The sequence below is a fragment of the Ochotona curzoniae genome, unplaced genomic scaffold (genome assembly GCF_017591425.1).
Source record: "Ochotona curzoniae isolate NIBS_2020 unplaced genomic scaffold, NIBS_Ocur_1.0 contig_883, whole genome shotgun sequence".
In the NCBI taxonomy this organism is placed as follows: Eukaryota; Metazoa; Chordata; class Mammalia; order Lagomorpha; family Ochotonidae; genus Ochotona; species Ochotona curzoniae.
The window spans coordinates 50130947-50242761 of NW_024466599.1; the positions used below are offsets into that span (position 1 = coordinate 50130947).

General features: G+C 52.0%; 4 protein-coding genes and 1 long non-coding RNA gene across 5 annotated transcripts in view; 4 read left to right on the forward strand and 1 right to left on the reverse strand.

The window, feature by feature from the left end:
• Window positions 1-5431, forward strand: part of TMEM127 (transmembrane protein 127) — a 14993-nt gene extending 9562 nt beyond the window's left edge. Inside the window, exons 3-4 of the mRNA XM_040993507.1 lie at window positions 2162-2326; window positions 2967-5431. Coding sequence (XP_040849441.1) covers window positions 2162-2326; window positions 2967-3274 — 473 coding nt within the window. The 3' untranslated portion in view covers window positions 3275-5431. The remainder of the gene's footprint in view (window positions 1-2161; window positions 2327-2966) is intronic.
• Window positions 5432-22284: 16853 nt separating this feature from the next.
• On the forward strand, window positions 22285-45917 carry STARD7 (StAR related lipid transfer domain containing 7). The gene is made up of 8 exons (XM_040993508.1): window positions 22285-23187; window positions 34452-34660; window positions 35007-35056; window positions 36495-36605; window positions 36686-36768; window positions 37207-37306; window positions 41933-42017; window positions 44044-45917. Exons 1-8 carry the CDS (start codon window positions 22889-22891, stop codon window positions 44226-44228), a joined length of 1122 nt encoding a protein of 373 aa, XP_040849442.1. The 5' UTR covers window positions 22285-22888; the 3' UTR covers window positions 44229-45917.
• LOC121165060 lies at window positions 45662-67418 on the reverse strand. Its single transcript, XR_005885192.1, has 3 exons — window positions 67385-67418; window positions 59276-59285; window positions 45662-45724 (listed from the first exon to the last, which is right to left on the reverse strand). It is a non-coding gene; the product is annotated as an uncharacterized LOC121165060 (long non-coding RNA).
• A 1623-nt stretch (window positions 67419-69041) lies between these two features.
• On the forward strand, window positions 69042-71061 carry DUSP2 (dual specificity phosphatase 2). The gene is made up of 4 exons (XM_040994061.1): window positions 69042-69526; window positions 69645-69766; window positions 69952-70171; window positions 70275-71061. The coding sequence occupies exons 1-4, from the start codon at window positions 69139-69141 to the stop codon at window positions 70487-70489; spliced, it is 945 nt and encodes a 314-aa protein (XP_040849995.1). The 5' UTR covers window positions 69042-69138; the 3' UTR covers window positions 70490-71061.
• A 16495-nt stretch (window positions 71062-87556) lies between these two features.
• Window positions 87557-88924, forward strand: ADRA2B (adrenoceptor alpha 2B). Its single transcript, XM_040994062.1, has one exon. The coding sequence runs from the start codon at window positions 87557-87559 to the stop codon at window positions 88922-88924; it is 1368 nt and encodes a 455-aa protein (XP_040849996.1).
• Window positions 88925-111815: the final 22891 nt, after the last annotated feature.

Below are 111815 nucleotides of genomic sequence, written 5' to 3' on the forward strand. Positions count from 1 at the left end.
TGGATTCCTGGGCCCTGCTCTACACCTATGATCAGACTGTCTGGGGCTGGGGAACATTTTCAACAGCTGCCCCAGGATTCAGATGTGCACCAAAGATTCCTGATTGCCACCCCACAGACTCTGCACGAGGTCAGGATTGGGGAATGCAACCTGTAGCCTGAGTCTTGCTAGTCCTCTAAACCACTTAGGGCCCCAAGGCCTGAATGAGAGAAAAGCTTGCTCATGCCTGCAAAACAAGAGGGAAGGAAGTGAAGGTCCTTCCTGCTTTGTGAAGGTTTAGATTTTATCCTGGCCTGGTTTCTTCTTGGATCAGCCTTTAGTGTGTGCTTCCGGGAGCTGTGGCAGTTTGCATAACCATCAAAGGAGAAGTGCAATGTTGTCTTGTCGGAATTAAAACAACAAAAACCAGGATGCCGGTGAAGACCTGGCAGGACATGGAAGTTGGCCTGTGTGGGTGGTGTGGGGTTGCCGTCCTGGGGAATCTCCCCTCTCCGTGCCGCAGTGTGTATCTTCTGCTTTTTAGTGTCTGCTCTCTCCTGGTTTACTTCCTTACTTTGGCGCTGTCAGGGCCTGAGCCTTTTGGAGTTCTGTGGTGCAATTGCAGCTGCTGCCCCTGGGTCCCCTGCTGGCGTGTGGGTCACCCACATCAGTCCTGAGGCAGTTCTCCCCAGGTCTCAGAATTTTGTTTTCCATTTCTCTTTTCCTTTGTGTGGGTTTATGCTGTTTAAAAATATTTCTTTCTGTGGCCAGTGTTGTGGCACACTGGATCCCCACTCTGACCCTGTCACTCTGCCTATCAAATAAATAAATCTTTAAGGAAATCATTTTAGGGGCTAGTTCCATGGTATAGCAGGCAAGACCTCTGCTTGCATTGCCGGCTTCCTATATGGGCGCCGATTCATATCCCTGCTTGTGGCCTGGGAAAGCAGTTGAGAATGGCCCAAAGCCTTGAGCCCTTGCACCCATGTGGGAGACCTAGAGGAGGCTCCTGGCTCAGACTGACCCAGCTCTGATTGTTGCAACCATTTGGGGGAGTGAATCAGTAAATGGAAGATCTCTCTCTCTGTAACTCTGTCTTTGAAATAAGAATTAGGCACCAGCATGGCGGTATAATAGGCTAATCCTGCACCTGTGGTGCTGTAGCCCATAAGGGTGCCAGTTTGTGTCCCAGCTGCTCTCCCTGCCTGTGGCCTGAGAGAGCAGTGGAGATGGCCCAAGTCCTTGGGACCCTAACTGGTGTGGGAGATCTGCAGAGAAGCTCCAGGCTCCTGGCGTTGGATCTGCTCTGCCCTGGCCATTGCAGCTTCTTGGGGAGTGAGCCAATGGATGGAAGATATTTCTTTGTTTCTCAATCTGCCTTTGAAATAAAAATAAAGATTTATTCATTTTAAAGATTTATTTAAAAATGCATGTTTTGGTAGCGCTGAAGGACAGAGTAAAGAGAAATGTGATGGTTCAGTTTACCATCTTTCCTAACAGATTTCTGTGAACTTGAAGCACTTTTTTTTCCCTTTTTTACTGTGATATAAAATATATACAGAAGTTACCATTTTAGCCATCTGCAAGTGTCCAGGTTAGTGACATTAAGTATGTCCATGTTGTGCCACCATGCATTTCCACACATTTTTCTGCAGCCCAAACTGAGTGAAGCTCTCTATTCCTTAAACGATTCCTCCCCAGCCTCTACCAACCAGTGTTCTGTCTTCTCTATGAGTCTGTTCTACGTCATGTGATGGACTCACACAATAGTGTTCCTTCTATTTGCCTTATTTCACTTAACGTTGGGTCTAGTTCCACTTTCCTTTTGGAGCAAAAAGGGAGTGAATGAATAAAGGATCAACATGATTTGATTTTTGGTTTGGAAGGCAGTGGACTTTTACTGCCAGCCCGAGGCATCCTGTAGCAGATTGGGTGAACCTGCCTGGTTCATTGTCGGTCAGAGCATGGCAAACATAGACAGGAGTCTCGGGTTCAGAGAAGGCCTGGGGTTCCTGCCTGCTGCTGTGCAAAAGTGTAGCCCTCAGGGCTGGGAACAGGTGCCAGGAGAGCATAGCCCATTCCCCAGGACTATGATGGGGGGCACCGAGCTCCTGCCCAGGTGGAGGTTTCCCTGGACCAGGCTGCTATTTGGGGCCCTCAAGGTTGGCTTCTCCCCCAACAGATTTCTGCATGAACCCTCAGACAGTGCTCCTGCTGCGGGTCATCGCTGCCTTCTGTTTCCTGGGCATCCTGTGTAGTCTCTCCGCATTCCTTCTGGATGTCTTCGGGCCCAAGCATCCAGCCTTGAAGATTACCCGTCGCTATGCCTTCGCCCACATCCTCACCGGTAAGTGGAGGGCCTGCCCGGGGAGGGGCCGGGTTGTTGGGAGCAGCAGTGGAGTCTGCAGGAGCAGAAGGTGGCTGACAGCAGGGGGTTGTTGGCAGGCTGCTTCAGTCATTTGCATGTACACTTGCCAGGATCACAAACGTCCTCAGTGCAGCTGTAGCAGGGCCCGATGTCAGAATTCCACAGGGAATCTCCCAGCGCTCCAAATCTGTTGTTTACAACTTAATTGAGTCCAGGGCCTGGAATGGAGGAGGAGCTAGGTTGTCTCCCCTAGAATATGGAGTTGGGAGGCTGGTTCTCTGGAAAGCAGCCATCTCTGCCAGGCGAGGCTACACTGCTTTCTCCCTCATGACCGGGCTAGCATGTCCATCGGACTTTGGGTGCTGCTCAGTCCAGCATCCTCCAAAGACCTGATCAGACCTGGCAGCCTTTGTATCCCAGCTACAAGTTCTCTCCAGGAGAATCAGTGAGTCCTGGCAGAGAGTTGGCACCTGTCCCCAGTGCCAGGTCAAGGATCCCATGGCTTCCGTACAGGATGAACCAGACAGGTTCTCTGTGAACAGGGTTTAGGTAGAGAGGCTGAAAACAAGTGCCCTGGTTAAAAGCAAACCCCCTCTTTGCTGTTACTCCATCCTCATAGTCCTGCAGTGTGCCACTGTCATCGGCTTTTCTTACTGGGCTTCCGAACTCATCCTGGCCCAACAGCAGCAACATAAGAAGTACCATGGCTCCCAGGTCTACGTCACCTTCGCCGTCAGCTTCTACCTGGTGGCGGGAGCTGGTGGTGCCTCAATCCTGGCCACGGCAGCCAACCTCCTGCGCCACTACCCTACAGAGGAAGAGGAGCAGGCGTTGGAGCTGCTCTCTGAGATGGAGGAGAATGAGCCGTACCCCGCAGAGTACGAGGTCATCAATCAGTTCCAGCCGCCCCCAGCCTACACTCCGTAATGCCAAGCGGAGGTGTTCTTCTAGGGCCATTCCCCTTCCCCTCTGCGGCTCCTCCTGTCCCCCCAGGGAGCTCCTGTCCCCAGCCGGCCTCACTGGTAGGATCCTGACCATTGCTGCACCTTCCCCACGAGAGACTTTGCCTTTAGGGCTGTCCATCTGTCCCTGCTCTCAGAACCTGGGACTCACGATTTTCTAGAATGCAACTGTTTCCCCTCCTGCCACCCTCTGCTCCCTTCCTGCTCACTAGTTATTACAAACTGGGGATGGTCAGACAAGTTTCCTCCCCTCGTGGGCCACATCTTCGGGGCTGAGACTTTCCTTGGGGAGCTGCTGATAGTGGCCTTCCCCAGAGAAGTGTCATTGGGGCCCAGGGGAGAGGGGACGGTGCCCTGCAGGCCTCCTTCACAGGCCCAGTGTTGGTTCCACAGCTGGAGCTCTGGCTGGCCCTGCTCTGTCCCCTGCCCTGCTCTTCCCCATCCCTTCTCCAGTGGCCCAGTGCCAGGCTGCCTGTTCTGTGGAATTCTCTGCACTTTAGCCTTTGGCCTTCTCCTCACAGGTGTTCTGCTTCTCCGGGGGGAAGGATTGGCCACTAGGAAGCGGGGCAGTTGCTTGCCCTGCCCTTGGCCTTCTGCCCTTGGCTTTGTGTGGCTGGAGCCAGGCAGGAAACCTGGCAGGAGACCAAGGCCTCCTGGTGCCTACACACGATCAGAGTGAAGGGGACGATCTCCCCAGCCCCTTCACCTTTTAAAATGTGAGCGGTTTTACAAGGAAACAACCAAGCTACAGCGACAACACTCTTTTTAAAAAATAGGGACAAGGCTGTCGCTGTTTTCCACAAATGTGTTCCCTTCCTTCTGGCTCGGCAGTATTTTGGGCCACAGCTCCTTCCCAGCTTGTAGTATCTCCTTAGTCTCCCTAAGCAATGTGCAGTCTCTTCCTGCCTCCCCACCACCCCAATCCTCTGTGACTGTGGCTCCCTGGGGTCTTGATATGGAGCCCAGAGCTGCGTGGCCCCCGAGGGGCTGAGAACTGTGGCCTGGCTGGCTGGCCAGCGTGGTGCTCCTCAGAACTGCGGCACTGAGATGTAACCTGGCCTTGGTTCAGGAACAGGGGCCACGGCGGGGCAGGAACCCACCATTCCCCACATGAGAACCCAACCAGCGGGCCCCAGTGGGTGAGTGTCAGAACCACCCTGTCAGACCAGCAGGCCTGGTTGGAGCCTCGAGTCTCTCTCATCTGTCTCCCATTTGGAGACTAGGGGCTCCAGCTTGCTGCATGCCCCTCTCCCCTTCTCGAGTGTACTGTGGTCTACAAGTGTGCTATTGGATCTGTTTTGGACAGCCTTCACTCTGGCTGCCCCATAGGCGCTAGGCCTGGCAGAAGTTTCTGCCCCAACATTGGGACCTATAGTGGGCAAAGCTTGACAGACTTTCAGTGTGGATCCTGATGGCCAAGCTGTCCTCGTTCATTATTGGTTTCTTTGGGATCAGTGACCCTTGCCGAGCTGAAAAGGAGACAGCTTCCAGGCTCCTCCAACCCTTGTAAGGCAATAGACAATTGGAGCAAAACTGGGAAATGGACATCACTGTTGCTGTGGCTGAAAAGGGACTGCCCTGTCCCTGTCTTTGGCCACACTGACAAGCAGTGTCTAGACAGGTGCCCACATGGGTGATGAAGACCACATGTACACACAACGTGAGCGGCTGCCCGAAGTTCACTGCTGAGATTCCAAAGTGTGTCCCAAGGTGACCCTCCCGCTCACCCAGACTCTTCTTGGGCCAGGAATGCTGCCTTGTGATAGCTGAGCACAAAACCACAGGGCTGAGTGAGTCTTCTCTGAATCCCCGAGTTTGTCACTGGCAGACTCCCGAGATGTGGCCAGCTCTCTCTGACTACATAGTCTGAGTGGGCAGGCCAGAAGACCAGGCACCAAACTCGCATGCCAAAGTGACCCAGTCATCTCACGAGGACCTGGACATGACCTGACCTGATGGACTGTTCCATGAGATTCAGCACCCAGTTTTTACTAGCCTCCCACATCTCTGGCCTTTCTCTCTTCCCCAGCCCTTTCTATCCTGACACTGATAGTCTGTCGGATAAATTCCCTTGGTTGTGTTTTTTTTTTTTCTAGGAAAAAAATTAAAAAGCAAAACAAAACAAAAACAGCAGAAACCACAAGTGAGAATGTAAACACCAATGGCTGGCTGTCATTTTTCTGTCGCACTTTTCCTGATTTGCTTTGTTCTTCAACTCTGAGATAAGCAGGAGGCACAGAAGAAGCTTATAGTTTAAGACATGATTACAGGGGGGCTCAGCACGTCCATGTGCCTTCTCCGTACATGGCACTTACATGTTTTTAAGAATTGAGAAACAGAGAACTCCATCTACTGGCTCACTTCCTGAATACTTTCTTTTGTAAGGATTTTTTTTTTCTTTGAAAGGCAGATTTTATAGAGAAGGAAGGGCAAATATCTTCCATCCACTGATTCACTCCCCAAGTGGTTGCAACAGCCAGATCTGAGCTGATTCAAAACTAGGAGCCAGGAGCTGCTTCTGGGTCTCCCATGTGGGTATAGGGTGCTAAGGTTTTGGGCTGTCCTTGACTACTTTCCCAGGCTACAAGCAGGGAGCTGGTTGGGAAGTGGAGCAGCCAGGACATGAGCCTTATGGGATCCTGGCATGTGCAAGGCGAGGATTTAGTCACTGGGCCATCATGCCTGACCCTACTTCCTAAATACTTTCAAGTGACTGGCAGGCTGAAGCTGAATTTTTTTTTTTTTCCTTTTTTGATAATGATTACATGGTTGACCAGGCGGGAAGGATTGAGGGTAAGGGAAGAGTGGGTGAAATCATTGTTTCCAAATTTTTTATTTCTTGTCTCTGGGGGAAGGGGAGAGATAAAGGAGGAAGCCACACCCAGCCTCCCAAAGGTCCCAGTACCTGCCACCCAATATCAACCCAGGGTTCTGCTGTTGTGCTTGTTCTGAGGGTTCTGACCAAGTGGTTTGGATAGTTCTGAAATGCTGTCAGTTTTGCAGATCCAAGGGTGAGGCAGTCCTCCCAATGCCCATTGGCTGACATAGTTGAGCTCAAGTCTCCACCCAGATTTTTACTCTCATCGTTTGCTGGGGTAGTTGTCCACTTTGCTGTGCTCTATTTCCTCTGCGGTGGCACCAAATGGGCTGCCTTGTTCTCCATGTGCATCAGAGTCTGTGTCCACTGCTCCACCTTTTTCACTCGTGGGGTGGACAGGTTGAAGGACCAGGTCAGGTGATCTGAGCCCCACTGGATCCCCTCCCCGACCACTGGGGCTCATGAACCCGGCACCCACCATGCATGTGGGCCTTAGGACCCTGGGCCATGCAACCCAAGCCCCGCCAGATCCCCCACTCCTGGGGCTCATGAACCTGGCACCCACCACTCAGGTGGCCAAGAGATCAGGGTCAAGTGACTTGAGCCTCGTAGGCAGGACCCAGGAAAGGTGACCGCAGTCCCGCCAGATCCGCTATCCCCAGGGTTCACAAACCCAGCACCCACTGCTCAGGTGACCAAGAGACCACGGCCAGGTGCCCCAAGCCCTCCTGGATTCTCCACCCCTGGGGCTCACGAACCTGAAGCTGGAATTTCAATCCAGGTCTCCCCGATGGATGGCAGCAAGCTGACTGAGCCGTCAGTGTTACTTCTGCATTAGCAGGATGTAGGGTCTGCATCAGCAGGAATCTGGGTCAGCAGCTGCAGCTGGGGGCTGAACCCAGCTGTTGGAGCTCCATGTAGAGCATGCATCCTAAACCATCTTTAACCACTAACCAAGCAATCACCCCCTCCATGCGTGCCACGGATCACCTCCAGGAAATTTTTAGCACCCAGAGAGTTTAGACACCATAGACTGCCCAATCTTGATGTGAAATTGTGAGCTCTTCTCTGTGTTCCCTAGTTAGCTATAGGAGACAGCTGCCCTCAAACTCGTCTCAAATTGTGTGGGAGACAGCAAATTTCTCCAGGGTATGCCCGGCAGTCTGCCCTTTCTTTGAAGCATTCAGAGGCTTGGGAGTAAAAGTCTGGGACTGTGACCTATAGGAAAGCTCTTCCTAGGCACTGCCTGGCCTCAGTTGTTGCCCACATTCTCCCCACTCATTCCCTCAGCCCACACCCCAGGGTCTTGGTAAAAGGGCTTAGGGCTCCCTTTAGGGCTCCCTTTTGGGAGTGGCCCACTTGGGGCTGTTTTTGTCATTCCTGGGAGAGTACACCTTCTTTCTGGGGAGCTGGGAATGTGCTTGCTCTTACTGCAGGGGCATTCAGACATTTGAGAAGGGACCCTTGGGTGGTGCACCAGACAGACATGGTTGAGGGGTGCCCTGTCTGTGAGAAATTTCTGAATGGGAAGTGGAGTAGCCAGGACTCTAGCTGGTGCTGTGAGCAGTGGCTTAACCTGATGAACCACAACACTTGCTCAGCTTTGTTCAAACATTGACTGGTGACAATGTGGAGTGGAGGGCCTGCCTGATGAAAGCAAGGATGTGAGAATTGAGGGATGGGGGGACATGGTAGAACGGGAAGAAGGCAGTCACTTTTAGCCCCTAAAGACCCAGTGTGCCTGCTGGGAGCTGGCATAGGGACCCATCATACAACAGGTGTGAGGTACAGTTAGCTGTGCAGGCCCAGAGTGGCTGACACCTGAAGCTGCAGGATATGCGGGGCAGCAACAGAAGGCCCCCGGGAACAAGAGCATCATTTATGGGAGGACAGTTTCCACTGGATAATGAGAAGTCTTTGCTGGCCTCTCACAGCTGCTACATTTGTAGGACACAAGGTTCTGTGTGGAGACACGAAGGACATGGGATGCTTATGGCGCTTGTTTGCAAAGACCTTATAATCTTGCACATTGTTTTCTAGGAATAGCCTTGTGATTGGGGTGGGATGTGTACAAACAAGCAAAAAGTGCTGCCTTTATTCACCCCAAGTGAAGGCACTCTGTTAGGGACGCTGGCTTGAGAATTAAGGCACAAGTGTTTTCCTGGAAGCTCTGGGGGAAATGCCGGGCTGTGTTGCTGCTAGAGGGAAGTTTCCTTGGGAATACTGCTACCAGACTCGAGTTGTAGGATGTGATAGACTGGCCTGCCTGTTGGGACTGGGTGGGAGGACACAGTGGGTAGTGTGGGGTGACATTCAAGGAGAGAGAAGCTCTTCAGCCCAACCATGTATCCAAGGAGTTAAGCAATAGGAGAATTTCCAAGAGCTGGCATGATGGCACAGTGGTTAAGCTGCCACCTGGAACACTGGCATCCCAAGGCACCAGAAGATGGCGCAAGTGCTTGGGTCCCCACCTGCTACATAGGAGACAGATGAAATTCTAGGCTCCTAGCTTCTGCTTGAGTCATTCCAGCCATGTGGAGAGTGAACCAGTGAACTAAAAATCCCTGTCTCTGCATTGCAAATAAAAATAGGTCTTTTCTTCCACATCTCCCATGTGGGTGCAGGGGCCCAAGGACTTGCACCATCCTCTGCTGCTTTCCTAGGCCATAAACAGAGTTGGATAGGAAGTGGAGCAGCAGGGATACAAACATTTCATATGAGATGCCAGAACCATAGGGCAGAGCCCCTATGCCAGCCCCAAATAGATTTTTAAAAAAGAACTTTCAGAGACAACTGTGGATCCACCTTGTTTAAGGGGCTGACTGCATCTCAGGATGGAGCACACAGGCAGCCCTGTTCTGTAGTTCCCGTCCTTCTTGCCTCTGTAAAAACTGGTAGCAGCTGGCCACATAAAGGACTTTCTCTTCCTGTGAGGTGGTCCACGTAGCCAGGTGGTTTCCTTGGTTTCATCTCTTTGTTGGGGTTGTAGATGCTGGCACAACACATCTCCCAGGAACAAAGAGGTTGGGTAACATGGGGTGACGCATGTCTCAAGTGCTCCCTCCTTCATGAGTTGAGCTGCTGTCATTGGCACAGTCATATGGCATCTCCCGTTTCCTCCAAGGTCTTGGGCTACCAAGGGAGCCGGTAAGGTAGTTACCCAAACAGTAGAAGATCATTCTAGAGATTCACCATGAAATGCAACAGGATTTAAATGACAAGACTGAAGGGGTCAGGAGAACCCTTCTGGGGTCTTTTTGGAGACCCTGAGAAGTTAGGAGTGGCAGACAGGGACTGGGTTGGAGGACATATCTAGGTCTGTTAGCTTGGGGAATTGCTCATATAAATGTTATAGTAAAGCAAACTAACTCACCTCCCTTCCCAAGTGTTACAGCACTAGACCAGAGAACCTTTTGCAGGAGTAAACCATTCCCACCTCACAGCCAGACAGTGGGATTCTGTTCCCTGCAGGTGGCCCACTCCCATGGGAAGGCCTGGAGCTGCCCCCAATGACTTGTTTCCCGGGTTCCTATTCCCCCACCTGCCTATCAGAGTAGCCATCTCTCCCTTTTCCTGGGCCAGAGTCAATAAAGGAATGGAGAGAGGACAAATGCATCCCTCCTACTTTAGCTCCCCGGACATGGAGGAAGCCAGAACTATTCCCAAGAGTTAATGCTGTGGAGGACCTGGGATGTGGTTGGAGCAGGGACCTGTCACACAACGGCTGGTCACTAAATATTCTGGCCTGGTTCCAACAGGAGTTGACCTGAGGTGTCTGACTTTGCAGTTCCATATTCAGCCTCATTCTTGATGACAAAGCCAGATGCTCTCAGACAGTTTTAGATTATGAATTAGGAGGAAGTTGCCTACTATGAAGAGATTTCACATACTAAGGACTAAGTGGATGAATATTGTAAACACTTCCAATTTGAGTAATAGGTAATGCATGTTTTGAAGGAAAGAAAAGGCACTTTTTCAAGCCAGGTAGTGTTAAGCCTCCACTTTTGGTGCCAGCAACACATACGGGTCAAGATCCTGAACACTCCACTTCCATTCCAACTCCCTGATAATGGTCAGGAAAAACAGTGGAAGATGGCCCTAAGTTCTGTGTCCCTGCACCCACGTGGGAGATGTGGAAGAAGTCCCCAGCTCCTGACTTCAGACTAGTCCAGCTTTGGCTGTTGTGGTCATTTGGGAAGTGAACCAGTGGAAGATTTAACTATGCCTTTCACATAAAAATAAATCTTAAAAAAAGAAGAGAAGGCACTTAACACTGCCTTTTGGGCTGACAGTTGGGAACCAGGGGTTGCATCAGACTCAGATGACTTAGTCTCCAACTACTTCTTGGAAAGAGACCAAGGAATAGACATCAAAGCTAACAACTAACTGAGAATTCATTTTAGCCTTTGGTGGAATGCCCACCCTTGGGGGTAATGCCTGGGAAATGATTTCTACGCATGTTGCTACAAAGACAACAAATGGGTGTTCACAAACTCTGCCTGAGGCTCCCTGGCAGATATACTCTAGTCTGGGACCTGCAGGCCTTGAGCAAGGGCAGGACAGAGGCCAGAAGTATGTGTTAGGGGCCAGCAGATGCTGGGGAGGGTGTGGGCAGAGCCCAGGCACCGTCCAGGCTGAGAGTGCCCAGGATCCAAGGATCACAACAGTCGTTGGGTAGAGCATGCAGGAATGCCGAGACAGGGTCTGTTTCAGGCTGGGTTGCCTGGAAATAGCCTTGAGGAAGACATCAGCACAAAGACATGCTATCAGGTTCAACATCTATGGGGAAAGGCAGGAGGCAGCCTGGGTCTGAAGTCATTCCAACAGCCACCTCAGCTCCCTATACAGAACTCTGAGGCTGGGATGGATCTGGAGCTGTCCTCAGTGCCAATGAGGAGCCAGGCTGTTCTAGGCAACCCTGACCAGTCAGTAGGTAGTGCTGTCCCGTGGCGGGAGGGGGACTGTAACCTTAGCCCAAGAAGCATTCTTCACTTGGATGTAATTCCCAACGAGGGCTGACAGGCAGCAAAGGGCAGCAACCGTGCCAGGAGGGGTTCTTGGTGGTCCCCACCCCTGTACCACACAGGATCAACAGGGCTATGTTAACTCTCAAAGTTGGTCTAAAAAGATGAGGTTGTCTGGATATTTTTTAGAATTTCATATTAGATCCTATATTAATGATACCTTATGTGCCAAACTAATTGGGCCAGATGAATAAAAAGTGGCAGGTATTTGGGGAGAGACCTGAGTATTCCATGGAAAGATAAGCCTTATCAATATGCAGGAACTTGCCTCTTTTCAGTCTAGTGGTCTAGGAATTCTGAGACATCCTCTCTAAACTAGGGAACACATCATAACACATCCTGCCTCCCACAAACAAGGGAGGGGGCACACCTTTCAGTAGGAAGCTCTGGAGCCACACCTGAGAACACTGCTATAGCCTGGATACCAGGCAGCTCAGAAGGCTGCAGCATCAACTGGGCTCTGCAGCAGCTCCAGGTGGTACCAGAAGTGCCAGAAGCCCGGTCTTGTTGCTGACGTGGTTAAAGCATCCTTCTCCTCTACTGTCCATTACAGACTCCTCCCGGACTCAGCCAGCACCTCTGCTGAGCCTCTGGTGACCCCCACAACATTACAGGTATCCAAGGGGGAGTTCATGGCAAGCCTTGCTGGTATGGTCACAATGTAGGTCCTCAGGATCCTGGAACGAAATCATGCCACCTGCAACAGAGACATACTCCGCCTGGGACTTAGCTGCAGGAGCAGAGAAGGAACACTTGGTCAAGTGTCTACACCTGTTACCATAGCTCCTACCCCACAGGCCACAGAGCCAGTGTTAGTGCTGTGCCAACATCACAAGTGTGTTCGCTCAGTCATACCTTTGGGGATCAAGAAATAATGGATCTGTGGGGTCTGGGACCCACTCCAAGCAGGACCCAGACGAGGACTCTGTTTCTCCAGGTGGAGGCGGGGAGCACAGGCAGGCCAGTGCTTACCCCATGGTATCTGTACAGCAGGCCTAAGTGTTTGACAGCTGAATCTCCCATATTTAGCTAAGTAAATGGCCATAGGTCCCTTGGGAAAAACTAGGGGGACTGAGCCTGGTGCGGTAGCCTAGCGGCTAAAGTCTTCGCCTTGCACATGCGAAATCCCATTTGGATGCCAGTTCTAATCCCAGCAGCTCCGTTTCTCATCCAGCTCCCTGCTTGTGGCCTGGGAGAGCAGTAGAGAACGGCCTAAAGTCTTGGGACCCAGTACCCACATGGGAGACTCAGAGAGGCTCCTGGCTTCTGATCAGCTCAGCTTAGGTAGTAGCGACCACTTGGAGAGTAAATCAACGGATGAAAGATCTCTGTCTTTCCTCCTCTGTGTATATCTGAATTTCCAATGAAAATAAACCTAAAATCTTAAAAAAAAAAAAAAAAAAAAGACAGTCTGGGAAAACAGAAGGGAAGAGAGCTTGGGAGAGCTGCAGTACAGTCTAATCCCATGGAGGAGAGGGGAAAGAGGGAAAGTGGGACTGCCGACGCCTTAGATGGTGGGGTAGTTCCAACAAGGTTTGGGCAGAGCAGGGTGAGTGCCTGAGCCACATTCGGGAGTCCCTGCCCTCCTGGGAGCAGGCAGCCTTGGTGTCCCTGCCACATCAGTCACTGGGTGGCAGCTGCAGCCACAGATCTGAGAAGTGCAGTTTCAAGATCGTTGCCGTCGGAGTGCTGCTCTGGGTCTTTCTCCCAGTACTGCACGAAGTTCTAGTTTGATTTCAGCTCACAAATCACATGTTTCCGAAGATAGTTTTTGTATGTTTCAAATTCTGTTCTCTATTTATGCTTATGCTTCAACTATTTTTTTTTTTTTTAAAGATTTATTTTTATTATTTTTTTCATTGGAAAGGCGCATATACAGAGAGGAGAGACAGAGAGGAAGGTCTTCCGTCCGATGATTCACTCCCCAAGTGAGCGCAACGGGCCGACACCATGCCGATCCGAAGCCAGGAGCCTCCTCCGGGTCTCCCACGCGGGTGCAGGTTCCCAAAGCTTTGGGCCGTCCTCGACTGCTTTCCCAGGCCACAGGCAGGGAGCTGGAAGGGAAGCTGGGCTGCCGGGATTAGAACCGGCGCCCACATGGGATCCCGGGCGTGCAAGGCGAGGACTCAACCACTTGCGCCACCGCGCCGGGCCCATGCTTCAACTATTTTGAGTGGATTCCAAGTACTTGGAACAACAGAAGCAATAAAAAGAACCTGACTGAAATAGTAAGCTGGGGATTATGAGCTCAAGCTTACTACACGCCTGGGAGGGGAGGAGGCAATAAGCACAGCGCTTATTCCTTATACCTCCAAGAGGGTCCTACTGTCTACAACGTGTTTATTTTTTTGATTTATTTTATTTTTATTGCAAAGTAGTAGATATACAGAGACGAGGAGAGACAGAGAGGAAGATCTTCCATTCGATGGTTCACTCCCCAAAAGTGACCACAATGGCTGGTGCTGTGCCAATCTGAAGCCAGGAGCCCAGAGCCTCTTCTGGGTCTCCCATGTGGGTACAGGGTCCCAAGGCTTTGGACTGTCCTGGGCTGCTTTCCCAGGCCACAAGCAGGGAGCTGGATGGGAAGTGGAGCTGCCAGGATTAGAAATGGTGCCCATATGGGATCCCGGCACGTTCAAGGCAAGGACTTTAGCCACTAGGCTACCACGCTGGGCCCTATAACATGTTTTAACTTGTAATCTCATGCAGGGCTGGATTAACTACCTGCTTCATAGATGAGGAAACTCAGGTTTCAGAGACAATATAAATTGCACTCAACTGGAAGTGAAAATAGAAAATAAAAGTATGGAAGAAGAGAAATCATTCAAATAGCAATCTCTAACTACTAAAACAGTAAGCCCCAAAACCAAAATTTGTATTCCCAATAGTCACTGATAAGAAGCATGCAGGGCTGTGGATTCCACCACATTCCCATCCAGCTTAGCTTTCGGCTCTGTGCAGACCCAAGGAGGACCTTGGGGACCGCACTGGGTTATTACACACTGAATCTGAGTGCATGATTCTTAGTAAAGACCATGACAAGTGGTTTGCCTTGAGTTAGCAGGGCTACCAACACAGACTTCTCATCCAAATTTAGGACTATATTCACTCCCTGACCAGTGTCATCAGCTAGACTGTAGGACCTGCTTCTCTTCTCCACTGCACAGGACAGAGCTCATACTGGTCTAATACACCAATGACATCATGCTAGCTGGAAGTAATGACTATGCTAGCCACCTTGAGAAGGCAAATGCATGCCAAAATAGGCATTAAATCACACACACACACACACACACGGGGTCTCACAGTCTGGGGCATGTTAGGCTGTCCTTTTTAAGGTGAAGGGTAGGGCCTGGTGCAATAACATAGTGGTTAAAGTCCTCACCTTGCACATGCTGGGATCCCATATGGCTGCCTGTTCTAATCCCAGCAGCCCCGTTTCCCATCCAGCTCCCTGCCTGTGGCCTGGGAAAGCAGTTGAGGATGGCCCAAAGCCTTGGGACCCTGCACCCACATGGGAGACCCAGAAGAGGTCCTGGCTCCTGGTTTTGGATTGGCTCAGTTCCAGCCGTAGCGGCTGCTTGGGGAGTGAACCATTGGACAGAAAAATCTTCTTTTCTGTCTCTCCTCCTCTCTGTACATCCACCTTTCCAATAAAATAAGTAAATCTTAAAAAAAAAAAAAAAAAAGGTGAAGGGTAAATGCATCTGGTCCCTCCTGGCACTTGGAGAAAGACACAATAACCTTTGGATTGACAGTACAGGAGAAATGGATGTTCTCTGAATAAACCAAAAGGCTTTCAGTTCTGAGTCAGAGGCCAGAACAAAACAAGGCACTGCCAGTAGCTGGGCTGGCTCAGCAAGCGATTCTGCTGCATATTCTGCTTGTTCTGCGACCCAGCAGCAGGGATGATGCCTCGAGTGGCAGTGGTGGGGAGGAAACTGTGTCACAAGACAGGCTGTTAGGGCTCTGCGCCCCGCTGTGCCATCCATCTCTAGTGACGACCTGGCTTCTGGGGTTGCCTCAACGTCTATTCTTAATACAAGTCAGTTCTCTCCCAGACCAGAAGCAGGGCTTGGTCACTCTTGACACACTTCCAGTTTCCCATGTCTGGGACTGATCTCAGGAGCTGCCTTATACTGCCATCTGCTGGTGACTATCTCTACGGAGCACCTGGGTATAAGCTACTTGACTCACAGGAAGACTGTCTCACCCTGCAGATTATGTAGAGCAAACAGCAGTCACCTCCCCTGGAGCCCTGTCAGGGCACAGCTATAATTTACAGCCATGCTCCAAAGAGAGACCTCAAGATGAAATTAGGCGAGTTGTGGTGCAGGGAACTAAGCTGTCCCGGCAATACCAGCATCCCTTATCGGAGCACCAGGTCTAGTCCTGTTCACGTCCAATCCAGCTCCCTGGGAACTCAGTGGACACTGGCTTCATCCTGGACCAGCTTTGTTCATTGTGGCTATCTGGGAAGCAAACTAGCAGATTGAAGATTTTTATTATTCTGGTTTTCAAATAAGTAAATACCTTTTAAGAAAGGGTCTTAATTAGCTCACAGTTTTGCAGGCTGAAGGTTCAAGACTGGGCTCCCTTGGCTGTAACCCAAAAGTGAATGGAGGCACACGCTAGAGGCTGAGACCACGTGGTCAGACAAGAAGCCACAGTGATGCAGCAGCCAGGTCTGCTCTTTTTATAGTAACCCTTTCCCCAGAGATCTCAGGGTCCGTTTCCAAGGGCAGCATCTCCACTGCTCCAGCCACCTTCTAGTAGGCTTCACCTCTTAAGGGTTCCACCAACACTGCCACATCAGAGACACTTCCAGCACATGAACCTCCATCCAAATCCAAACCATCACAGCATGAGCAAAGGGTGTCCTCCCAGGGGACAGAACTCTAAATAGAGAACTGGTTATTAATTTTGCTCAGAAGGATAGCCAGAGTGGCAGACCTACATTATAGGAATATAATTGGAAAAGGGTAAGATTGAATGCCTATCTACTGCTTACCCACTGAAGCTGGGAGCCAGGAACTCCTTCCATTTTCCACCTGGGTGGCAGGAATCCAACTGCTTGAATCAGCACTTGCTGCCTTCCAGGGCTTGCACTCAAGCTAGACTCAAGAGCCAGAGCTGAGAACTGAACCTACACACCTCAATACAGGCTACGGATGTCTTAGCTGCTCCGCCCCTTCCTACCCTCCTTCTCTGCCTTAAACACTGGTAACTAGGTTAGAGTTTCTGCTCACATTTCTTCTAAATATAACATTGTGCTGGAGGTTTTTTTTTCTTTCTTTCTTTTTAATCAGTGAAGTGAGGCAAGAAAAGGAAACAGATACAGATGGGAAAGGAAGAAGTAAAACTATTTGCATAAAATGTGACATTATATGTAAACAAGAAATCTATAAGAGAGCTAATAAGTAAGTTTGGCAATTGTAGGATACAGTCTATATAAAAACAAATGTGTTTCTATACACTAGCAATGAAGAGTCAAATTTGAAATTTAAAAATGCATTTTCAATAGTAGTAAAAATTGGAATACTTAGGGATAATTGTCCAAAATGTTTACAAGTCCTATACTTCAGAAGCTGAAAAACAGTGCTAAGAGAAATGAAACGGAGGTTTAAGTAGCCGAATAGAGAAATATACCACGTTCATGGGTTGTGAAGATTCCATATTGTTAAGATACAATTCTCTCCACCTGGAAAGTCAGAGCAGCTCAATCAAAATCTCATTAGGCCTTTCTGAAGAAGCTGACAAAGTGACTGTAAAATATATACGGGAAAGCAGAGGATGCAGAATAACGAAAACAATTTTGCAAAATAGCAACCAAGTTGGAGGATCTGCACTGAGTGATTTCAATCACTTAGAGCCACCTTAAGTAAGACTGTGCTACCAGCCTAAGAATAGGCATACACATCACTGACACAGACCAGAGGCAGAACACAGGCCTTCACGTGGACGGGCAACTGAATTTAACAATGATGTCAAGTTATTTAATGGGATGAAAGGATCATTTTTCAACAAATGGTGCTGGGACTCCTTGATAGCTCCAAGAGTTGAGGGGAATCCCAACTGTCACCTAACACCACACACAAAAATTAACTCAAAATGTGCTTCTGACATGAAGTATGCAGGTGAAAACTGCAGGATTTCTCCAGAAAATCTTGGTGACATTTGGCTAAGATTCCTAAGGACACAAACCGTTAATAATTTGATACACTGAACTTTATCAAAATGAAATGTATAATATTATATATTTTATAATTAAACACTATATATTTTAAAATGAGGAGAATAAGTAAGCAAGCCTAGAATTGGAAAAGTACAAATTAGAACCACAGAATGGCATGCCAAGTACAGGCAAACCTCTTCTGAGATGGTGTGGGTTAGGCTCTGGATTGTGGCAATAAAGTAAATATGGCGGGCCTGGCGTGATAGCGTAGCGGTTAAAATCCTCACTGTTCCAGGATCCCATATGGGTGCTTGTTCTAATCCCAGAGGCCCCACTTCCTATCCAGCTCCCTGCTTGTGGCCTGGGAAAGCAGTCGAGGACGGCCCAAAGCCTTGGGACCCTGCACCCGTGTGGGAGACCCAGAAGCTCCTGGCTCTGGACAGGCTCAGCTCTAGCCATAGCGACTGCTTGGGGAGTGAACCATTGGATGGAAGATATTTCTCTCTGTCTCTCCTCCTCTCTGTATAGCCGCTTTTCCAATAAAAATAAATAAATCATAGGAAAAAAAAGTAAATATGGCAAAAATGCAAGCTTCCCAGTGTGTAGAAACACTGTTTATAACATGATTGAGTATACAACAGCATTATGTTCAAGAGACAATGTCTATCCTTTTTTTTTAAAGATTTATTTATTTTTATTTTTTATTACAAAGTCACATATACAGAGAGGAGAAGAGACAGAGAGAAAGATCTTCTGTCCGATGATTCACTCCCCAAGTGAGCGCAACGGCTGGTGCTGTGCCGATCTGAAGCCAGGATCCAGGAACCTCTGCCAGGTCTCCCACATGGGTGCAGGGTCCCAAAGCTTTGGGCCGTCCTCGACTGCTTTCCCAGGCCACAGGCAGGGAGCTGGATGGGAAGCGGGGCTGCTGGGATTAGAACTGGCACCCAAATGGGATCCTGGAGTGTTAAGGCAAGGACTTTAGCTGCTAGGCTACGGTGCTGGGCCCAACAATGTCTATCCTTAAGCGAAAAATACTTAATTGCTAAAAAAGAAAAAAATCACTAAAGATCTTGTTGAGAGGAAAATGGGGCCTCTAGGCTTGCTTGAGGCAAAGTTGTCCCAAGGCCTTCCATGAGTGGTATCTGCCTAGCAGGGTAAAATGAAGTGTGTCTGTACAGGCAAGGATCTGGATTCAGCCAGTTCTTGTACTCTGCTGCTGGGAATACAAAATGGTACAACTACCTGGGAAAACAGTGATATCTCTGAAGGTTCTACCAACATTCACTGTACAGTCTAGCACTTCCTCTTCTGGTGTTTACTCCAGAGACTCCCATGCAAATATTCAGAGCAGTCTGAACTGGAAACAATCCGACTGTGCCTGCAAGGGAAACACACCTCTCAGTGATCCCTGCAGCAGAATACTGTGCAGTAAAAATGAACACACTTCTCAGACACCCAACAACAGGGATGAACCTCAGAAGTATTATTTTATGAGACAGAAGCCAAATACAAAATACATCCATTCATGGTGTTAGGAAGAGGGAGTGGCTGGAAAGAGGCATGGGAACCTGTTTGGAGTGATGGTAAGAAAATGCTTTATCGCATGACTGGCACTGAAGCTCAGACCCAGCCTACTACCTGGAAAAATACTCCATTCTGCAGCCCAGGTGAGTGGCAGGAGCAAGGTGAGCCCAGCTGACTCCAGCTGAGGACACAGTGCTCTGAGAAGCCCTGGGGTCTGCAGCCTGGGACCCTTGTTGGTCATTGTGGCCACAGACAAGAAGTCCTGGAAGCAGAGCAAAGGAGAGTGGAAATAGGCAGGAACTGGCCTGCTGCTTCTGGGCTTGCTTATCCCAAATCTTGGGAGAAATGCTTCCCCAGTGCCTGCCTCCCAATGCTCAGGCAAGCTTCTTTCAGGCCAATTGTAACCAGGTTGAAACTATACAGCAGGGAATTCTGGCTACCCACCCAGCTTGATTCAGTGGACAGAAGAACCAACCTCCCACCCCCCCCACACACACACAAAGAGAAAATTTAAAACTGGGTCTGGCACTGTGTCCTAGCAGCTAAAGTCCTTGCCTTGAACACCCTGGGATCCCATATGGGCGCCAGTTCTAATCCAGGCAGTCCCGCTTCCCATCCAGCTCCCTGCTTGTGGCCTGGGAAAGCAGTCGAGGACGGCCCAAAGCCTTGGGACCCTGCACCCGCGTGGGAGACCCAGAAGGGGCTCCTGGCTTTAGATCAGCGCGGCACCGGCTGTTGCGCTCACTTGGGGAGTTAACCATCAGATGGAAGATATTTCTGTTTCTCCTCCTCTCTTTATTTATCTGACTTTGTAATAAAAATAAATCTTTTAAAAAATTACAAAAAAGAAAAGAAAACATAAAACCATCTTTCATTACCAGCTACTTCTTTATGGGAATGAGTTTTCTTAGTGCTACCTCAGTAAAAATGGAAAATATATATATATGGTAATTAACACTGTATTTTTTTAGCCTGGATACAAATAACAAAAATTCAATCATTAATACTGATTGAAAGAATTACCAATCCTACCTATCCCATTGTATGGAGTAATGAAGAATTTTTCATGCTTACTATTTATTGACACTTGATAAATATATATGCTACTACTCTAATGCACGCTAATAATAGAAAGGAAAAAACAGTCTTCCAAAAATCTCAAAAAATTTTAAAGTTCTATGTTGTGTATAGCAATGCATAACAGAAAGGGAGGTAGGGAAAATAGCTTATATTGTAAACAAATTTCATTAGGATAATGCTCCATGTGAATATAGATTGATTAAGAGAAAAAGTAATATGGGATTTCCTCTTTTTTTAAACTTTTTAAATTTATTTTTATTGGAAAGTCAGATGCATAGAGAGGAGGAGAGACAAAGAGGAAGATCTTCTATCTGATGGTTCACTCCTCAAGTGGCCACAATGGCCAGAGCTGAACCAATCCAAACACAGGAGCCTCTTCTGGGTCTCCCACGCGGATGCAGGGTCCTAAGGCTTTGGGCCGTCCTTGACTGCTTTCCCAGGCCACAAGCAGGGAGCTGGATGGGAAGCAGGGCAGCCAGGATTAGAACCGGCATCCACATGGGATCTCAGCATGTGCAAGGCTAGGACTTTAGCTGTTAGGCTATTGCACCAGGATCTCTGTTTATTTTTTTAAAAATACATTTATTTATTTTTCTTGGAAAGTAAGAATTACACAGAGAAGGGCGGACAGAAAGAACTTCCATCTGCTGGTTCATTGAGCCAACCTGAAGCCAGGAGCTTCTTCTGGGTCTCCCATGTGCGTGCAGAGTCCCAAGGCTTCTTGCCATAAGCAGGGAGCTGGAATCTAAGTGGGGCAGCTGAGATACAAATCAGCGCCCACATGGGATCCTGGCACGTGCAAGGCAAGGACTAGCCACATCTCAATAAGCAAAGCAAAGCAAGAACAACTTCCACGCTACCATGCTTTTCATTGTTTTACACGGAACCCTGCTGTGTTAGCAAGGGTAGTTCTGCAGGTGTGTCGCGGGGTTCCCACTCTGCATTTCCATGTTGCAATCACTGTTATTTCCTCTCCACCTGAATGCCCACAGTGTAGGAGGCTTTTTAAGTTGAGAAGACAACCTTGTCTCCCCAGAGGACAAATCCTCCCCTTTGCTTTCTGAGGCGGATAGCAACCCCAGGCCACCGATGGACCGGGGCTTGCGCAAGCCTCAAATCCAGGGAGGGTGGCTCTGTGCAGGTGAGGCGAACCACCCTGGCAGCCCCAAACCACCATCTCCGACCACAGCTTGGCTCCACAAAACCCTCAACACTATTTTCTGTTATGTACACATTTCTCCTTACCTGCAAAACACCAAAACTCATCTCTAAAGTAATGACTGCTTGGATAGGAGAAAAGAGACCTGATTTCAACATGCAGCAGAAACACCATTTTTTGTCTCTTCAGAGAAATACCTATTTTTATTAACATCATCAAACTTACACCTTTAGTTACCATAAAACTCCCAAAGGGCTTCAAAACAAGTAATCTTTTACATTGAAAAAAACAAAAATCTCTTTAACATATTTTGTCATTTGTCAATATAAAGCTTACATTTAAAAACATACATAAGGAAACTTTTTTTCTGAGCTACCATGTTGTTTACTCTTAGGAACAGTATAAAGTTAAAACTGTCAAATACCAGCTTTACAAAACATTAGCCTAAAGGCATGTTGCCCGTTATAAATGAGACAGGGGTACAGGTTCAGACAATCCAGCATCCCACTGTCTATACTTGTCCAACAGTTTCATTGGGAATCCATTTTCGTCTGGAGGCAGGGATGCATGTTGCATTTGACCCCCATATATGGTAACGGTAGACCCCAGTACTCCATCATTATACATTTCCATAATTGAGAAACCATGAAACAAGGTCAAGGAAACTGTTTTGTCAGGTGTTTTCAGCAGTTTGAATATGGTTTGGATACGGTTGGTTATGTTTGAATATGGTTGGACACAGAACAGGAAATCGATGCCGTTGGAAATCAGCCAGGTTGCCCACGTGGGACGCCAGGCAAGTTTTAACAAGCCAGCTTACCGTCCTAGGCGGTCACCTTCGGATCTGCAGGCCGACCCATTGTGCTTACCAAAGGGCCACCTGCCCACGTGGCTGGACGTTCGGCGCCCTGCGCTCCCCAGGTGGCGTCCGGAACCCTCTCTGGGCGAGGCATTCCAAGAGCCAGAACCCCGGTCCTCATCCTTCGGAGGCAGTAGCGCTGAGGGAATTCCGGACGCCTCCAGGTGTGCCAGGTTTGGATGGTGAGCGTCGCCAGACCTGAACAGGAGTCCCTGGGATTACCAGAGACCTATCCACCGTCCCCACTCCCAGCATCCAGCAGGTGCCACTCCCACCTGGCCTCACCCTGGAGAACGGGGAGAACCGGTCTTCCCTTCCACCCTCTTCCGAACAACCGAACAGCGGGCAGGATTCTAGCGGGCACCCGGTGGCGCCCCCCGAGGGGCGGGGAGGTCTGAAATGGCGACGGCGCAGGGTCCGAGGGTCACTCTCCCTGGCGCCCTTGACTGGGTACCGCCGCCGCGCCACCTAGCTTGCTGAAGGGCGGGTGCCGGCGCGCAGGGATGGGAGTGAGCAGTGACGAGCGGTCAGCAGGACCAATGAGAACCTCGGAAGTACAGGCCCCGTCCAATCAGTGTCCGGATAGCGGAGACAAGGGTAGGTTGCGAGCGAACGGCGCGTGTGGCGGACACGGGACGCCGAGGACCTAGCCTGCTTGGCTGCGGGGCCGGGCCCTTCCTCCTCGCCGCCTGCCGCGCGTCCTGCACCACAGCTCCCGCTGTGCCCTGGAGGACGCCGAGGAGCGCCAGGCGCAGGGCCGTCCCTGCGGCGGCTGCCGCCAGCGGACTCCGGGCTCTTCCTTAGCGGTCGCCGCAGAGGGATGAGGAGAGGCTCGTGACGGGGAAACGCGCTCGGGGCCGGCCAGGTGGACGCGGCCTACGGCCGGCCGGCCGGCTGCCTGCTCCCGGGCGCGTTGCTTGCAGCGCCCGCGGTGGACATGTTCCCGCGGAGGCCGCCGGCCTCCCTGGCCGCCTGGCTGGCGGGCGCGCGGGGCGGGAGCCTGCTGGGCCTGCTGGCCAATCAGTGCCGCTTCGTGACGGGCTTGCGCGTGCGGCGCGCGCAGCAGATCGCGCAGCTCTACGGGCGCCTCTACTCGGACAGCTCGCGCTGCGTCCTGCTCGGACGCCTGTGGCGACGGCTGCGCGGCCGTCCCGGCCATGCCTCTGGCTTGATGGCGGCGCTCGCCGGCGTCTTCGTGTGGGACGAGGAGAGGATCCAGGAGGAGGAGTTGCAGAGGTGAGTTGCAGAGTCGTCTGTGGGCGGCGGGGGTCCCCGGGGTCGGGGCGGGTGTTCGAACTTGGATACCCTGCATGCAGCCTGCCGTGTCGGTGGGCAGTGGTCGCCCGTTTTACCCGATGGTCCTTGAAGCGGGCACGCAGTGGGTTGAACCTGCCTTAACAAACAGCCTTGTCTATTGCCTGTGCTTAAGTTGATTTGTCAGGGTAGAAATAAGAACTGGAAGCGCAGGTTAGGGTGGGAGCCGGGAGCTTCGATGGAGTGGCGTGACATGAAAAGGCAAGATTGACATTCTAGATGGAAGGCTGGGAAACTGTTGTTCACCTGCTTTTCAAACACACCCAGAATGGTGCAGATCCGCGGCAGGTTTTTATTTAGATCTGCGGGTGTGTAGGCCTGCAGTGTGTGGCGCTCCAGATGGGATCCAGGCCTGGTGAGAAAACACCCGCGGAGCTCTCTGTCGCCGGCTGCCCGCTGGCAGAATTAAGAGGCTGAAAAGGATTTTTGCCCTTTCTTGCACAAATTAGCAGCCCAGACATTGTGAACTGGAAGAATGGGGTGAGGTTTGTGCCGTTTGACCTGCACCTTCGGGGATACTGTGTTGCTAGGTGCTAGTCGTGCTGTTTTCATCCACTGTCTTGTGAAAAGCCCACTGCCACGGATTGAATGTGTCCACCTGCGGTTCCGAATGTGAAACCTCAGGGGAGGAAATGTTTTCTTCAGCTCTTGTTTTAGAAGGTGTTTTCTTTTTAAGAGACATGCAAGCTAAAGTTGACAGTTTGTGATTGTAAGAACCAGAGATGGTCTCCTCTCCCAGACAGACCTCACTTGGGTCTGTGTGTCCATTCTGGGTGTTCTTTGGCATGGAGAAAAATCTGTTAGTCAACGTATTTTGGTTAGCTTAGCTTAAAAGTAGAAATACTCCCGTAAAATAGGTAAGCCACATTTAGGAAGTGGAGCAGCCAGATGCTATCTGTGCAGGATTAGGGTTAGGGGCTAAATGGAAGTCTGTCTTAAGAACAGGAAAGACTGCCCATAGCAGGAAAGGCGACTTTCATAGATGCAGTTTAAAATCTTCACCATAAACACCCATGTTCATGAAAAGGGTAAGCTATTAAAGCGTGATGGTTACCACGTCTAGTTCTTGGTAACATTTGCGTGCTTCTTGGTCATCTGTTCTCATCAAGTAGTCTCAGGTGTAAGAAATAGAAGAATGGAAAGGAAGTGTTTTGAATAAGGCTTATTTGAAAGATAGAGTTACAGAGAGAGAGGTCTGCAGTCTGTTGGTTCATTCCTCAAACGACCATCATGGCTGGGGCTGGGCCAGGCCGAAGCCAGGAGCTACACCCAGGTCTCCGACAAGGGTGGCCAGGGCGCAGTCTTGGGGTCATCCTGCACTGCCTTCCAAGGAACAGTAGCAGAAGGCAGCTGGGTGGGGAGCGGAGCAGCCCCTCCATGGACCAGAGCTCTGTTGTGGGATGCTGACTTCACCCTCTGTACCACAGTGCTGGCCCTGGATGTAAAATATCTTTTAAAGAAGATTTACTTATTTATTTGAAAGTCAGAGAAGGGGAGACCTCATCCATCCATTGGTTCACGCCCCCTACAAATAGCTGCAATGTCAAGGGCTGGGCCAGGCCTGAGCCAGGAGCTTCTTGGGGGTCACATGGGTAAGAAATTATCAGCTGTTTGAATTTTTTTTCTTTTTGATGAGATACTCATATATTACAGTGGTTAAGTTGACAAAAAAAAAAAAAAATCCTCAGTTTGTTCTAGCCGGGAAAGTGCTGGGTGCAAAAGAAGAAGGAGTGTTTGTGAGTGCGGGTTGAACAGCCTGGGGCTTAGGTGGTAGCACGCGCACTGTGGCTTGCTACATGCACTTTGATGGATGTGTCTCCTAGGGCCTGTGTTTAGCAGTAAAGGTTTGCTAGGAGGAGGAAATAAAAGACAGAAAGGGAACGGGCATCATTTGAATCAAGGAGATTAGACCAGTTGAAACTGGAGCTAAATTTCACTCTGTTTACCAGCCTTCTGGTGGGAAAGTTGGAGTACACTTAGTTGAAAACCAACTAAATAGGCATTGTTTCTGGGTCAATTCCAGTTTCCAAATTTCAGAAGTTTAGCTGCTAGTCTGCGACAACACTTAAAGCTGCATGTTGACTCTCCCGGGTTGTTAAAGGTTCTCATTTGACGCTTCGCTGCCCAGTTCACATTTGATAGAGAAATAATAAGCAAGAAAACTATAAGGGAGTCTTTAAAATTTTCATGAAAATGTGTTTTATAAAATGCTTTTGGGGCCCATAGTGGTGGTGGTATAACACAGTGCCCTTCCACCTGTGACATGGGCATCCCATAAAGGTGCTGGTTCAAGACCTGGCTGCTCCACTTCCAATCTAGCTTCGTGTTTCTGGCTTGAGCAAGCGGTAGAGGATGGCCCAAGTCCTTGGTCCCTGCACCCATGTGGGAGACCTAGAAGAAGCCCCTAGGTTCTAGCTTCGAACTAGCGTAGCTCTGGCCTTTGTGACCATTTGGGGAGTAAACCAGTGGATGGAAAACCAATCTCTCTCTCTCTGTAACTCTAATTTTCAAGTAAAATAAATAGCACCTAAAAGAACAACAATAGAAAAAAGAGCTGTGCATGAATTTCAGGACTTGGCACCAAAATAGGCTTATTTTTTTTTTCTTAAAGATTTATTGTATTTTTTCATTGGAAAGTCAGATATACAGGGAAGAGGAGAGACAGAGAGGAAGATCTTCCATCTGCTGATTCACTCCCCTAGTGGCTGCAATGGCTGAAGCTGCGCTGACCTGAAGCCATGGCACAAGAAGCTTCATCCAGGTCTCCCATGCGGGTACAGGGTCCCAAAGCTTTAGGCCGTCCTTGACTGCTTTCCCAGGCCACAAGCAGGGAACTGAATGGGAAGCAGGGCTGCTGGGATTAGAACTGGTGCCCATATGGGATCCTGGTGCATGCAAGGCAAGGAGTTTAGCCACTAGGCTACCGCACCAGGCCCAGGAGACTTACCTTTTAATTCCATTTTTCTTTGAACGTTTTAAGGCCTTGTTGTACATTTTGATGATGTCATAGTTCTTTGGAACTTTTCGTGTTAGTATTTTGTTGAATAAAACATTCTGAGTAGAGGTTAAGTTTTTTTTACTTGGTGTTAAAGTATTAACTTTAAAGTAAACATTACTGTAAGTCAGTCAAGGGAAGTAAGCACAGCTGCTTCAGAACATGGTGGGTTCTGTTTCTGAGACGATTGGGGTAACTTCCAGAATGGAGCACAGTTCTATCTTGAGTTGAGTGCACTTCCACTGTCCCATGTCCCCTAAATCACACCCTTTGGCTTATCTGTGCAGTTTTTGTACCAGCTTGGCCTGGCACAAGCTAATTGTGTTGGTGTCTTGGTGAGTTGGGGATGGAATGTGAAAGGTATGTTTTTGGACATGTGCCTCAAAGTGACCTGGGTTTTTCTTATGTAAGTAATGTAACATGTTCATTTGAGTTTCCGTTCAGAATGAGAAACAATCACCTTGCTTGCTGTGTGCGTCAGAACATCCCTGCCAAGTGAGATCCTGCGTACAGATCAGGCAGCAGTCAGAAGACCTGAGACAAGCAGCAGTCTATACAGAGTGATTTTCACTGACTGCTGAGGCCACATGAAGAAATCTGATCTGTTAATACTTGTTCTAGTAGTCTTACCAGTTGGCTTCAATGAAACAGTCAAACAAAATAGCTTCAGTACTATTTTTGGTGCTTACTGGCATTCTGTAAGCCCAGGGCAAATCTTATGGAAAAATACAGCAGTACAATTTGATTGCTTTGGAACAGTTTTAAAAAAAAATTACAGGAACAAAAAGAGGAAGGATGTTAAGAAATAAAGGCTGGGAGAAACTGCTCTATTAACCTCTTTTTTTTTTTTTTTTTCTTTTTTTTAAGTTACAGTTCATTGCTCCCAAATTTGAGTAAGTGCCAGTAAAGTTTCACAAGGAAAACTGGCTGTTTTCCCATTTCTGGCTTCCAGGGCATTCAGAATATGTGTAATTTATGTTATTAACTGGATATAAAAGTCCTTTTGGCTTAAAGGTTTTTTTAACTAGTTGCCCTGGAACTGCCATGAACTAGTTGGTGTCCCTACTTGGGTGCTGCATTACTAGTGCATGGGAGTCCCTGGCTGGCATTAGTTTGAAATTGGATGAAGTGACGTATTTTGAGTGAAGCATTTTGTCTTATTGAAATCCCTAGTTGCAGGAATGGCTTCATTTGAGTCATTTTGGACCTTTGTCGCAAGCTCTGTGCTGAGGACAAGCTCCCCAGATAAGCTGAGCCCTGGTATTTTGTGTGGTAGGCCTTCAGTTCCCATAGCTTCCAGGCCAGCCTTCCTAAAGCGGGGTGACAGCTTGCCTTTCAGAAAAGGGGAAACACTGACCGTCTTTCATCCTTTGGTTAATCTCATCTCGTTGCTATTATGGGAATAATCTCTTTTGTCCTTCCACTCCTCTCCTTGTTCCTTAAGTCTCAGTGACGGGAAGGTTTAGTCACTCAGCCACCCAGAGATTTGGCACAGCAGGCCGAAGGGTTGTGTGCTGAGATGGTGTGAGGCTTTGCTTGTCTCCACACGGAGGGTAGCGAGTGACTCTGTGCTGTTGTATGCCAGCCGTGGCCGGTTGTCCTGGTAGCATTACAAGGTGAGGCCTTCCAAGGATATTTAAACCTTGGGACAAAGTAGCCACACTGCTCCTGTCCTCCTCTGGGCTGCAGTCTTGCTCCAGCATTCGTGAGTGCTTTTCAAAGAACCGAATGTTTTGCCGTCACGAGTCATCATCCATCGCTCTTCAAGGACTTGGTCTCATCATTTTAATCAAGGCCGCCCAGTCATCTTTAATTATATAGGAGAGCCTGACTAAGGAGTAAATCAGAAGTTCTGTGTCATTTTGGCTCTTTGAAGACCATTAAAAATTATCGCCAATGGTCATTAATTTTCTTAAAACCTTACTATGTAATTACTTTATGAATCCAAGTATTTTAATAAGATGTTCCACCAGTGGAAAAAGAGTCCTGCCCCTTTTCCACTCCCATTCAGGAGTGGCACTTATTTATTATTGAGGGATGCTGGGCTCATCCTTTGATTGCTGCCGTGCAAGGCCTAAATGATTTTCTGAACAAATCTGTGGTTTTGCTTTTGCTTTCTTTTCTGCTGCAAGATTTTACTGTGTACTCTAGGGTTCCGTCACTGTTCCTCTACTTGCCAGTTTGCAGTACCAGCTGTCAATTCGTTTTGGAACCTTAAATTTAAGAGACTCAGTATAAATAAATTTAAGAGACTCAGTATAAATTGTACTTGTCAGGATTTTTGGTTGCAAGCAAACTAATCTTCATTAACTTAAGCAAAAAGAATAAATCAAAAGTACGTTGGGTCACACACAACACTGACAAAGAGACCATAGGATGAGTCAGACGTGCTGCAGGAGTGGGTGGGTCAGTGTCACTGGGGTTTTTTGCACTAGAATGGCTACACTGCTGGACTCTCAACTCCCTCAGGGTCCCCTGCCTAAAACATTATTTTCTTAAGGTTCAAAGCCCCATTTCTGGTCTCTAATCTCTCTCTCTTTCTAATCCTTTGCCATCTCCTCCCTACCTTTCTTTTCTTTTCTTCTTCTTCTTCTTTTTTTTTTTTTTTTTTTTTTTTAGAAGGCATCTATTTATTTTTACCTGAAAAGCAGAGTTAGAGGAAGAGACAGAGGTCCTCCATCTGCTGGCTTGCTCTCCAAATGTCCACAAAGGCCTGAGCTGGGCTGGTCAGAAACTAGGAGCATGGACCTTTTCTGGGCCTCTCATGTGGGTACAGAGGCCCAAGCAGTTGGGTCTTGAACCAGTACCCATACAATGCCAACATTGCAGGTGGCAGCTTTAGCTCATACGTTGCAACACTGGCACCTAAATTTTTTTTGATTTGTTTGTACGTGTGTGTTCCCCATCTTCCCCCCACATTTTCTGGCTTTCAAATAAATAAAACAAGTGATTAAAACCATACTATAGGGCCCGGCGCGGTGGCGCAAGTGGTTAAAGGTCCTCGCCTTGCACGCCCGGGATCCCATGTGGGCGCCGGTTCTAATCCCGGCAGCCCCGCTTCCCTTCCAGCTTCCTGCCTGTGTCCTGGGAAAGCAGTCGAGGACGGCCCAAAAGCCTTGGGAACCTGCACCCGCGTGGGAGACCCAGAAGAGGCTCCTGGCTTCGGATTGGCATAGTATCGGCCCGTTGCGCTCACTTGGGGAGTGAATCATCGGACGGAAGATCTTCCTCTCTGTCTCTCCTCTCTGTATATCCGCCTTTCCAATAAGAAAATAATAAAAATAAATCTTTAAAAAAAAAAAACCATACTATAAGCTGGGCCTGGCTCGGTAGCCTAGTGGTTAAAGTCCTCGCCTTCCATGCACCGGAATCCGTATGGGTGCCGGTTCTAATTCTGGTGCCCCACTTCCCATCATGCTCCTTGCTTGTGGCCTGGGAAAGCAGTGGAGGACGGCCCAAAGACTAGGGACCCTGCACCCGCGTGGGAGACCTGGAAGAGGCTCCTGGCTTCGGATTGGCTCAGCAATAGTCATTGCAGCCACTTGGGGAGTGAATCATCAAATGGAAGATCTTTCTGTCTGTATCTCCTCCTTTCTGTTCATCTGACTTTCCAGTAAAATAATAACAACAATAACAATAAATCTTTTAAAAAGCAAACAAACAAAAAAACCTGCAGAAATGTACAAACTGTGCAGGCCGTTGTTGTGGCTTAGAAGGCTGGGTTTCTGCCCGTGCCTTCACCGTCATCCCCTCCATATGAGCACGAGTTCATGTCTCAGAGCTCCACTTCCAGTCCAGCTTCCTGCTCATGGCCTGGGAAAGCATCAGAGGATGGCTGAAGTACCTGGGCCTTTGCTGCCCGTGTGAAAGAACAGGAGAGTTTTTGGCATCTGGCTTTGGGGAGTGAACCAGAGGTTAAAGATTTCTCTCTCTGCCTTCCAAATCAATCTTTACTATTTATGGTTACTGGCATAAGCATGGACATAAACATCGTTAGGATAAAATTGAGAGTCCCAAAATAAACTCAGGTTTTTGGTTTTCCATAAGGGTGCCAAAATAATTTAGTGAATGAAAGAATAGTCTTCTTGGGGTACAGCAAGCTAAGCCTTCATCTGCAGCATTGGAACCCATAAGGGCATCCGTTTGAGTCCTAGTTGCTACACTTCTGATTCAGCTCCCTGCTCATGGCCTGCGAACACAGCAGAGAATGGCTCAAGTCCTGACTAAAAAACACAGAGAAACTTGAATCAGCTTTTTAAAAATTGTCTTTAATAAATGGTGCCCTGACAACTGGAGATGCATATGTAGAAGAATGGGTTTAATCCCCTACCACACACCATCCACAAATACTAGTTCAGAATGTGCCTGGGACTTAAACAGATGGGAAAACTCCTGGGAGAAAGTTAAGACTATCAGTGATGAATAGCTCACTAGAATTGCAGCTAAGATGCTTGGCTCCCTAAGAAACTGGAGAAGGCCAGAGTGGTGGCTGCTGTGTGTGTAGGGGACCTCTCACCCACAGCCTTGTGTTTTGCCAGATACCTTCACTGGTGAGCTGCCTGTTGGCTCGGAGACCTCGCCTCTTGTCCGGTGGAGCCCAGGAATGACCTGAGGGGAGCTGAGCTGTGTCCCTGCCCTACTCCAGGCTCATGTTAGAGATTTGAGGAAAGAAGAGCTGCGCAGCGAGAGACTCCAAGTCTTGGAAGGCACCAGAAAGGACATTTTCAGATCCTGTCTTGTGCAGTTTAGCTGCTTAAGTTAACATGCAGTCATTTTAGTCTTCCTAATAAAGCTGATGTTTTAAAGATGCATTTAGATTTACGGAGAAGGTGAGACAGAGAAATCTTCCATCTTCTGGTTCATTCCTCAGATGGCTGCAACAGCCAGATTTAGGTTTCTGAAGCCAAAAGCCAGGAGCTTTTTCTAAGTCTCCCATGCGGGTGCAGTGGCCCACAGACTTGAGCCATGCTTAGCTGCTTTTCCACGCACATTAAACAGGGAAATGAAATGAATAGTGGAGCAGCCAGAACTTGATCTGGTTTCTCTATGGGATGCCTGGACTGCAAGTGAAGACTTAGTTTATTATGCCACAATATCACTCAAAAGCTGCTTTAAAAATAAAAAGAAAAGAAAAGGAAAAGATGCAGGCATGAATCTTAGTGATTTTGTATTAGGCAGTAGGTAGGTTTTTTTAATTTGTTTTGTTTTGTTTTTTTAAGATTTATATTTATTGAAAAGGCAGATTTATGGAGAAGAGATACAGAAAGATCTTCCATCCATGGTCACTCCCAAAGTGGCCACAGTGGTCATCTGTGGCTGAGCCAAAGCTGCTTCTAGGCCTCCCGTGGGGGAACAGGGGCCCAAGTCTTGTTCTGCCCTCCACTGCTTTTCCATAATCAGAGAGCTGAATTGCAAATGGAGTAGCAGGGTCGTGAACCGGCTCCCATATGGAATGGCGGTGCTTGCAAGTGGAGGATTGGTCAGTTGAGCCATCATACCAGCCCCAGTAGTTAGTAATTTCTTAGATATAACACAAAAAATTAGTGCCTCCCTCACCCCCCCCCCAAAAAAAAAAAACCCTGCTATATTGAACTTAGTCAAAGTTAAACTTTTATGTATCAAAGGATGCTGTGAGAAGACATGGTACAGAAGAGAATGTAAATCATATTTCCGATAGTATCTACAATTTTATATCCAGAACTACTAAGTTTGACAATAAAGCACTGACCTAATTCAGATGGGGCCAAAGGATTTCAGCAGACATTTCTCCCAAGAAATCACACAGATGGCCAGTAACTACACAGAACAATGCTCGGTGTGTGCTAGACGTCAGGGAAATACCAGTCTAGACTACCGTGAAATACCACTTCACACCCACTGCGCTGCCTCCAGCCAGCCACCAGGAAGATGCACTAAACAAGTGCTGGCACGGATGCAGAGCAGTTGTATGAGTGTAAATGGTGCCTACGTTTAGAAAACACTTTGGCAGTTACTCAGAAAGTTAAGGCCCATCAGGTTGATTCCTAGGAACCAACCCAAGAGAACTGAGAAACACACAGAGTTGCACTTGAATGCCTCTAACAGGGTTATTCCTACTAGCTGGAAGACGGAAACAAGCGAAGTACCTGTTGCCTGATGAATAGGTAAATAAACTTATCATCGGATGGATACAGTAGAATCTTATGTAGGCATGAAAGGGATAAAATACAGTCTGGATGAACCTAGAAAGAATGCCTGGTGAAAGAAGCCAGACACACAAAGGGAAGGTGCTGTCTGAGTCCCTTTAATTGAGGTGCCCAAAATGGACAGATCCGTAGACAGAGTTACCTAGGGCTGGAGGAGGGGTGAGAGTGAGCAGTGACTGAGTGTTGATGGGTGCAGGTTTCTTTTGGGGATGGTAGAAATATTCTGGAATTAGAAAGTGGCAGTGGGCCTAGCATGGTACCATAATGGCTGAAGTCCTCACCTTGCACGCACCGGAATCCCATATGGGCACTAGTTCTAATCCCAGCAGCCCTGCTTCCCATCCAGCTCCCTGCTTGTGGCCTGGGAAAGCAGTCGAGAACGGCCCCAAGGCTTGGGACCCTGCACCCGCGTGGGAGACCCAGAAGAGGTTCTGGGCTCCTGGTTTTGGATTGGCTCAGCTCCAGCCATTGCGGCCATTTGGGGAGTGAATCATTGGATGGAAGATCTTCCTTTCTGTCTCTCCTTCTCTATGTATATCTGACTTTCCAATGAGAAATAAAGTAAATCTTAAAGGGAAAAAAAAAAGAAAATGGGCAATGGTTATACAATCTTGGGAATGTGCTAAAGAGACTGAATTGTATAACATAAAAGAATAAATCTTTGGTGATTGAAAAGAGAGGAGGAAAATGTGTAAATACTCTGACAGCTCAAAAGGCAGAGGAAAGAAGATCAGATGATGTTTTACAATGATAAACCTTAATATTTAAGGACTAATAATGTGTCAGGCATTATGTAATTTACATCTAAGTTTGTAATCTTCCCAGCCAACTGAAACCCGGGTGGGAGCTCTTGGTTCCTGGCCAGGCCTGGCTGTGGCAGCCATTTATAGATGGAGGATCTCCTTCTCTCTGTGTGTGTCTCTTTATATGTATGGCTCTTTCAAATAAATAAATAAATCTTTTTAAAAATTGATTGGGGCCAGCTCTGTGATGCCAGCATTCCATTTAGGCACTTGTTCAGGTCTTGGCTGCTCCTCTTAAAGCTCAGTGTTGCTGCACTTGGAAAGCCGTGGAAGATGACCCAGGTGTTGGGGAGTCTGCACCTATGCAGAAAACTCAGAAGAAGCTCCAGGCCTGCGGCTTTGGCCCAGCCAGTTCTGGCTTCTGTGGTAAACCAGCAGATGGAAGAGACCCCTCTCTGTTGTTTTTTTTTTTTTTTAAGATTAATTTAGTTTTTTATTGCAAAGTCAGATACACAGAGAGGAGGAGAGACAGAGAGGAATAGCTTCTGTCCGATGGTTCACTCCCCAAGTGACCACAACGACCGGTGCTGCGCCAATCTGAAGCCAGGAGCCAGGAGCCTCCTCCAGGTTTCCCACGTGGGTGCAAGGGCCCAAGGCTTTGTGCTGTTCTCAACTGCTTTCCCAGGCCACAAGCAAGGAGCTGGATGGGAAGTGGGGCCACCAGGACATGAACCAGCACCCATATGTTATCCTGGAGTGTTCAAGGCAAGGACTTTAGCCTCCAGGCTACCGCACCGGGCCCCCTCTCTGTTTCTGCTTCTTCTCTGTAACTCTGCCTTTCAAATAAAAAAGCAGAAATCTTAAATATATTTATTTTATTTATTTGAAAGGCAAAGAGAGATCCCTTATCTGGTTTACTGCCCAAATGCCTGTGGCAACTGGAGCTGGGCCAAGCTGATGCCACATGCCTGGAACTCTATCTGAATTTGTAAGATGAATGGCAGGAACCCAGCCTCATGAGCTGTCATTTGTTGCCTCCCAGGAAACTATCATGGAAACTGTTAGCCTGGCCACTCTGAGGGTAGTATGCAGCTATCCCAACTGTTGTCCTGACCACTATGCCAAACCTGCCCCCTCCTTAAATTTTTTTTTTAAATTTGTAAATATTTTAACCCATTCCAATTGTAACACAAGCCTTCGTGTGAGCCTTTTATTTCACTGAGCTAACAGCTGTCTGCCCCTTGTTTGTTTCTCTCCTCTCAGATCCATTAATGAGATGAAACGGTTGGAAGAGATGTCCAGTGTATTTCAGAGCTCTGGAGTGGAACGCCACCCTGCGGAACCCAAGTCCCAAACGGGCGGGAAAGAAGATGCGAAAGACAAAGAGGAGCCCTGGGAGATGGTGATGGATAAGAAGCACTTCAAGCTGTGGCGGCGCCCAATCACGGGCACTCACCTCTACCAGTACCGAGGTGGGTCTGGCACTGGGTCTGGCAGGGCTGCCTTTCAGCTGTGTTCCAGCACTGCCCCGGTGCACAGGGCACAATGCCTCCTGCTTCTCTAAACCAGTTCTGTTCTAGTTGCTTCTTCGAAAAGTCACCCCGTTTTCTTTGTTTTTCTTTTCCCAAAAGACAAGCATCTCGGTGTCTTCCTTGCTGTAGATCAGGTTTTATTTTGCTGCTTCTGCGTAGCAGTGGAGTTTCCAGTGCTTTCTGTCTGAGCTCTGCCTGTTTTCTAGAGCTGAAATGCAGTGAAGTGATAAGAATAGGCAGTCACAGGAGTGCAGTGAGCATTCCTTCTTCTTTCTTGTCATTTTAGTTTTCGGGACCTACACAGATGTGACACCCCGGCAGTTCTTCAATGTTCAGGTGAGTGAATTTTTCTCTCCGAATTTGAACCCTGGCAAGCCTGTGCACAAGTTGCTTTCTCCGATTCAGACGATGCAGACTTGGTGTGTCATCTGTCTCTGACCCCTCCTGCACTGTGTGTCCTCTGCTCGCCGCGTTTGCCTTAGTTTCTTTCTTTGTCCCACAAGAATGAGATTACTTCGGGCCCCCTTGTGTAAAGTCAAGCAGGAGAATGGATTTCAATGTTTTATTAATTTGTATTTAAAAAGTTTTTAACGAAACGGGCAGAAAAAGAGAAGCAGCTATCGTCCATGGTTTCACTGCTCAAATGGCTGTCAGAGCTGAGGCAGGAGCCTGGCACCTGACCACCTGAGCCATCGGTGCTGCTCTCGTCCCTGGATCTGCACAGGCAGGAGGCCGGACTGGGAGCCGGGCATCAAAACCAGGCTCTTGGATGCAGGATGTGAACATCTTCCCAGCATCCTGATGGCTATCTCAGACACCTGAGATAGCCTGAACAGCTGTCCTGAACAGTTTGAGTTCATATAAAATAACCGTCTATTCCCACATCCTTCAGTACCTGAAACCAGGCATAACCTCTTAGCGGTAACATTATTGAAATCACTGGCCATTGATGCAGCACTTGTATGAAATGTTTTCTTTTGTATTCCAGTTTTTGTATTCAGTTTCCTTGATAGCATTTTCCTTTTCAGTACAGACCCAATCTGGGTTACGTTCAGTGGTCACATCTTTTTAGCCCCTTTTAACCTGGAGCATTTCCAAAGTGAAGGTATTTAATGAAAATGAAAAGTATCTGTTCAAAGACTGTTTTTGTCTTCGGAATAGTGAGAAATGTTTAAAATAAAAATGAAAACGGGAAGTGAGAACACCAGAGTTGCACAATGTTTGTTTCTTGGAGTGTTCATTTGTTTTGTCAGACTTTCAGCAACTAATGTGTTGTTTGTAGCACCTGTTAGTGATACCCAAGCTTGCTTTCCCCTGAGCACTGAATTTTGTCAGTCTTGAGGTTTTCCCAGTTTAGATGTTGATCTTAATTTGAAATCCCTCAGTTGCGAGTTATTCTAGAAACTTAGACAAGGTAACAACATACTACTTGGTGTTTTTTGTGTGTGAGATGTCTGCTTCCTACTTTCTGTTTAAAATGTCCTGGTTTCCTCACCCTCATATGTTTATACCACTATCAAAGAGTGTTTTCTCCCAGATGTTTTTGTTTCTTTTTCTTACGTGTTTCTTTGGCTTGTCTTTTCTTCCTAAGATTCACTTTCGGTATGTTGATACTGGCCAGTAGGAAGGAATTTTAGAAGAATGACCTGAAGTAACACTTAGGCAAGATCCCTGTTGGCTCCTAAGAACATCCTGGGGCCAGAGGCCCATGCTCTGGAAAGGTCTCTGACATTTCTTAGCACACTGATGCTAGTGTACTCCTCTTTCTGAGCAGCTGGACACAGAATACAGAAAAAAGTGGGATGCCCTGGTGATCAAGCTGGAGGTGATTGAGCGGGACGCCGTCAGTGGCTCCGAGGTGCTGCACTGGGTCACCCATTTTCCTGTGAGTTCTCTCACTTCTGGCTTCACTTCTGCCAGGGCTGTGTGATGCAGAGCCTTCATCCTGCTTCTCTGTTTCTTTAGTATCCGATGTACTCACGGGACTATGTCTACGTTCGGCGCTACAGCGTAGATGAGGAAAACAACGTGATGGTGTTGGTGTCACGGTAAGTGCAACTGTGCGTGGCTCTCTGCGGGTCCCTCACGTTGCTCTTCTTTCTTGTGTCGCTGTCAGTTTGCATGTTCCCAGGACCCTGACGAGTGCCCCCAGGCTTCCCAGCGGCCAGCGCACATACACGCCCACACACACACCCATCAGCTCAGGAAGACAGGCGGGCTGTGTCCAGGAGTGTTGAAGGGATGTGCGCTTTTCAGCTGGGAGAGTTGTTAAAACACTTTCCTCGGGTTCTTTAATGTCGGTAGTTTTAGAAAGAAGTGTTCTCCTGTTTGACACAGAGCCTAGTGAACCATAAATCGCCAGGACCTAAGGATGTTGCATGCTGTTGAGAAGTGAGTGGGTGTAGTTCAGCTCAGAGCCAGCTGGTGGGGCTTTCTCTTCCCTCTGTTGAGTCCAGACACTGACAAACATCTGCTTCCCCCTCCAGCGCTGTGGAGCATCCCAGCGTGCCCGAGTCTCCGGAATTTGTGAGGGTCAGGTCGTACGAATCCCAGATGGTTATCCGTCCCCACAAGTCATTTGATGAGGTGAGTTTTACATCATCCAAGAGACAGTGTACCTCTTAGCTTTAAGATTATCTCCAGAGATGTCTTGTACCACCAACTGGGGAGGGAGTGTGGTATTGTAGGGCAGAGGTTCTCAAACTTTTGTTTCAGAAACAGCTGGAACTTGAAGTTACATTGCTGGGTCCTAACCTCAGAGTTTTTGGTTTAATAGATTTTAGATGTGGCTTTTCATTTATAGTTGTGAGAAATTCTCAGGTGAGACTAATGGTGCTAGATTGGGAGCCTTTTAGGAAACCCCTGCTCAGGGGGCTGTATCAGGAATACCCCTAACAACAAAGAAATGATAGGCCCTTGGGTCCCTTTGATCTTAGAGGTAGATATTGGGAGATACTAGCCACCCTGGGTGTCCTTTTGTCACCACTTCACCATGGTGGGCAGAGCACCAGATAACTTGGATTTGTGCTTCTTCTCTGTATGTACTATGGGAGGGTTGGAATGCTCTCTGAATTCTTAAATAGTTTGTGACCTTTCTTTGAAAGGAATATTTCATTACACTTAGTGAAAAATTTTTTTAAAGATTTATTCAATTTTTTTTTTTTTGGAACAGCAGATTTACAGAGAAACTGAGAGACAGAAAGATCTTTTGTCCATTGCTTCTTTCCTCAAGTGGCCACATTGGCCGGAGCTGAGCTAGTCTGAAAGCAGGGGCCAGGAGCTTCTTCTCAGTCTCCCACATGGGCCTCTCTTACGGTACAGGCAGGGTCTCAAGGCCATCCTCCACTGCCTTCTCATGCCATAGGCATGGAGGGGAGCTGGATGGGAAATGGAGCAGCTGGGACTCTCACCAGCACCCATATGGGATGCTGTTGCTGTGAGTGGCAGCTTTACCCACTCCACCACAGCCCCAGCCCCAGTGCAATATTTTAATTTAGGAAATTATGATCAGTTGAAAAAAAAATTGAAAAGAAACCATGTGTGAAACTTTTTAATACACACTTTGAAGTTTTTTAAAAACCTTTTTTTAAAATAAAAGATTTATTTATTTGAAAATCAGAGTGACAGATGTTCCATCCAGTGGTCCTGGTGCAATGGCTCAATGGCCAAATCTTCACCTTGCCCATATGGGTGCCAGTTCGTGTCCTGGATGCTCTACTTCCTATCCAGCTTCCTGTTTGTGGCCTGGAAAAGCAGTTGAGGACGGCCCAAAGCCTTGGGACCCTGCACACATGTGGGAGACCCGTAGGAAGTTCCTGGCTCCTGGCTTCGGATCGGCTCAGCTCTGGCCATTGCGGCTGCTTGGAGAGTGAATCAGCGGGTGGACGGTCTTTCTCCCTGTCTCTCCTTCTCTTCATAAATCTGATCTGCCTTTCTAATAAAAATCAATAAATATTTAAAAGAAAAATAATATATATGTATATTTATAAGCTCTTTGTTTTAGAAGATGGAAGTCAGCCTGCTGTCAAGTTAACTTTAGGAAGGAGACACTGAGAACAGTGTGGGAGGGAGACAGGCCCAGCTTTATTCCCTTATGTCGCTTTTGAAATTTGGAACACGTCTGTGTGTTAACATTTGAAAGAATGTGGTTTGACTTCCGGCATTGTTGCCTTTAGAAACCGTGACCCTGTAACAAGTAAAGCCTAGTTTAGTACTTAGCAGAATATATTGCATTTAGAAGCCACTCAGGATATATTTCTTCTAGATTGGGTTTGGAGAATGAAAAGGATTACCGGTGTAATTAGTATTCTTTTATGTATTTATGGCAAGTTCTTATGAAAAAGGTGGGATTTGCACTGGTCTTGTGGAGTAATGGGTTAAGCTATTATTGCCTGTGAGGCTGGCTACCTTGTGGACTCTGATTTGAGTCCTGACTGCCACTTCTGATCCAGCTCCCTGCTGGTGCACCTGGGAAGGCTGCAAAAGCTAGACTAAGTCCTCGAGCCTCTCTGCTGTTGACAGACCAGGTGGAAGCTCCTTGCCTCAGCCTGGACCAGCCGTGGCTGTGGCGGCTGTTTGGAGAGTGACATAGCAGATGGAAGTTCTGTCTCTGCGTGTCTTTCTCTGTAACTCTGCCTTCCAAATTTAAAAAAAAAAAAAAAAAACACTTGAGTTAATTCCTGCAGAAATGCAGACTGGTCACAGGATGTGGTTAAGAACTTACATTTTCTAACATTAGTCACTCAATACCACGTCAATTAACTCCACAATGTTGTAAACTGTTGTTGATGTTATGTTATGGCTTTTAATTGGTCGGGACGATATTCTGCCAGCTCTGCTTTTAGACCAGAGATGGTCTCCCCAAGAAACTGTTGAATTTACCTTGACACTAAGATGCTGGACTCTGTGCGTGGTACATGCTTGCAATGAAAGAAGCATGACTGGATTTGAACTGTACTACTGCAATAAGGTGGAGTAATCCACCATGGGGGGAGGGTACGGGGAGGGTTTGGGGGAACCGCAGAGCCTGTGAAACAATGTCATAAAATGAAATGTAATAAAAAAAGGAAAAAGAAATGCAGACTGGATACAGAGGGGAAGATAGGAAGGGCCCTGGGCTTTGGACATACAGTCTAAGGAGAGACAAAGACTGGAATAAGCCACGGATGTGTCACCAAACTCAGGTGCTTGGAGAGAAAGGGTTTATCTCAGAAAGTGATTTCTGACAACATACTCCAATATGATAATCATACCTAGAATAACTGACCAGAGTCCCAACTGACAGGGCTCTAGTCAATATTCAGATTTTCCTGATTATGTACAAAGGATTTTTTGTAGTTGGTTTCTGTGAAACAGGACCCAAATAAGATCAAGGTATTGAAAGATCTGCTATCTACTGGTTCCCTCCCCAATTGGCTGCCGTGGCTAGGGCCAGGTTGAAGCTAGGAGCTTCTTCCGGGTGTCCCTTGTGGATTCAGGAACCTAGGCACTTTGGTCATCCTCCACTGCTTTTCCAAGTGTTCAGTTAAACACCCCCTTCCTTTTTTTTTTTTTTTTGTTCTGGATCTTGCTGCTAATCTTCCCCTAGCGTCATTTAACATAGTCATCTGTCTTCTCCATGTCTGGAGGTCAGTAGTTAGCTCTGAAGGTTTGAGCAGGTTCAGGTTGTTTTGGGAAAGACCACTTTGTTGTGAAGGAAATAATGTCTGAATGTCCCTTTCCTTGTGAGCTTAGATGCTGTTGATGATTATTGCTTGAATTCATTCTTTTGTTGAGGACTAAAAAAATGCTTACTTTATAATTAATAATAATAATTCCATCCTTCTTCTTTCATTAGCTGAAATACTCTAGACAAATTTCCTCTTCAACTGTTTGGTTTCCTATAATTCATATAGGAAAGGGAAATTAAGATAAATGCTTTGGACCTGGCACAGTAGCCTAGTGGCTAAATCCTTGCCTTGCAACTGCCAGGATCCCATATGGGTGCTGGTTCAAGTCCTAACTGCCCCACTTCCTATCCATCTCCCTACTTGAGGCCTGGGAAAGCAGTCGAGGATGGACCAAAGTCTTGGGACCCATATGGGCACTGGTTCATGTCCTGGCTACTCCACTTCCCACCAGTTCCCTACTTGTGGCTTGGGAAAGCAGTGGTAGAGGACAACCCAAAGCCTTGGGACCTTGCACCTGCCTGGGAGACCTGGAAGAGGCTCCTGGCTTTGGGTCAGCTCAGCTCTGAGCTTTGTGGACATTTGTTGAGGGAACCAGCAGATAGAAGATCTCTCTTTTCTCTCTGTAAGATTAAGGGAAAAAAAATAATTTATTTATTTAAAAGACGAAGTTACAGAGAGATGAACAGACAGAGAAATCTTTTATTCAATGGTTCATTCCCCAAACGGATGCGACAGCCAGGGCTGAGCCAGGCCAAAGCCAGGAGCTTCATCTGGGTCTCCTGTGTCGGTTCCAGGTCCATCCTCTGCTGTTTTCCCAGGTACATTGACAGGGAGGTGGATCTGAAGTGGAGAAGCTTGGACTGGAACTGGCACCCCGTGTGGGATTGCTGTGCCACAGTGCTGACCCCAAGATTAAGAACTTAAAATAGCAAATAGTGGGGATATGTATGGGGGGATTTTCAAGGCTGCCCCCATGTTTGAAGAGCTGCTGGAAGCACTCTCAGAACTCAGCATTAATTGTGTTTTTCAGATGAGATTTGTGACAGTAACATAGTAAGGCTACACAGCTGGATCAGAGGAAGAGCATCGGGGAGTCCATGGGAGGCTTTCACACTTGTCAGGAAAATGCAGCAACTGTGTACCCAGTTTCTACCTGGGATAGCTCTTGGGGACACAGCACCCCAGGTTTTTGTTTGAAGCTGGTGATGTAGCACTGTCTGCTTCGCACATGCTAAGTTTCAGGCCTCGGAGGGAAGGTCTGTACTTAGTACAAACCCTGCTCTTGGCACATTCTGAGCACAGAGAGCTCCCTTATCAGTCACCTGTTGCTTGACGCACTGTGGGAGCTGAGTGGGCGGAAGCTCAGCCTTGTGAGCAGGACTTCCCTGAGCAGCAGTCTCTCAGGATTTCAGTGGCCACTTTTCCCGAGCAGGACAAATGGCACTCCCCGCTTCAGAGCTGGGTCGTGGTTCACTGTAGTACTGGAAATGGAAGTGATGGGTACAACGGGGCTAGCTTCATGTCTGCTGTTTTTCTTTTCCAGAATGGCTTTGACTACATGCTGACATACAGTGACAATCCCCAGACCGTGTTCCCTCGCTACTGTGTTAGCTGGATGGTCTCCAGTGGTGAGTTAGCGACGCACCTGCGGGGCCTGGAGCCTGGACGCACATTTTGTTCTCCCACTCAATGGCAGCATGAGGATTTTAGTACTTGTCTTGCTGGCCTCCTAATAGAAAACTGATCATCCCTCCCAGTGAAGATGCCAAAGCCTCTGGCTGGGATTTTGTTTTTGTTTTATAAGATTTATTTACTTTAAGAATTACAGAAAGAGGGGTCTTCTGTCTACTGATTTACTCCCCAAATGGTTGCAATAGCCAGGGCTGGACTGATCTGAAACCAGGGAGCCAAAAAAGAAAAAAGAGAGATCTTCCATCCATTGATTTACTACTCAGAAGGCCACAGTAGCCAACACTGGGCCAGCCTGAAGCTAGGAGCTTCCTCCTGGTTGCCAACATCATGAGCAGAGGCCCAGACATTTGAGCCATCTTTCATTACTTTTCCCTGGCCATAAACCGGGAGCTGGATCAGAAATGGAGCACCCAAGGTGTGAACCAGTATCCATATGAGCCACAACACTGACCCTCTCTGAGGAGTTTTAAAAATATTTGCTTTGGGGTCTGGCAGGCTAAGCTCTGCTTTATAGCACTGGCATCCTGTGTGGGAGCTGTTTCATGTCCTGGGTGCTCAGCTTCTGATGCAGGTCCTGGAACCCACATCACGAAACCAGAAAATGCTCCTGTCTTCAGAATGGCCCTTGTGCCCATTTGAGGAGTGAACCAGTGAATAGAAAATCTTTCTTGTCCTCTCTTGAACTCTGCCTTTCAAATAAAAATAAATAAATCTAAAAAAAAATTGTCTTGATGCTTTATATACAGGCTATGTACACTGATGTATTGAAATTCTGTGAAACTGTTGGATGCCATAAGATCTAGCACAGAGAAGGTGGTGATTCTGTAGGGCAGGCACCTGTCTTAACAGCAGCTGCGTGTCACAGTTGCACCTACACCTTCTCCTTCCAGTTTCTTGTCACCAAAAGCATCCTTACAGAATTTCATTTCTTCTAGTTCTCTATAAGGCAATTTCTTTCTTTTTTTTTAAGATTAATTTTATTTATATGAAAGGCAGAGTTAGAGGGGAACAGACAGCAAAAGAGGTCATCCATGTGCTGGTTCACTCATCAAATGGTTGCAATGGCCAGGACTACGCCAGGCTGAGAAGCCAGAAGCTTCTCACGGGTCTGCAAGTGCAGGGGCCCAAGCGCTTGGGCCATCTTGTGATGTTTTCTTAAGAGGGAATTGGATTGGAAGTGGAGCAGCTGGGACTTGAACTAGCATCTATTTGGAATGCTGGTGTCATGGGCGTTGTCTTTACCCTTTACCCTTCTGCCTATAGGGACCAGCATTGTAGCTGGTCCCTATAAGCAGAATCTTTTTTTTTTTTTCTAAAGATTTATTTATTTATTGGAAAGTCAGATATACAGAGAGGAGGAGAGACAGAGAGGAAGATCTTCCATCCGATGATTCACTCCCCAAGTGAGCGCAACGGGCCGATACTATGCCGATCCGAAGCCAGGAGCCTCTTCTGGGTCTCCCGCTCGGGTGCAGGGTCCCAAAGCTTTGGGCCGTCCTCGACTGCTTTCCCGGGCCACAGGCAGGGAGCTGGAAGGGAAGCGGGGCTGCCGGGATTAGAACCGGCGCCCATATGGGATCCCGGGCGTGCAAGGCGAGGACCTTTAACCACTTGCACCACCGCGCCGGGCCCCAGGCCCCAGAATCTTTAAAACAAACAAACAAACAGACAAACAAAAAACCAGCAGCTATTTCAACAATGCCAGCAATAGGCCATTTTTATCACCTGAATTAGCCTTTTAGGCCCCAGAGTGATCCAGATATTAACCCTCTTTCAAAGGATTGGGGGTTATGTTTATTTTCAGTTTGTACCTAGGGAATACATTCTGGAACATAGCTATCTCTCAGAGTTGTTATTCAGACTGTGGTGTCTGTAAGAAAAGCTGGCTCTCTGCCACCCAAACCATAAGGCCTTCTGACGGTTTGTGCATCAGCTTAACCACATCCCCCTGTCTCCTGACAGGCATGCCTGATTTCCTGGAGAAGCTGCACATGGCCACGCTGAAAGCCAAGAACATGGAGATCAAAGTGAAGGACTACATCTCCACTAAACCCCTGGAGATGAGCAGTGAGGCCAAGGCCACGGCCCAGTCCCCCGAGCGGAAGAACGAGGGTAGCTGTGGCCCCGCTCGGATCGAGTACGCCTGAAGGCCTGGAGCTGAGGAAGACAGGCGCGTCCATCCCCGTGTCAGTCCTCAGTCACTCTGCTACGGAATGGGGACAAGCCACTGCTGTCAGAAGGCATCTGCCATCACCACCAAGGAGGGAGAACTTCATAACTGGTCTGATTTCACTCGGAGCCCTTGCTGCCCTGTATCTAAACAGATACGAGAAGGCCGCGCCGGGCGGGCACTGTCACATGCTCAGGCTAACCGTGTGCGAAGTCAGTATTCACTGGGTTAATCTGGAAGAGACTTTGCACCCCAGGCCAGAGGGGGCGCCTCGCGGCTGTACCCTCTGAGGAGTCGCTCCACTGACATTCCGAGGCCCACCCTCAGGTGTGCCGAGCTTGGGTGGCCCTGGGAAGGGTCCCTGGCAGAGAGGGTTGCCTGGGGTGCTCTTGGTAACAGTCTGCGTGTAAATGAGTGTGAACATCACTTGGCCATTGTTAAGTGCCTTGTCCTCACCTCGCTTCTGTTTTGGGGACATGAAGTTTGTACAAAGAAATTCCTTTCCTGCCTGCAGAATTCTACCCCGCTGGCTCACCTTGGCCGGAGTGGTCTCCCTGGGGTCGGCAGGCCCGCCTGGGTCTGTGGCCATCGTCTTGTGGACAGTCGCCTCCTCCCACCTGGCCGCCCACCTGCCAGGAGCACTGGAGCTGAACCCGAGGGGACAGGAACTTTCTGTCCCATTGCTGTTTTGATGGTGTCAGTGGAGGTTGTTGGAACACATTGAGATTTAAATTTTTTATAACTTTATGTCAAAAATAAAGAGGGAGCCGAGCAGAATTTCTCTGTAGTCCCATCATATTAGGAAACACACTTTGAATACAGACATCATTTTCCGCACTTCAGGTTTGGCTCGTCCTCCTTGGCCGAGGAACGGGAGGCTGGGCCACCCCTCTAAGTTCTCAGAACCATGGACAGGCTGTGTGAACAAACAGACATAAGCTTGCCCCTCATCCTAACAGAGGGAATGTGGTTTAAATGACCCTCTTGTCCTAAAAACGGTTTTCCTTGTCTCTTTCCCGCTGAAATGTTAAAAAGCTCGTGGTCAGAGTTTATCAGTGGGCCAAGTCGGTTTTGCAGTGTTCGTAGTGTAGCCTGTTGGAGAATAGGGATCAAGTTTTATGAATTTGAGTCTCCCCTCCTCCCCGCTTTCCCTGGAGTTTAGATGACCAGATTTTCCCTTTTTTTTTTTTTTTTTAATTTTTTTGTTTCCTGGTTGCTTTTGGGGTGGTAAAGGATCTAAGCCTGAGCTTAACTAAAACCCCACCTTGACCTTCCTGTCACCTGTTCAGTTTTGTGCCAAGGGAGTTTAACTGCCCCTGAGCTTCATGTCTCCTCTGAGTCACTGGCAGAACGGAGAGATGGCATCCAGCTGGTCCGGCTGCTTTGCATTCATCATTTTTCCATTTGTCCCAGGACCTGAACTACTGCCAGGGCAAGGAGTCCCTGTGCTGTGTCTGAACTTGGCGCCTGTGGCTGTCGATGTGTGTGTGCGCGAGTGTGTGTCCAGGTGCTGAGGAATTGTGGTGGCTCTGTGTTTTGACTTAAGGCAATTTGACTGCACTGGTGGGGGAGGGGTCTAACTGTACAGTTCTTTTCACCACTGTAATTGCACTCCTAACATTTTTATCAAATGTGTGAATAAATATATAAAAATATTGGTACAAAAGAGTGTTTTTGGAGAAATGGTAGTGAGGTGATGTTATTCATGAGTTAGTTTCTTCCTAATTAGGGCGTGGGAAAGCAGAGTTTGTCTCCTGAGGGTCAGCAGGGGGCAGTAGTGGGATTGTTCCGCTTTGGGTTGGGGCTGAAGGACAGCCAACCTCCTGGGCTAGTGGGAGCGCTTTCCAGGTGACCACTCTAAAAGGCAGAGTTACAGAGTCCTCCCGTGTCCTGCTTCACTACTCAAATGGCCACAACGGCCAGGAGTGGGCCAGGCCAGAGCCAGGAGCTTAGGGGTCTCCCTGGCGTGCACAGGGATTCAGTGGCTTGGGCTATCCTCGGCTGTTTTCCCAAGTGCTTTAACAAGGAGTTGGATCAAGAGTGGAGGAACTGGGACTTGGTACTGATACCCAGACGAGATGCTGCTGTCACAGGTGGTGGCTTAACCCCACTGCATCTCAGCAGCCATGTAGCTCTTCCTGCGTCTCCAGTCCCAGGCCTGCCCTGCGCACCCCTCCCTACCCCCTTTTCCTCTTCAGCATGCTTAGGTTTTCTTTCTTGCTCTCAATTTGTCCTATCTCTGTTCCCTTTTTCACTGCACAGGGTGGTGGGTGTGGGAGCTGGGTGGGCGGCCTAGCGGACTTGGGCAAGGCAAGCTGCAGGTGTTTTTTTGAGGCAAAGCGCTTACTTGTCTATTTCTTAACCATCTGGCCTACGGGAAACTGCTCGCATTTTTATGTGTCATAGAGTTTGAATACCGGGCGCATGCCCCATGTTCTCCCCAAGCCCTGGCTGTGGTTTTTGTGTGGTGCAGTAATGTGGGAACACGTGTCCCAGCCGTGCTGATGGTGCCATGAATGGCTGCACTGCACTGCAGAGAGGCTGTGCTGCCAGAGTGGGCCTAGCCGTCACATGATTCAGTGTGCTGGCCAAGGGTGAGTGTTACTTTGGGGTTTTTGTTTGGGAAAGTTACCTAGGCGTCAAAAGACTGAATAACCTAAAGAGCTGCCGCCTCGCTTCTCGGGCTGTGCAGGTGGGTGACGCCTTCGTGCGTGCTTTCTCTTTCTAGATCACACTTTCTCAAAGGAAGTGACAAACATCACTATGCCTCGGGTCTCCTAAACACTGGAGCATACTAAAGATTTTCAGCCCGGTGCGATAGCCTAATGGCTAAATCTTTGCCTTGCATGTGCCGGGATTTCATATGGGCACTGGTTTGTGTCCCAGCAGCCCCACTTCTCATCCAGCTCCCTACTTGTGGCCTGTGAAAGCAGTCGAGGACAGCCCAAAGCCTTGAACACTGCATTGATATGGGACAGATCAGCTGGTTCGCATCCCACAGGAAGTGGAGCAGCCAGGACCCAAAGCTGCTCCATGTTCTCCCCAAAGGGTCGCCGGCATCACGGTTAGTGGCTTAAGCCATGACACCACAGCAGCTCCTGAGCACTCTTACCACTGCTGCTCTGTGTGGCCACAGTGCCGCTTGTCCACAAGATAAATGACGCTGTTACAATGCCTGGTACTGCAGTGCACATTCAGGTTCTTCAGCTGCCTCACAAATGACTTCCATATCATCTCCTTCAATCCAGGATCCAGTAGTTACAGGTTGTATTTGTCTTTGCCTGTTTTTCATACTTTTGCTTATTTTTTTTCAAGATTTATCTGTTTATTGGAAAGTCAGATATACAGAGAGGAGGAGAGACAGAGAGGAAGATCTTCCGTCCAATGATTCATTCCCCAAGTGAGCGCAACAGCCGGTGCCGCGCTGATCCGAAGCTGGGGACCAGGAACCTCTTCTGGGTCTCCCACGCAGGTGCAGGGTCCCAAAGCCTTGGGCCATTCTCAGCTGCTTTCCCAGGCCACAAGCAGGGAGCTGGATGGGAAGTGGGGCTGCCGGGATTAGAACCGGTGCCCATATGGGATCCCAGGGTGTTCAAGGCGAGGACTTTAGCCACTAGGCCACAGCACCGGGCCCATCTTTCACTTATTTTTGATTGCATGATTCTTTGACATTTTTATGGGATACAGAGCAGTATTTCAACACATGTGTACAGCAGAGACTGATCGGATTATTGGTGTTTTCAATTCCTTTTCATGGAAATCTAGGAGCTCTTGTCAGTTCTTCATAAAGTTAACAAATCATGGTGAGCTGTGGAGCCCTCTTTATGTGTTTCTTATTATGAGAGCTGTCATCTGTTTTATCGCCTGGAATGTTGGGACCACAATCCAGGTTTCCCACAACAGCGACCTAAGCATTCAAATCATCCCTGCTGCTTCCCAGGGCCACGTCTGCAGAAAACAAGAGTTGGGACGAGGTAACCAGAATGATATTAAGCACCAGGCCAGCCGCCTGCCTGTTCTAAAACAGAGGCCTCTACCTTGTCTTGTCCTCCACCTGTGTGTCCTACAGTAGAATGTGGTCCAATATTTGTCAAATTGGACTGTCCCTGGGAACCTGGCAAATTCCCAGACTTGGCCCCATGTTGGGCATGGAAGCTTTTCTGAAAAAAAAAAAGGCCATTTTTATTATTCAGAAGAGATCTTCCATCTGCTGGTTCACTCCTCAAATGTCTAAAACACGCCGATTGGACCAAGTTAAATTCAGGAGCCAGGAACTCTTACCTGGTAAGACTCCCACATGAATGGCAGAGACCTGGCATTTGAGTGTTCAAGGCGAGGACTTAAGCTGCTAGGCCACGCCGCCGGGCCTGAGCAGAGACAACTTTAACAGGCACTCTGATTAATCAGAGATGGGATATGGACATTCCACATGGCAGCTTCACCAGCCATACCACAGCATCCACTCCCGTTGGAATGTTTGGAGGATGAGCCACAACACATGGTAGGAAGTGTTCAGTGTAGAATGACTTAGTGGGGGCAGAACGGTCTCAGGCATGCAGACTGCTGAAATCACCGATGCTTGATGCCGGACACGAGGTTAGCCTGTGATGGCAGCCATTAGTACCTGAGCAAGGTCTGAGCCTTTTGCTTTCCTCCCTGAGTCCTGCTGTAGAAGTGAGAAATTGGCCTGCCCAAGATCACATGGGAAGTGACAACAGGGTCAGCCTTGGGCAGTGCTGGCATCTCATGGGCCCTGGTTAGAGTCCAGTGCTGCTCCACTTCCAATAGAGTACCCTGCTGGTGCTCTGAGAAGACAGAAGGTGGCCCACGGGCTTGGGTCATTGCACCTTATGCAGGGGCCCTGGATAAAGCTGCTGATGTTGGAAATGAAGACCCGAGGAAGCAGAGCTCTTCTCTGGCCCTGCCACCATGCTTTCCATTCCCACTGTGCAATGATTTCGGGAAGATTGTTAACAATTGTAATGTGCATGCAGGCAAACACACCTGGCTGCCCTAAAAGAACAGCTTCAACGAATAACCAGCCACTGTCAGACAGTCCCAGAAACAGAGCGACTTAAACGACAGGAGGGTATTGTCTCAGTGAGGTTGCCAGGCTGAGATCAGAGTGGACACAGGGTAGCATCCAGGCCCCGCAGTGGCTGATGGGATTTTCCACTCCCGCCTTGTAGACATGCCACCTTGATCTGCGCCTCCCTGTTCCCCATGTGTCCCTTGCTCATATCCCGTCCCCCACCGGTTTTAGCTATTTAAGTGGTAACATTGGCCTAGGGCCCACCTGTTAAATAACCAGATCTGCAAATGAATGAGTCCCCAGATAAGGCCACAGTCTGTGACGCGGGGGATTAGGATGTCTACATGGGGATTCTGTACGATGAAATTCAACCCATTGCGAGGGGGAGGTCTGCAGAGAACTGATTTCAAGAAGTGACTTTGCAGATTGCTGGACCTGCAGTTCCAGTATTGACCAGCAGAGGGCGGTGCTGTGCAGCCCGCTCCCAGGGTAGCACTGCGGGCTGGAAGGGTTTCACAGCTCAGAAGCTGACAGGTCAGTCATCCCCTCCAGGCCGTGATTTGCATCAAGTCCTATGAATAAATGAGAGGAAGTGGGTCAGACAACCACAGCCTGTGTGGGTGAATATAGGTGCGTGGTAGGAAGAGGGGTTTGTCCCTTGGGGCAGCTGGGAGACTCACAGCCTGGGGCTGGGTGACCAGGGCTGTATTCCCCAAGAAGAGAAAAAGACCCAGGCAATCGCTTTCATGTCCTTCATCTTCACTTCCTGTCTGCTTCCAGTTTTCAGGCTGGGAAATTGGATCAGCTACCCCACATACAGCCAAGGATGGGCTGGCCAAATGGTTGGCCCTGTGGTCCCTGTGCCCCCGTGAGAGCTCATGCTGGGTCACCATGGGCAGTGCCTCGGGGAGAAGGCATGGTGATGTGATCATCTGGGAGTTCCCGCCCGCCCGCTGTGTGCTCGCTGACTTCCAACAGAGCTTGGAGCAGTGAGTGAGGGAGACAGCACTGAACGGGACAGAATTAGCTCGACCCCGGGGCCCTGCACGGAGCCTTGGGCCTGTGAACCCAGGCTCGAGCCTACCAACTTCAAGGGTGGTTCTGCTTGCCAGACCCACACACCGATGTGTGGAAAATAGAGTTTAAAAAGCAGATTCGGGCCCGGCGCAGTGGCGCAAGCGGTTAAGGTCCTCGCCTTGCACGCCCGGGATCCCATATGGGCACCGGTTCTATCCCGGCAGCCCCGCTTCCCTTCCAGCTCCCTGCCTGTGGCCTGGGAAAGCAGTCGAGGACGGCCCAAAAGCCTTGGGAACCTGCACCCGCGTGGGAGACCCGGAAGAGGCTCCTGGTTTCGGATCGGCATAGTATCGGCCGTTGCGGTCACTTAGGGAGTGAATCATTGGATGGAAGATCTTCCTCTCTGTCTCTCCTCTCTGTATATCCGCCTTTCCAATAAAAAAATAATAAAAATAAATCTTTAAAAAAAAAAAAGCAGATTCGTCTGGGTGCCGAGAGCTTTTGAGATCCATGATGTGAGATGTCCTCCCTCCCTCCCTCCCTTCCTCCCTTCTTCTCTCTTTCTTTCTTAGAAGAAGAACAAACATAGGGTCTGGCGCTGTGGCATAGCAGGTAAAGCCACCACCTGTGTCCCAGCTGCTCCTCTCCTGACCCAGCTCCTGTTAATACACCTGGGAAAAGATCTCTTTATTTGTGTGAGAGCCAGGAGGAGAGGTAGAGATCTTCCAGGTATTGGTTCATTCCACAAATGACCTCAACAGCTGGGGCTGGGCAGGACTGAAAGCCTGGAGCTGCATCCAGGTGCCTCATGTGGGTGCAGGGGCCCAAGGACGTGGACCATCTTCTGTTGCTTTCCCAGATGCATTAGCAGGGAGCTGGATTAGAAGTGGAGCACCGGGCCCAGCGTGGTAGCCTAGTGGCTAAAGTCCTTACCTTGCATGCACCAGGATCTCATATGGGTGCCAGTTCTAATCTTGGCAGCCTCTCTGCTTGTGGCCTGGGAAAGCAGTTGAGCATAACCCAAAGCCTTGGGACCCTGCACCCACATGGGAAACCCAGAAGAAGATCTGGGCTCCTGGCTTCAGATCTGTGCAGTTCCAGCCATTGTAGTCCCTTGGGGAGTGAATCATTGGATGGAAGATCTTCCTCTCTGTCTCTTCTTCTCTGTATATCTGACTTTAAAATCTTCTAAAAAATAATAAATAAATCTTAAAAAAAAAAAAAAGAAAGTGGAGCAGCTGGGATTTGAACTGGAGTCCACTTGGCAGAGAACTACTTAATCCATACCACCAGCCCCCTAACCTCTCTTTTAATGTTGTTTTCCAGGAACATTTTGGATTAGCCTTGGACTTAGACTGGTATCATGCTTGCATGGCTTATCCCTCAGAACTTTCATCTGCTTTGTCTCTTGCCTTGATATGCTTCTGTCTTCTGTGATAATAATCAAGCCATTGGAGAATAATGCACTGGAGCCAGCACCATGGCACAGTAGCTAAGCCTCCGCCTGCGGCACTGGCATCCCACGTGGGTGTCTAGTCAGGTGCCGGCTGCTCCATTTCCCTCATCTCCTCCCTGCTGATATACCGGAAAGCAGCAGAAGATGGTGTAGGCACTTGAGTTCCTGCACCCCGTGGCAGACCCAGAAGAAGCTGCTGGCTCCTGGCTTGGGACCAGGCCAACTCCAGCTGTTAGGGCTCTTTGGGGAATGAACCAGCTGATGGAAGATCTCTCTTTGTCTCTCTTCTTCCTAACTTTGCCTTTCAAATAAAAACAAATCTTTTTTTTTTTTTTTAAGAAAAGCAATATACTTACAGATTTACCTTACACATAAGAAGATACCTACTCTCTGCAACCCAGAAAAGTCCTTTTCTCTATCCTTATGTCTGCACAGAGACATTTTTTTTTCTTTTTCCTTTTAGCTTATCTGGGCATTGGTGTGCATGGTTTAATAAATCAAATAGTTGGGGCTGATGTTGTGGTATAGATCAAGTTAGGCTGGTGCGTGTAATGCCGGCATCCCGTATGGATGCGGGTCCAGTTCCAGCTGCTCTGCTTCTGATCTAGCTTCCTGGATATGCACCAGGCAAGGCAGCAGCAGATGACCCCCAAGTTGTTGAGCCTCCAAACCTACACGAGAAGTCTAGATGGAGTTCCAGGCTGTTTGATCAGACTGGCTCAGCCCTGGCTATTGTGAACCAGCGGATGGCAGATCTCTGTCCCCTACAACTCTACCTTGTAAATCAATAAATATGTTTTCAAAAGGGAACCATTCTCACCAAGTTTACTCCTGTCCCCCTTGCCCTGCCCTCCCAGCGATGGCCACTTTCCAGACCTCTGCCCGTGGGTCACCGGCTTGCAGGTGTGCACGGCCATGCTTGGCTTGTGCATGTCAGACATGATGTGCAGGCATCGCTCCTCCCTCCCCCGTCCTCCCAGAGCGGTTACCGCTAATTAGTTGCAGCGTCGCTCAGTGTTGACCTTGTGATGAGCGTGGAAGTGTCACTCACAGACAAGGCAGGACACCGTGCTGACTTCCTTGCACAACTCTTTGTTGTCCTAGGGTGAGTGGTTGGCTTTTCGCTTGCTGACTTGTGTTCTTTGCCAACTGAGCTCACTCCCTGTCCAGACCCAGGAGGTATTGGAACAATTCACCCTCTCTCTGCCTGCATTCCTCTCCCATCCACTCATGTCCTCTGCTCCTGCGGCTGCCTGAATGGTTTTGGCTAAAAGAGAAGGAGCCTAGCAGGGCTACTGAGAGAGGCAGACAGTTCTGTGCTGCACCCAGCTTCCTGGGAGGCAGCAGGTGTCGGCTCACGGGTTTAGGTCCCTGACACCCAGTGGGAGACCTGGGCTGAGTTGCCAGCTTCTGTCTGGATAACCCCAGCTGTTGGGGACATTTGGCAAGAACCCTTGAATGGGAGATCTATCTCTTTGTTCCTCAGTATATCTCTCTGTTTTTCAAATAAGTAAACTATATATATTTAAGAAAAAAAAAGAATGACAGTAGAATTTTAAAAATATTTCAGGGGGCCGAGTGCCATGACTCAGTGGCTAAGTCCTCGTAACTTGCTGGGATCCCATATGAGCACTGATTCATGTCCTGGCAATGTGAATGGAGTACACACGGGGTACACACTGTAAAATTCTAGCCATGGACTTGACATGGTAGCCTAGTAGCTAAATCCTCGCCTTGTATGTGCCAGGATCCCATATGGGCACTGGTTCATGTCCCAGCTGGTCCACTTCCCCTCCAGTTCCCTACTTGTGGCCTGGGAAAGCAGTCGAAGATGGCTCAAAGCCTTGGGATCCTGCACCTACCAGGGAGACCCAGAAGAAGCTCCTGGCTCCTGGCTTTGCATTGGCTCAGCTCTAGCTTTTGCAGTGACCTGGGGACTGAATCATTGGATAGATCATCTTTGTCTCTGTATCTCCTTGTGTCTGTAAATCTGGCTTTCCAATATATATATATATATTCTTCAAAAAAGAGAAGAAATTCCAGCCATATAAAATGCCGGAGAACACAGCACGTGGCAGGAGGGAGGTTGGTGGGCGTACGGAGAGAACTGCTAAGGGACGTGGCTGAGGGGGGAGACCCCTGCATCGATTTGTTCAGCTGCAGCTCATGTTTGTAAAGTCTTTATCTTTTAAAGTAAAAATAATGTTTCCCTGTGTGTTCATTCTTGGCTTGACAATTTTTCTTATTTATTGAGATTTACTGGTTTATTTATTTTTATTGCAAAGTCAGATTTTATATAGAGTGGGAGAGATAGAGACAAAAGATCTTTCAAATGACTGCAACAGCCGGAGCTGAGCTGATCTGAAGCCAGGAGCCAGGAGCTTCTACTGGGTCTCCCACACGGGTGCAGGGTTCCAAGGCTTTGGGCCATCCTGGACTGCATTCCCAGGCCACAAGCAGGGAGCTAGATGGGAAGTGGAGCTGCCAGGATATGAACCAGCGCCGACATGGGATCCCGGTGCATGCAAGGTGAGAACTTCAGTCACTAAGCTACCGCACTGGGTCCTTACTTATTTATTTTTTAAAATTATATTCATTTGAAAGAGTTACACAGAGGGAGGGGGGAGGGAGAAACAGAGAGTGATGGAGGGAAGCAGGGCAAGAGACAGAGCTCTTCCATTCCCTGGTTCACTTCCCAAATGGCCACAAAGGCCAGGGCTGGGTCAGTCCCAAGCCAGGAGCCAGGAGCTTTGCCCAGGTTTCCCACGGGGGTTAACTTGGGCCATCCTCAACGGCTTTCCCCAGGCACATTAGCAGGGAGCTGGATTGGAAGTGGAGCAGCCAGGACTTGAACTGGTGCCCACATAGGATGCTCTGCAAAGACTTGGGAGGGCTGCTGGAGGAGGACTGGGGTCCGCATGGGGTGTGTCCCCAACCCAGAGCTGCAGTTACTTCCGGGGCATGCAGGGGGGGGGGGTCCCCTTGCTCTGACTTGCCCCGTCTTCCTATCCAGCCTTTATGCCCAGTGTGCCGCCAAGGGTGCACCTGTGAGAGAACCAGGAGTTCCAGGGACTCCTGACCCTGACCCAGCTGTGCCCTCGGGGCACAAGCTGAGGCTGCACGCCCCCAGGGACCATGTTGGACACAATTTGGGAGTCTCCGTCCTTTTAGCCTTGAGTGTAGGTTCCTTCAGCCCCCAAGGAGCTAAAAATAAAGGGATGTGTGCCCACACCAAGCCAGAAAAGGCCGTGTGAAAACCCAGCGGGTGGGGGGCGGCCTCCCCGCGGCTGACACGGTAGTGGAAACAGGATGTGAGCAGAGGGGAGGCCGTGAGAAGCCACCTGGTGGGAGTGTTCTGAGCAGCGAAAAACAGACCCTGTGCTGCGTGGGCTGGGGCACATCCTGCCCTCCTCCAGGTTGCCCCCAGCCCCGCCTGGCTCCCCGCAGGACTGCAACCCAGAGCGATGGGTGGCTGGGTACAGGACGTTGGCCTCTGACACTAGCCTCGGTGAATCTAACAAGGGGCCCTGGCTCCCCCAGGGCTAACCCCTTCACCTGGCTCTAATCTCCGCCGAAGGAGAGCCATTGGCCCCATCTAGCCAACACTGATGGGAGGGACACTTGAAACTGAAACCCCCAAAGCCAACTTCCTGACTCCAATGGAGGGGTGGTGAGAGTGTTGGGGAAGAGGTGGTGAAGGAGGAGGCCTGTGAGTGGCAGAGGGGAAATTGGTGCTATGGGAGACACATCCTGCAGATCCTGGGAGGCTCCCTGGAGGCGGTGAGGTAGAAAGGGAGAGCAGGAAACAGCAGGTGAGGGGTGGTCGGAGCCATCGCAGACAGAATCAGCCAACATCGGGCACCGAGGGGACTGCTGGTTGCCTTTCTGCCCACCTGCCCTGAACCCCCTCCCTTGTCCCCTGGCCTGCTTGGGATTATTGGGATTCTGTTCTCTGGCATCCATGCCCCTGCCTCATCTGTCCTTTTTCTCAATCCTTGTCAAATCTACCTCTCCCTACAGCCCCTTGTTGCAAGCCAGGGGGCTCCTCCCCTCACACACGACCCCTTCCTTCCCAACCACCAGCCCCCACATCACCATCAGCCTGCTGGTGGCTCAACCGATTTCCCTTGCTGGTTCACCCGGAAGCTTTTCCCTGTGGGACTTAGGTTTGCAGAGACTGGAGATCTTTCTCTCCTTCCCGCTTCCTGAAGTGACAGACCGCACTGGGACCTTTATTCTGTGTAACTCTGTACATCTTTTTTTTTTTTTTTTTTTCTGTCTAATGCTCTTACTTAATTTGAAAGTTACAGGAGGAGATGGGGAAAGGCAGAGAGAGATAGTGCTTCCATCTGCTGGTTTGCTCCCCAAATGGCCATAATTGCCAAAACTGGGCTAATCTGAAGCCAGGAGCCTCCTCCAGGTCTCACATGAGCACAGGGACCCTAGGACTTAAGACATCTTTCCCTGCTCTCCCATACTACAAATAGGAAGCTAGATCAGAAGTGTAGAAGCTAGGACACGAACTGGCACCCACATGGGATGCTGTCACTGCAGACGGATTCTTAGCGCACATGCCATAGCACCAGCACGTCTTCTTTAATAATAATAATAATAATAATAATGATACAGGGTCTGACGTGGTAGCCTAGTGGCTAAACTCGCCTTGCATGCGCTGGGATCCCATATGGGTGCTGGTTCTTGTCCTGTCAGCTCTGCTTCCCACCCAGCTCCCTGCCTGCAGCCTGGGAAAGCAGTTGAGGATGGCCCAAAGCCTTGAGACTCTGTACCTGCTTAGGAGACCTGGAAGAAGCTCCTGGCTCCTGGCTTCGGATTGGCTCAGCTCTGGCTGCTGTGGTCATTGGAGGAGTGAATCGGCAGATGGAAGATCTCTCTGCCTCTTCTTCCCTTTGCATTTCTGCCTTTCAAATAAAAAATAAAACAAATCTTTAAAAAATCTTCCATTTGTCATTTTTTTTGTGTACTTTCTCCATGTCTGTCCCCTCTTCTCCAGGCCAACCTGGCCAACCCAGGTACTATTTTTAAAATATATTTTCATCTATTTTTAGTTGAAAGGCAGAGTCACACAGAGGGAAAGAGAAACAGAGAGAGGAGAGAGAGATCTTCCATCTGTTGGTTCACTCCCATGTGACTACAGAGACCCAAGGATTTGGGCCATCTTCTGTTGCTTTCCCAGATGTATTAGCAGGGAGCTGGATCGGAAGTGGAGCAGCTGGGATTCAAACCAGCACCCACAATGGGATGCTGGTGCTGCAGAGGGAGGATTTGCTTACTGTCACTGCACCAGCCCCACCCAACCTCAGATACTCTTGATCTGGAGTGCAGGCACCTCAGTCAGCATTTGACTGCGAGGCTAGGTGCCCACTGTGTCTTCACTCTTAACTTGAGAACATGGCTTTTCTTTCTTGCAGGGTTTCTCTTTCAGACGAATATCAACACCAGTTTGGCAGCGTCCATTACAAAAATAAAACCTTGTAGGGGTGGATGCTTGTTGCATCGGGTTAAGATGTCAGTTGGGTTGCCCACATCCTGTGTCAGAGCGCCTCGGTTTGAGTCCCACCTCTGCTGTAAATTCCAGCTTCCTGCTGCTTGGTGCCCTGGGAGGCGGTAGGCGACAGCTCAAGTGGCTGGAGACCTAGATGGAACTCCAAATGAAAAATAAATCTTTAAAAAGTCTTCCATCTGTCATGTTTTTTTCTGTATACTTTCTCCATGTCTGTCACTCACCCTGTCCCCTCTGCTCTCATGAGCCTTTGGGAAGCGAAGCAATGGATGGGATCATGTGAGGCCTGGTCCCAGTCCTAGCTGCTGTGATTCTAATCCCGCCCCCTGCTAATGTACCTGCAGAAGCAGCAAAAGATGGCTCAAGTGCCTGGGCCCCTGCAAGCCACATGGGGGACCAGCACGGAGTCCCACACTCCTGGTTTCTGCTTGATACAGCCATGACCATCTGAAGAATGAACTAGAGGCTGGAAGTCTCTCTCTGTTTTTCCCCGCCCCCTGCCCCCGTAACGCTGCCTTTCAGATAAATAAATAAATTTGAAAAAGTTCATTCTAGAAGTTACAGTGAGGAGAGGGAAGGGGTTCTATCTGTTCTTTCCAGTTCGAGACCACCAGAAAAACACCTGCCATTGAACAAGTCATGTTCAAGAGAATACTTCAAATCCTGTGGGGAAGTGCAGTGCGGAGTGGAGTTTATTTTGGTGCAAATGTTTTCTTGAAGTCTGTGCATTATTGCATTTCCCAGGTACTGTAAAGACCCCTGGCGCCTGCAGCAATAGAGCAGGTGCACCTCAGAGAGACCAAGGCGTTGCAGTGAGAAGAGGCCAGAATCCGCTGCAGAGCGCTGACAAGGTGCAGGGTGTTGGAGCCGCTCCTCAATAGGTGTGTGGAACCTGACGCTGTGACTGCATTTGCCCTGGACCACACAGTCATTCCCTCTTGGAGAGCCGTAGAAGCAAGCAGGAACAGAGCATCACTGGAGCCAGACGACGGTCAAGGCCAGGTGCAAGAGGGGCTGGAGTCCCTTAGGCACTCAACCCTGGCAGCCATGGCGGAAGTACTCCGATGTATTCCCCTCTCTCCAGCAGGTTGTGGTTCCCAGGTGAACCCTCAGAGAGCAGAGGGGGCAGGGACCTTGGGGTCTGTGTTTACACAGAGCAGAGAGGAAGAGGAGTGTGGAAAGAACTGGAGCAGCCCTGGTGGCCCCAGAGCCTGAGGCTGGAAACTTGTTCTGGGCGCTCCCAGCAGCCAGCAGCTCTGGGCTGGCTCTTCTAGGACTGGGGAAAACTTCAGTAAAGAGATACAAGAGAACTCATTGAGGGTGCATGTGGCAGGGGTGGGGCCAAGAGCAGGGTGGACACCTCCCTCCCATGGCCCACCTCTCCCACTTCCTTTCCTTCCTGGCAGTTCTGGCCCTGGCACAAACTAGGCCATCTTGGTACAGCCTCCTGCCAGCCTGAAATAGTGCCAGATCTCTTCCAGGCTGGGATGGGGGCATGTGGAGCTATTTCCTGAGCTCCATATCCGTACCCCCATCCTTATGCTGCCATGCCCAGCATGCCTGGACTGAGGGGTGAGGGCTGGGACATGAACTCTGCAGCCCCTCCCCAGGCACAGGAGACCAGGGCCTGGGTCAGCCTGTGTAGCTTTTCAGTTTCAGCCACTTCCCACTTCCGAGCCTGAGCTTTCAGTAGGGACAGAAGATGGAAGAGAGGGAGGTGGAGCTGGGCCCACAAGGGCGACCCCCTTGCCCCACGAACCAGCATGCGTGTGTGTTGATTATGGGGTTCCAGGGCCAGGAGAGTCCTGCAAAGCCTTCTGAGCAATGTGTACACGTGTGGGAGTCACAGTTCATTCGGATGACTGCTCTCCTCGCGTGGGTCTTCTTCCTCCGTGCCCTGGGCTCGGCCAGCCCCTTGCAGTTTCCCAAGTGTCTTCCCGGAGGCTGGCTCATTTGCTTCCCCTCAACAGCCGGGCCAGGCAGTGCTGTTCCAGCTACTTCTCCATGACTCACACGCGCCCGGCCCAGCACCCAGGGGCCCTCCAGCTGCGGCTGTGCTGGGAAGGGAAGGTGTCCCCGCAGCCGGGTGCAAGCTGTTGCTGTTGCTGTTTCTGTTTCCCTGGGCTGTCTGGGGCTGGGCTAGGAGGGGCCCCTTCCCTGCAGGGCAGCAAGCAGGGCCCCCATGGCAGATGTTGGGGGGTAGTACCCTGCCTGGCTCTGCCCCTGTGACCCCAAAGGCTACTCAGCCACCTGCTGCATCTATTCCCCCCAAACCCTGGGGTCAACGTGCCAGTATGCCCCCTCCTTCCTGGTGCTGGTGGGGAGGATGGGAGAGGGGAGGGCTGGGAATGGGGCTGCTGGCTCCCCTGAGACCTGTCCCTCCTACCCAGTGGGGATCATGGCTGTCGCTACCACCCATCACCTTGACTCTGGCAGTGACCACGCCTGGGTCCCAGACAGCCTGGACAAGAGATCCACCGTCCACCCTGTTACCCTGGATCACTTCCCCTCACTGGGCCTCAATCATCTGGCTGCTGACAACCCCTGGGTGAGGCCAGAGGCCGCCGAGACTGTGTGTAGTAGCTCCCACAGGCCCAGCAGTCCCTGGGGGCTCTGAGTTGTCACATGGCAGCAGGGCAGGCTTCCTGGAGGAGGTGGGATTGGAAGTGGACTTGAGGGTGCAGAGTCTGTTAAAAGGGTCTTGCAGACAGAGGGGCTGTTGGGAGCAAGAGGTGGGGGCAGAGGGAGCACTGTGACGAAAGAGCTCACTTTGGGCCTGGTATTTTTGGCACAGTGAGTGGCTTAAGCCACTGCCACTCGCAAGAATGGCATCCTGTGAGTGCAGATTCGAGTCCCCGCTGCCCCAATAACCTGCTAATGCTCCTTGGACTGGCCCAGCTCCAGCCATTGCAGCCATTTGGGGAGTGAACCAGTTGACAATCTCTCTCCTCTCTGCCTTTCAAATAGAAATAAATATATCTTCAAGAAGAAAAGCATTGCTTTTTACCTTCATTCCAAACACATTTTCAAGAATAAGGTTAAGTGTGTCCCCCAGGCCCTGGAAGATGAGCTGTGGTCCATCTCATGGGCAACTTCACAAGCATTGCTGCGTGGGTACCCAGGGCTCCCCTGTCTGTATGCTCCTACTGCGTACGGGAGGGTGGGTACTGAGTTCCAATCCAGGTCAGAGGCTGTCAGGAGCCTGGAGGTGTGGGTGGCAGTGCAGGGGGTCCAGGCATGCCTGGTCCCTTCCTCTTGGGAGGAGTTTCAGCTGAGGCAGGGCCACCACCCACAGGACAGAGGCCTTGCTAGGAAGGCACAGGCCTCCATACTCTGCCCTGACCATGACAGTGCAAATCTGAGCCTCAGTTTGTTCATCTGCCAAATGGGACAGTAGGGAATTTCTGTTTCTGCGGGTGGGTGAGCAGTTAGTGCAGGCTCAGTCCACCGGAGTGAGCACTCATCAGGCAGGAAGTGGGAAGGACTTTCCCCGCCCTGGGCCCCTTCCCATTGGGGGAAGCCTTGGTTCCTGTTCCTGTGAGTCTCCTCACATCCTCTGTGGTTTACCTGGCTGCAGGCTGCTGCTGAGGGCAGTGGTTGCTGGGTGCCTCCTCCGGCTGCCAGGTGTGGTCCGGGGCTGGCATGTCCCAGGTAGGCAGAGGAATGACTCCTGCTACCCAGGACAGAGGCATGGAGATCAGGTGATATGGGATTCCTTGTGAGGAAGTGTTCGCTGACCCAGACTTTTCAAGTGGGCATGTCAGGGACCCCACTGAAGGCCCCAGGCGAGGTATTGGCCCTGTACCAGGGGGTGCCTGTCTCAATGGACAGCTTAGTCTCTTTCCTCCCTGTGGCCGAGCCGGGTGCTTCCAGGCAGGAAGTGGACCTGGACAGAGCACAAGTGAGCAGGAGAGTGGAGAAGAAGGAAGAGACCTGACAGCCCCAGCTCTGTGTCCCCAGGGTCCCAGCTCCCTCTCATGCTATGGGGTCCTCTTGCATGCAGCCAGCAGGGAGGAGCCCCCAACTAATGATTGTGGACTTTGGGGTTACACCTAGAAGCCTGGCTTCCCACCCTCCCTCATCTGGGAGATCTTGCAAGGCAGCAGTGCTGGCTGGAGTGCTGGCTGTGGCTGGCTCCTGGAGGCTGCAGGAGGCTGGGCCAAGGTCATGACTGCTCCCACCGACCCTGCCTGGCCCAGAAGCTGGGTGGTGGAGGGGAAGGGGCTCCTGGTGGCTGCTGGAAATGCTCTCTTTGGCTGCCTAACTATCCTTTCTCAGACTGAATCTGGATCCTGCTTAGCCCTGGTAGAAACTGAGCAGACACTCTGCTCCCAGCAACCAGCCTCCTGTTTGACCAACAGCTCTCATCCTGGGAGTGTATACGGGACCATGGGGTGGAGGCTATCTCTTCCTGGGGAGCAAAATTCTGGAGGGCCTGCTGAGTGGGTGGGTGACGAAGCAGGGAGAGGCTGGCCCTCCCTGGGGCAGGGGCTTTTGATGCAAGACCCAAGAGGGGCTTTTAGGGTGTGTCAGTGGGATCCCAGCAAGGCCTCGCCCCTATGCCAGCAAAGGTCCCTCATGCAGCTCATCTTCCTCATCCTCAAACTCTTCCCAGGTGGCAAGCCTTCCACAGAGCTGATGATGGTGGCTTCCAGCTTGCAACATGTATGGAAGGGGCATGCTGTGCATAACATGTGGACGTGGGGACTTAGATGTGACAGGGCCATATCCCATCTTCTCGTGGGTAGTCTCTGGCTGGCATGGTGGTATCTAGGGGCTGCTGAGCAACTGGGAACTGCCGTGGACTGCAGATGGTGGGTGGGGCATTGATGAAGCATGCGTACGCTATGGGTCTAAGGGGGACTGCTCCTGGGGCCACTGGGGCTGCGGCAGGGCCACAGGGAGCTGATGAGGGCTCTGTTGCTGCCAGGGCAGCTGTGTCACACCGCGAGGCCCTGTGTGTCTGAGTACAGGTAAACAGGTGTGCAGGTCAGTGTATGTGTGCACCTGTGCGTGTACAGGATCCTGTCTGGGTGTCAGGGATGGGGTGACTGCATGGGCAGGCGTGGTCCAGCTCCTGGGCCTGTCCTGGAGCAGTCATCTTCCAAGGGAGCCTAATCCGATTTACGGCCCCAATCCCCCCTGATCCGCTGCAGGCACTTCCGGTCTGGTGCCACCCCCAAGCCATCTGTGCCTCAAACCTCCAGGTCCTGCTTGGCTCATAAAGCCCCCACCTCCCACTCCTGTAGCTCCCAGTTCACCCGGCCTTCTCTCTGCCCCTCCCTCTGGTCCCACGTCCTTCTGGAGTAATCCGCCGTCAGCCCTGAGGTAGAACGGGGGGGGGGGGGGGGGGAGGTGAGGCTGCACAGCAGCTGGTGGCACTCTGCTGGTGCCAAGCCCTGTCTCAGAGAGGAGGGAAGGGCCAAGCCCCATCCTTCCTCAGGAAACTGCCCACCCTTTGCTCAGCCCAAACCCGGCCCACCTTCCCCAGCCGCTCGTGCTCATGGCCTGCCCACCTTCCAGATGGCTCAGGCCCTCCTTGCCTTGATTCCATTGTCACTTGGGTCCACGTCACCGTGCAGGGTCCCCTGAGGTTCCTGGCCTCACTCCTGATGTCTCCATTTACAACTATCCTAATGTCCCCTCCTGATGTCTCCCGGAGCCCCTCAACCATCTAACAATCCTATAATGCTTTTATTTATTTATTTATTTATAAAGATTTATCTTATTTTTAATGCAAAGTCAGATATACAGAGAAGAGGAGAGACAGAGAGGAAGATCTTCCATCTGATGATTCACTCCCCAAGTGACCACAACGGCCAGAGCTGAGCCGATCTGAAGCCAGGATCCAGGAACTTCTTTTGGGTCTCCCATATAGGTGCAGGGTCCCAAGGCTCTGGGCCATCCTCTATTGCTTTCTCAGGTCATAAGTAGGGAGCTGGTAGGGAGCAGAGCTGCCGGGATTAGAACCGGTGCCTATATGGGATCCTGGTATGTTCCAGGCAAGGATTTAGCTGCTAGGCTACCACACTGGGTCCCCTTTATTGTTATTTCTAAGAAAGATCTATTTATTTATTTGAAAAGTAGAGTTGGAGAGATCGATCTTCCATTGCTGGTTCATTTCTCGAATACAGCCACAACAGCCAATGGTGGGCTGGCCCAAAACAAATAGGAACTTCTGGGTTTCCCACGTGAGTACAGGCACCCAAGCACTTGGATCATCCTCTGCTGTTTTCCCAGGCATACTAACAGGGGGTTGGGCTGGATGTGGAGCAGCCAGGACTCAAGCTGGTGCCCATATGGGATGCTGGCACCACAGGCAATAGCTTTACTGGCTGTGCCACAGCACTGGCCTTCTGTCATGCTTTTCCTGGAAGCAGACTGTCACCAGGGCCTTCAGGTCCCGCAGAGGAGCTGGCCCCTGCGTCGTGGACTGCTCTCACCCCTAGCATCTGTCTAGCATCTCCAGCGCTGGGCTTCCTTCCAAAAGCATCCCCTCACACTTTCTCGGGATCATTCACAGTTCCTGCTGCTATCTGGGGGGGGGGGTGTCACTTCACTTACTTATTTACTGCCCGATCTTGGGGCCTCATAGCAAAGCCAGCCCAGTGGGCAGGAGCCCCAGCGCACCCTGCCTGTGCAGAGCCCGGCACTCAATAAAGAACTGGAAACTGATGAGTGCTATGCCAGGGTGGGGGCAGGGAACCTGAACCACTCTCCATCATGCCTAGCACCTCGCAGCTGCAAGGGGCAGAGCTGGGCCTCAAGGCCAGCAGATGTTACTTCCTTTTGTAAATGGCATGGGGATGGAGGGCTCTGCTGTGGAACTGCACCCTAAGACACGGCTTCTTTGCTGGAACCTGAGTCACGGTGGAAGGTGAGGGCGGGTGTATCCTGGCATGGCAGTGCCCCGTTCTGATAATGACCCTGTCCAGCATGGTGAATTTCAGTCTGCTGTGTAACCAGCTCCCCCCCCCTCCAGGATCCCTGGGTTGGGGGCACAGGGACAAGTCCTCAAGCCTAGAGGGGCAGCAAGCCCTGCCCAACAGGCTCGGAGTAGCTAACACCCAGTGCCTTGTGCATCACCAAGGTGGGCTCGCCGCTGAGCCGGGAGATGATGTCCTTGTGGGCAGTGGGGGCTGTGGGCTAGGAAGGGAGGCCAATGGAAAAAATAGGGTGGAGGGGGCACAGTGCAGCTCTGAGAGCACTGGTAAGTTACCTAGCCTCTCTCTGTATTTGGGGTATCATCCATTCTTGCCTTTGAGGACTTGTGGAGGATTCAGTCCTGAAAAGGTTTTAGAACAGGATAGGGCGTAGCAGGTGCAAGCTGCCCTGTTGTCATTTTGGAGAATGAAGCCAAGGTGTGCAATGAAGGACCTCCTGGCTACACCATCCCATGGCGGGAGGCAGAAGAGAGAAGAAAAGGAGGCTAGATGCCCTCTTCAACTCACTCCCAGGTTGATGAACCTGTTCACAGCTGGCCTGGGCTCATCATCTCTCAGCAGGCCCCACCTCCCAAGACACGATGGCCGCTGGAGACACTTTCCCACTGCAGGAGTCTCCCCGTACATGAGGCAGAGGGAATGATGTGGCTCCCCAGCCTGGGTGCTCACAGTCACTTGCGGGAGGCACCGGGTGCAGTGCTAGCCATTACTCCTGCTTCTTAAGCACACAGAGAGGCTAACTCACTTGCCCAAAGTCACAGAGCAGGCAGACAGCCCAGCTGTGTTTGAGCCAGGGCACATGGCTCCAGAGTTCCCATTGTTCAATTGTCACCACAGCTGTCACATCGTTCCTGCTAGGCAGGTGGTGCCCCAGGGCTTGGCCTGGTCTACACACACTTAGATCAGTCTTCCATCTGTTGTTTCATTTCTTGTATTGCCACAATAGTCAGGGTTGGATGGGGCCAAGCTCAGGGCTTGGAACTCTGTGCAAGTGTCCCATGTGGGGTGGCCTGAACCCATAAACTAGGGCGGTCATCTGCTGGCTCCCAGCTCACAGGAAGTGGAGTAGCCAGGACTCAAATCAGCACTCAGCTAGAGAATGGGGGCATGCCAAGCAGTGGGCTAGCCTGCTGTGTTCCATGTAAGCCTTGTGGCCTGGCTTTTGGTGATGGTATGGGTAGCCAATGTGGTTATGCAGAAAGCAACATTATCTGGCTCCTTGGGGTCTCTCCCCAGTCCCCACATTATCCCCATCTCTTGTCAGGGGATGCCCTTGAGCCCCCCACAATCTGGTCATCCTTCTGAAAGCCTTCGCCTCTTGCTTAGCTATTACCCCTGGCGACAGTTATCCCACAGCCACTGTCTCAGCCCTTCTCAGTTCCCAGGGCCTCACCTGCAGACACGTGTGGCCCACAGGATGACGGTGGAACCTGTTTCACTTCAAGAATCCCCATCTCCCATGGGAACCATGGGAGTGCTGCGGGTAGGGCCCAAGGAAAAGCCCGGGATGCAGATCTCCTGCAGCCTCACACCGGGGCACATCTGGGTCCCAGTCCCATTGATGGGCATGTGCATAGAGCAGAGGGGACCTGGGGCGGTGGCATGGGGAGAGGGGCATCCAGAGAGGGGTAGGGTCAGTGTCGGGCATGTTGAGGGCTCCCCACACTCAACACCAGGGACAGGGGCTTGAGTGGAGGCCTTACTGGTACAGCAGAGCGTACATGCTCACACACGCATGTGACATGCAAGTGTGCTGGATTGCTCAAGGAGACCTTCTCTAGCCCACTCGGAGCCTGTAGGGGCAGCCACCAGACCAGGGTCCCCGTCAGAGGGTGGGCACAGGAAACACGAAGTCACTCCTGACTCACTTCTCAGGCGGGGTCCGGGGTGGCCCCTAACATTCACCTCTACATTTGTTCTGCCCACGCCTCCTGTCTCTCACACCCCCACTCGCCCTCCCACTAACATTCACCTCTACATTTGTTCTGCCCACGCCTCCTGTCTCTCACATCCCCACTCGCCCTCCCAACGCCATCTGCCTGGGGCGTGGGTTTGTAAGGAGGAAGAAAAATGCCACACAGCCTCAGAGCAGAGGCCTTGAAACAGCCACTGTGGAAGGGAAGCCCTTTGCGTCTGTGTGTGTGTTTGGGGCGGTGGGGGGAGTTGGGTGGCCTTGCGGCTGGGGCTGGCCAAGACTGGGAATCCTCCAGGCACGGGAGGCAGTGACGTTCGGGCAGCCGTCAAAATAGACGGTTATGAGAAAGAACAACACACACAATCGTTGTTTGCTCCCATGGCACCTCACAGGTTTTTAATTAAAGCAAAAACTGCTGAACCCCAAACTTCTGTGCCAGATTCTGCTCGGGGATGGCCAAGCCAGGCAAAGATCAATCTCCCAGCTCCCCCCTCCCGCCACATCCTCAGGCAGAAAACACTCCAGGTGTGGGCAGCCCCTGTCCAAGGGTTCCCTTAGTGATGGTGCTAAGGAGCGAGGTCCTCCCCCTGGGCCTACCACCTGGGGTTCCCCAGTCTACGCCAAGCTTGGTGCCCTGCCTCCTCTCTGCCAGGCGCAGACAAACAGGGGTCCTTGGTGGCACAGGAGGTGGTAGGCAGTGAAGGGAGCAGACATCCGCCCTGTGAGTCACAGACAGCCGCCCCAAGGGCTGGGGGATCTTTTGTCAGAGCAGAAGTGGGGGAGGGATGTGGGCCTGTTCTTACTCCTCCTTCTTCATGCCCCTACCCAGGGCTTTCAATGCAGGCTGGAAGGTTGGGGGTTCCCCAGCCTGGGAGGGAGGAAGGCAAAGGCGGCAGGCAGCCCTCTTTCATGGCCAAGGCAGGGTTCAAAGTACCTTTGCAACAGAGCTGGGAACGGGGCATTTAGAGGGCTGACAGAGTCAGGCGGAAATCGTTGGTCCTGGGCCAGCATGCTACCCCCACACAGAGCTTCCCAGCCAGGTGCTAGGCCTTGTCTAGAGTAGACCAAAGCGTGAGAGACACCGGGGTCAGGAGCCCCCTACAAAAGGGCTGAGCTGATTCGCTGAGCTGATTTCACTCTTGCTTCAGGGAGCCCAGCTGTTGGTGGCAGGTGTGAGGGGAGGGCCCCCAGACCCACAATGTCCAAGGATGGGGATCCAGGAGTGGGTGCATGCGCGCACACACACACGTGTGTGTGTGTGTGTGTGTGTGTGTGTGTGTGTTATGGCTGGGCTTGGCCAAAGACCTGTTGCTAAAAGACCCCTACTGCTGGTGTTGCAATGGGTCTCCCACTCCTCAGGGAGCTGCAAGGCTGCGATTCCCAGTAGAGCAGGTGACGCAGGCCACACGGGTCAGCAAGACTGGGCCTGGCTCCCCCGCTGCAGGCTCTGTAATTGGCTCCTGGCATCAGCCATTAACTCATTTGCCGCGCCGATGCCAAGGATAAGAGCCCATATCATGCCCTGGGATCTGTGGCCCAGACTTCCCGCCTCCAGCCTGGCCTGCTAGGGAGGGACGGCGGAGGTCAGGTGGTTCTGGTTGTTAATCCTCATTGCCATTTACAGATGGGGAAACCGAGGCTGCTGTGGCCCCAGGTCAGCCTTTGGAGTGCTCAGAGCATCTTCCCCCTGCATCTCTTCTGCATTCCCAGGGCACACAAGCACCATGCTCTATCTCAGATGCAGAGAAATTACATCCATCCCATGCACCCACTCAAAACCAGCTGCGTGGGCATAGTCGTGCATTTCCTAGGGGTGGGGGTGGTCCGCACAAGTCCTAGCTGTTGCTCTCTAAGATGCTGTAGACTGCAGAGACTCAAGGGCTCACCAAGGCCACAGTAGAGTGGTCCAGGATCTGGTGTGGTGGGGAGGGGCTGCATGAGTGCTGGGCTTGGAGGTCCTCCCAACCACCTGAACCTGAACCCAGGGGCACACCTGAGCCTCCCCACATCCCACATCAAGACTTGTTCTGGGTCCCCTGCCCCACGCGGTGCTGTCCCTCTAGTGGGAGGAGGGGGAGCTTGTGGATCAGATGGCCAGGAAGATAGTAGGAGAGGAGGCCCGCTCTGTTAGCGCCTCTGCTGTCTTCTTCCCCTTGAAATTCCCGTGGGGCAAGGCCCAGGGAGAGCCCGCAGCAGCGTCAGCAGCGCTGGGGCAGCAGGGACAGAGGAAATGCTCCCTTCTGGGTCCCTGGGGATTTCCCTGGTCCCAGTCCCAAGCAGCTTTACCTACTCCCCTACTCCTAACTGGACAACTTGAAACTCATCCCAGACCCCTGTCCTTTCTTCCCCCTCCACTCTACACCCGCCATGGCCCCCAGACCCATAATGTCCAAGGACGGGGATCCAGGAGTGGGGGCGCGCGCACGTGTGTGTGTTATGGCTGGGCTTGGCCAAAGACCTGTTGCTAAAAGACCCTTACTGCTGGTGTTACAGGAGGCAGGGGTCTCACCACCTGGGGTGAGTAAGGGGAGGGGAGCGTTCAGGGGAAACTGGAGACTGCAGGCACCTGTCAGGTTAACCCTGGGAGAGAAATAACAAAGAGTAAACGGGGCCATGGGCCGCCACAGCAGGGGAGTGCGCCCCGGAGAGGCAGCGCCCCCAAGGACTGAGGGTCCGAGCGTTGGTCCCTGTGGAGGCTCACAGATGAGGGGGCGGACGGGCACCAAGCCATGGGAGCTGCTGCCCGGCTTCCTCCCCCTGGAGCCCCAGGGGTCCCGCCCAGTTCCGTCCCACGTGAGGCCGCGGGGGCGGGAGCCGGCGCCTTCCTGCCTTGCCCTTGTATGGTGACCCGGGAGGTGGACCAGTGAGTACTTAAGCCCCAGAGCCGGCGAGGGCGCCCAGAGCCGACAGCTGGGAACTCCCGGAGCGTGAGGCAAGTGGGGTGCAGGCAGAGGGCCGAGAGAAAGAAGACAGGAAGAAGGGGCTGCCCGACACTGATCGCCATGACCTTGGAGGCAGCCCACGAGCTGGAGTGCGCGGCGCTGGGCGCGCTGCTGCGGGAACCGCGGGAAGCGGAGCGCACACTGTTGCTCGACTGCCGCCCCTTCCTGGCCTTCTGTCGCCGGCACGTGCGCGCCGCTCGGCCCGTGCCATGGAACGCGCTGCTGCGGCGCCGAGTGCGGGGTCCGCCCGCCGCCGCCCTTGCCTGCCTGCTGCCCGATCGGGCACTGCGGGCACGCCTGGCCCGCGGGGAGCTGGCGCGGGTCGTGGTGCTGGACGAAGGCAGCGCCTCGGTGGCAGAGCTCTGGCCCGACGGCCCGGCCCGTGTCCTGCTCACAGCACTGTTGCACGAGACCCGCAGCGGGTCCACCGCCGTCTGCTTCCTGCGAGGTGAGCACCGGTCCAGGATGCTGGGCCCGCCCGGGACCCCCTCCTCATCAACTCTGAGCCTGCCGCAGCCTAGCCCTCCCTCCCGGCTAATCAATACTGCCTTGGTCTTTCCCCGCAGGAGGCTTCGAAAGCTTCCAGGCCTGCTGCCCGGACCTGTGTACCGAGGCGCCCGCGCCTGCGCTGCCATCTGCAGGACCCGAAAACAACAGCTCGGACCCCAGGGTCCCTTTGTATGACCAGGTTAGCTGAGACGGGAATTGCTTTGCTTGTCTCCCTGCCCGTGTGTGTGTGTGTGTGTGTGTGTGTGTGTGTGTGTGTGTGTGTGTGTGCGCGTGCGCGCCTTTGTGGAATCTTGGGCGCCAGGGCTGGCCGAGGGAGTTCCCCGCGCCAAGCCGGTCTCACCACTATCCCTCTTCCCTGTGCAGGGTGGTCCTGTGGAGATCTTGCCTTATCTCTTCCTGGGCAGCTGCAGCCACTCCTCTGACCTGCAGGGGCTGCGGGCCTGTGGCATCACGGCCGTGCTCAACGTCTCGGCCAGCTGCCCCAATCACTTCGAGGGGCTTCTCTGCTACAAGAGCATCCCGGTGGAGGATAACCAGATGGTGGAGATCAGTGGCTGCTTCCAGGAGGCCATCGGCTTCATCGGTGAGGCTGAAGAGAGAGCGGGGGAGGGGCCTTGGGGGTACCTTGTCTCTCCCCCTGCCCTCCCCAAGCTGCTTCCCGGCTAACACTCCCGTCTCCCTGGCAGACTCGGTGAAGAACAGCGGAGGCCGCGTGCTGGTGCACTGCCAGGCGGGCATCTCACGTTCCGCCACCATCTGCCTGGCGTACCTCATTCAGAGCCACCGTGTGCGACTGGAAGAAGCCTTCGACTTTGTCAAGCAGCGCCGGGGGGTCATCTCCCCCAACTTCGGCTTCATGGGGCAGCTGCTGCAGTTTGAAACGCAAGTGTTGTGTCACTGAAGCATGGCACCTGCCCGCCTCCCCAGGAAGCCAGCCCTCCTTGCTGATTCCTGCCTGGGGCAAGCCGACTGTGTCCCTCCTTTTGGGGTGGGCTACTGCCTTTGGGACCTGGTGCTGTTCTGTCTGGAGTATGAGGGCTGTCTACCCCTCCCCCCCAGCCCACCTGCTTGGACAAGGGAGGGACTTGGAGGTGTTCCTGCCTCCCCCCGACCTGGCAGGAATGAATTGGACTGACTCTGGCCTCACCACCATCATGTTGAAGCCCTTGGAAGCAGGAGTGCTCCAAACACAAGCTGTGACAACTGGGCGCCCCGTGAGGGGGCCTGGAGCCTGAGCCCCTTTGTCCTGGGGGCCTTGGGCTGGGATGCGAGTTGTGTGCCTGACGGGACAGGCATGTGCGTCGCGTGTATGTGGGTGAATGTGGCTGCCCAGTGGGCGCTCAGAAAGTTCCCATGTTCTGACAATTACCCTCTCTTCCCCACTTCCTCCCAGCCCTGTGCGCGGGGCTTGGAAACTAGCACTTTATATTTATACGGAGCGTTGAAAACGCGTGAATAAAGTATTGTTTTGTTTAAAAAATGGTTCTCCAGTGTCTGGTGTTGAATCCACACCCAGGGGGGCTCAACAGTGGCCAACTCACTTGCCCGTTGGCAGCTGGCACCCGAGGGCCAGTGGCAGTTCACCCAGCCCAACTCTGCTCCTCGAGGGCAGGCCTGCACACACCTCACTGTGGAGCATGGGTCTTCAGAGACTGTGGGGTGTGTGTGTCCTGCATATATTGTTCTTATGGGAGTGTGTATCTTGCATGTGTTGTGTGTTCCAATGGGAGTGTGTCCTGTGTGTGTTGTGTATTCAGGTGGGAATGTGTGTTTTGTGTGTTTCTGGGGTTGTAAGCATCCTGGGTGTGATATGTATTCCTAAATATGTGTGTGTCCTGTGTGGTTGTGTGTTCCTATGGGAGTGTGAATGAGCAGCGGCTGGACACCCAGCACTGGGCAGGTGTCAGTGGGGACCTGACACAGGTTAAGCCTGATTCGGAGTAGAGGGGCTCCTTTGTGGCTGCCAGAGACGGGGTTCAGTGCCTTGCCTGAGAGCCAGGGACAGCTGTGGAAGGGCCTCGCTGGGATGGTCACCCAGTGCTGGCCAGTGACTCCACCTTGCTCTCCATGGCTTACTCATGGCCCTCCAAGTGCCTGGCAGGTGTCCGGGGACGCAGGATGCTAGCTGGTTTGCTAAGCTCTCCCTGTGTCAGCTTTCTTGTCAGAAAGGTGGGAATTAACCATCAGTCCTCACCTTGTAGGCATGTAGACTTGTGCCATCCATGTGAGGGGGCTTAACCCACTGCCTGCACATGGTAAGTCTCACAGCCAGTGCACCTTGGGGCCGAAGTCTGTCCTTACCCCCACCCCCACCTACCCCAGCCCAGCCCACTCCACCCTCCCTTTCCTGGGATTTTGTAAGTTTGTCTTCCTTTTCCCCTTGTTTGCACTTTCCCTTTCTTTCTCTTTCTCCTTCGCAGATCTCTTGCTCATTCTCTTTCCTAGTTTCCTCCTCCTCTTGTCCTTTTCTTTCTCCATAGTTAAACTTGTGAGGCTAGCACTGTATCTGGGTTAAGCTGCCACCAGGAATGCTGGCATCCCATACGAGCACTGGTTCAAGTCCAGAATGTTCTTCTTCTGACCCAACTCCTTGCTAATGTGCCTGGAAGGGAAGCCGTGGCAGATGGCCCAAGTGTGGGAGATGCCAATGGAGTTGTGGCTTCTGGCTGGTCCAGACCTGCCTGTTGCAGCCAGCTGGGGAGTGAACCAGTGGATACAAGATCTTTGCCTGTTTCCCTCCTTCTCTGTAACTCTATCAAATAAATAAAAAATAAACCCTAAAAATAATTTTATTCGGAAGGGTCGTTATTTATTAGCTTTATTTTCAGCCTCTGCTACTTTTCCAGGCACATCCACAGGGCTCTAGATCAAAAGTGGAGCAGCTGGGATTTGATCTGGCACTTGTATGGGATGCCTGTCTCACAGGTGACAATTTAAACAACTGTGCCATATCCCCTGTTTTTCCAACTTTATTGAGACATCATCAAGAAATACAATCGCCTGTGTTTAAGGAATTCTGTGTGATGTTTTGACATTTGTACCCACTGTGATGTGATTAGCAAAAGCCAACTAAGCAGCTGTCTGTCCAGGTGTTCTGACAAACATCACTGCCTCATTGGGCAGCAGGGCTGTCTGCCTTCACCGTGTGCCCTTGTGCTTCTCATCTCTGTCCTGTAACATGCCCAACTTCCAGTACAGCAGGCCGAGAGGTCCCCACTTCTGGCAGCTGGCAGTCTGGGCATTGGTAGTAAGTATGTTCCTCGTGTTGCCCAGCACCCACATGTTCCGGCACCAGAATGGCAATGCAGCTGGCATTAGCTTTTTCCAGAAGCCCAAGACACCAGACACAGCAAGTGAGCCACACGAGAGGCATTTATTTCAGCAAGGGAAGTAGCATGAATAGGGAGAAAGTGAGAGCAGAGCAGAGGCAGCCAGATAAAGAGCGGAGCAGGAGGAAAGGAGAGAGAGACAAAGAGCGGAGCAGAGCTGAGAGGCAGGGAGAGCAGGGAGCAGGAGCAAAGGGAGTGAACGCAGGGAAGAGGCACCTTTACAGCCTCGAGGTGGGTACGGGGAGTGCCAGGTCAGGGACCGCAGAAGCAGCTGTGAGTAGACACCAGGGAGAAATGCCTCAGGGCACTGGTGGGGCACACGACTTGAACCTGAAGGTCACTAAGCTTAATTAGGCAAGTGGGCCTTCAGGGGGTTGAGATCTAGAAGGTTTACTGTAGTGCTGGGTGACCAGGTGCTCAAGGGGACCGAAACCTGGGGATTTAAAGCAGCACTGGGTTAGCAGCATTCAAGTCCAGGATGGTGGGGTCAGTCTGGGGTCACTATCTGAGTCACAGCCTTACAGGTGGGGCACCCGGGTGACTGGGCAGTGAAGCTGAGGGGTATACAGAGGCGGAGGCAGAAGGGCCAGGAGCTTTAGTTTCCGAACCTGTGAAATGGGTGTGAATGGTGACAAATCATGCAAGACTATTGTGGGCATGTTTTTGTGAGGTTCTGAGTCCCCGAGGGTGCCACCTTGCCCACATGGAAGGCTTCTCCGGGATATATTCAATGTGAATTTCATGGAGCACCAGGGGTTGGCACTTCCCTCTGTACCCAGGGAAATAAAAACTTGAAAAAACATTATGGAACCCATGTTTGTCTCTGCAGTTAAGACAGTGTTTGGGACGCCCTGCAGCCCCCCTCACAGGGCATGGCTGGAATTCCGGCTCTTCAGCTTCTTGCTAATGCATATCCTGGGGGACACTGGGTGATGGTTCAAGAACTCAGGTCCCTTGTGGGAAAGTTGAATGGAGTTTGGGCTCCTGACTTTGGTTCGACTCAGCCCTGGCTGTTGTGGGCTTTGTTTTATTGCTGTTTGTTTATTTTAAGATTTGTTTATTTTTAAAGATCTATTTCAATTGAAAAGTCAGATTTACAGAGAGGAGGAGAGACAGAGAGGAAGATCTGACGCCTGCTGATTCATTCCCCAAGTCGCTGCAATGGCCAGAGCTGAGCCAATCCGAAGCCAGGAACCATGCGAGTCCCAAGGCTTTGGGCCATCCTCTACTGCTTTCGCAGGCCACAAGCAGGGAGCTGGATGGGAAGTGGAACAGCCAGGACACCCGCACCCATATGGGATCCCAGCGTATGTAAGGCAAGGACTTTAGCCATTAGGCTACCATGGCCAGGCCCGGAGCTTTTTTTTTTAAAGGAAACACTGTAAATTGCCCCTTTCCATGGATAGACCAGGGATGTCTCAGGGTCTGACAGCTTTTCCAGCATCTGAACACAGTGCTGGGGTGGGAAGAGGATCCCCCAGCTGAAGGATGAGATCCCACCGGTGCCTGGACCTCAGCAGGCGCCCGGGCACTTTCGGCATGGTCGTCTGCCCCCTGGCGGCAGAAGAGAACCTTAGCAGAGCCACGCTCACCTCCTCACCCCTGTTTAACCCATTTCAGTTGAAGCAAGGTCAGGAAGATTTGGGGCTGGGCATCACCACCAGGAGAGGGCGGGGCTGCAGGTGGAGGTGATGGGGGAGGGGTTGCAGGAGCTGCTATTTAGAGGGGAATGGGTGACAAGGAGCCTGCCAAGGGCAGCTTTGTCCTGCTGGAATGAGTCTTCCTTGGGGCTTGCTGGTGGGCAACAGAGCTCCACCCTGGCGAGCACGGGAGGCCCCCAGCTTTGGCTGTAAAATACACAAGGGAGCTGCCGATGCCAGGCTGTGGGCTTACGACCCTATCCCGTCCCGCTTCCCGGCTCCTGCAGGCAGTCCATGGTATGCTGTCCAGGGGAGGGGCTGCTGGCTGTGGCTGTGAGTCCAGCTTGTTCCGGACTGATCTTTAGCTCATCTGCTTAGCAGAATAAGCTGCCAAGTCCTGCGTCAGAGCACACAAAAGGATTGTGGCTTTATTCTTCCTGGTGGATGCAAGGCAAAGATTTAACCACTAGGATATCACACCGGGTCCTAGTCTATTTTTTTTCTTTAATTCAAAAGGCAGAAGGATTATATATATATAATATATTTTATATATGTATATAATAATATATTATATATAATATATAATATATATAATATATATAATTAAATATATTATATAATATATTTTATATATGTATATAATAATATATTATATATATAATATTAGAGAGAGAGAGAGAGAAAGAGTCTTCTATTCATTGATTCACTCTCTGAATGGCTGCAATATCCAGAGCTGAGCTAGGCCAAGCCACGAGCCTGGAACTCTGTCCAGGTCTCCTCTATGGGTCGCAGAGGCCTAAGTACTCAGAACAACTGCTTACCAAGGCACATTAGAGGGAGCTGGCTGAGTAGAGGAGCAGCCAGAACTTGAACTGATATTCTTGTGGGATGCTGGTGGCACAGGTGGAGGCTTAGGCTGCTGTGGCACAACCCCAGCCGCAGGATCGTGTCTGTTGCAGCACACAGCTGACCTGCTGTTCAGCCTGACACAGTTTAGCCTCCTGGTCTGTTCATTGTTCACTCTGTGCTGCCTTCCGATCTGTCCTGCTTTCCGTATCCTTGCACATCCACCCCTTTCTCACAGCTTTGGGGTTCCTGTGGCCAGGAGCTTGACGTCATCCCAGATACAGAGCCTGGGTGGCCTGAATTCCAGGGTGCTCCTGAGCTGCCCTGTGTCCCTGGAATCCCTCCTGCCTGCTGTCAGCCACCAGCAACATGTACCCCAAGGGCCCTGACAGGTCCAGCAAGAAGCGTTTGTGTGTGTGTGTGAGCGCATGAGTGTGTATGTGTGTAGGTATGTGTATATATATATATGTGTATGAGTGCATATGTACATGTATTGCATACATGTGTGTATGTATTATGTAAGTGTGTGTGTATGTGTGCTTCTGTCTCCCCTGTGAGAAGTGTTGATGTGTAGCAGAGGGGCAGGGTGCGGGGTACCTGGAGATGACGTTTTGCAGAGCAGTGACCTGCCAGGGTTGGCCTGGAGCCCAGCCTTCCTCAGACAAGCCTGTACTGGGAGCTGGGAGCACTGTTCCTTGTCCCTTCCTCCATCCAGTGTAAGCTCCCCAGGGCCCCCAGGGCTCCAGGGGCCAGGCTGGGAGGTTCAGCCAGGGTGGGTCTCCCCGAGAGGAGCCTGGTCATCCAGGAGGTGTTTGCTGAGTTTGGGCATTTCCTGTGTAGTAGATTTGTTTCCTATCGTGCTTAGAAAGACTTCATGTCCATCACCCCCATATCTGGGTGCGTGCTCCTGGCAGGGATGGGGTATGGTAGGATGCCTGCTGTTTGCTGCTGTGAGGAGCCAGGAGCTACCTAGGCTGTGATTTGGAATCTGTTTTGGGCTGCCTTCCTTGGTCCAACCCCCACTCTGTTCACGTGGGGAGTCGGCTCAGAGTGGGTTGTACCCACAGAGGGGGAGGTAGAGAAGAGGATGGTCGGGAATCAGAGCGCAGATGCTCCTGTGTGAAGCGGTCACTTCCTGGAACGCAGGGAGGGCGGGGGGCTGAGTCTGTGGGACAGCTCAGCCTTGGATGCTGCTTCTCTATTGCACAGCCTGTGGGTTCAGGCAACTCTTCCAATTTCTGAACCCCTTCTACCTTCTCTGTGAGTGAGGGCAGTGCTAATCTTACTTGTTAGCTTGCCACGGGGCGGGGGGCCTGGGATAAGGCCTGTGGAAGTTTAGCCTCCTGGTCTGTTCACTTAATGAGCTGCTTTGCAGTCCTCCTTAACGCCAGTTCTCACCCCATTCCTGCAGCCCAGCCTGGGAATGGAGTTCCCTCACGCTCATTTTGCAGAAGGTCAAAGATTCAAGACGTAAGAACAAGAAAGCCATGTGCCTTGGAAAGGAGGGTGTGGGGCCTGGCATGATGGTCTGCTGGCTAAATTCTTACCTTGCATACACTGGGATCCCACATAGGTGCCAGTTGGTATATCAGCTAATCTACTTCCCTTCCAGCTTCCTGTTTGTGGCCTGGGAAAGCAGTAGAGGATGGCCCCAAACCTTGGGACTTTGCACCCATGTGGACATCTGGAAGAAGCTCGTGGCTCCTGGTTTCAGATGGGCTCAGCTCAGACCATGGCGGCCACTTGGGGAGCAAACCAGCATATTAAATAAATAAATAAATAAATAAAATCTGAAAACACACATACACAGAGAGGTTAGCCTTTGGACTATTACAGTCCTGGGAACTGCCTTCGTTGTTCAAGCAGGCACTTCATTCTCTCCCTCCTTATCCTCGGGGTTCTTACCTGTTCTTTGCTGCACCTGTGAAACTTGCTTTCTTGCTCTGTGACACCAGTTCCTGCACATGAGCTTGATTTTTACCCACATGCAAGCCGGTTTCCACTTCACTACCATGAGTCCCCCAAAGCATGCTTTCGGGGTGGGGAGCAGGCATACTGCCTTCTGGGTCTTGGGTACTGCCCATTTTGTTTCCCTTGCCAACATCACAAGGCAGAGGCACCAGTGCCAGCCGTTGTTTGCAGGAAACTTCCCCAACCAAACCCCTGGTCACACACACATCAACCTTCTTTTTTTTTTTTTTTAAGATTTATTTATTTTTATTGGGAAGCCAGATTTATAGAGAGAAGGAGAGACAGATCTTCCACCTTCTGGTTCACTCCCCCAATGGCTGCAATGGCCAGAACTGAGCTGATCCGAAGCCAGGACCCAGGAACCAGGAGCCTCCTCTGGATTTCCAATGTGGGTGCAGGATCCCAAGGCCTCCTTTGGCTGTCCTCGACTGCTTTCTCGGGCCATAAGCAGGGAGCTGGAAGGGAAATGGAGTAGCCAAGACATGAACCGGCGCCCATATGGGATCCTGGCACTTGCAAGGTGAGGATTTACCCATTGAGCCATTGCTCTGTATATTTGACTTTTTTTTCCCCACTTGCTTGTCCCATTCATCCCCTGGCAGTGCTAAAAATAGCCCATGTCATTGCTCTAGGAAAACTTCAGTGCACAGGCCGTTGAGGCCCAGCCATCATGGAGTGATCTGGGCTGGTGCTCTCTAGAGTAAAATAAAGGCTACTTCCTGTCCATAAGTGGCTAAGAGTCTGGGTGTCAATTTCCATAGCAGTAGCACCTTACAGAGAGATGTAGATGGGGCTGACTACGCTGGGGGGTGTGTGTATAGGGGGCGATGATCTCCTATTCTGAAAATGGAGACTGTGATCCTGAAGTATTGGTGGAAATGTACTCCATGATAGTGTGAGAAAAACCCAAAAAACTTGAAAAGATGGAGTTAGAAGCAACATCCTGATCATGGCGAAGAGTCGAACGTGGAAACAGACACAAATCCAAACCTCAGACTCCCTCCCTTTTCCCAAATTGGAAATTAAAATAGAAAATTATAAACCTTCCTTTCAGATTTAATGAAATGGCAGGAATTCTTTAAAAAAAAAAAAAAGAAAGAAAAAGAAAGTAATGATTAAAATCAGTGATTCCCAGCAAAAAAAAAAAAACAAAAAAAAAAAAAAAAAACAGGGCTCTGAGAAAATGTGTAGACTTAGATATTCTTATCCATAAAAATGGAGAACAAATGAATTAAACCTGTCAATCCGAGTTTAAAAGACATACATGAAAGCCACAGGGAATTAATAAATGCAATAGTAGAAATTAATGAGTTAGAAAACAGCACTAATTAACTCAAGAGCTGTTTTCCTGACAATAAAGCAGGTTAAAACACCAGCTGTCCTAATTGGGGAGGGGGTAGAATTGTTTGTCTTTAGAAAGAGAAAAGCAAGAATAGATTTGCATTTAGTTAATGTGTGCAGAACAAACTCCACCAGGATAACAAAGTAATAACAGTAATTAGCTGCCGTGGGGGTGGGGGGTGGGAGCTCCAGGGAAGGGGGACCCAGTGAGGACTTCTATTATTGTGACTTCTCTAATCTTTGGCTTCTCCATCGGGGCAATATGTTGCCTATTTAATTTTAGGTTTAGTAACAAAGGTGTTTTTCATGTATTATTTATTTTTTCAAGGGTTTATTTGTTATTTATTCGAAAAGCATACTTACAGAGAGAACAGGAGAGACCAAGAAACTTTCATCTGTTGCATCACTCCCCTAATGCTGGCAAGGCCAGGGTGGGGACCAAGCCAAAATGAGAGCCAGGGAGCTTCTTGTAGGTCTCCCACATAGGGGCAGGGCCCGAGCACTTGGGCCATCTTCCTTTGCTTTTCCAGATGCATTAGCAGGGAGCTAAGTTGGAACTGAAGCAGCTGGGACTTGAACCAACATTAGGTCGTGGGTGCAGGCATTGCAAGGCTGGTGTGGGGTGGATGCGTAGGTAAGGAGTTTTAAGGAAAGAAAGGAGTGTTCTGGGCCAGGTGTTCCAGGTGGGTTGTGGGGGTAAGAAGGTCAGGACATGGCTTTATTTAACGGCACAGAGGCTGCTGGTGACCCTGGAGACAGAGACTGCTGGAGACAGCCTGCAAATGGTTGGAGAATGTGGGGCGAAGCGGGGTTAAGGGAGAAGCTGCCCTTTCTGGAGTGCCTCCTGCAGGACAGGTAGGAAGTAACAGGAGGGAACCTGGCCGGTCCCAGACCTGTGGGGCTGGATAAGGGGAAGGACTGAGGATCTGACCAAGCCCACGGTCTACTGTGTTCCAAAGCCTGGGGGTCTGCTGCCTAAGGCAGAAACAGCAAGGTGGGATTGCTGCTGGAGACCGGCACAGCCACAGGTAACTGAGAGGCAGGTCTTTAAGGCAGGAATGGGGAGCACGCACTTCATTGTGCGGGGACTGGGAGGTGTTCAAGATACAGAGTAGTTTGTGATTTTGTGGAAACTCAGGTTATGTCTCACAAAGATGGGGAGACACAAAGAACTATTAGGAGGGGCCCAGCACGATGGCTCAATGGGTAAATCCTTGCAAACACTGGCATCCCATATGGGTACCAGTTGATATCCTGGCTGCTCTCTTTCCCATCCAGCTCCCTGCTTATGGTCTGGGAAAGCACTGGAGAGTGGTCCAAGTACTTGGACCAGGAGGGAGAGTGCATGTCTGTGGCACCTTGAGAAGGTTCTCACACTGAAGTGGGGTCAAGGTGGGGATAAAGTGGTAAGATGTGAGGCTGCAGAGGGGGGAGGCATGAGATCAGCACAGGAGACATCAACTCAACTCTTATAAAGGAAAAGTATGAAACAATAGTTGCTTACGATGAAAAACTTACGTAGAAAATGGAAATAGTTTTTTTTTCAAGGTATATTTGATTTTTACTTGAAAGGCAGAGGCACAGAGAGAAGGAGCAGAGAGAGAGAGAGAGAGAGAGAGAGAGAGAGATCTTGCACTCACTGGTTCACTCCCTAAGTCATCCTCCAATGCTTTCCCAGCTGCATTTTCAGGGAACTGGATCAGAGGCAGAGTAGCTGGAACTTGAACTGGTGCCCATATAGGATGCCAGCATTGCAGGCTGTGTCATCACACCAGCTCCTATATACCACTTTTTAGATGAATGAGATGGCAGGAGCTTTGTGGGCAACTGTTCTAGAGGTCTATTAGAAGTGGCTGGGAGGGGCTGAACAAGGCAAGGGCCAATCAAGGCAAAAGACGTGCCATCAAGTGTGGGTGCTGAGGGATGAGCCCTGGGGAGGGCATCCTCACCCCTAGGAACAGGGTTACTTAACTGTTGGTCCCTTAAGGGCCACTCTTTCTGCTTTCCATTCCCACTCTGGCCTCTCCCTCTGCCCCTTGCTCATTCTTTTCCCTCGGTGCTCTTAAGCATGATGTTGCCCCTGAAGCCTGCCTCAGCTTGCTCCTGCCCTTTCCCCCATCCCTAGAGGCTACTGGGAAGGAGAGATCATATTCTCCACTACAGGTTCTAGGCCCTCTGGCTGCTGAGGACCCTCCTGCAGCTGGCCCCTGGAAACTCAGCTCTCCAGCAAGGACTGGCAGGTGCTGCCTTGGCTGGCTCTGTCTTGTGCCTGGGAACCCAGCAACAGCCTCCTGCCGTTGTTCTCTGGGGGCTGGGATGTTGCTCTGTAGCTGCAGCCCCTGTGGCTAAGAGCCCACTGGCTTCCCTTGTGGGAAGGCTATGGGCTGAGGGGTGCTGCCAACAGGGAGACCAGGAAGGTGGCCTAGGGTGAGGGTGCCAGGCTAGGATGGCACCAGCAGAAGCACATCAGCAACCCAGGTGGGCTGTCTCTAGGACCCTCGCCCTAATGGAGCTCACTTCACTGTTCCTCCTTCAGCTAAGCCCCCCTCCTCCTCTTCTGCAGTGGCCCCAGCCCAGCTTCCCCAAGGGCTTTGTTTCAGAGAGTGAGTGGGCTGGGCCAGAAGCTTTCACAACCACCTTACCCCGACTCCAGTCCCCAGTGGTCCTATTCTTGTGGTCTTATTAGGTCAAGGAGCTCTACTGGAGTGGGATGGCAGTCAGGGACAAGATGTTTGGGGAGAAGGCAGAAATACAGTTGGGTGCTAGGTGTGCTGCTCACCCCATGTATTAATTAGAGCCTGGGGATGCACATGGATCTACTCCAGGTGGCAGAAATAGGGAGATATCGTGCAGGATGAGGTGTAAGTTCTGGGGAGCCTGAGGGTGGGGTGGTTCATGGTCTAGGGCTACATCAGGGCATGCTTGAGGTCCCATCCTAGGTCTAGCTTGGATCTCAGTCCTAACTCAGTAACTTTCTGAGCTTGATGTTCTCAGGGCAATGACTGGGTTGACAAGCACTTTACTCTCACCCCAGACTCAGGAACTGAATATGCATTCAGGGAGGGTGAGCAGGGGTTGTGGCCTTGCCCCATGGAGGGTGACAGCCCCGGGAGGTTTCCAGGCAGAACTGCCATGGCTACTCTTAGGACAGCGGCAGTGCAGGGAGCAAAGGCACCTGTTAGAGATGCAGGCATGAGTGTCACGGGACTGCCCGGCCTCTGGACTCAGTCTTTGGTGACTGCAATGGGCCAGAGGCAGGGAGTACTTGGTACCCTGTGAGAACTGCCCACACAAGCCCCCTTTAGCATAGAGTAACTTCTGCTCTCATAATCTGGGTTGTCCAGAAATGAGGCTGGCTGGCCTTGGTGGCTTAAGGGGGCAGGAGCAGTTCCTCCTTGTCTTTTAGACAATGCAGTCCTTGTTCCACCCTCTTCAGGGTGCCACCAATCTCTGCAAGGCAGCTCCCCAGCTCAGCCATGTGTCCAAGTGTCTGCACTGTCTCCACTCTGCAGCAACTCATATTCCAGTGCTGATTCAGGGGCCTGAGCCCAGCCTGGATGGTGGGATAGGAAGGGGGACCAGCATCTGCGGCCTGCTCAGCTCTCCAGTCTGTAGCCACATAGCGTGTGGCCTATCTGCTTATTCCCTCACCCATCTGCCCATGCCCTGACACAAAGGCTGGTACAGGCACTGGGAATGTAAACAAAGCCATGTTTCTATTCCTAAGATGCTTACTCCTAGTTGGAGAGAGCAATGGTTGGCTGTAGTACAGATCCCAAGGCAGGAAAAGTAGGGAGAGTCCAGCCAGGGTGACAGGCGAGGTGAGGCAGGCAGGGCCAGGTCAGGAGATGGCTAGGGTTTTCTTTACCTATATATATATATTTTAAAGAATGTTTCATTTATTTGAAAATCATGAGTTATAGAGTGAGACAGAGGGAAAGTGAGGAAGACAGAGAGACGTAACTTCCATCCACTGCTTCATTCCCCAAATGGTTGCAATAGGTGGGTAGGACCAGGACAAAGCCAGGAGCTTCTTCTGGGTCTCCTAGGCAAATGCAGGGGCCCAAGCACTGAAGCCATCTGCTGCTTTTTCCAGGTGCATTAGCAGGGAGCTAGATTGGGAGTAGAGCAGTTTGGACTTGAACTGGCACTCATATGTGATGCTGGCACTGCAGAGAACTGCTTAACCCACTGCACCACAATGCCAGGGATTTATTTATGGCACAGTGTAAAGAGCAAAGCTGCCACCTGCAATGCCAACATCTAATGTGGGTGTCGGTTCGAGTCATGGCTGCTCCACATCCCATCCAGATCCCTACTAATACGCTTGGGCCACTGCCATCTATGTGGGAGACCAAGAGTACAGTTCCAGGATCTTGGGTTTTGTCTGGCCCATGCTGGCCATTGCAGCCATCTGGAGAGTGAACCAGCAGGTGGAAGCTCCCTCTCTCCATAATTCTTTCAGATAAATAAATCTTTTTTTTTTAACTTTTGAAAGAAGATTTATTTTAGTACCAAGAATATCAAATAAATAAATCTTAAGGGACCCAGCACTTAGGTCATCTTCTGTTGCTTTCCCAGGCACACTAGCAGGGAGCTGGATTGCAACTGGAGCAGCTGGGACTTGGCTCAGTGCTCCTTAGAGATGTTGGCATTACAGGCGGTGGCTTTAGTGGCTGTACATGGTCACATGTACATGGGGGGCCCAGACCTAAGGATCAGAGAGGCTCTTTGGATGCTCCATGACCAATGGATTAGAAGCAGAATAGTCGGGAAGTCCCTGCGCTTTAGAAACTGGGGTGATGGAGACAGTGGAGCTGGACAGATGTGGGTGCTCTCAGACTCTGTAGGGGAGAGGGGCAGGATGAGGCAGACACATTAGGGACTATGTGTGGCTGGTGACAGAAGTGCCATGAGAATTAGGGGTATTAAGGTTAAGGTGACCATGAGCACTCATATGGCTGGGTCTGGGAGTGAGGGGCAGGTGCAGGCAGAGAAACAGAGAATACAGACCTAAAACAGGTACTGAGTGGCATAGAGTTGCTCGTGATCACAGGAATAGCTAGCAGGCTGTTGTGGCCATGGCCATGCTGCCAAAGGCCAAGGACAGTGTACCTAGCGGCAGATCACTCAGCAGGTGGCTGGAGGGGCAGCAGAATGGGGACAGTCACAGGGGACACAGGGCTTTTTAAGGAGTGGCTGGCCCTGGAGTGTGGGAGACAGGCATTGTGCAAGAAGGAGTGGGCTGAGGGATGGGTGAGGAGAGAGACAGCAGGGTGAGAGGGTGGAGTGGAGAGTTGCAAAGTCACAGCATCAGGGAGGGGTGTTGTGTGGTTGAGGGGAGGTTGCAGACTGTGAGAGTGGGAAAGGGAGCTTACTAGGACAGTGCGGAGACACGCGGTCACAGTTGTACAGCAGGGTCAGTCGATACAGTGGGCTTTGCTCCGGAAGAAGCAGCTCCTCCATCAAAGGCGTGGTTAGGGTTTGCCTTGGGGCTGCCTGGGGTTTTGCACTGCAAGCCACGCAGTGAAAGGAGGAGATGATGGGTTTATGTTGCAGCAGGCACCAGGGCTGGAGGGGTCTGAGAGTCAGAGGCCCCGGGACCTCTTGGAAAGCTGGGAGTGCAGCAAGGTGGAGGAAGGATTTCCCATGAGTCCTTGGGGAGGTAGGGACTACCACTTACCTCTCAGGCTTGGCAAGGAAGTGAGTGACTCCAGGGCTTTCAGCTAGCAAGCCACATTGTTCAAAAGCTGTGGGCTTAAAAGCTGGCCACCACCCACATCCAGGTCACTGCTTTCCTTCCTAAGGACATTCTTGTGGAGCACCTGCACACAGTGACACCTGCTACCACTGCCCTTCGCCATCCGATGACCCTGGACCAAGAACCAGGGCAAGAAAGGATGTCCTCTACAACAGAGGAGGGTGACTTTGGAAACTCACTGGTCCCTACTATAGTGCAATGTGCTGAGTGTGAAAGTGGACAGCAGCGAATCTGCCAGGCTGGGGACAGGTGGGCACACCTGGAAGGCCCACAACAGAGAGGGAAAAGGTCACCGTCCTCTGGGGCGGACCAGAGGTTGCAGGCTCGGGGCACATGCTGAGCCACCCCCAGGCACAGGCACACCTCCCACCTGCCCTAAAGACTCTGTGCCTGGTGTGCTCAACAGGGTTGGTGCCAGCAGGCTGTGGTCCACGGCAGGTCTGAAGCTGTCCCTCCTCCTCCCCACCCCCTGCCTTGCGAATGTCCCCAGGGAGCATCCCGTGGTAGGCTCTCTCAGGGCAAGGAGGATGCATAGGCCCAGAAACATGGCCTCTCAGGAAAACGGGTCAGAAGTCAGAGGCTGCACATACTGGCTGGGGAGGGTGTGGTTGCTGTCCCTTCCAACGCCCACTTGGGCCACCATGGTGTCCCCTCTGCAGGCCCTGGGGCAGGAAGTGAAGACTGCTTCCCGGGCTCCAATGGCCACTCTGACCTGGGAGCTGGGCCCAGCCCACAAATAATAAGCACCCAACCTGTGACTCCTGTCTCTGGAGGGCTCTGTTCTCTCCCTGGCTGCGGCACCTGCAACTCACTGGGGACCTGGGTCCTCTGGCAGGACCAAGGAGAACAGCCTGGCACCAAGGAGGACCTCCCCCTCTGTACCCCTGAGGCTAGGGATGGCTGGGGACCTGGAGAACAGCCTGTCTGACTCTGGGGGCGGGGTGGGGTGGTGGTGGCAGAGGGGAGACATCAGGGACATGGAGCAGTCACAAGCTCTGCTCCCTCCTGTGCAAACAGGAGTCATGGTCCAGAGGTGCCCCCCTTCCCACCCTGCCTGCCCACACACCAACTGTGGGCTGAGCTGGGCTGACCCTAATTCACAGACAGCTGCCTGGCACAGCTAAGAGGTTGGAGACACAAGATCTGGCTCTAGGCCAGGTTAAAGCATTAGGCGTTCTGGAGGCTGCTCAGCCTGGCAGTGGTGGTGGGGCAGAGAGAGGGGAAATATAAATGACACCCCCATCCACTGGCTCATTTTCCCAAATGCTTCCAACAGCAGGGCTGGACTAGGTCAGAGCCAGGAGCCGGAAAACTCAATCCGCATCTCCCATGGGGTGGCAGGAAGCCACGTACTTGACCCATAGGATGCATTAACAGGATGGGGGCTGGGGAGTGCAAGTGGGACTTGATCCTAGGCATTCCGGGGCCTGACGCAGGGGTCCCAAGCTGCTTCCTCGCAACTGTGCGCCGAATGCCCGCCCAGAAGCTCTGTGGAAGGGGAAGGGGGCAAGTTCCCAGAAATGTCTTCGTATCCCAACTTGCCACCACCTAAGAGAGTATATAGTGGGGATGGAAGAGATACCTGGCCCAGGGGTCTCGGCGGACGCAAAGGGAAGCCCCTCCCCTCTGTAGCTGTACCCCAAGACCTGTTACTTCTCTAAGCTGTAGGAACAAGTCCCCAAGAACCCCATCCCTCACTAGGTCTGCGTGCTCTGTACAGGGGGGTGATGCTGGGACCGCGTTTTTTATCCCTAGGTCAAGAGACTGGAGCCCTCTCACCTGCATCCGGTCGGTCGGTAGCCTGGGTCTCGGTCGCTGCTTTGGACTGAGGCCAGATCAGGTTCCCGTTTACCTCCTTTGCCTTTCTTGGTTGAAACTGAGGCAGCTGCAGGGGTGTGGGGAATAGGAAAGCCGAGGTCTCCAAAGGCAGACTGGGAGCGCTGGCTCCCCAGCGACTTCAGCCGGCAAGAAGGCAGCAGGTGGCGCTCACACCCCGGCCACGCGCCGCCCCACGCGCCCTGCAAGCCCGACGGTGGAGGAAGGATGGGGCGGGCGCCCAGAGCCCCTGCACCTGGTTTCTTCACCGTGCTGGACCTGAGCCCCGACCCCTGCGCCCGGTTCCTTCACCGTCGTGGGGCCGGCCAGGACTGTGCCTTACTCTGCTACAACTCCTCACCTTCTCCTCCCGGCAGCTGGGCGGCGGCGGGGGTCAGGTTGATGGCCCTCGCTCAGTGTCCTGGACCTGGATTCGGATGCCGCAGCCCCGCGCCGTGCGGTCCCGCCTCGGTGCCCTCTGCTTGCTTCAGCCCCGCACGCGCCGATCGATCCTTGCACTCGAGTACACGTCCTCGCTGAGCCCCAGGGACCCCCCCCCGCCCCAAGACGGGACTCCTCTGAACGTCCCCTGTTCTCCTCCGCACCCCCACCCCCAACACGCACAGCAGACCCCTGGCCTTTCTCAGAGCTGCAGCCGGAAGGAAAGGGGGTTAAGGGCGCCAGGGCGTTGGCCCCAGCGCCGGTCGGCCGTGCACCCTACACCCACCCTCGGTCGGTCGGACCGCGCGCCCCGCCTCCCTTCCCTCCTCCCGCCCCCGACCCTGGTCTCCTCCCTCCTCCAGCCGCGCTCGCTCCGCTCCCCACTCGCCTGCCGCCGGGGGTTGCCTGCAGGCGCGGCTGCGGGCGACAGCCAGCGTGGGAGCCAGCGCACCCGGGCCTCACGCCTCCTCCGCGGACCCCGCGGGTCTGCACCCCCTTCCCCCACCCCGAGCTCCGTGCGGTCCACCGAGTGTCCGCCGGCTACCGCGTGGCTGGACGCCACTTTGACTCCTTACTCGGGTCCCTGGAGGAAAGGGGCTGGCAGCGGGCAATTTAGAAAACTTCCTCCGGGGGCAGACGTCAGGGGCGCCTGTGGAAGAGGGTGATGTAGCTGGGCGGGGGCTGGCTCCGGGTGTCCCCCGCACTGCCACCTCCCAGGCCCGGTTCGATCAGATCATGCATCTCCGGCACCGCCGGGGCACCGACCGTCTGGTCTAAGTCCCGGGGATCTGCGAGCCCTCTGGTCGCGTCCACTTCTGTGCGCCATGGACCACCAGGAGCCCTACTCGGTGCAGGCCACGGCAGCCATCGCGGCGGTCATCTCTTTCCTCATCCTCTTCACCATCTTCGGCAACGCTCTGGTTATCCTGGCCGTGTTGACCAGCCGCTCTCTGCGTGCCCCGCAAAACCTGTTCCTGGTGTCGCTGGCCGCTGCCGACATCTTGGTGGCCACACTCATCATCCCCTTCTCACTGGCCAACGAGCTACTGGGCTACTGGTACTTTCGGCGAACATGGTGCGAGGTATACCTGGCGCTCGACGTGCTCTTCTGCACGTCCTCCATCGTGCACCTGTGTGCCATCAGCCTGGACCGCTACTGGGCCGTGAGCCGGGCACTGGAGTACAACTGCAAGCGCACGCCGCGCCGGATCAAGTGCATCATACTCACGGTGTGGCTCATCGCGGCTGCCATCTCGCTGCCGCCTCTCATCTACAAGGGAGACCAGGGCCCCCAGCCCCACGGGCGCCCCCAGTGCAAGCTCAACCAGGAGGCCTGGTACATCTTGTCCTCCAGCATTGGTTCTTTCTTTGCTCCCTGCCTCATCATGATTCTCGTTTACCTGCGCATCTACGTGATCGCCAAACGCAGCCACCGCAGAGGTCCTCGAGCCAAGGGGAGCCCCGGGGAGGGTGAGTCCAAGAAGGTCTGCTCTGTCCCTGGCAGTGGGCCCTCCACCCCAGCCAAACTGCCAGCTCCGGCCACTCCTGTGGCTTCTGCCAGTGAGACCAAAGGATGCTCCACGTTGTCTGAAAAAGAGGAGGAGAGGGAGAAGGAGGGGGAGACCCTTGAAAACCCTGGGACTCAGGCCTTGCCACCCAGCTGGGCTACCCTTCCCAACTCAGGCCGAGGCCAGAAGGAGGGAGTTTCTGGGGTGTCTCTGGAGGAAGAAGCCGAGGAAGAGGAAGAGGAGGAAGAGGAAGAGGAATATGAGCCAGGGACAGAGCCAGTGCCTGCTGCCTCAGCTTGTAGCCCACCCCTGCAACAGCCACAGGGCTCGCGGGTGCTGGCCACCCTGCGGGGCCAGGTGCTCGTGGGCAGGGCTGTCAGTGCCATGGGCGGGCAGTGGTGGCGGCGGCGGACACAGCTGACCAGGGAGAAGCGGTTCACCTTCGTTCTGGCAGTGGTCATCGGGGTCTTTGTGCTCTGCTGGTTCCCTTTCTTCTTCAGCTATAGCCTGGGCGCCATCTGCCCACAGCACTGCCGGGTGCCCCATGGCCTCTTCCAGTTCTTCTTCTGGATCGGCTATTGCAACAGCTCCCTGAACCCTGTCATCTACACTGTCTTCAACCAGGACTTCCGGCGCGCTTTTCGCAGGATCCTTTGCCGCCAGTGGACCCAGACAGCCTGGTGAGCCCCGCCTGCAGACTGCCCTGGGATGGGCTCCGAGCGCCACCCTGCTGCTTCTTGGTCTGCTTGGGTTGTGCCTGCCTCCCATGGAACTTTCTAGGTCCTGCTGGAAAGGTGTTGCAGGTCTCATCTCAAGCTTGGAGAGGCACAGTGCCCTTTACAGGGGTTCCTTTAAAGCTGCCCTCCCCCCATGCCTTGTTGTCTTGGTGTGGAGGGACCTGCTTTCCTCCCTTTGTACAGGTGAGGGAAGGGCTTGGATCTTCCGGAAGGCAGCTGAGGCCAGAGCGCCTGCATCCAGAGTCCCCCAAGACCGGTGGTATGACCTCCCTTTTGTGAGGACCTGACAGTTCTTGGCCGATTTTTTGCTTGCTGTGTTCCTCCTCTGTCCCCCTTGCCCTCCACCCAGCCCCATTCCAAAGAGCAGGATACTAGCCAGGAAGGCAAATGAAGACTGCTGGCCCACGCCGTCATCCCTGGAGTTACCACCAGGCAACTGGGAGGGCCTGGGGGTTAGGTGATAGCCTGGTTTCTGGGCACAGCCTCTCTGCTTTTGGCTCCAGTGCAGGGCACAGCACGCATCAGTTCCCACACCTACGGCCCTTCTGAGAGGCAGCCAGTCATGCGGATGCCTGCACAGGGCGGTCTGGGGGCCTGGCTTGTGTCTCCAGGAGAAATCCTGATTACCAAGCATTCACCCCCTGCCAAAGCCGTGGGGACACTCGCTTGCCGCCTACTTGCTGTGGGGAGATGAAAGGCTTGCAGCAGGCTTTGAGCTCACCAGGGGTAAGGCACGCGAGAACCAGAAAATGCGATTATCTGGTGATACCGGTATTTACCACCCCTGCTTCCTCCAGACTGGCTGTGCCTGGGGTGTGTGAATGCCTGCTCCAAATCGAAGTGGGGAGGAGCAGACAGAAGCACTATTTCAAGGAAAAGGAGTTCTTGGAGGTGGTGTTCTCGTGCCTGCCGGGGTTCAAGTTCCAGGCGCTGCACCTGCCACACAGCCCAGAGGGTTTCAGTGTTTGCTGCCCCACCCTGTCCCTTGAAGGGTGGGGGGACAAGCCTTTTGTCATGAAGCAAGCAAACTGTTCCCCCCAAATAGCTAAAAATACCCATCCCCTGGGAACACTCTGAAATGAGGGCCTAGGGAGCTGGGGCTGGAGTGGGTGAGCAGCGACCCTGTGAATTGTCCAGGTAGGGTGCCACACCATAAGCGAGCCAGGACCACCCCCCCGCCCCCCTGTAGGCATACACAAACACAAGTGGATGTTTTGCTGAGTGCCTGCTCAGGGGTTGTTCCCATCTCGTTCTCTCACCCACACCAGAATCTGGCACCCAGCACGATAGAGAGTGTCTAAAAGATGGGTCCCAGTCATCCCCGGGACGGCTTGGTGTTATTTTGGGCCCAGCCAGCGTCTTGGGATGTGGTAGGCTAGGCACTGTTGATACCCCACGGCACCTGCTGGATCTGGAGGGCCTGAGGGAATATTCTGGGATGGAGAGAGTGAAGAAGAGGAAAAGAGTGGAGAGGGCTACTGGCTTCATCCAGGGCATGGTTTGGGGGGCGTGGCCAGGTGGAGGAGAGGGACTCATTTGCAACCATCTCCAGCCTGACCTTGTGTGCACACTGCACCGGGACCCCCCCGCCAACACCTCCATGTTGTTGCTCATGGCCCCACCATGATGAGCAGGTGTCTTTACAAAGTCTGAACTATTTTATCAATAAAGGATATTTTGTAGTAAGTGAGCTGTGTCCTTGGTACCCAGGGCTGCCAGGAGCAGCTCTTCCCAGCAACCTGGCTGGCACCTGCTGTGTTGGCTACACTTCTGTGCCCTGCCCTGACATGCCCACCTGCCTGTGTCCACTCAGCATCCTCGTGCAGCAACAAGTTAGCAGGGCCACGAGTGGCCAGGGCAAGCCTGAACCAGACTGCCTGGGGAGGGAGGGAGAGGAGGGCTTCCCAGAAGAGGTGCCTTGGCATTGGGTCTTAGAGGGAGAATAGGAGAATCTCAAAAGGCCAGGAATTCAGGCTTGGAAAGATGTAATGACCCGTCTGAGGACAGCCAGACCCAGGCTCTTCCCACGGGCCCACATTGTCTACAGGGTCAGGCCTGTGGGTGTGGAGCTCTCTGCCTTGTCTCTGGAAATGGTACCTGGAGTGGGGCTATTTGCAAGCCCGTTTTGTCTGCAGGATCTCATCAGAGCCTTGTTGGAGTGGGGGTGTGGGAGGACACAGACCATTGTTTACAGAAGAGGAAAGCAACACTCAAGTCACCCAGCTGGATCCCAGGAGTGCAGAGTTGTGAGATGCAGGTGCATGGTGCATCCATCCTTGGGATCAGCCTCTTGTTCAGTGGTGCTGGTTGTTGGGAGGTTCTGGTTGGATCTTGTACACAGCTGGGCTGTGATTGATTGATCGTGGCTAGTACTGCTGCAGAATAAGTGATGGTGTATATCCCAGGGTTTCCATTCCTGACAGCTCAGCCTGATCCCTGAATTATGCTAAGGAAGAGACAGGCCCGGAAGACAGAGGACATGCTTCATATGGTCTTGGGTGCACATCTGGCGGCACAGCTGGATCTGGAAGCCAGGTAGCCCCTGCATGTCACACGTGCATACTAAGTAATCACATTGCATCTAGGCTCTGGGATTAACAGGTCCACGTGTGGGAAGTGTGTGTCCACAGTCCTCGTGTGCCTGATCCTGGATGGGACGTGCTGCATTTTGTTTCCCCACCGCCTTTTCAAATGAGGGAGTGCAGCTGGCTCCAGGCGCCCTGGCTCCTGAGCTGTCACTACCTTCCTCTCCCATCCCCACATCCCTACAGCTCAATGTCAGTATGACCTGTTCTTGACTGCACCCTGGGCCCATCTGAGGGTTGCTGGGTTGATGAGGGAGGCTCAGAGCTGCAGGAATGGAGGGCTAGGTGAGTACAGTCACCTCCTCCCAGGAGTAATCTCAACAAGGCCTTGAAGTGGGATAGTAGTAGAGGGAATGGGAGGCGAGTGTGGGAACCTGTGGTTCCTCAGGTGGAGCTGCCTTGGCCAGCTGCCCCAACCCTGACCTAACACAGAAGAAGTGGAGAGGGGAGACTGAGGAAGATCTCTAGCTGCACTTGCTCCATGCAAATCTGTGCCTTTAAATTGTGGGGGACACGCTTGAGATGGCATGGCTGCTGAGAAGTGGGGGGCAGGCGTGGTCTGCAAGCATTCTTCTGTTTCCTACTCTGATGGGAGACACTCCCAACCACCTGCTAAGAAGGTGCTGCTGATGTCTGACCAAGACTCAAGGTGGAGAGACTCAAGGACTAATCTGGTCCTTGGCCCGTCTCTCCAACCCCATATTCTAGGTTATCTCTGGTGTGTATATGTGTATGTGTGTGCATATGCATGTGCATGTGTGCTGGAGGGAGGCATGACAGGAAGACCCTGCCCCAGCTACTACCTGCTGGCTGGGCAGAGTGCTCCTGTTCAACAGGACTCAGTCTTAGATATATCCCACTCACAGAGCCGGGTGTCTGGGTTGGCAACTGGTATACCTCGCTGCAGGCTCAGGCCCTGAGTCTGGCTGGAGCTTCTGAGTTCAGCAGTGGTGAGAATGACCACAGCTTTGAGCTCATAGGAACATGACTGCTGTGGCTGTCTTCCCCTGGGGGGGTACAGGCAAGGAACCCAAGGCCAAAGGTAGACTGGCATGGGGTCACCCGCATCACCTTGTGGAGCAGGCTCCAGCCCAGCCACACCCCACACCCTGGTGGTGGTGGTGGTGGTGTGTGAGTTCTTGGGGTCTACCTGGCAGGGACCCCCTACACTCTGGGGACACCCTCTCTGCCCACTGCTGTCCTTGGCGAGAGGGCGCCAGGGCAGGGCAGGGGAAGGTAGGTGAGGGGTGTGCTCCCAAGTCCTGCTCATTGCTGACAGGGGAGGAGGGGCATGCTACGTTAAAATTAGCTTCTGGGATTCTTCTTGCTCTTGTATTCATCCGGCTGTGGAAGGCTGCTTGTCAGGAGGCCAGAGCTGGGGGAACGTGGATATGGTGGGCGCTCTCCCTCCTCCTCTCACCCACTTAGGGCTTGCAGACTCTGAGCTTCTGCCACCCTGGGCTGGCCCTGGGTCAAGTTCTCCTGCCCTTGGCATGGCCTTGTGGTCATCTATTGATTAGCGGTGACTTCAGAGGGAGAGGCCCCTTTACCGTCCCCTTGATGCCCCGTGGGATTCTGGTTCCCTCCCTCCTCCGGACAACCCCCCTCTTCCGGGCCCCACCCACTCCCGGATCCCCAGGGACTTGCTCCCCTGCCTCTGAGCCTCCAACCACCTCCTGCAGACCCTCTGGCTTCCGCCTCACCCCCTAGGGGTGGTCCCCTCTTGTGGGGGCCTGCAGGCTCCAAGTACTCTAAGATCAACAAGGAAGAAGGCTTCCTCCCCGGAAAGTCGTGGCTATTTCTGTCCTTGCTGCAGCCCTCCAGGGGCCCCTGACTCTTGGTTAGGGCAGGCGGGGAGGGCTGGGCCGGGCTGAGGGTGCGAGGGTCCCGACCCTCCCGTTTCCCTAGGGAGAGGAGAGGACAGGCTTCTTTTGGAGTCCAGGGCTGGTTCCCTCCAATCTTAGACGAGCCCAGGCTCAGATGGACTGCCCCACCCCGACTCCAGCTCTCCTGGGGACCTTGGATGTGGCCGTGGGGGACGCAGGTGTCTGGGGGGGAGGGATCCTTTTCCCATTCTGGCTTGGCTGCAGCTGTGAGGTGGGGGGTGGGGCGTGAGAGACTACCAGGACCTGCTGTCTGGATTCCCTGGACACTTACAGTGTGGGGGTGAATAAGGGTTAAACCTGGGGTAGGAGGGGGGACCACAGTGGCCCCAGGCCAGAAGCTCTGCTGAGACCTTGGGACCATCAGGTTTCACTCTGCAAATCCAGGACTGTTGTGGCCCTGTTCCCCTCCCTCTTCCCCTCCTCCCCCTTTCCCCACTGGGCTGGAGTTTGGTGGGGTCCAATATCACTCACCTATTTGAGAGGCACTGGCTCTGGGTAGGGGCGGGGAATTCATTATCACACAGGCTTTTTGCTGGGTGACCTCACTTCAATCCCTTTACCTCTTTGGGTTTCAGATCGGTCATTGTCCAATGAAGGAGGCAGACTGGACTGTGGGCCACTTGGTGTCCTGGGTGTTCTCCAGGATCTGCCGGGCTGGGACAGAGGAGGAGAGAGCCCAGGTCTTGCGTCTCCACCTCACCCCTGCTTTCTTTGATTAATCAGTTTCTCAGGGAGCAGCTCCTTGTCCTGGTGCTTGTTCTGCCTACAGCTTCGTGGCCTCTAGCAGCCCCCATTCTTCCCCAGGCTCAGTTTCAACTAACATCCTTCTTAGCTCCTCATGCTGCATGTGCCACCAGTACTCCTGGGAAATCTAGGTGACCTAGACTTTCCTACAGACACAGCCCCTGGTGGGACAGGGGGTGCCCATTGTCCCTGCTGAGTTGCAGCGGAGTGGGAAGAGGAGTGAGGTACCCTCAGGGTTTGGCTCTGGGGTCCCCATGTTCCCAGGGGGTCCTGGCATGGAATGACATAGGGACACATTATAGTTCTTGGCATAGACCATGTGCAGCCCAGCCATGCTGGTGGTAGAGGGGCTGGTCAGAGCAGGACAACAGAGTGACCAGGGGCTGACTGGGTCATGTCCTTGCTCCTCGCTCTAGCAGGTGCCTGCTAGTCCACACTGCCTGGAGGTGTGAGTTTTCCCAGCACACTGGGGCTGCTGTGGTATGAGTCACCCAAGGCTGGGGACGGACCCTGGGCTCTGGGAACGTATGTGTGCCTTGGGGCTTTCGTCTCCTGTTATGTCTTGTTGTGTCTTCAGTTTCCTAGGGAAATTCTGTTAGAAGATTCCATCTGGTCTCGGCTGAGCTGAAAATGGGAAGTGGGAAGTGGGGGTGGAGTGGGGGAACTGTCTCCCACAAGGCTGGCGGGTCAGCCCCCACCCCAGGAGCGTGGGGTAGGGGAGACGATGGCCAGGATCACAAAAGTATGGGAGCATGAGACAGTAGGGCCAGACAGAGAGGCCAGGCAGCAGAAGGGGTCATTCAGTGGCAGCGTGGAAGAACAGTCTCTGTTGCTTGTTGGCTGTGGGGCCCCCTGAAACTCTCTGAGCCCCAGTTGGTATGACACTGGCTGCTCGTAGACTGGGGAGGCAGACTGCAGTGCAGAGATGCTCAGTGAGATGACCTGTCCCTGGGGGTCTGAGGGTGGGGGTAGCAGAGCACACACGCACATGCCTCATCACTCAGGGGCCTGAGATAGGAGAGTGGGCTCTAGCTATGCTCCTGAGGGGCTCCTGGAGAGCTGCTGCAGGTTTTTGCCAAGGTGCAGCTGGGAGGGGGAGGCTCTCAGACCAACACATTGAGTATGCCATGTGTGTGCCTCTAGCATTCATGCCGTCCCCACGGCAGACATTAGGAATGGATCCCAGAGCTCTCTCTGGGAGCAGAGAGAAGGCTGCCAGGGAGTCCTAGGTAGGCATTTGCAAGTGATTGCTGGTGTCAAAGATGGAACCTATCAGCCTCCTGGGTCTGGGCAGAGGCTGCTCATCATGATCGGAGCAGAGCTAGTGGACTCTGAGGTAAGTGGGCTGTGCATTGCTATGTAAAGAGGGCACCCAGGGTCCCCCAGAGATCCTGAGAATGCTGTATCAAGAAGGTCTGGGGCATAACCACTAGGGCAAGGCCAGGCAGCCTGATGGGTACTGGAGCCTCCTCCAGCCAGCCTTGACCTGGACCAGAGTTGGACTTGACCCTGGACCCTGCCACCTGCACAGTATCCCTCTCCTCCCCCAGAGTGTGTGTGTGCGGTGGGGTGGTGATGAGGGGAAAGCAGGTGGCACCAAGGCTGTGGAGCATTGAGGGATGGAGAAGATGCCACTTAGGGGCAGGCACTGGGCTGGGGCTGACAGGGCTGACCTCTGGTAGGCAACACCCTGGAAATGCCTGAAGCTGGAGTGTCCTGCGGGAGAAGTGGCAGGTGAAACAGGCTGCCCTGGCTGTGGCTGGAAGATGCTGCCTTCTGACCCTAGGCTGTCCCTGAGGGGTAGGAGACAGGGCTGAGTGAGGTCCCAGGACCTTACAGCCAAGCTCTGGAGGCAGCTGGCAAAAAATCAGTTGGGATGTCACGGTCCTTGGTCTCCAGGAAGTGGGAAGGGTGATGAGTGACAGGAGCGGCCTCATACACTGCCCGCTGCCCGAGGGGACAGGGAGGGAGGGCTGAGAAGGGGGCGGAGGCGCCTCCACCAGCAAGTTTGTTTATTTTCTTCTTTTGAGGCTGACAACTCTCTGCATGCAGCTCCCAGGCTTTGGCAAAGGACACTGGCTCCATGATCCTATGTGTCGTTCCCCAGTACCGCCCCCTCCACATGCCAAGCACCCCATTTCCTGGGAACCCCTTTAAAATCCCCTTGGTGAGGAGCCAGAGATGGGGAGCCCCTGGGGGAGGGGAGGCAAAATGGACCAGGTTTCCAAGAGCCCTTTTGGAGGAAGAGAACAAGGTGGCTGCCCAAAGGCATCTCTAGCCTTTCCCCCTGCAGGTGCGCAGAGCAGGTCTAAAGGAGTGTAGGAACCTCGGGTGCCTTGGCCTGAGCTGCTCAACCTCAGGTGTCCAGGCACTCAGGGCACAGGTCTGTGAGTGGGGTCAGCCCAGATGTGGTACCTTACAGCTCTCCCTGCCCTGGGTTGTAGCCAGTGTGAGTCTGCATCTGTTAGTGCTGGGTGCACCTCGACGCACCTCAGCACACAGCTAGGCTTTCGGACATGCCTGGGCAAAGATGTGCTGGGCTCCGGGGCACAGCTAGTGGGCAGCCCAGTTGCCCTTGGAGTCACAGAGCCTACTGGGGTGATGTGGGCACAGGCCCTCCTCCTCCTCTGACCCTGACCTGACCAGGATGGGCTGCAGGTATTCTGCTCAGTCCTGCCACTTACACCAGCCCAGACATCCTGGGACCAGTGCCCCCTCTTCCCATCCTCCACTCCTAGTTCTGGCTCAGAAGAGTCACAGCATGGTGGATCCTGGCTGCCTGGGAGGCCATGATCCTGGGGGGCATGATCATGAGGGTGGCTCTGAATGCTGGGCCCTGGGCCCTGTGCCCTCTGACCACAGTCGAGGAGGAGGAGGAAGCAGACCCCTGTGCAGCTCACTGCTGCATGACTGGTGTCTGAGGGAGCCTGGCGCTGCCAGCAGGTGGCATGGGAGGTGTTGTCAGCAGCCTGTCTTCTCCCTTTGTTTCCTCCTCCTCCTCTCTTCCTGTGTTACTGAATCTGCTGTTGATGACTTCCCCAGAAGGCCTCACCAACTGCAGTTCCATCTCATCCATGCTCCCTCCTTCTCTCTCTTCCTGTCCCTGCTCCTGTCTCTCTTCCCTTCCCCCTCCCCCCACAGCCCTTCCCCTACAGCAGCCCCACTCTCCAATGCCTCAGGAAGCCCCTCCATCTCTGGGCCATCTCTGCCTCCCAGCTGGGCCACACCCTCCTGTGGTCATCCTGTCCTGGTCTTGGGAGTTACTTCTTGGAGACTCCTGGACTGTGGGTCCCATCAACACCCCCTGCTCTGACTGGGCAGCCTGAAATGCGAGTTGGGGGCAGGGGAGGAGCTAAAAGGGATGAGTGAGGCCAATGACTCAGGCAAGGCAGCTGTGGGCACACAGGCCTCATAGCTGGGCTCCACCCCAGCCTGGAGTGACCCAGATGACAGCCTTGACTTCTGAAACTCCCCCAAACTCAGGAGACCGCCACAAACAGAGCCTGGGTCCTGTAACTACCCTGCATGCAAGCGCCCCAACTCCTCAAATCCTAGGGCATGAAGTGAACTGTCGTAATAGCAACCACCTCTGTGGTACCAGGTATGCACAGAGCCAGGGGCAGCAGCTTGCTTCTTTTCATCCACCTGCCTCTGAGCCTCCATGGCAGGTGTTGGAGGATAAGGGTTCTAAGAACAGCTGGTTTCTAGGCCTGCCCAAGGTCAGAAGTTGATGGCCATAGCCTGAGAAGCAGATGGACAGAGCAGCAAGGCTATGTTCTGAGCCTGACTTGCTGGTTGTGTGACCTGAGAAGTTACTCACCTTCTCTATTCTTGTGTTACAAATGAGGCCCCTGTTGTGCCTGCCTGGTGGATTGTGGGGTAGTTGTATGGAGATGCCTGCCACCAAGACAGTGCTTCAGTTTGCTGGGAAGAGGAATGGGGCCTGGGGACGAGGCGGTGGTGGCTCAGAAGCTCAATGTGGGATGGATCGCTGGGTTAGGAAGATCCTGTCTGGACTGAGGCAGAGGCCAGGCCTGATTGTGGCAGGGAGAGGTGGGGTCAGGGACTGCCAAGTCCCTTTGCCTGGGCTGCAGGACCCATGAGGACTGCTCCCTTTTTCCCTTCTTGCTAACCAGCAATTACTCAGAATCTCTGTGGCAGAGGTGGACCTGTTGTCATGACGACGCCTTTTACCTCCTCAGATAAAAGCCTTGCTTGGGGGCCTGGCATGGTACAGCCACTGTCTGCAACACCAGCATCCCCTATGGGTGCAAGCTCTTGCTCCACTTCCAATTCAGCCCCTTGCCAGTGGCCCGGGAAAGCAGCAAAGGACAGCCTACAGGTTTGGTCCTTCATCCTCATAGGAGACCAGATAAAGCCCCCGGCTGTGGTTTCAGCTTGGCCCAGACTTGGCCACTGTGGCCATTTGGTGAGTCAATCGGTGGATGCAAAATCTCTCTTCTCTCTCTCTTCCTTTCTCTCTATAACTGTGATTTTCAAATAAATAAAGAAATCTTGTTTTGAAATTTTAAAAATTATTATTGGGAGGGTGACATCACCCTTGGGTTGGTGAAATTGGCAGCATTTCAGAACTATCCAAACCACTTGGACAGAACCCCCGGAACCTGTCCACATTGAGACTCTGGGTTGATGTGAGGTGGTGGTTCCTCATCCCTGGGTTCTGGGAAGTGTGGAAAGTCAGGAGTGGTTTCTCCCTTTGTCTCTCCCCTTCCCCTCAGGAACAACAAGAAGAAACAACAAATTTGGAAGCAATGAGTTCACCCAATTTTCCCTAAACTTTGCTCCTTCCCATCCTGATCAATCATGTAATTATTATTTAAAAATAAAATCTAAAAAGATAAAAAAAAAAGAAGAAAAAAAATTTTAAAACCCTGTTTGGGGCAAAGACACAAAACACAGCAGTAGCACAGGCAAGAGCTGCGGGAGTGGCATGGGGAAGGGCCCGGTATGAACCCAGCAGGTGTTTGCCGTCTTTAACCGCTTTCGTGATGGGGTCCCAGCATCCAAAGCAGCTGAGATGGCAGTGGAGTTTGAATGAGCATAGCCTGGGGATCGATACACTGAAGGAGGTGGATGAAACTCACAAGTGCTATGGCACTGTTGGAGGGGGGCCGGAGGGGCGCTGCCCGCCCTGCAGAACAGTCTGATGATCCCTGAGAGCCTGACACAGCAGCTTCAGGAAAAACGGAAAAGAACTACACGTGTTCTGGGAAAATCACCACGTTCGTCTCATGGGGGAAGGTGAGAAGCCAGCCACCAAGGAAAACTCAGGAGGGCTGGGGCTGAGGTCGGTCAGCTGGAGTGTTGGGTTCTGAAGGACCAAGGCCTTAGCATCTTTTTCCTAACTGGATTCCCGCTTCTGATTCTTTTTTTTCTTCTTGTGTGTGATATTGTATATATATATATTTTTTGTTAGTTAAGTGTTTTGGTTATTAAAAAAAAAAACAAAAAAAAAAACCCCTGTTGTGCCCTCTGCCTCCGCTGGGGACCCACCTAGTCCTGCTTCTCTCTTCCCTCACTGAGTTTCTCCTGCTTTCCAGATGTCCAGAAATTTGCTGTTTCGCTTCCTTGTCTCTGTTTCACTGGGGGTGCCTCTCACCTTCTCCCCTCACTCCTGGGTGCAGCGAGATGGCAGGAAGCGGGGTGGGGTGGGGAAGACAAGCAGGGTGGGTCTGCTCTGGCAGGGGCCTGGCTCTGGGGCAGATGAACCCCACCCAGATAGGCAGTTCCTAGGCTCCCCGGCTCTGGGGCAAGCTTGGGTGAAAGCCAGGATCCCTCTCCTCCTAGCCAGGGGGCCTGGAGCTCTCCCTCCCCCTACATCCTCACCCCGAGGGCATACACACCTGCTGCCTCCAAACTGCCCCAGGAGGTTAGTGGCACAGGCTCACAAAGCTCTAGTAACTTGCTCAAGATTACTCAGTCAGCCAGTGGTGGGGGCAGAACTAGTTCATTCCTCGGATGACCACAATGGCCAAGGCTTTGTGTCTCCCATGTGAATATGGGGGCCCAAGTACTTTCACTGCTTTTCTCAGGCACATTAGCAGGCAGCTGGATTGGAAGTGAAGCAGTCAGGTCTCCAAGCAGTGCCCCTATGGAATGCTACAGCCACAAGTACTTATACCACAGTGTAGGCCTCTGTGCCCCTGTGTTTCTGTCTCCTGTGCCTGAACATCACATTCAAGTCACCAGAAGGGTCCTGTAAATGGGTGACAACATGTGCTGTGAGGTGACCTCAGCACCCAGGAGCCCCTGACCTCATGCCCTGAGCCTAACTGGCAGTCGTCTGGGAAGCAGGAGGGCTGAGGTGTAGGCACAGTGCCTGGGCTGGCCTCACCCGGCCAGGAGCATCCATGTCCTTCTCCCCCGTCTCTCCCGTCCCTGGAGAGTCGCTAGGGCCTTGGAACACGCTGTCCTGACCGTGGCTGTCGGGATGATGGAAAGCGGGTTATTTTTAACAGCCAAGAATCATGAACAAAAGCCTCTTCCAGGCCGGAAGGGGACATCGGGGAGGGTGGAGACCATAGTTCCAGGGCCTCGCACCCGCACTCTGCCCTCATGTCTCTCTCCATCTTGCTTCTCTTAGCCTGAGAGCCTCATGGCTTAGGGTAGGCCCTGGGCTTGGGAGGATCTGGGGCAGAAGTGGCCACCACTTGGCCCTCAGTACCACCAGAGAGGCTGCTGCAGGGGCTTGGGGGGTCTCAGAGGTGATTCCCCAATTTCTCCTCCAGCAGGTGCATGGCTGGGAGCTCATCAGGGTTTGTAGCTACCCCAGGATGGCAGGCAGCCCAGGCCTGTGCCTGCTGGCCAGATTACATTCCCTTCTTCTGGATCTTTCTGTGTCTGCGAGGGAGGCAGCTCATTCTGTGTGCTCCCAGGTCCTGCCCAGCGTGAGCTGGAGCCCACATGCCCTGGATGGCAAGAGTGACCCCCTGGTGTCTTTAGGGGCCTTGGCTGCTGCTGGTCCTGTCACTTATATTCTACCATGAGGTAGGGGCTGTGCTGGCCACTTTCCTTCCTGACCCATCCCACCCTGGGAGGGGTGGACGTACCTTCCCTGCTTCTATTTGGGGAGGAGGGGGAGTCTCAGAATCACCTTTTCTTGCCCTCCTAAACAGAATGTCCTTTGGAAAGACACAGGGATCACCTCTCACCAGAGACGCTGGGGCCTGGGGACCTGGCTTCTGCCCAGCTCCTATGCCACATGTCATGGGATGTGTCCTCTCTCTTCTGTAGCCCTGTGGCCCACACTGGATCCCTTCCCAGGGTCTGGGCATGGTCAGACTGGCCTGGGGGCAGGACTTGCGTGCTGGACCCTCACTTTTGACTGAGTCCCTCATGAGCCCCTTGCAGTCTGAGCTCAGGGAGGCCTTCCTAAATGACCATCCAGGTGGCCGACAAAGCCCTGATTTGCATGGACTCCACCCAGAGCAAGGAGCCGGGTGCCTCACTCAACTTCTCAGTCAGCACCCACCAGAAAGAACATGGCTCTGACTGCTCCCACCACAGATTAGTGTCACATGGTCTAGAACTTTCTTTTCTTTCTTTTTTAAAGATTCATTTGTTGGAGAAGCAGTTACAGAGAGAGAGAGAGGAGGAGAGAGAAAGTGAGAGACTGAGAATCTCCCACCAACTGGTTCTTTCCTCAAATGGTCACAATGAACTGATCTGAAGCCAGGAGCCAGAAGCATCTTCTTGGACTCCCACATGGGTGCAGGGGCCCAAGGACTTGCATCATGTTCTACTGCTTTCCCAGGGAACTGGACTAGAAGTGGAGCAGATGGGACTTTAATTGGTACCCATAAAGGATACTGGCATTCAGGCTGTGGCTTTACTGGCTATGCCATAGCATCAACTCCCTGCTCTAGAGATTTCTAACAACATGTGTCTGGCTTCCCCTGTGCCTCACAACTGACCCAAGGAAAGAACCTTTACATGTTTTCTTGCTATTTGAAAGGCAGCTTTGCTGACCACTATTCCACCAACATGCTGGGCAGTTATTCGAAAATCCTGTCGCAGGAGGTGCCTACTCAAGTCTCTTATCTGTTTAAAAAATTGAGGGTTTTTATTTTTTAAACTGGTTCACAGAAGCTATTTAGGAGTAGTCCAAAAACACGTTGTTTAAATTGAGGTAGAATTTATATTATATAAAAGTAGCCATTTAAAAAGATACAACTCGGGCCTAGCACCATGACCTAGCCAGCAGCTAAAGTCCTCACCTTACTTGTGCCGGGATCCCATATGGGCACCGGTTCTAATCCCGGTGGCCCTGCTTCCCATCCAGCTCCCTGCCTGTGGCCTGGGAAAGCAGTCAAGGACAGGCCAAAGCCTTGGGACCCTGCACCCTCGTGGAAGACCTGGCAGAAGCTCCTGGTTCCTGGCTTTGGATCGGCTCAGCTCCGGTGGTTGCGGCTGCCTGGGGAGTGAATCAATGGACAGAAGATCTTCCTTTTTGTCTCTCCTCCTCTCTCTATATCTGCCTTTGTAATAAAAATAAAATCTTAAAAAGAAATAAGTTTTAAAAATAGGATACATGTTAGTGGCATTTAGTTCATTCTCAATGGTGTACTACCATCATCTCTGTCTTGTTCCCATTTTCATCATCCTAAAGAAAACTCCACTTCCATTAAACGCAAGCAGTTACTCCTCATCTCCCTTCTCTCCAGTCACGGACAGCCACCCCTGCCCACCCTCTCTCGGTACAATCAGCCTAGGTGAGAGAAGATTTCATAGAAGTGTGGCCCTTTGTGTCTGGGTCCTTTCACTTGGTGTAATTTTTGCCTCAGTATCGACAGTGCCTTTCTTCTTACTGTACATGATTGCCCCGTGACATGGATATACCGCACTGCCTGCTCAGCAGACGGGGGGTAATCGTGTTCCCCCACCTTCTGGCTACAGTGCATGGGCCATTGCAGACACGTGTGCACCAGGAGTGGGGTTGCTAGGTCATGTGGTAATTCTATGTTTAGCTTGTTGAGGTGCTGCCAAACTGTGTTCCAAAGCAGCTGCGCTATTTTATGTTCCTCCCAGCAAATGGACGAGGCTTCCAACTTTCCCACATTCTCAGCGGCACGTTTTACTGTTTGTTTTTAAAAATTCTGGTTGACTCTAGTGGTGTGAAGTGGTGTCTCATTGTGGTTTTGATTTGTGATTCCCAAATGGCTAGAGATGGCAAAAATGTCCTTGGGTGCTTGTAGGCCATTTGTATATCCTCTCTGAAAAAATAGCTATTCATATCCTTTCACCACCTTTTTTTTTCAGTTGGGCTATTTTTCTTCTGGTTATTGAGTTATGAGTGTTCTTTGTATATGCTAGGTATTAAACTTTTGTTAGATCTGTAAGTATGTAACTTTCAAATACTTTAATTCCCAAGGTTATTTTTTCACTTTCCTGATGCCCATAGGTTTAAAATTTTCACAAAATCTGATTTGTCTATTTTTTTATTTTGTTGCTAGTGCTTTGGGGGTGAGGGCAGTCAGTCAGAAGGATGCACTGCTCTGTTTTCTTTCAAGAGTTTTATTTTTGGGTCTGGTGCGATGGCCTAGCAGCTAAAGACCGCGCCTTGAACACTCCAGGATCCCATATGGGCACCGGTTCTAATCCCGGTGGCCCCGCTTCCCATCCAGCTCCCTGCTTGTGGCCTGGGAAAGCAGTTGAGGACGGCCCAAAGCCTTGGGACCCTGCACCCGCGTGGGAGACCTGGAAGAAGTTCCTGGCTCCTGGCTTCAGATTGGCGCAGCACCGGCCATTGCGGTCACTTGGGGAGTGAATCATCGGACGGAAGATCTTCCCCTCTGTCTCTCCTTCTCTCTGTATATCTGACTTTGCGATAAAAATAAAATAAATCTTAAAAAAAGACTTTTATTTTCAAGTGCTTACATTTAGCTCCTTAATCCATTTCAAGTTTTTTGGTTTTATTTTTTAATATGGTGTGAGGCTGGGGTCCATTCTTTGACAAATGGCTGTCCGGTTTGTCAGTATCATTTGACCAAAGGGTCTTTCTTGTTGAAAGCGCTTGGCACCCCCTGCTGAAAATCAATTGAGTGTAGAGAGAGGGAGCTATTTCTGGATTCTCCAGTCCATGCCACTGGCCTATGTGTCTATCATTTATTTTTCCAGGACCACATTGTTTGTGTTCTAAAATGTATTTCTGTTCCCTGAAGAGGCCAGGCCTTTTTTGTACTTGTTGTTTCCTTGCTGTGGAGTGTGTTCCCTCCAGGGTGCTTTCTGGAAGAGCATCCTTCCAGAGCCCATCCCCTGCCACATTTGAGGTGATTTTGTTTTCTGCCGGTCCTTGTCACATTTGAAACTGTAAAATGTGTGAGGACCAAATCCCTCAGTTATTGAAAGTAAGAAACTTGAACACAAGAAGCACTTTAAGTGTCATCGAACACAAAGTCCCCGTTCCTTGACCTGGAATGCCCTCTCTCACTCCCTGGCCCTATTGAAGTGTCACCTCCTCCCTGTAGCCTTCTGTGCTTCCTTTATTGGCAGTGTTTCTGGCTTCCTGTCTTCTGTGATGGGGATAACTGGACACAGGGCCCTCTCTCCTTGCGTGGCAGCCACGTGGAGGAAGGGATCCCCCTCCTTTGCAGTGAGTAGACTTTTGTGTGGAGCCTGAGTGTGGGGGACTTGGGTGAAGGCACTCTTGGGTGCGGGACTTCTGGGAGTTTACTGCTCATTCAATCCATGAGGCAAAGTCAAAGAAAATCTAGTAGCCTGTAACCATAGTGTCTGGGATGATTGCTGTTTTCTGTTCAGAAATGTAGGAGTTAAGTGAGAGACCTCGGGTAGAGACCAAAACCATGAGTTCAGTTGTCCAGAAGCAACTTCATGGCCATGGCAAGTGGGTAGACAGGAACACCTCCAGGGCAGCCAGGATCCTGGATTCACAGTGGTGGCTCTGATGGGCTGCATGCCTGCGGGGGGGGGGGGGGGGACACACCACTGAGTCTTGGACTTCACAAGCATGTGCGAGTTATACAGAAGGAAATGGAAGCTCAGAGGCAGTGTGTGGCTTGCCCAGGGCACACACGCAGGACAGGAGTGCACAGCCAGCCCCCAGACTCCATGCCTTGCCCTCCTACTCTCCCTTCACCCCGAGCAGGGCTGCTGCTACAGCAGTTACTTCTGCCCAGGGGGTGGGGGCTCTTTATCCTGGCAGGGGGTGGTGAGGCAAGGTGCCAGCTTGGAGGAGGTGCTGAAACCCCAAACCTCAGGTGCCAGCAGAAGTGGCATATAACTGCATAGGCTTGAAGGTGGGACCTCACTAGACCAAGTAGTTCAAACGAGTGAAGATTCCACCCTCTTCCCATTGACTCTTCATTATCTGAATCTCTTCCTGCCTCACCTTCCTCCCAGGCAGAAAACCTTTGGCGGGAAGTGGGGGTGGGGGTGGAGGTGGGAGCCTGGCTCAGCTACCAATCTCCCTGCAGGGTCTCTTGTAGCTCCTTGTGCCAGGAGAGGGGCACCTGGGAGGGGTGGTGGTGGTGGTATGTGTGATGGGAAGAGTGTGGCTATGGCCTCTGCTCTGAGAGCCCTCTCCCCAGAGGGGCTCCTGCCTCCCCTCTGGCTCCCACACCCAGAGCCTGGGACAAGTGTCCCTAGGCTGCCTACCCATCTCCAGGTTTCCAGGTTGAGGCTCTCTGTCCATAGGCATTGCCTTTCTGACAGCCTCAGAGATCGAGTGTGCTGCTTCCCAGGGATGGGGAGCAGGGGGCTGAAGACAGAGAGCAGGGCCAGGGAGGAAAGAAGGAGCAAGTCAGCTGGCTATACTCCCTGGTGCTGTGCAGCCTTGGGCAGGCTGCCTCCCCTTTCTGGGCAGCAGGCCATCAGCTGTGGACTAGGGAGGGCACAGTGCCCATGAGGCTTTTGAAAATGAGGTGAGAGGTGGAAACCAAGCCAGAGAACAGGCTTGTCCCCAGGCTAGCACTGGCAGGCAGGGGCCACTGAGTGGTTGTTATGGAGGCTGCAATGGGGCCTGAGGACCAACATGGGGAAGGGTCAGCAGCTGGCTCCAGGGTCAGGGTGGGGCTAGGGCAAACCCCCAAAAGGGCTCTCTTACTTCTCCGTGCAAAACCTGGAAAGGCTTTGAAAGGACCAAGTGGGATGCCAGGGAGGTGTTGTCACCCAGCAGCACTGAGCTGGCTGGATGAGGGTGCAGAGGCTCATGGGAACCAGCAGGTACCCGAGTAACAGGTGACCCCCACAGGTCAGAGATCCGTGATCAGGGGCTCAACTCTCTGCCTGCCTGCCCACCTATACTTCCCCTGGGGCGGAGGTCACACACCCACGGCTCCTTCACCAGCATCCTGTGCTGGCCTCGGGTGAGGTGGGTGGGGAGAGTCAGGGTGCCAGCCTTGGGTTCTGAGTGTGCCAGGCACCTGGACAGACTTTGGGCAGCCTTTCCGCTTGCCAGCCTCCGAGAAGACTCCTCTCTCTCCACCACATGTCTCGGGCCACCAGGCCCTGCCCTAATGTGGCTGCTAGAAGATGGCTTCACCTGCGGGGTACACTCTGCTGGGCTAATGGCTCCTCCTCGCTGGGCCTGAGTGATGTCCCTGGCACCTGCAATGAATGAGATGTGGTTATTGGTCTCATGTTTGCCTTCGTTGTTGCCTTCCAGACCCCTGCAGAGGGGAGGGGTCCTCGCACTTGTGGAGGGTGAGGACAGAGAATGACGACTCTAGAATAAGCAGGGCTCCAGAGATTTGGGTTGGGTGACAGGAACTTGGCTGCCTTGTTGGCGCCCATCCTGGTTCCCCCCTGCCTTCTGGGCTGGGCAGCCTTATCTCTCTGCAGCCCAGACTCACCCACAGAACTCAGGGCCTCAGGCCTGCCGTCAGTGGCTCTTTCGCTGCCCACAAAACACTGTCTAGGTGCCATTGCTGTCCTTTGCCAGGCCTCCAGGGGGATGGGTCCTTGGCTGAGGCCATGGACCCAGGATAAGCCATCCACGGCCACTGGCGTTCTTGGGGCTCCCCTCTTTCCCAAGTGCCCACCCGTTAGGCCATACTCCCAGCCCCCTTGATCCAGGAAAAGGGGTGGTGAGAGACACACACCGTATCTCCCAAGCATGATCCTCCCTCAGTTTCCCCTTAGTAGTGTTCTTGGGGCCACCGGCTCAGGACGGCAGTCCCAGAAGGAGAATGGATCCAGGTTTCTGTGTTGTCACTGCCTGGAGTTGCGCTGGCCGGTGAGGTGAGCATGGAACTGACTTGTGCTTGGTCACAGAGATTCAAATGCTCTGTGTTCCAGCAGTCAGCAGTCAGTCAGCAGTCAGCAGTCTGTCCTGACTTGCAAACCTCTAAGGAGTGTGTGTGTATGAGGGGGGTAGTGAAGGTCACTCAGCACTGAACTCAATTTTCTCATCTGGGAAATGGGACCCCAGCACCCAGCTCCATGCAAAGCATGGGAAAGGGAAAGTGAGACAGCACCAGGCTGTCTCTGCCTGTGCCCTTCCATATCTGTTCTCCTCTGGGCCTCTGTAGAGCCACCACCCCACGAGCCCCATCCCACTCCCTGCCATGGTACCACCACTGTGCCCCGTGGCCCAAGGACACTGTCCAGCACTGCCCTTGTTATAGGAGGCTTGTCTGTCTGTATATCTGCCTGTCAATCCCTGGTTTGGGCACCACCCAGCACTTACACTGGGCCCTTCTTGGCACTTTGATTTGTAAAAATGTGGGGGTCCAGCCTTGCCTGGGCCTTGGCATTTGGGCAATGTGAATGAAACCATGAAGCTGAAACTATTTTGAAAAATGGGAAAGGCTGCCCAGGCCTTTAGGGTCAGTTTTCCCGCCTGGGCTCTCTAAAGTGGCTCTCAGTAGGATGCAGACAGGCAGGGACTGGCATCCCGACCAGGGTCTATCTGCTCCCCAGCCTGATGTGCTCCTGCGCTGCCCTGCTCCACCCCTCAAGATGCTGGCCAGCTGCAGCTGTCAGCCAGCCAGGCGCCCCACAGGCTAAGAGCCCGGATGTGACCCAGCCTCAGCTCTCTCCTCCCTCTTTACTTCCACTGCCTTTCTTCCTTCTCCCTCGCTCCTTTCTCTTCCATGCACAGTATCCAGAGTGCCGGGTTGCCCCTGGGGAGGATGAGATGAGGAACTAGTCCACCACACAGGTAGAGGGGAGGGGAGGGGAGGGAGATGAACACAGAACTGGCTCTGGGCTCAGGGCTCCGATTCTACAGCATTGTTGCAGGGCCATTGGAGAGCTATGTTGGGTGGGAACAGGGCCAAGCTGGAGAGAGACACAGCTGGCCTCTGGCGGCCACTACCCCAGCTTCTGAACAAGGCTGGGAAGAGGAGCCCGACTGGACCACGAGGTCCCACTTCCCTCTCCTGTTTCACTGATGTTTGGCTCTCAGGGAGTTGGAGTGGAGTGTAGGGGGACAGGGAGGATGATTCATGACAGGGGTGGGGAATGGATCCATGGGTCACCCCAGAGGGAAGCCCAGTATCTTCTGCAGGTGCTAATCCAGGCTGGGAGGGTATGCTGGGCAGGCAGTGCTGCTTCCCAAACCCCCTCCAAGCTGCTGGCCCTGGGAGACTTGTACCTCTTAGGAATCCCCTCTGAGAGCCAGTCTGCGGGTAGTGCAAGTAGTCCTGAGCCTTCTGACTTCCTTGTCTTCAAGGCTGCTTGTCCCACGGGACAGCTGTGGCCTGTACCTACACATCCCACATCATGGAGGAACATTTCCCAGCCTGCATGCTCTCTCTCTCTCTCATACATACACACACACTCACACTGTTGCAGTGACACCAGCAGGCCTCTGGGCAGAGGGGAGGACATGCTCACGGCCTTAGCACATGTGTTGCCCCAGTGACCCTGTCCCTCACTAACTGTGTCTGCAGGGCCACACTCCATGGCTTTGTGGCCTGGCTGCAGGTACAGCTGCTCATGGCCATGGCGGTGTCTATCCAGGTGGCCCGTGTTTATAGGCTCTGCTGAGAACCACACAGCTGAAGTTCATCAGTTATAGAACCCTGCTTCCATTGTCGGAAAGAAATAACAGCTTCTGGATTTTCATCGTAACAGAAAATGCTGCCCTGAGCAGATTGTGTGGACAGAGTTCTCCGGTCCATGACTGGCTTGGAGGCGATTCTCAGAGCTTGGGTTACTGGCTCAAAAGATGCAGAGGGTCTGAAAATCTGGACACATCAGGGATGGAAAGGCCTCAGAAACCACCTGCTCCCTCCAGCCTCAGACTCTGGAGGCTGAGCACATAGGGGGAGCCCAGCAGGTTTGCAGCCTTGGCGGCAGGTGGCACTGCTGAGCTCCAGGCTCTAGCTTATTGGCCAGAGGTGATCCTGAGCTATGGCCCAAGCCCTCTCCCCACCAAGCGCAGTTCTGAAAGATGCCTGTTTTGAGGTAGAACTCACACGCTGCAGAATGAACCCACTGAAAGTTTGCATTCCAATGGCTTTTAGTACATTCACAGGGAAGACTAGACATTCACCAGAGTCATTGGGTTTAAGGCATTTTCTTTGGGTCCTGCGCAATGGCTCAGTGGTTAAATCTTTGCCTTGCACATGCCAGCATCCCATATGGGTTTATGTCCCAGCTGCTCCACTTTGCATCCAGCTCCTTGCTTGTAATCCAGGAAGGCAGCAGAGGATGGCACAAAACCTTGGGACTCTGCAACTGCATTGGAGACCTGGAAGAAGCTCCGGGCTCCTGGGTTTGGATCAGCTCAGCTTTGGCCTTTGTGGCTACCTGAGGAGTGAACCAGCAGATGGAAGACCCTTCTGTATCTGCTTCTCTCTGTAAATTTGCCTTTCCAATAAAAATAAAATAAATCCTAAAAAAATTATAAAGTATTTTCCTCACCCCATCCCTGCCAACAAAACTTTGTACCCTAAGCCATCACCTTCCAACCCTGCACTTGGCCCCTCATTATCAGAATGAGGCACTGGTCTGTGCTCTATCTCCATTCACTTCCTACTTCTGGATGATTCCTGTAACTGGAGTCACATAGCACACGCTGTTTCATTTTGCTGAGCGTGATTGTTTAAGGGTCATCCACACTGTGATATGCACCAGCACTTCATTCCTTTTTATTTTGTAAAGAGTTACTTGTTTATAAGGCAGAGTGGTACAGAGAGAGAAGAAGAAAGGGAGAGAAGGGGAGAGGGAGGTTGGATGAGTCCCCATGTGTTCATGTGACGTTTTGTTTAGCCATTTTTCAGCTGATGATCATGGTGGTGGTCTCTGCTTTGGGGCCAGCTTCTGTGCACACCTGTGTTCTTGCTTCTCTGGGGAACAGGCCTGGATGTAGAACTGCTCAATCCTGCGCTTCTTTGTGCCCTGAGCTTGCGTCGACACTGGACGTTTGGTGTGAAGCTCACTGCTTCAGAGTCTGGGGCTTGGGTTACAGGGAGGCAGGGACAGCTGTCTTCCCTCAGCTCCATCATCATTCCTTGCACCGTGTGGGGGTGCCGGCCCCTCTGCATGTGCAGCACTTGGCCTTGTCTTTTTCGCTAACACTGCTGCAGTGGGGATATAGCTGTAGCTCATTGTGGTTTTGCTTTGCATTTTCCTGATAGCTAGCGCAATCTGACATCTTGTTTCCAGTCTTCACTGGCCATTTCTGTGTCTTTGGAGAAATGTCTTTCTAGATCTAATAGCAATTAGACGATTTGCCTTTTTCATTATTTTTTTTTTAAAGATTTATTTTTATTATTTTTTCATTGGAAAGGCGGATATACAGAGAGGAGAGACAGAGAGGAAGATCTTCCGTCCGATGATTCACTCCCCAAGTGAGTGCAACGGGCCGATACTATGCCGATCCGAAGCCAGGAGCCTCTTCCGGGTCTCCCACGCGGGTGCAGGTTCCCAAAGCTTTGGGCTGTCCTCGACTGCTTTCCCAGGCCACAGGCAGGGAGCTGGAAGGGAAGCAGGGCTGCCGGGATTAGAACCGGCGCCCATATGGGATCCCGGGCGTGCTAGGCGAGGACCTTTAACCACTTGCGCCACCGCGCCGGGCCCGCCTTTTTCATTATTGAAGTGTCTTTGTACATTCTAGATACAAGTCTCTTCTCATCACTGACTTGTATATATTTTCTCCCGCTCAGTTGGTTGTTCTTTCATTCTCTTGACAGTATCCTGTGGAGCACAGATGTTTTTAATTTTGAAGAAGCCCAAAATATGTGATTTTTTTTTGCTTGTTCATGGTTTTAGTGTCATAACTGACAAGCCATTGCCTAATGTAATGCCATGGAGATGATTTAAGCTGATGTTTTATGAATTTTGTAGTTTTAGTTCTTGCATGAAAATCTTTAATAATTGTGAATGAATTTTTATACAGTGTGAGGTAGGGATCCAACTCCATTCTTTTGCATGTGGGTGTCCAGTTGTCCCTATGCCATTTATTGAAGAGGTTGTTATTGCTCCTGTTGAGCGGTCTTGGCACCCTTGTTGAAAATCAGATGAGCATCAGGGAGGGGTGATTTCTGGATGCTCAGCTCCTCTCCATTGATTGGAATGTGCTACTTTTATAGCAGGTGCCGTGGGATCTTGATATAGATGTGAATAAAGTCTTGAAACTGGAAATCTTTCAACTTTGTTCTTTTTTTTAAAAAAATGTATTTATTTTTATTGGAAA

Coding starts and splice junctions, on each gene's coding strand:
- STARD7 (XM_040993508.1), top strand. CDS start 22,889: ATGTTCCCGCGGAGGCCGCCGGCCTCCCTGGCCGCCTGGCTGGCGGGC. Junction 35,057..36,494: donor GGCAGTTCTTCAATGTTCAG/GTGAGTGAATTT, acceptor CTTTCTGAGCAG/CTGGACACAGAATACAGAAA. Junction 36,606..36,685: donor ACTGGGTCACCCATTTTCCT/GTGAGTTCTCTC, acceptor CTGTTTCTTTAG/TATCCGATGTACTCACGGGA.
- ADRA2B (XM_040994062.1), top strand. CDS start 87,557: ATGGACCACCAGGAGCCCTACTCGGTGCAGGCCACGGCAGCCATCGCG.
- DUSP2 (XM_040994061.1), top strand. CDS start 69,139: ATGACCTTGGAGGCAGCCCACGAGCTGGAGTGCGCGGCGCTGGGCGCG. Junction 69,527..69,644: donor CGCCGTCTGCTTCCTGCGAG/GTGAGCACCGGT, acceptor CTTTCCCCGCAG/GAGGCTTCGAAAGCTTCCAG. Junction 69,767..69,951: donor GGGTCCCTTTGTATGACCAG/GTTAGCTGAGAC, acceptor TTCCCTGTGCAG/GGTGGTCCTGTGGAGATCTT.